General features: G+C 43.6%; 6 protein-coding genes across 14 annotated transcripts; all 6 read left to right on the top strand.

The window, feature by feature from the left end:
- Positions 1-12,248: 12,248 nt before the first annotated feature.
- LOC106565805 (RNA-binding protein 38) lies at positions 12,249-23,571 on the top strand. Its single transcript, XM_014133360.2, has 4 exons — positions 12,249-12,748; positions 15,434-15,572; positions 17,507-17,561; positions 21,909-23,571. The coding sequence occupies exons 1-4, from the start codon at positions 12,536-12,538 to the stop codon at positions 22,222-22,224; spliced, it is 723 nt and encodes a 240-aa protein (XP_013988835.1). The 5' UTR covers positions 12,249-12,535; the 3' UTR covers positions 22,225-23,571.
- A 30,676-nt stretch (positions 23,572-54,247) lies between these two features.
- On the top strand, positions 54,248-67,546 carry LOC106565803 (tubulin monoglycylase TTLL3). Of its 8 annotated transcripts, none has more exons than XM_014133354.2 (15): positions 54,248-56,069; positions 56,753-56,981; positions 57,965-58,078; positions 58,521-58,624; positions 58,722-58,881; positions 58,985-59,034; positions 59,111-59,239; positions 59,401-59,515; positions 59,740-59,859; positions 59,956-60,148; positions 60,255-60,403; positions 60,563-60,806; positions 60,931-61,190; positions 66,522-66,697; positions 66,807-67,546. In XM_014133354.2, the coding sequence occupies exons 2-15, from the start codon at positions 56,954-56,956 to the stop codon at positions 67,428-67,430; spliced, it is 2,466 nt and encodes an 821-aa protein (XP_013988829.2). In that variant the 5' UTR covers positions 54,248-56,069; positions 56,753-56,953; the 3' UTR covers positions 67,431-67,546. The 8 variants fall into 8 exon arrangements, with proteins under 8 accessions (XP_013988829.2, XP_045547745.1, XP_013988831.2 ...); XM_014133356.2 differs by having other exon boundaries at positions 54,249-56,069; positions 56,753-56,942; XM_014133355.2 differs by having other exon boundaries at positions 54,249-56,069; positions 56,753-56,959.
- Positions 67,547-69,920: 2,374 nt separating this feature from the next.
- LOC106565806 (cytochrome b-c1 complex subunit 1, mitochondrial) lies at positions 69,921-80,325 on the top strand. Its single transcript, XM_014133361.2, has 12 exons — positions 69,921-70,057; positions 76,346-76,486; positions 76,649-76,735; positions 76,874-77,003; positions 77,300-77,498; positions 77,657-77,736; positions 77,884-77,999; positions 78,128-78,432; positions 78,574-78,659; positions 78,761-78,849; positions 79,475-79,550; positions 79,727-80,325. The coding sequence occupies exons 1-12, from the start codon at positions 70,007-70,009 to the stop codon at positions 79,789-79,791; spliced, it is 1,425 nt and encodes a 474-aa protein (XP_013988836.2). The 5' UTR covers positions 69,921-70,006; the 3' UTR covers positions 79,792-80,325.
- Positions 80,326-94,210: 13,885 nt separating this feature from the next.
- Positions 94,211-95,429, top strand: LOC106565948 (urocortin-3-like). The gene has a single exon (XM_014133639.2). The coding sequence runs from the start codon at positions 94,222-94,224 to the stop codon at positions 94,597-94,599; it is 378 nt and encodes a 125-aa protein (XP_013989114.1). The 5' UTR covers positions 94,211-94,221; the 3' UTR covers positions 94,600-95,429.
- A 4,928-nt stretch (positions 95,430-100,357) lies between these two features.
- On the top strand, positions 100,358-118,193 carry LOC106565928 (cell death activator CIDE-3). 2 transcript variants are annotated; one of them, XM_045691787.1, is made up of 5 exons: positions 100,358-100,533; positions 103,911-104,061; positions 109,172-109,321; positions 115,572-115,760; positions 117,511-118,193. In XM_045691787.1, the coding sequence occupies exons 2-5, from the start codon at positions 103,945-103,947 to the stop codon at positions 117,604-117,606; spliced, it is 552 nt and encodes a 183-aa protein (XP_045547743.1). In that variant the 5' UTR covers positions 100,358-100,533; positions 103,911-103,944; the 3' UTR covers positions 117,607-118,193. The 2 variants fall into 2 exon arrangements, with proteins under 2 accessions (XP_045547743.1, XP_045547742.1); XM_045691786.1 differs by having other exon boundaries at positions 115,572-115,771.
- A 9,005-nt stretch (positions 118,194-127,198) lies between these two features.
- LOC106565949 (G-protein coupled receptor 22-like) lies at positions 127,199-144,109 on the top strand. The gene is made up of 2 exons (XM_014133640.2): positions 127,199-127,481; positions 141,525-144,109. Exon 2 carries the CDS (start codon positions 141,632-141,634, stop codon positions 143,147-143,149), a length of 1,518 nt encoding a protein of 505 aa, XP_013989115.1. The 5' UTR covers positions 127,199-127,481; positions 141,525-141,631; the 3' UTR covers positions 143,150-144,109.
- Positions 144,110-144,179: the final 70 nt, after the last annotated feature.

The raw sequence follows: 144,179 nt of genomic DNA, 5'->3' as shown, positions 1-144,179 counted from the left end.
TCCATATAGGCTGACTCATCGTTGTCGGTGATCAGGCCTACCACTGTTGTGTCATCAGCAAACTTAATGATGGTGTTGGAGTCGTGCCTGGCCGTGCCGTCATGAGTGAACAAGGAGTGCAGGAGGGGACTCTGTATGCACCCCTGAGGGTCCCCTGTGTTGAGGAGCAGCATGGCGGAGGTGTTGCAAATGGGGGCGGCCCGTCAGGACGTTCAGGATCCAGTTGCAGAGGGAGGTGTTTCGTCCCAGGGTCCTTAGCTTAGTGATGAGCTTTGAGGGTACTATGGTGTTGAACGCTGAGCTGTAGTCAATAAATAGCATTCTCACATAGGTGATCCTTTGGTCCAGGTGGGAAAGGGCAGTGTGGAGTGTGATTGAGATTGCATCATCTGTGGATCTGTTGGTGCGGTATGCAAATTGGAGTGGGTCTAGGGTTTCTGGGATGATGGTGTTGATCTGGGCCATGACCAGCCTTTCAAAGCACTTCATGGCTACAGACGTGAGTGCTACAGGTCGGTAGTCATTTTGTAAATTACTTTGTAAATTTGTAAACGTTGACCTGTTTAAAGGTCTTACTCACATCGGCTGTAGTAGGATCTTATTTGGTTCTATTGTTCTTATTTTACATGTGTGTAGTTCAGACCTTGAGCTGTCTATTGATGTTCTGTGTTATGTCATGTTCTATGTTTTGTGTGGACGGTTGAACACAGTGTCGTGTCTTTGACATCGTTAAAACTGAAGACATATTTATCAAATAACTCTCTGTAATTATTATTACGCGATTAACTTGATTAATCATGTAACTGTAATTAACAAGGAAGTTGGGGCACCAAGGAAAATATTCAGATTACAAAGTTATAATTTTCCTAATATAACTTAATTAGTCTTCGAATTAATGAATTATTATTTACCTCACGCCAGTCTCATTCCAAACGTCATAAATTGTTGGTTATTTGCACGAACCCAGTCTTCACTATGAGTCATCCATACATCAATTGGCTTTAAATCATTTATTTACTAACTAGGTAATTCACAGAAATGCATATGTTTACAAGGAAATGATAGGAGAATGTTCCCTAGTGGGCTAAACTGGCATGGTGGCTTGTTAGACAAAAGGGAAGTGGGGGTCAGCTGAGAAGGCACTACAGAGTTGAATATTATAACAATTGAAATGCTAATCCTTTGCACATGAACGCTCACTCATTCGGGAACAATTGCAATCAATATATATATTTACGCTCAGTGTGTCGTCGGGATCTCTGGTGAAAAGTTTGTTTCTGTTGGAGAGTCTGTCCGCCCTCTCTCTCTCTCTCTGTCGTGGTTAGAATGGGTAGTTCAGAGTGACATTCATTCATGTCGTTATAGAATAGCTGTTTTCGGCGGTTGTCGGTCTTCGTGCTCAATGATACCGAATTCCTAGCTGCAGACTAGTAGTTAATATCAAAGACTTGTTCTTATTCTGTCGGTATCGATAGTCTAAGAGTTTAACCACGTGATATGGTTAAAAGTTAATCAAGAGAAATGCATGGTCTCCAACCTTTAGCCATCTCGTAATTGAGGTAAGCTCGGTCTGGTGATAGAAAACCAAGGTGGGGGTTTTATTCGGAAGAGCAGAAAAAGGCTGTCTCATGACGCCAGGTCCTGTCTGTGTCCCTGGGGGCGTGCCAAGGACTTAGTGAAACTTTAAACAGAAATACAACTCTCTCACATTAACATCATCACATAGCATCCCATCATCTAACAAATAGCTTCATCCTTATTCATTCATTTTATACAACCATTTATATGTAAGTCTTATAGCTGAGGCTATTGTATAAACATGATTATGGTAATGTGGCCGTATTGTCTCTCATGAGTTTCACAAAATTTTACCAAACGGACCAGTTCATAGCTGGATTCTTCACCGATCTTTTATACCTTCTCAAGAACCTGAATATTGTTCGGTTGTCAAGTTCTGTGAGGTAGAAGAATTCCTTTGTGTGGTCTATGAAAACTCTCTCTCTCTCGATACTGTGGCCATGAGGAGAGGATCTCCTCATAGGAATTTATGACCTCTTCTGACCACAGCAGCCTGGGTGTAGGAGACAGAGGGAGATGGTGCAGAGGTAGGGGGATGGTGCTCACAGTGTCCAAAGAGGGCAACGTCATGACACCAGGAAGAGTAGCTGCTGTGTCAGCAACAGCTAATTGGGATCCTAATAAAACACAACAACAAAAATACTAGAACCCAACGTTTCATTACCCTCTCCACGCCATCTTTTCATAAATCCGTGTGGTTGTCATTGTGTCAATTATTCATAGGAGTCAATAGGCTGTACCATGCTCCTGTAGTAATTAGAGGTGCTATAAATATACTGGCAAAGTCATGTTTTATTCAGGTGTAAAGGTGGTGACCCACACTCAGTTCAATTGTACTTGCACTGGCATGTTCTCCGGACCCTAGTCAGCCCTAACTGATGTTTGTTCCTCTGTACAATCAATTATATCAATCAATTATATTATATTGGAGTCAGGATTCTCTAGATGATGCAGCTGTAGAACCTTTTGAGGATCTGAGGACCCATGACAAATCTTTTCAGTCTGCTGAGGGGGAATAGGTTTTGTCGTGCCCACTTCACAACTGTCTTGGTGTTGCTTGAACCATGTTAGTTTGTTGGACACCAAGGAACTTTAAGCTTTCAACCTTCTCCACTACAGTCCCGTCGATGAGAATGGGGGTGTGCTCAGTCCTCCTTTTCCTGTTGTCCAGAATCATCTCCTTTGTCTTGTTGTCCTGGCACCACATGGCCAGGTCTCTGACCTCCCTATAGGCTGTCTCGTCGTTGTCGTGATCAGGCCTACCACTGTTATGTCATTGGCAAACTTAATGATGGTGTTGGAGTGGTGCCTGGCTATGCAGTTATGAGTGAACAGGGAGTACAGGAGAGGACTCTGCACGCACCCCTGAGGGGCCCTCGTGTTGAGGATCAGCATGGCGGATGTGGTGTTACCTACCCTTACCACCTGGGGGCGGCCCATCAGGAAGTCCAGGATCCATTTGCAGAGGGAGGTGTTTAGTCCTAGGGTCCTTAGCTTAGTGATGAGCTTTGAGGGCACTATGGTGTTGAACACTGAGCTGTAGTCAGTGAATAGCATTCTCACATAGGTGTTCCTTTTGTCCAGGTGGGAAAGGGCAGTGTGGAGTGCTACGGTGAGTGCTACGAGTCGGTAGTCATTTAGTCAGATTACCTTAGTGTTCTTGAGCACAGGGACTATGGTGGTCTGCTTGAAACATGTTGGTATTACAGACTCAGACAGGGAGAGGTTGAAAATGTCACTGAAGACTCTTGCCAGTTGGTCAGCGCATGCTCAGAGTACACGTCCTGGTAATCTGTCTGGCCATCTGGCCCTGCGGCCTTGTGAATGTTGACCTGTTTAAAGGTCTTACTCAGCTACAGAGAGCGTGATCACACAGTCGTCACTGTGCGCTGGACCTGGATGGGATAAATTAAATTTGATGAATACAATTTGATTTGATTTGATAGCTCTACTCCCCCTCCCTATACCTGGTTATACAACCTTGTCTGACTCTGACACCATTTAGGATTCTGTGAACTCCCCCTGAAGCATAAAATGGCAATGTTTAAGTAAACAGAGTTATGAGGTATTGGCACGCTGTTTTCACGCTTGTACTCAAACGTGATCCAAGCATTTGTTTTGTGATGGGGCTGCTTTGGCAAAACCATATTGTTGATATAATAAAGGGCTCTTTGCAGTGGCGAGCCTATAACAATACTATACTAGTGAGCAAAATTACTTTGAAAAGATGTTCAAAAGACTTTTCCAGAAGTTGAAATCAGGTTCATTTTCGGGTCTGAATGAAAGTTGAAAAGCCATATTTTCCAGACAGTTGAAAAAAAGTATTTTCCAGATGTTGAAAATACGTATATTTTTGGTCATTGTTTCTATGGCCAAATTTCAACCGAACATACATTCACTAATGTCTACATGTCAATGAAGACAGCATTATATCACATGAAAAATATGCAATTAAATTAAAATGGGAAGATTAATCAAACTGAAGTTTGCAGTATGGAATAGTTATTATTGCCCCCATCTGTAATGGCCGTCGTCAGATTGAGACCAAGGTGCAGCGGAGGATGTGTTCATATTAAGGATTTGGGGGCTCCGGACTGGCGGGCGGCTCTGGCGGCTCTGGCGGCTCTGGCCCAGGATTCACCAGGCTGGGGAGACATGCAGGAGGCCTGGCTCTGGGCGCAGGCACAGGCACAGGACTCACCAGGCTGGGGAAACCCACAGGAGGCCTGGTCCGAGGAGGAGGCACAGGATGTACCAGGATGGGGAGACCCACTGGAGGCCTGGTCCTGGGAGGAGGCACAGGATAGACCAGGCTGGAGAGACCCCCTGGAGGCCTGGTCCTGGGAGGAGGCACAGGATAGACCAGGCTGGAGAGACCCACTGGAGGCCTGGTCTGAGGAGGAGGCACAGGATAAACCGGGCTGTGGGGGAGCACTGGAGTTCTGGTGCGTAGGCTTGCTACCCATACTCCAGGCTGAATGCCCACTTTTGCCCGGCACGGACGGAGCGCAGGCATAGGACGAACTGAACCCTCCCAGCGCCCCGGAGACACAGTGCGCAGCGCTGGCGCAGGATAGCCTGGACCGAATCAGCGCACTGGAGACCAGACGCGCTGAGCTGGCGCAATCCAACCTGGCTCGATGCCCACTCTCGCATGGCACTTGCGGGGGGCTGGTCTATAGCGCACCGGGCTCTGAGCGCACACTGGAGACACCGTGCGCTTCACAGCATAACACGGTGCCTGACCAGTACCACGCTGCTTCCGGTAAGCACGGGGAGTTGGCCCAGAATTCGATCCTGGCTCTGCCACACTCCCCGTGTGCCCCCCCCAAAAAAATGTTTTGGGGCTGCCTCTCGTGCCTGTTGCGCTCCCTTGCCTCATACCACCGCCTCTCAGCTTTCGCTGCCTCGATCTCCCACTGCGGGCGGCGATACTCCCCAGCTTGAGCCCATGGTCCCTTACCGTCCAGTAATTCCTCCCACTGCCAAGAATCCTGAACCTTCTGCTCCTTCCTCTCACGCTGCTTGGTCCGTTGTTGGTGGGTGAATCTGTAACGGCCGTCGTCAGATTGAGACCAAGGTGCAGCGGAGGATGTGTTCATATTAAGGATTTTAATAAACGAATGAACACTATACAAAAAGAAAACACGACAAGGAATGACAGACAAACAGTCCTGTCAGGATTAACAAACCTAGACAGAAAACATTCACCCACAAACCCCAAAGGAAAAAAAGGCTGCCTATGTATGACTCTCAATCAGCAACAACCAACTCCACCTGTTCCTGATTGAGAGCCATACACGGCCAAAATAAAGAAAACCACCAACATAGAAAAAGAAACCTAGAACGCCCACCCATGTCACACCCTGGCCTAACCAAAAATAGAGAACAAAAACCCTCTCTATGGCCAGGGCGTTACACCATCTGTCACTTGCACTTATGTTAGCTTTTTTAAAAGCTTTAGTACTGGCAGTGATCATGTTCAAAGTTTTTAGACAACAACAAAAAATAACAGAACAAAGTAAAGGTAACAGAAAAGTTGTTCTTCCTATGACTGTAATATGTGGTTGTTTATCTACCTTAGTTGAATGCACTAAGTAGCTATGGATCAGAGTGTCTGCTAAAAGCCCAAAATGTACATGTAAAAAATGAACACGAGCAAAGCATGTTGGGTATTATTCTAATAAACTCTGCCCCCAAACAAAACCACATTTGGACAGTTCAAACCAAATCTGAACCAATCACAGACGTCTATATTTCACAAGTTTGACAGTACAGTACAGTACAGTACAGCACAGTACAGTAGAGCACAGAGTAGAGTACAGTACAGTAAAGAACAGTACAGTGGGGTACGGTACAAAATAGTACATTATACTGTACTTTACTGTGCTCTACTGTCACAGATGGGCAGTATTTCTGTTACATGTATTTTAAATATGTCTTTCAATTACATTTGACTATTTTGTATTACACTGGGCTGAACTACACTCCAATGTATTTTGTAAGAAGATACGTTAAATACCTGTAATTTGTATTTTCATAATACAGAATATATTTTCTATACCATTTTTATTTACAGCGGTTCCCAACTTCGTGCCCCCCTTTCACCCAACATTGGTATCAGAAGTCTGATGGCACTATTGTTTAATAAGAGTGTCTGCTAAGTGAACTGATTGTATATTTAAAAATGAACAATTCCAAAGCATGCTGAGTATTATTCTAATTAGTTCAGTCCTGAAATAAGGACAATAATAATATCCAATGTGCTTTGCATTTCATTTTGGTGTGTTCATTTCCACATACAGTACCAGTCAAAATTTGGGACGCACCTACTCATTCAAAGGTTTTTCTTTATTTTTACAATTTTCTACATTTTAGAATAAAAGTGAAGACATCAAATCTATGAAATAACACATATGGAATCATGTAGTAACCAAAAAAGTGTTAAATAAATCAAAATATATTTTACATTTGAGATTCTTCAAAGTAGCCATCCTTTGCTTTGATGACAGCTTTGGTCACTATTTGCATTCTCTCAACCAGCTTCAAGAGGTAGTCACCTGGAATGCATTTCAATTAACAGGTGTGCCTTGTTAAAAGTTCATTTGTGGAATTTCTTTCCTTCTTAATGCGTTTGAGCCAATCAGTTGTGTTGTGACAATGTAGGGTTGGTATACAGAAGATAGCCCTATTTGGTAAAAGACCAAGTCCATATTATGGCAAGAACAGGTCAAATATGCAAAGAGAAACAACAGTCCACCATTACTTTAAGACATGAATGTCAGTCAATCCGGAAAACGTCTTCAAGTGCAGTCGCAAAAACCCATCAAGCGCTATGATGAAACTGGCTCTCATGAGGACCGCCACAGGAAAGGAAGATCCAGAGTTACCTCTGCTGTAGAGGATAAGTTCATTAGAGTTAGCAGCCTCAGAAATTGCACCCCAAATAAATGAGTTCAAGTAACAGACACATCTCAACATCAACTGTTTAGAGGAGACTGCGTGAATCAGGTCTTCATGGTCGAATTGCTACAAAGAAACCACTATTAAAGGATACCAATAATAAGAAGATAACAAGAAGAAACTTGCTTGAGCCAAGAAACACAAGCAATGGACATTAGACTGGTGGAAATCTGTCCTTTGTTCTGATTAGTCCAAATGTGAGATTTTTGGTTCCAACCGCTGTGTCTTTGTGAGATGCAGAGTAGGTGAACAGAGGATCTCCACATGTGTGGTTCCCACCATGAAGCATGGAGGAGGAGGTGTGATGGTGTGGGGGTGCTTTGCTGGTGAAACTGTTAGTGATTTCTTTAGAATTCAAGGCACCCTTAACCAGCATGGCTACCACAGCATTCTGCAGCGATATGCCATCCCATCTGGGACTATCATTTGTTTTTCAAAAGGACAATGACCCAACACACCTCCAGGCTGTGTAAGGGCTATTTGACCAAGAAGGAGAGTGATTGAGTGCTGCATCAAATGACCTGTCCTCCACAATCACCCAACCTCAACCCAATTGAGATTGTTTGGGATGAGTTGGACCGCAGAGTGAAGCAAAAGCACCTTCAAGACTAATGGAAAAGCATTCCAGGTGATCTGGTTGAGTGAATGCCAAGAGTGTGCAAAGTCATTATCCATGCAAAGGGTGGCTACTTTGAAGAATCTAAAATAGAAAAAATATTTGTTGAAAACTTTTTTGGTTACTACATCATTCCATATGTGTTATTTCATAGTTTAGATTTTTTCACTATTATTCTACAATGTAGAAAATAACAACAACATATAACATTCATAGCATGTAAAACGTTTAGGTAACCTTTACTGAGAATGTTGTTGCTGTCTGGGCCAGCTACTTGCAAATATATATTTGTATTTAATTGTTTTTATAAAAATATTTTAATTATATACATTACAAAATATAAGTATTTTGTAATTTATTCTGATACATTGATCTTTGTAGTATTTTGACATTTTTGCCCATCTCTATTTACTGTACTATACTGTATTGTACTATACACTACTGTACTGGTCTCTGCTGTGCTGTACGGTGCTGTCCAAACTTGTGAAACCGGGTTCTATGTTTGGGCCAAAGTTTAACCTATTGCTACTGAAGTGTAAAATGTGGCTTAAAGGCTTTCATTATTGTTGTATAGTAACCTTGAAATGCATGTAATTCGTAGCCTATAAACATAGGTGGAAATCCCAGGGGGGGCAGGAGACACATGACCCCCCCCCATCCTGGTAGAAATATGATTTGCCCCCCCCCCAATATATCACTGTAAACATAACTATGTAATTTCAATAATATTAACAATACGCAATGAAAGCACTTGTGCTGATTATAGACACTTAATAGTCCTGGGAAGGATTGCCGAGTTTCTGGTGTCGATGACCATGGAGTGCTGTGATTACAAAGGAGAGGAGACAGTCATGGTGTGGGGTGGCATTTCTTTGGGGGGCCGCACAGCCCTCCATGTGCTCGCCAGAGGTAGCCTGACTGCCATTAGGTACCGAGATGAGATCCTCAGACCCCTTGTGAGACCATATGCTGGTGCGGTTGGCCCTGGGTTCCTCCTAATGCAAGACAATGCTAGACCTCATGTGGCTGGAGTGTGTCAGCAGTTCCTGCAAGAGGAAGGCATTGATGCTATGGACTGGCCCTCCTGTTCCCCAGACCTGAATCCAATCGAGCACATCTGGGACATCATGTCTCGCTCCATCCACCAACGCCACGTTGCACCACAGACTGTCCAGGAGTTGGCGGATGCTTTAGTCCAGGTCTGGGAGGAGATCCCTCAGGAGACCACCCGCCACCTCATCAGGAGCATGCCCAGGCGTTGTAGGGAGGCCATACAGGCACGTGGAGGCCACACACACTACTGAGCCTCATTTTGACTTGTTTTAAGGACATTACATCAAAGTTGGGTCAGCCTGTAGTGTGGTTTTCCACTTTAATTTTGAGTGTGACTCCAAATCCAGACTTCCATGGGTTGATAAATTGGATTTCCATTGATTATTTTTGTGTGATTTTGTTGTCAGGACATTCAACTATGTAAAGAAAAAAATATTTAATAAGATTATTTCATTCATTCAGATCTAAGATGTGTTATTTTAGTGTTGCCTTTATTTTTTTGAGCAGTGTATATTAAAATTACAAAAGGTTGCAGCTTACTGTCAAGCCCTGGTAGATCGAAGCTCATTATAGAATGATAGAAGATAATAGATGATAGAAGCCCATCTCCTACTGTAAATGACCTGCACACAGTGTGTGTGTGTGTGTGTGTGTGTGTGTGTGTGTGTGTGTGTGTGTGTGTGTGTGTGTGTGTGTGTGTGTGTGTGTAGCCAGCCAGCCAGGTAGAAAAATGGCAGAAAAAATCAAAAAGACAGACATCAGAACATTTTTCAGTACACCAAAATGCAAAGTAAGAACCCTAGTAGCCTAATATCTCAAAGACTAGTTGATAAAAAATTTATAAGAAAGAAGTGGAAATGTTTCATAATAATGTCATTAGGCAGAGCAGGCAACAGATGGCACACAGACATCAGAGCTGGGGACAGATAGGCAGGGACAGACTGGCAGAGACAGGGAGTCTCAGGTAAATTTGTTGAGTCTTTGTTTGGCAACATGAAATGTTCTCTCTTTTTTAGACTTGTAAAATATGGACATAATTGGACAATGTCATGGATACCCCCAATCTCAACTTGACCTGGTGACTGAACCAAGATTTGTTTAAAGGCAATGGAATTGCTGTTGTGATTAATTGGGTAGTTTTGGGTACCGGTAGTTAGGAGTATGGCAAACACCTTATTTATTTTCTAGGAGACAGACTGTGAGTCAGTGAGGGTGGTGAAAGGAAAAGAGCCACAGCAGAAGAAAACTCAGACTGTCTCTGGTATGCAGGCTGCAGTCGAGTGTGTGCGGTCAACTCTTAGGGGCAAGAGAAATGACGAAAGCTACCTTGCACTGTATGAGAAAGCAACAACATTGATTGACTAGATTGAATCCATTGAATCCATTGAGACACACTCATGACGATTTGCTGGCAAAGCAGTGGATCACTATAGGGCAGAATTGTTTTAAGTGTTGGATGGTGTGGAGGTTCAGTTTGGCGACTGTTTTGACCAGGACAGTCTAAACGTCCTGCAAAAATTGGAAAGAGTGCTTCTCACGGGGGAGTTGGATGAGTATCTAGATCAGTACCCTGAGCTGAACATAGATTCTCTTTCAGTGCAGTTGCCTCTCTTTGGCAACAAATACCCCTGTAGCAGCAGTGGAGAGGCAGCAGAGGTCCTCAGGAGGCTTCCAGTGGAGGTGCGGGGGTTGTTTGACCAAGTTGAGGTGCTGATCAGAATTTTGTTTGTGGTGCCAGTGTCTTCATGTGAGGCTGAGAGGATTTTCAGTGCACTCTGCAGGTTGAAGACTTGGCTACGGGCTAGCATGGACCAAGAGAGACTGAACGGCGTAGTTGTTTGTAATGTACATAAAATCAGTCTGGACAGTCTAAAGAGGGAAAATATCTGCCAGCAATTTGTTGGAGCCATTGAAACCCGCAAACATATGTTTGTTTCTTTTGTTCATTTGTTCAGTAGTGTGTATAGCAGTGGTTCTCAACTTTTTGGGGGTACTGGAACCCCTACATATTTTGAGGCAAGGCAGGCAAGGTTTTGAGCGCTCCTCAGGGACCCCCACCCCCTCTATATTATATGTAAAGTTACTGGAAACCTTGTGGTACTGAATACGTTCATTACACATTTTTATTTCACGGACCCCTTGCAATTACACCAGGGACCACTAGGGGTCAACGGATCCCTGTTTGCGAACCCCTGCTGAAAAGTATGATATTTGTTATTTTGTTTAGTCGTTTTCCGTTTTTAGTACATGACAGTACACTTACTAATTATTTATTTTATGTTATTTTATTTAAAATTGCTTACTTTGTGTGACATACTTGTCCATAGCTGTTGTTTGGAGAGTTGAGACACTGACTGAACAATAAATAAGTATTTTAGAAGGATATTTTGGTTGATTTATTTCGGTTATTCAATGAAGTAGTTACTTCGCTTTTAGAACTGTACTTATTTTGAGCTTTTTGTTATTGTAAAGCTATTGTAACAGACTCAGGCCAGTGGTACATATTTAATGACTATATACATGTATCAGAAAAGTAAAATAATAAGGTCAATTCAATACTGAGAGCAACTTTGTGATGGTTCTCAATGGAGATTATTTTAGATGAGATCGCACCATGCTCATTGTATTTACGAAAACTGCACCCATACACAGTGTACAGTACCATCGCCACCTACTGGCTTTTCTTGATATTGCTGGTTATAAATAAAAATACCTGCATACATACTGGACTGATAAGGAACACTGCTATAACTATTATTATTAGTAGTAGTATAATGATTTAAACATTTGAACAAGTTGGGACAACCCTTCAGTTAACTACTATCAATTATCCAGTAGTAGTTATTATGATTCCTCAATATACATTTAACATATTACAACGTAGGCTATGTGTTACAGCACTAACTTTGGTGTCCCCCTCGGGAATTGCTCTTGAGAAAAGTTCAAAGTTGATATCAGATTTTCGGCCATGCCTATAATGGAATGACGTGTTTGCAAACCGTTATCTTGCGACCTTACTGGGGATTGCCCAAACAATGAATATGTGGTCGCTCTGGAAGTCGCTCTGGATAAGAGCGTCTGCTAAATGACTAAAATGTAAATGTAATGTGGCATTTATGACTATATGAAAAGTATCTAGATTCTAGAATGACACGAGTAACTGTTATACTGTGTGTACATAATACATGCGTTTCAGCAAGCCTATTGTTGAGCATTTAAAATCATTATCACATGCGCCACGTAATTATAGAAAATGTCACCATTGTTTCAAACTGAAGATATCTTACAGACGAGTTAAAGGCCTAGTTGTTTCTTTACTACTACAATGTAACATGTGCGCGAGGCGCGCTTTCTGACTGTACAGTAGTGACTTGTCTTTGTGTAGTAAAGGACAAAAGCAGGTGCAAGAAGAACGCGTGGGGTCGGGAGAATGGGAGGGCTTGACAAGATAAGAAGAAAAAATGTCATCCTGAATCATTGCCTATAGGCCAGAAATATAAATGGGCGTGATCAGGCTTGGCGAGTATAAAATCTCTCCCGGAAATTTTTCAGTAGCGGCAAGTGAAGCAAACAAGTTAACGGCGTAGAAGATCAGGGTGTATAATTGCAAGCAATGCACTGAAATACAGCTGTAACAAGAAGTTCAAAGACTGAATTACGGAAGGAGAAACAAGCGAGGACAGACCCCTGTTGCCTATTTGAAGACATCGCTTGAACCGATCAGCTGCGTAGTCATTTAATGCTGGACAAATATCAATAGTTGGTTAACCAACTATCTTCTAACTGTTCACTAGTCTTTAGCCAATTTTTCTTACCGGCTCGCCAATGCTTTTGCATCAGTTCATGAACGGAGGCCTGGAAGTGATGCATTCTACAGCAATTCAAAAAGACACTACTTTTACAAAAATTTTCGTTGGTGGTTTGCCCTACCACACTAACGATGCTTCCTTGAGAAAGTATTTTGAGGCCTTCGGCGATATCGACGAGGCGGTGGTGATAACGGACAGACAGACGGGGAAATCCCGAGGATATGGCTTTGTAAGTAACATTCTGACACTTGTCGGTAATGCAATTAGCCTACATCTTGCAGTGGCAGCACGTGTGTCTTACCAATGCATTCATTTGAGAATAATTCTCAATAGGCAGCGCTAGAAATTGAGTTGCCTATAAGATTAATGGTTGGTATAGCCTACTATTTGTTTTCTGTGCTGTTGTCTCTGGGCACATGCACGCCACGTTTCCTCCCACCACCAAGTTATTGTTACATGTAACTGACTTATTTGCCTAGAGGAAAACAAGAATACTTGATGCTGCGCCAAGTGTTTTTTTAATTAGAAATATTCCATCCAGAATAACATTCTGTCGCCAAAGTTTCACTTTGCGTATTGCGGTCATTGAAACCCATGTCAAAATTATTCCTTTCTTATAATGTGCTGCTTAAACACAAATTCAGTAAAAAAAATTAGCCTTGCTGACTGACTATCACAGCGTTAATCAGGATGAGGGATCACATTAGTTGACGGATAAGATGATATCTCCACATGTCTAATGTCCCTCTGCCTACCCCCGAACGAACACACCGTCTCCCCACCAACCCCTCAGCGCTGGCCCATGAACGACCTAGTCTTTATCGCTTATGAGCGCGGCAAGGGCACTCACGGAAGTGCGAACTGCTGTCCTCGCTGGCTTTATATGGTAATTTTGGCGCGATAGGGACGCTCCAAGACCCTCCTCCCATTGTAAAGAACCGAAGCACTCAGGCTTTACAAGTGGTGTTTATACAATCATAACTGCTGTGGGAGTCGTTCTTTTGTATCCCAAGATGGACTGCTGTTCACTGCCTAAGTACAGACCCCCCCCCCACACACACACACACACACACACACACACACCTCACATCCCCTTGTTGTGGTAGCAACTGTCAGAGATGGAAGTTTGGTGCACTTCCCCCTCCAGTGGGTCAACGTTCCCTATTTTATTTCACCTTTATTTAACCAGGCTAGTTGAAAACAAGTTTACAACTGCGACCTGGCCAAGATAAAGCAAAGCAGTTTGACACATACAACAACAGAGTTATAAACAAACATGGTCATTAATAGAGTAGAAAAAGTCTATATACAGTGTGTGCAAATGAGGTAGGATAAGGGAGGTAAGGCAATAAATAGGCCATGGTGGCGAAGTAATTACAATATACCAATTAAACACTGGAGTGATAGATGTGAAGATGAATGTGCAAGTAGAGATACTGGGGTGCAAAGGAGCAAGATAAATAACTATAGTATGGTGATGAGGTAGTTGGATGGGCTATTTACAGATGGGCTATGTACAGGTGATGCAGTGATCTGTGAGCTGCTCTGACAGCTGGTGCTTAAAGCTAGTGAGGGAGATATGAGTCTCCAGCTTCAATCACCACAGAGGGGTTTTATCGCCATAGATGGTTCAAGTAACTTTTTTAAAATAAATCTTCAGCTCATGAAATTCAGATTGTCTGCCAGGTTTCTTAACGACCCTCTGGTAATCAGCCATTGCAAGCAGGAAAGATTAACAAAGTATGTATGATGCAGGAAAAAAAAGAAACCCACCTTCTCATAGTTACAATGAACAGGAACAGCAGAAGAAATGCAAATATTTGCCACAAACTTGGAGAGGTGAATCAGCATTTAACAGGCCAAAGATGGAATGGAAAACTGGTGTCTCCAAAGAGGCTGTGTTTACTCCCCATCCAGTTTAAAACTGTAAGACAATGGTACTCTGTTTACACACCAGCGGTGACCAAAAAAACAGTGGGGCTCAGTCATAAACGGTTACTGCTGCTGAGCGTGTCTGGTGTTTCAGGTCTGACTGGCTCAGGCATATGAGGGTGTTCCAGGTTGGGAAAGAGGTGTTTGCCACCTTGCATGCAGCAGAGGGCAAAAAAACGCCCAGCCGCGTTTTCCCAACAGGGCTAACTCGATAATCCTGTTGCTCACTGCTTCAGTAGCAGGAGGAGAAAAATGGCTCCAAAGCCAGGCTTACCTTTAAACACACTCCAGAGGTGGATTAGTAGACCCCCTTCAATAGAGTTCCAGTGTCAACACAGCCTCAATGCTCATGTGTGTTCACAACGCATGGCCTGGAGTGGGCTTAGAACGTCTTCTCTAGTCTAGAGGTACACTTCCCTCAACAGGCTAGAATAGATCTATAACTCGGATAAAACCTCAATATGTACTCATCTGAGATCTTGAATTGGCAGAAGACCAAAACAATCAAAGCAGACTGATGCTGTCTAATGCCTTCAAAGGGGAGGGAGGGAGCGGTAGATTCTAACAATCTCCTTATTCTCTATTGCCTAATTGGATAAGCCCTTGTTATTCATTACTGTTTCATATTTCAGCAGACTTCTCTGACTGAGCTGCTGACCAAGTGTTCTGGGTCTTTTCTAAGTGATAATCACTGTGCTTTGTGTGCAGTTTCCCCCTCTGTTCAGAAAGGGGAATTTAAGTGGTGGAAGGTGGACAGGGAGATTTCTGTGATGGCAGACAAGTAGGGGTTGTTCTGCTTGTAGGGTTAGGGTGGCCCTAACCTTGAAATACTTTTTCATAGTGTGTGTGTGTGTGTGTGTGTGTGTGTGTGTGTGTGTGTGTGTGTGTGTGTGTGTGTGTTTTTTTTTTTTGTTTTTTTTTTTTTTTTTTTGTGTGTGTTTGTGTGTGGCTAATATTATCAACGTCTGTGATTTCGTGTCAGGTGACAATGCTAGATCAGGGAGCAGCAGAGAGGGCCTGTAAAGACCCCAACCCCATCATCGACGGGCGCAAGGCCAACGTAAACCTGGCTTACATAGGCGCCAAGCCCCGCGGTATGCAGATAGGTGAGCCGACCAGGGGTGAGTACAACCACCGGATGCACCAACACTACACTTGTCACACACCATATTGGCATGTTTTAGACAAATGTTTGCTGGTAAATGGTCATTCAGAAATCCCATATGTTACTCATGCCACATCGTACAGAAATGTACAAACATTTAAATTAATCTGGATTAACTTTCTTGCTCTATATACAGTTTAACTCTGAAGTTTACATACACCTTAGCCAAATACATATAAACTCAGTTTTTCACAATTCCTGACATTTAATCCTAGTAAAAATGGTGTCTTAGGTCAGTTAGGATCACCACTTTTTATTTTAAGAATGTGAAATGTCTGAATAATAGTAGAGAATTATTTATTTCAGCTTTTATATCTTTCATCGTATCCCCAGTGGGTCAAAAGTTTACATACACTCAATTAGTATTTGGTAGCATTGCCTTTAAATTGTTTAATCTGGGTCAAACGTTTCGGGTAGCCTTCCACAAGCTTCCCATGATAAGTTGGGTGAATTTCGGCTCATTCCTCCTGACAGAGCTGGTGTAACTGAGTCAGGTTTGTAGGCCTCCTTGCTTGCACACGCTCACAAATGTTAAATGGGATTGAGGTCAGGGCTTTGTAATGGCCACTCCAATACCTTGACTTTGTTGTCCTTAAGCCATTTTGCCACAACTTTGGAAGTTTTCCTGGGGTCATTGTCCATTTAGAAGACCCATTTGCGACCAAGCTTTAACTTCCTGACTGTCTTGAGATGTTGCTTCAATATATCCACATACTTTTCCATCCTCATGATGCCATCTATTTTGTGAAGTGCACCAGTCCCTCCTGCAGCAAGCACCCCCACAACATGATGCTGCCACCCCCGTGCTTCACGTTTGGGATGGTGTTCTTCGGCTTGCAATCATCCCCCTTTTTCCTCCAGACATAACGATGGTCATTATGGCCAAACAGTTCTATTTTTGTTTCATCAGACCAGAGGACATTTATCCAAAGTTCGATCTTTGTCCCCATGTGCAGTTGCAAACCGTAGTCTGGCTTTTTTTATGGTGGTTTTGGAGCAGTGGCTTCTTCCTTGCTGAACGGCCTTTCCGGTTATGTCGATATAGGACTTTTGTACCTGTTTCCCTGTTTCCTCCAGCATCTTCACAAGGTCCTTTGCTGTTGTTCTGGGATTGATTTGCACTTTTCGCACCAAAGTACGTTAATCTCTGAGACAGCGCGTCTCCTTCCTGAGCGGTATGACAGCTGCGTGGTCCCATGTTACTTGCTTACTATTGTTTGTACAGATGAAAGTGGTACCTTCAGGCGTTTGGAAATTGCTCCCAAGGATGAACCAGACTTGTGGAGGACTACAAATGTTTGTTTTTTTCTGAGGTTTTGGCTGATTTCTTTTGATTTTCCCATGATGTCAAGCAAAGAGGCACTGAGTTTGAAGCTAGGCCTTGAAATACATCCACAGGTACACCTCCAATTGACTCAAATTATGTCAATTAGCCTATCAGAAGCTTCTAAAGCCATGACATAATTTTCAGGAATTTTCCAAGCTGTTTAAAGGCACAGTCAACTTGGTGTATGTAAACTTCTGACCCGCTGGAATTGTGATACAGCGAATTATAAGTGCAATAATCTGTCTGTGAACAATTGTTAGAAAAATTACGTGTCATGCACAATGTAGATGTCCTAACTGAGTTGTCAAACTATAGTTTGTTAACAGGAAATTTGTTGAGTGGTTGAAAAACGAGTTTTAATGACTCCAACCTAAGTGTAAGTAAACTTCTGACTTCAACTGTATATATTAGGGGACTGGGTACTTGTGAAAGACACCTGTGTAATTTGCCATCTCTGCACGTGTTCTATATCATTAGTATGTTGCTTGAGTTACACACTACTCTAGTCTCGCTGCCTCTTATGCATTGCAAATGTCTGACGGGTCGTTTTCTCGGTCTTCCAGGCATATCCATTGGAGTGCAGCCTATTCACCCAGCGCTCATCCAGAGGCAGTATGGGTGAGTGAGTGGGCACTTTCTTTGTGCCCTCTATACCACAGTAATGCATCTTCTGAATTACACATACTTCTGCCAAATAATGGTCTCTTGTTTAACGTGCATGTCAGTTTTCTCTGACATGCACATCTATGTGAGCGTTCTACAGATGTTGGACAATTTCCCTTTTTTGTTCTCAAATGGTTGTATCATGGTACATTCCATGGACATATGTGACACTCGACCCCCTCTTTAGACCCTTCGGTTTCTACCTGGTTGAGTGGGCTCTCTCACTGAGCAAAGCACCAGGGCAGTGTCTGTCTGTTGTAGAAACAGCCTTGAGGGAGGCCAGCCTGTGACGGGTGTCCAGGACACTCACTCTGCTGGGCATTTAATGGCCATGTCACTGAAATGGGTTAGACACCACTGCCCCCACCCACCCCTCCCTCAAGTCCTAGGTTTGATTTAATTACTGTAAGCCAGAGGTCCAAGCCCTTACATGCATGTAATGATATAAGATCGTGTCCATGGACTTTGGGTCCATAGAATCCCCCCTCTGTTCATGTGCTTGTTGCTTAGTAACGGGCACGCCCCCCCCGGGGAGCGTGCTCTGTGGGCATGTCTAACAGGTGTTGGCTCTTATTACAGCCTTTTACACCCCCTAATCCCCTGTGATTGACTGCAGCCCCAGCGAGTAGGAGAGATCAGAGATCTATATGGGCTGGTGACAGACACAAGCTGCTCCAAGATGGAGAGCACACGCTTGTTCTTTCAGCCTTCCGCTCACACCCTTAAACCGCATGTGGTGGAATGGTTGGGAGTGGTTGAGCATTTGTGTAGGCCAGACTGGACTGTAGCATAGTGCTCCTCTTCCTCTGCTTGTCAGCAGATTGACTGGGGAGCTGTTAGGGTTGGGGCTTGCACACATCACACTGAATGTGAATGGTTGTCTGAGCGTTCAGCGCGCTGCGTTTTAGGGACCACCCGCTGTAGATGTCTGACTGTTACATGTAAAATTGGTGCACCCTCGGTTTGCAAATTACGTTCAGAGGTACTAAGTACAGCAAACGCTGTTGGTGTCTGAGCCCCTTACCGAGGCCAGGGACTACTTCTCTCCTTCACTTTCCCGTAGTCTACTTGTCTTCCCCTCTCACTCTTGCCTGTGGAGGAAAAGGAAACAGGGCTTTGTTTGAACACCGTTTCTGCTGGGTGTCTGAAGGACACTGAATTGACACCCCTGTGAGACTGGGGGAGGGAATAGGGTCTGTAGATTGGAGTGAGGGGTTTGGGGAAGGCAATGTTCCCTCAAACATATTTAACGGCACTGAGCAAATTTCAGGTCTGCTGAGCGCAAACTTCACGGTTGTAAAAATTCTGTGCAACTTCCAGCTCGCGTTTACTGTGAACACTGAGGCTGTACCTGCTTCAAGTTAGTTTCAGACAGTGGCCAAGTAGGCTACTGTGGCTAGTTGATCATAATGTAGGCCTATCAGAGTGGCCTACCATTATAAAACATTTTTAAACTATGGGGAAAATGCATCCCATTAAAATTGAACATGCCTACAACAAAATCTCTTGCATAGTTTGTTTTGTTTCAGTATGTTGCTAATATTGTGTTTATTCGATCACAATTCTCACCGTAAAAGGAAACGGTGATAGTGCTAACTAAGGGGGAAAACTCTGAACTTCATTCAACTTTCTAATCTCGTGATTCTCTGCGCACGCTGATATTTCTTCTGCTCAGCAGTCCGAGGGAACGGGGAGGGGGGCTTTCTCTGAAGAGGCATTGTGCTTTCACCAGGCGCCAAACCTCCTGCAGCATTCGCACGTTTTTTTTCCCTTAAAATATTCATGATCGCTTTTTATATTATATTGTACTTCCAGGTCAGAATTTGAGATGCCATAAGGACATTTTGTAGAATTTGTTTTACTGTAGCCTTTTGTTCTGGTATGTGGCGAGAATACAAGTAGAAAAATAGCCTCTGCATATGTAGGTAGGAACTACTTATTGGCAGTGGATTTATTTGCCATGAAGGGCAGCTTGACCTGTTTTATCCAGTCGTTTAACCACAAACGTATAGCTACATTTAGCTTGACTTGATGAAGACCTTCGATTTGTTCACCATGACTAAAATGTGAAGCTAGAGGAAGTCAGTCTGTCTGCTTGGGGCGTCAGTCCCTCTGCTCTACCAGCCCTACCAGCCGCCAGAGTGGTACGTGTCACACCCGCTGGCCGTCATCCAAAAAAACAGCTGACCTCTGTCCCCCAGACCCCCACAGGCCCTGTGACATCAGTTAGGTTAGAGCTCACTGCTCTGTTCTGCTTCCCTGTTTCTTCTCCTCTTCTCTCCCTTTTCTATCTGCTGCGCTTATCCTCTTTTAGTCATTTTTATTAACTTTTCTATCAAGATGATTGCAGCGTTGACCCATAATTTGTTTTACTTCCTACTAATGTGCCTGAAAGTTCAACCGGAGGTCAGAGCTAGAGTCCTGTGGCCACACTATTACAAGGCCACAGAAAGGCTCATCTATGTGAATGTGCGTATGCCTCAGTCTTGCATGGTCATCCGTCTGGGGTGGTTGTCTGAATGGTTCTTTGTGAGTAACTGACTGTTAAAGGGGTAGACAGTGCGTATCCGCCTGCTCTGCTCCCTCTGCCACGGGCTCCTGATTCCGATTACCTTCATCTATAGCAACCATGTACTTATTGTATACCACTCAGCAGGCTACAGTGTCCTAACTATTCAATGCCTACCTACACAAATAAATATGTGCTATGTGAGTGGACCCAGGCAACAGACTGCTGTATCCTATCAGCATAATGTCTTCAGACGGTGCGAAAAAGCTTAGCCACTAGCTTCACTCTCACCATATGATGGAGCCATCTCGTGCTGTGTCGCCAATATAGTATTAATGAGGAATCTGATAATAAATGCATGTTATTGTTAACCCCCACTATCCTCCCCAACCCCCTCATGGTTGCTCTGTACTCCCAGCTGAACAGTATGCCGGAGGGGGGAGTGAAGATACCCGAGGTGCAGGCTTCGTGCTGCCTTGTTTGGAGGCTCCCAGGAGGAGGGTAGCAGGCAGCTGTGACTGATCCCGCCCCTCTCTAAGGTGCCAGCAATGGCTTGGAGTGCCAGGTTATGCTGATTAGTGCCTCTCTTTCCTATTATGGCATGGTTTGGGGTTTGCAGTGGTGACTTCTGTTGCTGTTTAACGTTCCAGTGTGGGGCTGAAGGTTTTGGGGGTGTGGTGTGTGTTAGGCAGGTTGCAATTGGATTTTGTGCGTCGGTCCTGTCACCCCTTACCCCTGCACTCTCCCTTTTTGCTGTGTTTGAGTTGACACCGCTCAATAGTCTTCCATCGCTTCATTCCCTTGTCTTCTGTCATGGCCATTGATCTGAATGGAAACTGGTAAACACAACATGGTGGTAACCCATCTGGTCCTTTCACCCATCAGTGGCTGTGAAGTTGGAGACAAGGAAAGGAAGCCATCAGAGTATTGAAACCCAGCTGAGAAGTGTTGATTTGTCTGCTGTGACTTCACTGTCTTGATGTTCTTTCACCGAACATACTGCCTTTTCCTACCAGACACTCCGTATGAGACGGGTGACAAAGTTCCTCTCGCTCTCCTGAGCTCTGTTTTTGGTTAATGTGTGCTGTTTGCAGTGAGGAGTTTGTCTGTTCCCCTCCAGCTGCAGTATTAAGGGGGGGGGTCTCTAAACGGCACCAGTTTTGCAGGGGGGAGGGGTCCCTAGCTCTTCCTCTGCCATCAGACTGGGGGAGAATGAGCTGTCCCCATACTCCATAACACTAATCACTAGTACGAGAGGGTTTTGAGCACAGCACATCAGACCCAACTGGCTAGCAACCTGCCTTGATAAGCCCTCTACCACTGATATCCAATGTAACTTCCGCACAAAACAGGAACCACAACTCTGCTACTGTCATCACACTTTCTGTGTGTGTACTCAGCGAGTGAAGAGAGCAGCAGCTGTTAAAACACTCGGTGTCTGGGCTTGAAAACCTGCTAGTAACGGCTGTCTCTCACCCACCACCACACACACACCCCCCCTTTCTCTCTGGGGGCCCTACCTAACAGGTTCTGTAGGTTTTCAACTGATGAGAGATGTTGATCTCTTCTCCCTACCTCGCGCTTTGTCACGTTTAGTGGGTGGTGTGACATCTGGCAGTTTCTTGCCCACCACCACTACTGTGGATACACGACACATACACAGCACAACTCTAATGTATATTCCAGACCTGCTAACCCTACTGGAGAATGTAAATGACAGAACCCAGTCCTTGGCTCTCTTTGCTCCTGTTCATTGTATCCAGTATGTAACTTGTGTCCTGTTTGTTCTCTAGGTTGACCCAGCAGTATGTGTACCCCCAGGCCTACCTTCAGCCCAGCCTGGTGCTCCCTTCTCAGGTGTCCTCCGTCAGCTCCCCCTACCTGGACTACAGTGCTGCTTACACCCAGTACGCCCAGGCCGCCTTCGAGCATTACCCCTACGCCGCTTCCCCAGGGTTCCTGGGCTACGGCTACGCCCCCAGCCCTGCCACCGCCCAGGCCTCCGCCCCAGCCACTGTTCACCAGACCCTCCCCACAGGGGCCGGCCCAGCACCCGCCTTCCTGCAGTACGCCCCCCAGCAGCATGTTCAGCCAGACCGCATGCAGTGAGGAGAGGCAGGATGCAAGGAGTCCTATAGGCCTGGGGTGTCACCCTGGACTGCCCATGCCACAGCCAGGGCTTTCAGGGAATGGGCTGAGGGACTATTGCACGGTACCATCAGGATGAGCCCCCTCATGGGTCTTGGAGGGTTTTGATGACCGGGTGGAAGGCTAGAATTAAGCGTGTGGTCACTGAGGGCTTCCAGATGCAGACACTTGATTTTTTTTTAAATTATTATTATTACGGTCTATCTTTATTGTATCAGTGTTGTTAGTATCCTCTTATCAATGTAATTATATTTTGTTTCAATCAACAACAAAAACCACGCTACATACTTGTATTTGAAGAGAGCGAGGGGGGGGCTTACCTGGACATTGACCCCTCACCCCCCTCGTCTTTGCCAGGGCATGGGTTAAGTGAAGGCACTGCTGCTTGGATACATAGTGGTTGGGCATTGGGTGAGAGGCACAGTGCCAACTGTTTCCATCCACACCAGAGGTGAGGACTCAGCCGTCTGATACTGGTCCTACACCATGGGTGGTCATGGTTCTCTCTGGGCCTTTCAGAGTTCATCAAGGACTAAATGGAGAGCAGAGATTCTGGGATCCCCCCCCCCCCCCCCTCCGAGACTGTGAAATCGTTAGAGGTACATTTGTTTTTTATTAAAGAGGCCTTAACCCCTGTTTTTACAAACACTTCCTTTTAACCCCTTAACTCAGATCTAACTGGGAGAGTCCTCACTAATTTTCACATGGCCCGGGCTCTTCATATTTATACCAGACACTCTTGTAGTCTATTGACTCACTTTATCTTGATTATTGGAGACAGAATTAGATAATCATATGCAGTAAGTGGGAGGGGTCAAAGAGCATTGGGCGTTGACGGGCCAGTTAGCTGACACCGATAACCACTACCTGTTTATTTTGTCCAACTGTTAACCTAAGATTGTCAAATGTTGATCTCTCAAAGGACATTCATGTACAGTATTTTTAAATGTTTCCATTATCAAGTACATTTATTATACTATTTATGTTTAGGTATTTATAGGAAATTCTAAGTTAATTGTTTTTTGTAACTTGGTCTAAATAGTTGCAGCACTGAAGTCCTATAACTTGGTAAGTGTATGTGCAAATCCACAAATGTGTCTTTATTCATTTGATGGACATTTTTGTTTTCCATTTTTCCTGGGAACCCATCGGGTTTTCCTGTATGCACAACTCTAGATGCTTTAGTTTCTCCGGCTGCTGGCTGGGATCAGACTCTGTTACTTTCAGAAAAATGTCATTTCCAGGCCCTTCAAAGAAGCCATACCAAAAAAATCTTGAAAAATAAAGAATTTGTATTTATAAAAAAAAGTCTTGACTCATTTCCTGATCTATTGAGATTTACTTGCAACATTTTCAAACTTGATACCTTCATGAAGAGCAGAACATTTACAAATACTTATTTGTAAATGCCATATTCCATAGATGTATAAAGGAATGGGGTTCTTAATCTCTAGGGTCGACTCCTTTAGTCACTTCTAATGTGAACTAAGAGCTTCAAACTAGCTCCTGTTGGGGTGAGTGGGTTCAGTATCTGTGTGTGATGTTGTTATCCCAGTTCTGTGCTGTCTGCTTTGGTGGGGGTCAGGAGCAGGAGGCACATGCTTTATCAGCCCACAACACTACAACCTGCCAGGGGCACGGGGTGTTCCAGACCCAACACAAGCACTGTTGCTGGGGAGATGAGAAACTTGGAACTGTAGAACCAGAACGGGAGGAGTTTGGTATGTGGTTAAAAGCACTTTGTTAGTTGTCAAATATAAAAGGTTTGGTTTCTGCATATTGTGAGGCCTTAACACAGTGTTTTATTGTACCTGCAGACCATGTAAAGTACAAGGTTGTGAAGCAGCACCGGCATGGCTTATGAAGGTATATCTGAGGGAGGACCATGTGTATATTTAAAGCGCGCAGAGGGATACCAGATGGCTTTCTTGCAGTATGCTGGACATTTTAACAGTACTGGTTCATACATATTTAAATAAGCAATGTGCTGTAATGGAATAGATGTCTCAGGGGTTACAGTTACATTGTTGAATCATTTCCTAGGTGTTTATGGCCAGTGTGTGTGGTCTGAGGTGACACTACTGTGTTGGAGAGCACTGAGTTAGTGCTGTGAATGTATGGATGTCTCATTGTTTTCCCTGCTCTCCCTATCTCTCCTCCCAATTGTCTGGCTCCCTCACTCTCCTCAGTTTCTTATTGTCACTCTCCATTTTCATTCTCAGCCTTCGAACTCTCCCTCATCTCGCTCCCTCCCTCCTATTGCCTCTGTTTTTCCTCATCACACTGTGGTTATTATCTTACACTCTCCCTCTCATTCTTACCCTTTCTCTTTCACCTTACTGTCTCTCACTGGGAGAACAGAGCCGAGTGTCAGGTTGATGAACGAGGTCATACAGGCCCAGAGGAGCATGTTTTGCTGAGTCACCATCAGGCCTCACATACACACATTCTACAGTGCAGGCTGCTCTGCACTCTCAAATCTAACTCCACACGCTCTACTCTGAGTCGTGTGCCCCTCTGACGTCAAGGGATTCCTCAGAACTGTCATAACTCAGTCCTGTCTTATCAGCCCCCAGCTACACTTTCATCAAACCTCCCAATTAAAGGACTTTTCCCACTTGGCTCAGTTGCCCCCTCACTTCACCCCTCTTGGTTTCACTATGTGTTGATCTTTCATGTTGAGGTGAATTTCCACAACATCCCTCAAGACACCTTTTACAACTCTGTGATGTCTCTTGCAATTTTTTTTTTAGGGTAGAGGGGAAAACTGAAAACTAGCTGCTATTGCCAGAGGTTTGGTCTATTAACTAATTCACGGCGAAAACTTCATCCCACCAAAACAGGCTGTATTTTCAGGCGGCCTTTTCAAACAGTTCTTATACTCGAAGAGCATTATAATGTTCACAATTTCACAGTATTATTCCAACCTCATAGTGTGAAAATATATATAAAACACAGGAAAATCACGTTTTTGACTGGGCTTTTAAGAGTAAGAGATGTACACTGAGTGTACAAAACATTAAGAACACCTTCCTAATATTGAGTTGCACACCACCACCCCTTGCTTTTGCCCTCAGAACAGTCCTCATTAGTCTGGGAATTAACTCTACAAGATGTCGAAAGCGTTCCACCGGGTTGCTGGCTCTTGTTGACTCCAGTGCTTCCCACAGTTGTGTCAAGTTGGCTGGATGTTCTTTGGGTGGTGGACCATTTTTGATACACAAAATAAACTTGTCTCCTCCTCTTCATCTACACTGGTTGAAGTGGATTTAACAAGTGACATCTATAAGGGATCATAGCTTTCACCAGGATTCACCTGGTCAGTCTATGTCATGGAAAGAGCAGGTGTTCATAATGTTTTATACACTCAGGGAACAGTATTCTGTTAAATACATTTTTTACTAACTGTCTTCATGATGGAACAGTATGGGTTGAAGGAAACTCCTTTGCAAAACACCAACAGGAAAATGTGGACATTCTGTTATATCCTATTGCGTACCATTACTGGAATGTTGTGCAATGTTGCAATATTAAAATGACCCATCTACTCCAACTCTGTATTCTGTTTCTTCTGTAAACACACACCTCCCCCAAACAAAAATTCAGCTTCTCTGTCCATCTCTCCACCCAGCTGTATCTGTGGTCCTGTGTAACAGTCTGAAGAGGTCCTGCTGGGGCCTGGGTAATATCAGCAGCCATTTCAGATAGGGTCAGCTCTATATTTACCCACCCTCTCAGAGGGAGCTGAGTATCCAGCTCTGACCTGTGTCATTTTCCCGTTCCAGCCCAGAGAGATTACATGGACATGTCTGGAGTGGGGTAGAGTGTTGGGGATAGGTATGTGGAACATATACGGATGGGGCAGAGGGCTGATATGTGGTACGGTATTGGGAACAGGGGATAGGGATGGGGGCATAGAGGGAGAGGGTAGCCAGGCAGGGGGGTTGTTGGGAAGGCAGAGAGGTTTGATGTCCCTGTGAGCAGCCTGCTTTCATGGACATAATCTAGAAAGGAGAGGATAGGTTGCGATGGAGAGGGGGCTGCAGAGCGTTAAGTGGGAAGGTGGCGGGTTATTGTGTGTTCCCAAAAAACAGGCTTGCTCCCTATCAGTTGGTCTAATGGACCTCTGTGTGATTCTCACACTCATAGCCATTAAAAGGCATGGGTGGGTGGTGATAATGAAGACAGCTACTATTCAGAGTATCTATAGCAGGCTGATACTGTCAGTCATGTGCATTAAAGGCTGATAAACTAAATGGTGGTGGAGGTTGGTTAATTGGTATGTGTGTGTTTGTGTGTTTGCAGGGTGTTTGCTAGGTCATGCGTGTTTTATTCTAGATCCATGATGCACTGGGACATATTCATTATCTTGGTGCTAATTACAGACTGTTGCTTGCACAGATTGTGCCCTGGGAGTGTCAATATGAACGAATTTACAGGAAGTGTGAGCGAGAGCAATGAAATATATTTCTGTGTGTGTGTGACAGAGAGCGAGAGAGAGAGAGAGGTAGTGTGTGTGTGTGCTCTCCATCACCCTTGTGGTGGAGTCTGTGTTTTACTCTCTCTCTCCCTTCAGGTCCTCCATGTCTTCAGGCCTGTAATTTGATCTGAGTTTGTCTCACTCAGTTAGAGCTTGGGGATGGCAGACAGGATCAGTGTGTAATCATTGTCTCACTCTCCAGAAGACAGACAGACAGGCCAGGCCTGGCGAAGAATGCAAAACCCTCTTATCTCCATATCTTTCCCCTGTCCACTACTCTGTTTACACCACGCCAGTCTATATGCGCTGTTCACCTGCCCTAAATGGTTCACACTCACTCACTTCTCAGCTATACATGCTCTCACTCTTCAGCAATGCACACAAACACTCTCTCAGTAGAATGGACTGAGCACACATACTTTCCTCTTGGTGAGATCACATAGCGACAAGGTGAGGGGAGATGAGAGGTGAAAGGTTAGCGTGAGGAGGGATGAGAAGAGAAGGGTGAGGTGAGGTGGGGTGTGTAGTTGTGTGAACGTTTATGATAGGTTTGAGTTGGGGGGAGGGAGGAAGGGTTAGGGTGAGTATGGGGGAGTGAGGAAGGGTTAGGGTGAGTAGGGGTGAGAGTAAAGAGTGAGGGGGAGGCTTGAAGGTTAGGGTGAGTAGGGGTGAGAGTAGAGAGTGAGGGGGAGGCTTGAAGGTTAGGGTGAGTAGGGGTGAGAGTAGAGAGTGAGGGGGAGGCTTGAAGGTTAGGGTGAGTAGGGGTGAGAGTAGAGAGTGAGGGGGAGGCTTGAAGGTTAGGGTGAGTAGGGGTGAGAGTAGAGAGTGAGGGGGGAGGGAAGAAGGATTAGAGTGAGGGGGATGCACTGATACTGTTAGTTTCGCTTTTAACAAACTGGAAAAGGGGATACCTAGTCAGTTATACAACAAAATGCATTCAACTGAAATGTGTCTTCCGCATTTAACACAACCCCTCTGAATCAGAGAACATGTGTCTCTCTGCTTCTTCCTAACCCCCGTTCCCCACCCCAAACATGACACTCTACTGCTAAAGATCAAACCATACCGTGCCACACACTCACAATGTGAGAGGGCGCTCGCGTGTTCTCTCCACAAGGGGGTTTCCTTGATTTTAAGCTAGATTTCCTTATCTCTAGTCAGCATGCATACACCCAGGGCTGGGCCCCTGCCCTAACCCGCAGCAGCGCCCCAGAGAGAGCTACTGTTTGGGGGGAGAGGAGAAGCGAGAAGAGAGGAGAGGCTCTGTGGCTGGACTTACAGAGACAGAGAGGCCTGAAAGCCTGATGCCTTCTGACAGCTGAGCTTCCTCATTCAGTGTGTCATTCACAGCCGCAAACAGGGATGTGTGCCCACACGCACACACACTCGACACACAAACTCACAAGCATAAATGTACTCATACAGGCAGACACCCCAACACATCCACAAACACACATAAAAAGAAAATGCACATACACTCAGACATATACACACTTGCTCTTACACACACTTTGACATTGACTCTGACTGGCTGTGCTGTGGAGTTGTTAGTGTGGAAGGGAATGGCTGTTTATGTAACGGTGAGTCTCTGTTATCTGTTCTGCTCTGCATGGATGTTATTCAGCCTCCCAGGGCCGGCCTTTGAAGCATTCTAACTGATCTTGTTTCAGACGGCCAGTACAATATCAGCATGAGGTGTGTGTGTGTGTGTGTGTGTGTGTGTGTGTGTGTGTGTGTGTGGGTGTGGGTGTGTGTGCATATGTGTGCATGTGAATGCGTGCATGTTCGTGTATGCGGACGTGTTCCACTGGGCACAGACATCAGTTCAACGTCTAGTTTTGATTTACATTTGTTTGAGTTGTCAACTAACACAAATTCAACTTGAAATCGACAAAAATTGTCACAATATCATTGGATTTAGGTTAAAAGTTGGGTAATAAAAAAGATGAAATTCCTTTACGTTGATGACTTTTTTCAAATCCAATCAGTTTTCCAAGTTGATTCACATTGAGTTTTTTTGTTAAAATGACTTGGAAACAGAGATGATTCAACCCGTTTTTTTGCCCAGTGGGGCGTCAGGGAGGCTCCACAATCAGTTCCCACCCATGTTTGAAGGCTCTACAGTATTTGTGTTCTCATAAGGGCTATTGTGTGTGGCCACTCCACAGGAGAGAGCAGGCAACAGGTGTAAGGGGGATGTTAAACACACAATGACGCATTTTCTCTCCCTCTGTCCATCCGTGACTTCTGAATCTTGGCCCTCTGCTGTCATTGTTGTCATATGGAGACAGCTGTAGAGATGGCCTGTTGTTAACTAACACCCTTGGAAACAGCATGAAGAGTTGTATTTTGTGAGTTAGGTAAGGTTGGTACCTATCAGCCATATTGCATCTGTGTTAGTATGTAAAGGCATGTATATGAATATCTGTTTCACTATGTAAGTGTCAATATGTCTCTGTGTGTGTGTGTGTGTGTGTGTGTGTGTGTGTGTGTGTGTGTGTGTGTGTGTGTGTGTGTGTGTGTGTGTGTGTGTGTGTGTGTGTGTGTGTGTGTGTGTGTGTGTGTGTGTGTGTGTGTGTGTGGTGTCTTTGGGTGTGTGTGGCTGGGTGTTTATTTCATCCTGCTGATAAGCGAGCAGGCACTTGTGTTATTAATGATGATTGAGATAACACTGTCTGGTGTGACAGAGCAGCTGCATGCTGACAGTGGCACCATGCTACAGCTGGCTGAGGAAAACGGGGCAGTCAATTACTGATCAAAGTTATTGAGAGACAGGAACAGTGTGAAGATGCGAGGGGGGTTATAGAATAAATCTAGTCTCTCTCACCTGTTTTGTGCAACTATCTCAAGAACTCTGTGTTATAAGTGAGATTTGTCCATTTCGATTCAATCTCAAGAGATTCTACTAGGGGAAAGTCAAAGTGACCTCAACTGAGGGAGGCAGGGAGAAATAAACCAATAAGGAGAAAGGGGAAAGGTGTTTTGGTGATAAAAATGAGATAAGAAAGGATCAAACATGACTATAGAATCAAAGATACGTGGTCAGTATTCGTGGACAGAAGTTCATTTGAAGGCCACCTCCTAATCTGTCACAGTATCATCCTCTGTGAGGCATAACTCCTTACACCCCCCCCTCCTTTATTTTTCTTAATTGTTTTTCAGTCTCCCTTGAACCTCTCCTATTTTAGTGCAGTATGTTCCGCCTAATATTATTTGCCCTCTCTCAGGTAAAGATAAAAACTGTGTTAAGATATTTTACAGAAAACATGAAAAAATCATGTGCATCGGCAGTGTGGCAGTGTTCCCAGTCCGAGGTGGAGCACTCTGCTCTGCTCTCTCAGGAGTGAGTAGTATACTCCACACAGATTCACCACAGCTCATTATAAGAAGAGAGAGAAAAAAAGGCCTTAAGCCTCTATATTTAGACAGACGTTATTGAGCCTCTTGTCTCTTTTTTCCCCTCTGCTGCTGTCAGGAATCCCACCAAAGCCATGTGGGCGGGCAGGCAGGCCTTTCCCTCCCGGAAAACAGAGGGGAGAGGGAGAATAATAATGTTGTTGATAATAACAGAGCAGGCAGACAGTGTGAGAGAGAAAGAGGAGGAGAGAGATAGTCACAGTGGGTGTCACTGTGCCTCACATCCCAGCCTATAATCCTAGGAAGAGAGAACGTTTTTGTAATGTTACCCGTAATGTGTCCAGTTTTCCGTCAGTTAGGGGAACATTCTATCCATGTTAGCAAACACCTTCTGAGAACTGTTTTAGCATGTTGACGTTAGAGTTAGGAGAACATTCCTTTAATGTCAAACAGAACATACACTGAACGTGGTTACCATGTTCTCAGAAAATACAATATTCATGTTCTATTCATGTTTCATGAACATTCAAGTGTCCAGTTTTCTGAGGGTTAGGAGAATATTCCATCAACGTCCCACCGAAGATACACAGAACATAGTTGCCATGTTGTCAGAATATAAGATACTAATGTTCTAGACATGTTTCATGAGAACGTTGCAAGAACATTTCTGTGTATCAGTTGTCAGGACGTCGCCTGATGGAATCAAAGAAATGTTATCCCCCCCCCAAAATGTTTTCATTACATATTATTACTGTTGCCAAAGCAAGCAAGGCCCTGATTGGTGAACCATTTGTCCATTCATAGCTCTTTTTCTGCAAGGTTAAGGATATTCACACACAGCACTTTTAACATACAGTGTTTTCAACTTACATATTTCACACTTGTGCTCATTGTGCATGTTCATTTATACACTAATTATTAGTCAACAGTTCTCACCTAGGTTTTGAACTAACAACCTCTTGGTCCAAGGTATGCCAATCTTCCTGCTACACCACTATGTCCAAGACGTGTTGGTTATTCTGACAATTCTCGTCAATGATTTCATTTATTTATTTGAGCAATTTAAGGGCTTTCAGAATAGTTATCTAATGTTGGTGGGGCTTGTTAACCTGTTTTAATAATACTCCTGAATCACTATGATCAATAAAGTGTTTTTTGAGTGTACAGTACTTTTAACAGAGATGAGATTTACTTCAAAGTGCATATCAAGTTGTTTCAGAATTACACAAGTGTGTATGGAAGAAGGGGTAGTGTTTCTGCTGGACAGCATATTATTAACAATACTGGCCCAATAAGTACATGTCCTAGAGACATCCCTTATTGAGACAGTGTTTAGGGTGTTCGACATTGGTATGGATGGCCTGGATTTGAGTCCCGTTTGGGGAATCACCCTACTTTCACATTCTTAGCAGAACATCATGTCAATATCTGGCAACAGTGACAACACACCCATCTGATCTAATTAGTTGTAACTGTTGCCAATACTGACATTGACATATATTGCTAAGAACGTTGGAGTAGGGTGATTCCCCTAGCGGGTCTCAAACCCAAGCCGCCAGCACCAATGTCTAACGACCAACCACTGTCCCAATAACAGATATTTCTAGGGCTGCACTTATTGGGCCAGGATAGTTTGGCCCTGTATAGTGTTGAGTGTGAAAAACCCAGCAGTGTTGCAGTTCTTTACACTAACCGATGCACCTGGTACCTACTACCATACCCTGTACAAATGCACTTAATTATTTTTTCTTACCCATTCATCCTCTGAATGGCACACACACAATCCAGGTCTCAATTGTCTCAAAGCTTAAAACTCCTTCTTTAACCTGTCTCCTCCACTTTTTATTTTTATTTTTTACATTTAACAAGTGACATCAATAAGGGATCATAGCTTTAACCTGGATTTACCTGGTCAGTCTATGTCATGGAAAGAGCAGGTGTTCTTATTGTTTTGTACACTCAGTGTATGTAGATTAAACAAATTGATAGGTGTAAGCAATAGGGTGAATGCAAATCAAATTGTATTTGTCATATGCTTCGTAAACAACAGGTATAGACTAACAGTGAAATGCTTACTTACGAGCCCTTCCCAAAGATGCAGATAGAAAAATAAAAAACAAATAATTACACAATAAATAAATACACAATGAGTAACAACAACTGCAAGTCGATGTGCAGGGGTACGAGGTAATTGAGGTAAATATGTACAGTGCCTTCAGAAAGTATTTATACCCCTTGACTTATTCATGTTCTGTGTATGTTTGGTGGAAGGTTGATGGAATATTCTCCTAACAGAAAACTGAACACATGAATGTTCTTGCAATGTTCCCATGAAACGTGTCTAGAACATTAATATCTGATGTTCTGAGAACATGGTAACCATGTTCTCAGTAAGTTATATTTGCCATTAAGGGAATGGTCTCTTGGAAACTTTCCTTGTACATCACAAGAACATTCCTATGAAAATGTTAGTTAATGACCTAATGAGACTCTTAAGGGAACGTTCACTAATGTTTTGGGAATATTTCTTGTTAGCTGGGATATTGGGAGCTCTTCAATGGCTGTCATCAAAATCTCCATCAGTGTGCTGTGCCTCCCAGAGGCCTGGTGGGATGGAGAAAGTCAGTACAGGGCACGTATTATCAACCTCTCATGGGTCCTTCTACTGCCCCCTTGACAGGCATCTCCACTCTGTTCCACCTCCTGGATCGTTTAGGCACCCTATGGTGACTATAATTGTTTCAGTTATATGCAAAAATTAGCTTGTGTGTGTGTATGTATGTGTGTGTGCACATCTGTGTGTGTGTGTGTGCGTGTGGGAATTTTATAGCCTGCTTATCTGAATTCATTAACCTTAAAGTTGCTCTCCATGTACGTCTCGTATCAGGCCTTATCTCCATCGTCACTCAAGACTTCTGTCAAGAGCTTTGACCTCTGCTGTCCAAATACAGTGAAAGACAACAGCACTCTAATGTGGCACCCTCAGGATATCTATCGCTCTTACCTCCCATAGTGATTCTAACAAACAGCTACTCTTGTGTAGTGACCAACGAGGGACACCCTGTCAGCTCAAGGGGCTCTCTCATAGGTCCAGAGCAGAAGGGGGAAGGGATTTAATGATTATCATGTGCTGATAAGGAAACATAGTGGACTAGGAGAATTTTAACAGTGGGTGAGACTTAGGAAGAACAACAATGAAAAGATACAGACAGTAAATATGAACTGATAATTCAGCGTTTGGTCGTTATCTCTGGATCATCTAAACTAGATGCCCTCAATCTCACACAAATGATCAAGGAATTTACCGGGTACAACCATAAATCCGTAAACACGGGCACCCTCACAGATATCATCCTGACCAACCTGCCCTCTAAATACACCTCTGCTGTCTTCAACCAGGATCTCAGCGATCACTGCCTCATTGCCTGCGTCCGTAATGGGTCTGAGGTCAAACGACCACCCCTCATCACTGTCAAACGCTCCCTAAAACACTTCAGCAAGCAGGCCTTTCTAATCGACCTGGCCCGGGTATCCTGGAAAGATATTGACCTCATTCCGTCAGTAGAGGATGCCTGGTGATTCTTTAAAAGTGCTTTCCTCACCATCTTAAATAAGCCTGCCCTATTTAAAAAAAATTGAACGAAGAACAGATATAGCCCTTGGTTCACTACAGACTTGACTGCCCTTGACCAGCACAAAAACATCCTGTGGCATACTGCATTAGCATCGAATAGCCCCCGTGATTTGCAACTTTAAAGGGAAGTTAGGAACCAATATACACAGGCAGTTAGGAAAGCAAAGGCTAACTTTTTCAAACAGAAATTTGCATCCTGTAGCACAAACTCCAAAAAGTTCTGGGACAATGTAAAGTCCATGGAGAATAAGATCACCTCCTCCCAGCTGCCCACTGCACTGAGGCTAGGTAACACTGTCACCACCGATAAATCTATGATAACTGAGAATTTGCTTTCTAACTGGCAACCCCTACCCCGGTCAGCAGCTCTGCACCCCCCACAGCAACTTGCCCAAGCCTCCCCCATTTCTCCTTCACCCAAATCCAGATAGATGATTTTCTGTAAGAGCTGCAAAATCTGGACCCCTACAAATCAGCTGGGCTAGACAATCTGGACCCTCTCTTTCTAAAATTATCCGCCGCAGTTGTTGCAACACCTACTACTAGCCTGTTCAACCTCTCCTTCGTATCGTCTGAGATCCCTAAAGATTGGAAAGCTGCCGTGGTCATCACCCTCTTCAAAGGGGGAGACACTCTAGACCCAAACTGTTACAGACCTATATCTATCCTACCCTGCCTTTCTAAAGTCTTCGAAAGCCAAGTTAACAAACAGATCACCGACCATTTCGAATCCCACCGTACCTTCTCAGCTATGCAATCTGGTTTCCGAGCTGGTCATGGGTGCACCTCAGCCACGCTCAAGGTCCTAAACGATATCATAACCGCCATCGATAAAAGACAATACTGTGCAGCCGTCTTCAATCAATCAATCAATCAATCAATCAATCAATCAATCAATTGAATTTCATAAAGTCCTTCTTACATCAGCTGATGTCACAAAGTGCTGTACAGAAACCCAGCCTAAAACCCCAAACAGCAAGCAATGCAGGTGTAGAAGCACGGTGGCTAGGAAAAACTCCCTAGAAAGGCCAGAACCTAGGAAGTATCTCTACCGTTCCTGCTGTCTCTAGAGAGTTGAAAACAGCAAGTCTGTGACAGGTAGCACATCCGGTGAACAGGTCAGGGTTCCATAGCTGCAGGCAGAGTAGTTGAAACTGGAGCAGCAGCACGACCAGGTGGACTGGGGATAGCAAGGAGTAGTCAGGCCAGGCAGTCCTGAGGCATGGTCCTGATAGAGAATATCATGATAGGCTTCGTGCCATGGATTATCACTGGAGGCTCCGGGCCATGGATTATCACTGGAGGCTTTGTGCCATGGATCATCACTACAGGCTCCGGGCCATGGATCATCATTGGAGGCTTCGTGCCATGGATCATCACTGGAGGCTTCGGACCATGAATCATCACTGGAGGCTTCGTACGTAGAGCCGGAACAGGTCTCACCAGACTGGGGAGATGCACTGGAGACCGGGTGCGTGGGGCTGGCACAGGATATACTGGGCCGTGGAGGCGCACTGGAGGTCTGGAGCGTAGGCTGGCACAACCCGTCCTGGCTGGATGCTCACTTTAGCCCGACAAGTGCGGGGCGCTGGCACAGGACGAACTGGGCTGTGCAGGCGCACTGGCAACACAGTGCGTAGAGCTGGCGCAGGATATCCTGGACCGAGGAGGCATACTGGAGACCAGGAGCGCTGAGCTGTGCATCACCGCATAACACGGTGCCTGACTGGCTCTCGGGCTTCCGTCATTGCCATGACTCCCGATCTCGTCGCTGCTCCTCCCTTGCTGCTTCCACTTGTTCCCATGGGAGGCCTTCCAGCCTGGACCTCCTCCCACGTCCAGGATCCTTTGCTGTCCAGGATGTCCTCCCATGTCCAACTCGTCTTCCCCATAGGCGCACGCTGCTTGGTCTTTTTGTGGTGGGATCTTCTGTCACGTTCACTATCTTCAAACTCCTGATCATAAATAAACCAAGGTGCAGCGTGCATGGAATTCCACATCTTTTAATGAAAATGAAACTCACCAAAACAACAAAACAGGAGAAAAACGAAACGTGACGTTCTGGGCTGCTCACAGGCAGCTACACAAAAACAAGGTCCCACAATCACAGGTGAAAAAAGGGCTACCTAAGTATGATTCCCAATCAGAGACAACGATAGACAGCTGCCTCTGATTAGGAACCATACTCGGCCAAAAACAAAGAAATTAACAACATTGAATGCCCACCCCACATCACACCCTGACCTAACCACATAGAGAAATAAAACGGCTCTCTAAGGTCAGGGCGTGACAGCACCTGTACACAGCCCATCTGTAAATAGCCCACCCAACTACCTCATCCCCATATTGTTATTTATTTTTTGCTCCTTTGCACCCCAGTATCTCTACTTGCACATTCATCTTCTGCACATCTATCACTCCAGTGTTAATGCTAAATTGTAATTATTTCACCTCTATGGCCTATTTATTGGCCTTCCTCCCTAATCTTACTACATTTGCACACACTGTATATAGACTTTTCTATTGTGTTATTTACTGTATGTTTGTTTATTCCATGTGTAACTCTGTGTTGTTTGTGTCGCACTGCTTTGCTTTATCTTGGCCAGGTCGCAGTTGTAAACGAGAACTTGTTCTCAACTGGCCTACCTGGTTAAATAAAGGTGAAATAATTTTAAAAATAAATAATGATTCTATCTCTTGTATCCGTTGCCAGAGCAACCTCCATGTATTCTCAAGGTGTGTCCAACATCAAATGTGTCACCATGAATTGTGGAATGATGTAACGCATAGTGCAGCAAAAGTTCCAGACACTGTTTATTCTATACATATCTACAGCAGACAGTTCAATAAACAGTCTTAGTTGCTGTTGATAAAAGCACCAACAACAGCCTACAAAGTAAACAGGAGTGTTTTGTCTTGTTCGCATGTCAACTCTTGTTTCCTCTCCTGATACTGTAAGAGTGAATAGCCTCTGGTGTTACCTGGTCCTGAGGGGAAATGAGGAGGATGTCATGTTGTCATTAGGCCGGGGTGTTTTTGATCCAGCCCGAACCTATTAATGGTCAGTCTGATATGGGTTTCAATAACCACACATCACTTGCACTATGCAGTATTTAAAAAAAATACGTTTACTGACACATTTTATGACAAAAAAATGTAAAAGACAATATACTGTGCTAGGCAGTAGCAGGCACTGCAAAAAGCCCCTGGAGTAAAGTGGTGCCTGCTGTGATTGGTCGAGATTTCACAACCCAGTGAACCGCTCATGTCCCTTGATACCACCCCAACAGCACCAGTTAGATGTCAGTGTAATCATACAGCAAAATCCCTGTCACTCAGTCAGAGTCTGCAGCATAGCACAGCGCAAATATGAATGTTTGGAACTTCTTCTGAAAGAGTATTAAAAAAAAGCGAGAATGTTGAGCAGTTTGAGGCATCAGTGAATGAGGTGGAGAGGGCAGAACAGCCAGAAAGCCAAAGTGCAACAGCATCAGAGTTGACCGGAGGACAACTAGACCAGTTCTGTAAAGACCTGGTCAGATCCAGAACCGGTCCGATCCAAGTGAGGGAACTAGCAATTTCTTTTATAGTTATCTCATTAACCGGAGCTGATAAAGTGTGAGAGAAGAGAGACAGAGGTGTCACCCTAGCAGGCTGGGGGAAGGGCCGTATTGTGAGCGAGTGACACGAAAGCAAGGAGGAGGGAGGGAGAGACGAGAGACAGCAACCAACCAAGCTGACTCACGCTATAGTAGACTAGTAGCTGCCATACCTACACTATATTTACAAATGTTTGTGGACACCCCTTCAAATGAGTGAATTTGGTTATTTCAGCCACACCCGTTGCTGACAGGTGTATAAAATCAAGCACACACAGCCATGCAATCGCCATAGACAAACATTGTCTGTAGAATGGCCTTACTGAAGAGCTCAGTGACTTTCAATGTGGTACCATCATAGGATGCCACCTTTCCAACAAGTCAGTTTGTCAAGCTTCTGCACTGCTAGAGCTGCCCCAGTCAACTGTAAGTGCTGTTATTGTGAAGTGGAAACGTCTAGGAGAAACAACGGCTCAGCCGCGAAGTGGTAGGCCACACAAGCTCACAGAACGGGACTGCCGTGTGCTGAAGTGCGTAATGCGTAAAAATCATCTGCAACACTCACTATCGAGTTCCAAACTGCCTCTGGAAGTAACGTCAGCACAAGAACTGTTCGTCTGAAGCTTCATGAAATGGGTTTCCATGGTCAAGCAGCTGCACACAAGCCTAAGATCCCCATGTGCAGTGTCGGCTGGTGTAAAGTTTGCCGTCATTGGACTATGAAGCAGTGTAAACACGTTCTCTGGAGTGATGAATCACGCTTTACCATCTGGCGGTCCGACCGACTAATCTGGATTGGCGGATACCAGGAGAACGCTACCTGACCCAATGCATAGTGCCAACTGTAAAGTTTGATGGAGGAGGAATAATGGTCTGGGGCTATTTTTCATGGTTTCGGCTAGGCCCCTTAGTTCCAGTGAAAGGAAATCTTAATGCTACAGCATACAATGACATTCTAGTTGATTCTGTGCTTCCAACTTTGTGGCAACAGTTTCGGGAAGGCCCTTTCCTGTTTCAGCATGACGATGCACAAAGCGAGGTCCATACAGAAATGGTTTGTCGAGATCGGTGTGGAAGAACTTGACTGGCCTGCGCAGAACCCTGACCCCAACCCCATCGAACACCTTTCGGGTGAATTGGAACACAGACTGTGAGCCAGGCCTAATCGCCCAACATTAGTGCCTGACCTCACTAATGCTCTTGTGGCTGAATGGAAGCAAGTCCCCGCAGCAATGTTCCAACATCTAGTGGAAAGCCTTCCCAGAAGAGTGGAGGCTGTTATAGCAGCAAAGGGAGGACCAACTCCATATTAATGCCCATGATTTTGGAATGAGATGTTCAATGAGCAAGTGTCCACATACTTTTGGACTTGTAGTGTAGGTTATTTATCATCAAATATGATTATGTAGTACCTGGGGCGGCAGGTAGCCTGGCGGGTAGGAGCGTTGGGCCTGTAACCAAAAGGTTTCTGGATCGAATCCCTGAGCTAACAAGGTAAAAATCTGTTGTTCTGCCACTGAGCAAGACATTTAACCCCCTGTTCTCCGGGCGCCAATGACGCACCTCTCTGATTCAGAGTGGTTGTGTTAAATACGGAAGACACATTTCAACTGAATGCATTCAGTTGTACAACTGACTAGGTATCCCCCTTTCCCCTGGCTTGACTGCCTCATACCGGGAGAAGATAGTTAAGCTAGCTAACGTTAGCTAGCTAGGCTTAATTGATGCTGCCGTGCATGCACATTCTCATCTTACAGTCATCCAAAAAGTTATACTTTTGACTAATCTGTCCATAGAACATTTTTCCAGGAGTCTTGATCATCCAGGTGCTTCCAGGTGCTTTTTAGCAAACTTGAGTCAAAGTTTTGGGCGAGATGGGTCCCATTATGTCTGGCAAAAACCAACTACTGCATTCCACAGTAAGATCCTCATGCCAACGGTCAAACATGGTGGTGGTAGTGTAATGATTTTGGGATGCTTTGCTGCCTCAGGACCTGGAAGACTTCCCACGGCCTGCTCACCCCTCTATCATCCAGAAGGCGAGGTCAGTACAGATGCATCAAAGCTGGGACCAAGCGACTGAAAAACAGCTTCTATCTCAAGGCCATCAGACTGTTAAATAGCCATCACTAGCCGGCTACCACCCGGTTACTCAACCCTGCACCTTAGAGGCTACTGCCCTATATAAATAGATATGGAATCACTGGCCACTTTAATAAAGGAACACTAGTCACTTTAATCATGTTTACATACTGCTTTACTCATCTCATATGTATATACTGTATTCTATTCTACTGTACTTTAGTCAATGCCACTCCGACATTGCCTGTCCTAATATTTATATATTTCTTAATTCCATTCTTTTACTTTTTTTTTTTAAATATAATTATTTATTACAAAAAACACAAGGAAGGGGTAACATTATGTAACGGTTGTCGTCGGGAATAGAGGACCAAAACGCAGCAGGAATGTGGATGCTCATCTTGTATTTATTTTTTTAATAAAAAGAACACCAAAATAACAAAACGAAGAACTCACGAACAACAAAACAGTCTTGTCATGCTCACACAGGCAAAACAAGAAACAATCTCCCATAAACACTTAACCAAACACATACCCATATATAGGACTCTCAATCAGAGGCAATTAGAAAACACCTGCCTCCAATTGAGAGTCCAACCCCAATAAACTAGACAAAGAAATACAAAAGACTAGAGACCACATAGAAATACAAACCTAGAACATAACCCCAAAAACCCGGAAATAATAAATCAAACACCCTACTACATAAAACACCACCCCGAACCACATAAACAAAATACCCTCTGCCACGTCCTGACCAAACTACAATAACAAATAACCCTTATACTGGTCAGGACGTGACACATTAAAGTATTAGAACATGAAGGACAAACAATACAGCATCAAGACACTATCAAACATGTATCAGTCTTTCCACAACAGAGCCATCCTTATGTGTGAGGGTGCGTGTGCATGATAGTGATATAAAATATATGTCATAGTTTCCTTTTTCATGATCACAATCTTGTGAAACCCGAACCCTCCAAGATCCCCCCACAGTTCCCCAATAGCTGTCCCTTAACCATTCGAGACCCCTCCCACAGTTTTTTTTCCTTTATCTTTTGACCATCATTCTCTCTTCTTGTGAATTGTTAGATACTACTGCACTGTGAGAGCTAGGAACACAAGCATTTCACTACACCCACAATAACATCTACTAAATATGTGTATGTGACCAATACAATTTGATTTGATTTGATTTTAATAGAAGGAACCATGAATTCTGCTCTGTATCAGAGAATTCTACAGGAGAATGTCAAGCCATCTGTCTGAGCTGAAGCTGAAGCTCACCTGGGTCATACAGCAAGACAATGATCCAAAACACTCAATCAAGTCTACATGAAAATGGTTAAAAAGCAACAAATTTAAAGTTTTGGAATGGCCTAGTCAAAGTCCAAACCTAATCCCAATTGAGATGCTGTGGCAGGACTTGAAATGAGTAGTTCATGCTTGAAAACCCACAAATGTTGCTGAGTTAAAGCATTTCTGCATGCAAGAGTGGGCCAAACTTCCTCCACAGCGATGTGAGGGACTGATTAACAACTACAGGAATCATTTGGTTGCAGTCATTGCCGCTAAAGGTGGCACCATAAGTTATTGAGTGTAAGAGGGCAATTACTTTTTCACACAGGGGAATGGTGTGTTGCATAACTTTGTTAATTAAATAAAATAAATGTCCATATTGTTTTTGCTATTATTTAATATTCTGTTTTGGTTGAAGATCTGATAACATTGAGTATCAAAAATATTTAAAAATAGAGAAAGTCAGAAAGGGGCAAATACCTTTTCACGGCACTGTATATCATGTGCATATCACAAATAAACAAACTTGAACTTAGAAGGGAAGGGGGAGGGCAGCCAGAACGAGAGGGGAAAATATGGCCAGCTTTGTGGTTAGATTGTAGGTGAACAAAACATAGAAAATACATATGCTCTTAAATGATGTGTCCTCAAATGTTATGTAATCTAAAAATCTCACATTAGCTGGTAGAACTGATGTAATCAAATGAATCATAAAGGTCTTATAACTTATTCCATTATACATGTACATTTTCTGGGCTCATGTCTCTTTGTATTCATATAGCCTAGGGGCTATGTAGCTTCTTACCTGTCATGTCTGGAGTTGTGTTGCGATGTTAAGCGGACACTTGAATTTTTCTTTGTTGTCTTGTTCGTGTCAGTATACAGTAACTTTAAAAAGCAACTGCCCCTATAAAACCAACTTCTCAAGCCACGTGGCATCCATATGATACAAAATTCACTACAAAGTGTAAATAGAATAATTTTGGTCAAGTCAGTTTCGTCCAAAACAGAGTTTTGTGAGACTTGTGGTCATGACTGCATTACAATGTAAATGAAGGTTGGGTTTGTTTCAATCCTGCCCACATGCCTATAGTTGGTAGCACACAAGTAATCATCAATTCAGAGCGCAGCTGCATGCAACTCGATCGTAATGCCTGTGGTAAATTTGGGTCAACATTGGATATCCCTATGGGGCCAGTTAGTGACCATCGGAAATTACACAATGTACAAAACCAATAGCTCCAAATTTCAATGACTTAAAAACATCAAACCAACTGTAAATTGTAGAAATTAATGTACAAACATTGAAAGCAATTAATGAGAAAACTAAAAGGTGTGCAACATGAAAATATTGTCTCATTTATATTGTGTAATTTATTGATGGTCCTTAACTAGCTCAAGAAATAGGCGATCCAAAGTCTAAGTCAGATCGCCCACCAGTCGTCTGAAGCTAATTTATGTTATTTTTCCCCCAGTCTGATTTAGTGCCTGGTCTTGTCCACTCTGTTTTATTTTGTATGTACTTTTTTGTATTTGACCCCCTTTTCTCGATCTTGTCTCATTGCTACAACTCCCTAATGGGCTCGGAAGAGGCGAAGGTGGAATTATGCATCCTCTGAAACATGACCCGCCTAACCGCGCCAGCTTAACCCGGAAGCCAGCCGCACCAATGTGTCGGAGGTAACACCATTCAAATTGTAACCGGGTTCAGCCTGCAGGCACCCAGCCCACCACAAGGTGTCGCTAGAGCACAATGAACCAAGTAAAGCCCCACGTAAAGTAAAGTAAAGCCCCACCATCTGTAGTAACGCCTCTAGCGTACGTGTTCCTGAGAGTCTTATCTTTCAGTGATGGTGTCATAATAGTTTTTAGCTTAAATGGTTCGAAAGAAAGAGACACATTTGTAGGAAGAAAAGAGAAACGCCTCTAGCGTTTATTACAACTGACGTAACCCCGGTTCTATGAACCAAGCGCGATTATTATTACACTTTTTTTTTGTTTCTCTCACGACCCCATTTTCAATTCAAGAGACCCTACATGTGGTCACGACCCTTAGTTTGGGAAACGTTGAACTAATAACATTTTGCACCTCTACCTTGCTACCTTTCAGATGAGCCAAGGAGGAGGACAGATGAGAACAGCAGGCCAGTGGAGAACTTAGAACCGCAGCAGCCAGGGGCAAATGGTAGGGAAGAGGATGATTTAGATGATCCAGACATGCTAGTTATACAAGTGGATTTTGCTCTTCACTCGCGTAGTAGCCTGGCCTACTCCTGACCAAAAGCCTGTGATTTGTCTGATCATTAATCAATTTGATTTTGTTTCACTGAATCTCTGTCTGTATATTTGGTTAATTGATCTCTGGCTGGACAAGTGGAAGTGCTAGCTCATTTATTCGTTCACTAATCAGAAACATTTAGCATGCAATAATGTAGCCTAAATCAGGTGTAACCTATTATTTAGGATATGATGGAGAGAGAGAGACACCAGACAAGACATAGGCAGCAACAGAAGAATAGGATATGATGGAGAGAGACACACAGAGACAGCAACAGAAGAATAGGATATGATGGAGAGAGACACACCAGACACAACACAGAGACAGCAACAGAAGAATAGGATATGATGGAGAGAGACACTGGAAGAACAGGACAGGCCATAACAAAAGAGGATAGACAAAGGAGACAGTAACAAACAAGAACCTGAGACAGTAACAGACAAGACACAGACAGCAACAGACAAGACACAGAGAAAGTAATATAGAAGAGGGCAGATGGAAAGAGAACAGAGGTGGGTTGAACACACAGTAGACTGTATCACTTCAAGCTGCTCTATAGATTCTAATTTGTTTAATTTATTTGCACAAATTATAAGAGGTGAAATACAGACAGTGAAAAAGTAAAACATGTTTTACAAAGAATATGCAGGTGAGGTGAAAAATCCTGTAAAATTACTATTAAAACAATTGACAGCAACATAGAATACTAAGAGTCAGCAACAGATGACACAGAGAAAGCGATGGAGAGAGGCAGAGGATGGGTGAGCAATGTTCCCTCTAAGCTGCAGGCATGCGGGTACTCAGCCCCCCTTGGACAGCCGCACAGAAGAAAAATGATCAATCAACTTTCTAGAGTTTTCCCGTTTAGTTAACACTATCAACGTTTTGCTCTGTGGGAATTGTGATCGAATCAACGTAATATTAGTCACTTTCAATGTAAAATACCAAAACAAAACTAACTGTGCAAGAGATTTTCTTGTAGGCAGAGCACATTATAGTTGGATTCTATTGCACTGACAGGCACAACTCAGGCCCATACTCTACACTAGTGGTTCAAAAACCTTTTATAGTCCTGTACCCCTTCAAACATTCAACCTCCAGCTGCATACCTCCTCTAGCACCAGGGTCAGCGTACTCTCAAATGTTGTTTTTCGCCATTATTGTAAGCATGCCACACACACTATACGATACATTTATAAACATAAGAATGAGTGTGAGTTTTTGTCACAACCCGGCTCATGGGAAGTGACAAAGAGCTCTTATAGGACAAGGGCACAAATAATAATATAATAATAATAAATAATTTTGCTCTTTATTTAACCATCTTACATATAAAACCTTTTTTGTTCATACAAAATTGTGAATAACTCACCACAGGTTAATGAGAAGGGTGTGCCTGAAAGGATGCTCATAACTCTGCAATATTGTATTGTATTGGAGAGAGTCTCAGTCTTAAATAATTTTCCACACACAGTCTGTGCCTGTATTTAATTTTCATGCTAGAAAGGACCGAGAATCCACTCTCACATAGGTGCATGGTTGCAAAGGGTATCAGTGTCTTAACAGCGCGATTCAAATTACATTTTCACAGAAATGCTTGTTGCAATTTCGATGAGGCTCTCTTGTTCAGATATCGGTAAGTGGACTGGAGGCAGGGCATGAAAGGGATAACGAATCCAGTTGTTTATGTCATACATTTCGGGAAAGTACCTGTGTAATTGCGCACCCAACTCACTCAGGCGCTTCGCTATATCACATTTGACATTGTCCGTAAGATTGAGTTCAAATCATGCTATGATGATGGAAAGACCTGTGTGTTGTCCTTGTTAATGCAGGCAGAGAAGAGCTCCAACTTCTTAATCATAGCCTCAATTTTGTCCCACACATTGAATATAGTTGTGGAGAGTCCCTGTAATCCTAGATTAAGATGAGAAAAAACATCACCCAGATGGGCCAGTCTTGTGAGAAACTTGTCATCATGCAAGCCGTCAGACAAGTGAAAATGATGGTCAGTAAAGAAAACTTGAAGCTCGTCTCTCAATTTAAAAAAAACGTGTCAATACTTTGCCCCTTGATAACCAGCGCACTTCTGTATGTTGTAAAAGCATTACATGGTCGCTTCCCATATCATTGCATAGTGCACAAAATACACAAGATTTCAGGGGCCTTACTTTAACAAAGTTAACCATTTTCACTGTAGTGTCCAAAACATCTTTCAAGCTGTCAGGCATTCCCTTGGCAGCAAGAGCCTCTTGGTGGATGCTGCAGTGTACCCAAGTGGCGTCGGGAGCAACTGCTTGCACGCGCGTTACCACTCCACTATGTCTCCCTGTCATGTCTTTTGCGCTATCAGTACAGATACCAACACATCTTGACCACCAAAGTCCATTTGATGTCACAAAGCTGTCCAGTACTTTAAAAATATCCTCTCCTGTTGTCCTGGTTTCCAGTGGTTTGCAGAAGAGGATGTCTTCCTTAATTGACCCCCCATAAAAGAAACGGACATATACCAGGAGCTGTGCCAGGCCATCCACGTCTGTTAACTCATCCAGCTGTAACGCATAGAATTCACTGGCTTGTATGCGAAACAGTAATTGTTTCAAAATATCTCCTGCCTTGTCACCGATGCATCGTGAAACAGTGTTGTTTGATGAAGGCATTGTCTGTATAGTTTTTTTGGCCTTTTCCCCCAGCATTGTCCCAGCCATATCCGCAGCAGCAGGAAGAATTAAGTCATCCACAATAGTATGGGGCTTGCCTGTCCTAGCCACTCGGTAGCTCACCATATAAGATGCTTCTAGCCCCTCTTATTAATGGTATCTGTTGCTTTTATACATGTCTTACTCCTGGAAAGTCATCTTAATTCTCGCTCAAAAAACTCATGTGGCTTATTTTTCAAATTGGAATGTTTTGTTTCTAAATGACTGTGCAAGATTGAAGGTTTCATCGAGTTGTGAGATAGCACTGTGGCTGAGGAAAGGCACTACTCCCAATATACGTGAACCCCAAATCAATGTAGTTCTCATCATATTTGCGCCTCTTAGATGGTCCAACGTCCCTGTCTGTTGTTCGGTGCTTTCCCGGGTAAGGGGGCAGTAGCTCTTTGGCTGCATCAGATTCACAACTGTCAGTCTCCATGCTAGCTGGGCTAACAACGAATGTAGAATTACTGATTCTAGCATTGGATGTGCTCGTGGAAGCAGAACAACTTGTGTCGTCGACAGGTGCAGGTGTAGTACTGCTGGAAGTAGCAGTATTACCAGTAGAGCTGGTATGTGTCTCTATGGACGCGGGCCTTACTTTTTTTTAACCATTTATCAATTTTCGAGCAAACGGAATGAGCAGCAGCTACGTTTAGCTACATATGGTCCGTTAGTGGAATTCCCGCAAGAGAGTAACAGTTAATGTGATTGGATGTTAATTATTTGACTAGGCTACCTGTATTTGTCATTGTGTTGTTATTTTGCTGAACACTAGATGGTTTATTTTTATTTTTGGCAGTGAAAAGAGGCTACTCAGGCAAGAAAAAAACCTCACCCAAATGTATAGCCCCGTTGGAAAATATAAATTGACTGTTTGAAAATGTGACGATTATTATAATTGTTTTTTATATATATATTTTTTTTACATATATTTTTTTAATGTGAATCACATTTTTATTTATCGACGGCATTGCGCGTACCCCAGTTTGGGAATACCTGCTCTACACAGACCGGTGCACTATAACCAATCAGAGCTGCAGTAGACATATATGCAAATAGCCATTGCCAAATTTGGATCTGTGACATTCACTTTGAACTGGACTTTGTTTACAGGATGAGGAGTTGTTGGCTTGTTTTGAGATCAGAGCGAGAGCTGCATGAAGCCACCTGTGCACATTTGTTCATATTCTTTGGTAGTTTGTGAGTTATTAGCCCAGTTATAACTAATTTCTAGTCAACAATGAAGGAGTGATTGCTTCCTACAAGAGCAAAAAATGTGTGCATTTCTAGCCATCTTTGAAAAGCGAGTCAGGTAAATAGCTTTTTTTATTTCTTGAAGTGGCAGTGTTGTATTTTGAGACGGTTGTGAATAGCTAAGTAGTCAATAGACAGATGTTAGCATAATTTTTTGTAAAGTGGTTTCTTGCATCAAACAACAATATTTTCAGTCACCTCCTTGTCTGAAGGACAAGTGTATAGACAGGTTAATGTCATATCCTGCATATTTTTTTCAAAAGACTCATGGAATATAGGCCTACATTGAACACCACACATTGGCTGCTACTGTAGGCTGCTACTACGGTCAACAGCTCTGCACCCCCCACAGCAAATTGCCCAAGCCTCCCCCATTTCTCCTTCACCCAAATCCAAATAGCTGATGTTCTGAAAGAGCTGCAAAATCTGGACCCCTACAAATCAGCTGGGCTAGACAATCTGGACCATCTCTTTCTAAAATTATTCGCTGCAATTGTTGCAACCCCTATTACTAGCCTGTTCAACCTCTCCTTCGTATCGTCTGAGATCCCTAAAGATCGCAAAGCTTTCGCAGTCATCACCCTCTTCAAAGGGGGAGACACTCTAGACCCAAACTGTTACAGACCTATATCTATCCTACCCTGCCTTTCTAAAGTCTTCGAAAGCCAAGTTAACAAACAGATCACCGACCATTTCGAATCCCATCGCACCTTCTGAGCTATGCAATCTGGTTTCAGAGCTGGTCATGGGTGCACCTCAGCCACGCTCAAGATCCTAAACGATATCATAACCGCCATCTATAAAAGACAATACTGTGCAGTCGTCTTCATCGACCTGGCCAAGGCTTTCGACTCTGTCAATCACCGCATTCTTATCGGCAGACTCAACAGCCTTGGTTTCTCAAATGACTGCCTCGCCTGGTTCACCAACTACTTCTCAGATAGAGTTCAGTGTGTCAAATTGGAGGGCCTGTTGTCCGGACCTTTGGCTGGGGCGTGCCACAAGGTTTAATTCTCGGGCTGACTCTTTTCTCTATATACATCAATGATGTCGCTCTTGCTGCTGGTGATTCTCTGATCCACCTCTACGCAGACAACACCATTCTGTATACTTCTGGCCCTTCTTTGGACACTGTGTTAACAAACCTCCAGACGAGCTTCAATGCCATACAACACTCCTTCCGTGGCCTCCAACTGCTCTTAAATGCAAGTAAAGCTAAATGCATGCTCTTCAACCGATCGCTGCCCACACCCGCCCGCCCGTCTAGCATCACTACTCTGGACGGTTCTGACTTAGAATATGTGGACAACTAAAAATACCTAGGTGTCTGGTTAGACTGTAAACTCTCCTACAAGACTCACATTAAGTATCTCCAATCCAAAATTACATCTAGAATCTGCTTCCTATATTGCAACAAAGCATCCTTTGCTCATGCTGCCAAACAGACCCTCGTAATACTGACTATCCTATCGATCTTTGACTTCGATGTCATTTACAAAATAGCCTCCAATACTCTACTCAGCAAATTGGATGTAGTCTATCACAGTGCCATGCATTTGTCACCAAAGCCCCATATACTACCCACCACTGTGACCTGTATGCTCTCGTTGGCTGGCCCTCGCTTCATATTCGTCGCCAAACCCACTGGCTCCAGGTCATCCATAAGTCTTTGCTAGGTAAAACCCTGCCATAGTAGCACCCACCCGCAGCACGTGCTCCAGCAGGTATATTTCACTGGTCATCCCCAAAGCCAACTCCTCCTTTGGCCACCTTTCCTTACAGTTCTCTGCTGCCAATGACTGGAACGAATTGCAAAAATCACTGAAGCTGGAGTCTTATATCTCCCTCACTAACTTTAAGCATCAGCTGTCAGAGCAGCTTACCAATCATTGCACCTGTACACAGCCCATCTGTAAATAGCCCACCCAACTACCTTATTTACTTTTTTGCTCCTTTGCACCCCAGTATCTCTACTTGCACATTCATCTTCTGCACATCTATCGCTCCAGTGTTTAATTGCTAAATTGTAATTATTTCGCCACTATGGCCTATTTATTGCCTTACATCCCTAATCTTACTACATTTGCACACACTGTATATAGATTTTTTCTATTGTGTTATTGACTGTACGTTTGTTTATCCCATGTGTAACTGTGTGTTGTTTGTATCGCACTGCTTTGCTTTATCTTGGGCAGGTCGCAGTTGTAAATGAGAACTTGTTCTCAACTGGCCTACCTGGTTAAATAAAGGTGAAATAAAAAATATATTTTTTTAAAGAAGTTATGGAACCGTTTTGATGGTAGGCCAATCTGGTAGGCCTACATTATGATCAATTAGCCACAGTAGCCTACTTGGCCACTGTTAAAAGTGTAACTTAAAGTGAGTACAGACCCAGTGTTCACGGTAAACGCACGCCAGAAGTTGCACAGAATTTGTGTGTGTATGTGAGAGAGAGAGACAGACAGACAGAGACAGAGAGAGAGCAAGAGAGAGAGAGAGAGAGAGAGAGAGAGAGAGAGAGAGAGAGAGAGAGAGAGAGAGAGAGGGTGTTTGGGTACTGTGGCATTCTTTAATCAGTTTGGCTCATTGGACAGGTCAGAGTCTATGTTTGAAGTTGTTGAGTGTTTTTTTTGGCAATGCTTTGTAGATGTGTTCCAGAGTAGAGAGTGTTCCGGAGTAGAGAGACCCACAGTGGCAACTGTAATTGAGTACTGGCAGCGTCTGCTGTGGCAGGTGGGAAGTTACCTGAAAAAATATCTCTGAATGTTCTAATCTCTCAATGTTCATCTCAAAGTGTACCAAATTCATGCATTTAGCTGTTGAAATTCCTTCTTTTTTTGCAGGGGAGAATGCCCCCCGGACCACCTTAATGGCTTTAGGCCCCCAATGAGGGGAAGTGGGGGAGACCCCCACCCTAATGCCCCACATATTTTTTTAACACCCCCGGTTTAAAATGAGCCAGAGTCACCTGGGCTGGATGAGAAAGAAAAAGTTTGATTTGCATGTCAAACTCAGCAGGGGTACATAGGGAGCTCCAACTGCCATGCAAATGGATTCAAATGAGGGATGATAAAGTGTGGGTCAAAGGGTGAGGTTACAGAAGGTATGTTTATGTCTGCCATGACATATGAGTCACAGATTCATCCACAGGAGAAGATTCTGAACCAGAGAGTACTAGTTGATATGAGAACCTGGATCTCCTCCTCTTGGTTAAAAAGAAAGAGAAGAAAACAAGTGTGTGTGTGTGTGTGTGTGTGTGTGTGTGTGTGTGTGTGTGTGTGTGTGTGTGTGTGTGTGTGTGTGTGTGTGTGTGTGTGTGTGTGTGTGTGTGTGTGTGTGTGTGTGTGTGTGTGTGTGTGTGTGTGTGTGTGTGTGTGTGTGTGTGTGTGTGTGTGTCTCGTGTCAACATGTGTAATAGTGATTATTCTCTCCCGAATAAAATGTGAATTGCAGTTTACCCTAGCAGCAACCGCACAGCTATGGGAATGATAAACTATGACATCACAATAGTAGAGGCAGTCATGGTGGGGACAATGGAGCTCTGTGAGGCAGAGAAGCGGGGGCGTGGCCTAGCTGGACAGAGGCTCCTCACACTGGAAGGACCACAGCAGCTGTCTGAACCGCTGTGTGTCTCCCTGCCTTCACCCCACTCCCTCTCTCTGTTTGCCACAAACTCTGGAACGCAGGGATGGAGGTGGAGTAGGAGGAGAGACCGAGAGAAAGAGATGGCTTGCACAGACTGAAAGACAATGGCCCAATGGACAGAGAGCCCCTCTCTCTATAGAGACACATGCAGGCACGCACACACATGCATGCATACACATGTTGACACACACACAACCACACACACCCACACACTGTACCAGGGGCGGAAATCCCGGGGGGGACGGGGGGGACGCGACCCCCCCATCCTGGGAAAAATATGATTTGTCCCCCCCAATATATCACTGAAACATAACTATATAATTTAAATAATATTAATAATTCGCAATGAAAGCAATTGTGCTGATTATAGACACTTAATAGCTCGTGTTTAAGTTTCAAAAGATTGCGACCCCCCCACCCTTTGCCTCACAATGGTTTGATCCACTGCCAGTTCCTTAGCTTGCTCCGTAACAGAGAGGTCGTATCTACTGTCTGAAAGGCACGCAATGCACGTAACTGACGTGAGGTTAATCCAATATTAACTATTAAACTAGCTAGTACCTATTCCATTTATGTGGCGTCGTCAAAGATGGAATCTTTGCTATCGTCAATTTATTCCAAGATCAGCATGCATGTAAGTTAGTGCTTCAAAGTCCCTGTGATAAGGTTAGCGATAAACTGAACAGAACTACACTCTCTTCTACCACTGTTTTAAATATATTTAATGGTCTCGTTGCAAAATCTAAATTGTCGCAAGGGAACTTTTATTTATATATTTTATTTCACCTTTATTTAACCCGGGTAGCAAAGATTATAGCAAACACCACTGACTTGGTGCTCGCTAGCTTTGCAAATTCAGCTATTGTTAGAAGCCAGCCAATATGAAACAAACGATTAAAATGACAAAAGGTTGCAGCATATGTTGTGTAAATGGTGAACTCATACAGCTGTCAACTCTTGTCACTGCAATCCGTTTCACATTTGCTAGCTACCTTTTAGATCGAAGCCCATATAGAATGATAAAAGATAAGATGATAGAAGCCCATCTCCTACTGTAAATAACCTACATACTGTGTGTGTGTAGCCAACCAGGTAGAAAAATGGCAGGAAAATGGCAGAAAAAAGATGGACATCAGAGTATTTTCCAGTACACCAAAACGCAAAGTAAGAACCCTAGTAGCCTAATATCTCAAAGACTAGTTGATAAAATGTTCATAAGAAAGAAATGAAATTCTAATGGAAATGTTTCACAATGATGTCATTAGGCAGAGCAGGCAACAGATGGCACACAGACAGAGTTGGGGACAGATATGCAGCGACAGACTGGCAGAGACAGGGAGTCTCAGGTAAGTTTGTTGAGTCTTTGTTTGGCAACATTTACATTTAAGTAATTTAGCAGACGCTCTTATCCAGAGCGACTTCCAAATGGCTGCATTCACCTTATGATATCCAGTGGAACAACCACTTTACAATAGTGCATCTAAATCTTTTAGGGGGGGGGTTAGAAGGATTACTTTATCCTATCCTAGGTATTCCTTAAAGAGGTGGGGTTTCAGGTGTCTCCGGAAGGTGGTGACTGACTCCGCTGTCCTGGCGTCGTGAGGGGAGCTTGTTCCACCATTGGGGTGCCAGAGCAGCGAACAGTTTTGACTGGGCTGAGCGGGAACTGTGCTTCCTCAGAGGTAGGGGGGCCAGCAGGCCAGAGGTGGATGAACGCAGTGCCCTTGTTTGGGTGTAGGGCCTGATCAGAGCCTGAAGGTATGGAGGTGCCGTTCCCTTCACAGCTCCGTAGGCAATCACCATGGTCTTGTAGCGGATGCGAGCTTCAACTGGAAGCCAGTGGAGAAAGCGGAGGAGCGGGGTGGCGTGAGAGAACTTGGGAAGGTTGAACACCAGATTTAGTATTTTGATCGTCGACAAGGTTTATTTGAGCTATGGTCAGCAGCATTTTAAATTGCCATAGTAATGACTGATGCCAGTGCGTCACTGGCAAGAATCAGCTAATTGTCTGTGGTATTGAGTTTTCGCGCAGAGAGTGAATCGAAGAGAGTGAGGTTAGGTGCGGACAACGAAGGTGGCAACAACAAGATGAAAGGTTCTCAATTTTTTTTACTTGTAAAATAGGAACATAATTGGAAAATGCCATGGATACCTCCACTCTCAACTTAAACTGGTGACTGAACTAAGATTTGTTAAAGGCAATGGTATTGCTGTTGTGATTAGTTGTGTAGTTTTGGGTACCGGTAGTTAGGAGTACGGCAAACACCTTATTTCTTTGGTTCCCCAATATACATTCACCATATTAAACGTAGGCTATGTGTTACAGCACTACTTTTGGTGTCCCCCTCAGGAATTGCTCTTGAGAAAATGTAATGTAATTGTCCCCTCCAAAGTTGATATCAGATTTTCACCCCTGCACTGTACATAATATATTCATCCTCTCTTCAACACCCCCACTACCCTCACACACTGTACCCACTGTTTGCTTCCTTCCCTTCCTTGCCATATAAACCTCCTTTCCTTTCTTACCATATAAACCTCTGGAGCTGATCTGTGTTTACTCTACCCTCCAAATGGAGTGGCATCCTCTTCAAACACCCATAAAGGTTTACTGGCCATAACAGAGAGGAGGGGATACACTCACTACTAATCTGAATTTCACAAACACATTGAGAAGAAGAAGGGATATCTGTTCTGGTGTGAGGGACGGTGAACTTATGGCCATGAAGATTCATGACATGGTACAACCACCTGTGTAGTAAAATGAGTTTGACCGGCATTTAAAGCAACTCAATAAGTGATTGTGCAAACAGTGGATGTGCATCATTAAATGTGTATGAGTTGAGATCTGAATCAGCACAAAGCCCACCTGCCCTTCAGTTCATGTTAAATGAGAAAAAACGGGACAAAAGCACACAGTACAATCCATAGAAATAGAATGAATAGAACGGGCTTGGAAGCTCTAACCCTGACTAATAAACTCATGGGTACACTCGCAATGGCTGCCTGGTATTGTGGTGCAATAATTTCCATGGTACACACAAAGGTGCTAACTAGAACCTAAACGGGTTCTTCGGCTTTCCCATAGGAGAACCCTTTGAAGAACCCTTTTTGGTTACATGTAAAACCCTTTCCACAGAAGGTTCTACATGGAACCCAAAAGAGTTTGACTTGGAAGCAAAAAGGGTTCTACATGGAACGAAAAAGGGTTATCCTATGGGGACAGCCGAAGAACCCTTTTTGGTTACATGTAAAACCCTTTCCACAGAAGGTTCTACATGGAACCCAAAAGAGTTTGACTTGGAACCAAAAAGGGTTCTACATGGAACGAAAAAGGGTTATCCTATGGGGACAGCCGAAGAACCCTTTTGGAACCCTTTTTTCTAAGTGTGTATTTTTGTTGACTCAACAAATCACAGCACAGATTGAAACCCACTGGGCACAGATATCAGTACAACGTCTAGTTTTGATTTACATTTGGTTGAGTTGTCAACTAACGGTGAAATCAACAAAAAATGTCACCACATCATTGGATTTAGGTTAAAAGTTGGGTGAAAAAAAGACAAAATTCCCTTACGTTGATACATTTTTTCAAATCCAATCAGTTTTCCACATTGATTCAACATCATCACATTGATTTTTTTGTTGTTGAAATGACGTGGAAACAATTCAACCAGTTTTTACACTCAAATGGCTGCCAGTCTATCCATTATGCCATCATTGAATTGAATGGAGATCCCCTTCCTATTCATTCTATTTCTATTGTACAATCCACCCAGGCTTAGGGTAAAGACTCCAGTATGAACATCTCCAATAGAAATCTCCAATAGAAATCCCCGTAGGTGATGTCATGCGTAGAAACACATTATCGGGTCTAACGGTCGTCTCTCGTGCTGAACTGCGCATGTGCAGGCCGTCAAATCAAAGACACTCCTTTGATATAAAGTTGTTTTTGAGGAAAATCAAACATGTCAGTTTGGCACTTTCACGAGGTTGAAGTAATAACAGGTTCAACTACTTCAGGAAAATGCTTGAATCTAGGTTGTGTCTTTAGATTTAGAGAACTAATAGATCATTTTTTACTTCTCTCATTGACTTCTCAAACCCCAAACCCAGGCCTGGTCTGTTTGGTCTGTTTCGCAAGCATTCCCGGAAGTGTCGTGCCTCTGGGTTTGCGCTTCTAGGTTTAGAAACTCTGTGCTTAGGGCCTCCAATATCTATTCAGCCTCTCATTCACCTACAATATCAAATGGTTTTGTGATGAAAAAACCATCTGATTCGATGAATAGGATTCAATGACTCCATCTGTTTTAAAGCTTACATGATGGTCGTTAGAATTTTGCATTTTCTTACAGGACACAGGACTACCCAGATAGCAGCTTTACATGATGGTGGTTAGGTAATAGAGGCCATAAGGCTAGATTTGAGTTTCTCTACCCTCCTGGTCTCCAGGTAGGCGACCATGAGAGTTGCCTCATATACCAGTAGATACAGTAGGTCTACTGCCAATGCTGTATTTTAAATAGCTTGTATTATGCAGTAGCTCATGTTATGGTAAAAATCTAAATAAAAAAGTAAGAGATTTTCACTACTTCACCAGCTGCATTATGAGAGTTAGGCCCTGACATGTCCCTGGATCCATAGGATGAGAACCAGGACCTTGCACAGTCATATGACATATCCCACAGGGAGCAATTGGCCGTGGGAGTGGGATTCTCCTGATTTTCTATTTAAATATCCGTTAAACATGGTTGCGATATGGATAGATATCAATGCATGCGCTTTTTTTCATATGCGGGCATTGACCGCCACCTAGTGGTCATAAGCATACATCAAAATCTGACACGTTTTTCTACAGCTTAAAATATTGCAACAATGTAATAAAACTGCGATTTTTTTTGTTCACTGTAGACAATCCAACAACCTTTCAAGAGCAGAATGCTACCCATCACAAATATCAGTTCTTACTTTCTAGATTTCCATAGATGAATTAACCACTCATGATGAGACAAGCAGGGTCGTGCAGTAAATTAAATTGAATGATGTATTGAGGTAATTTCATCTGAATGAATGAAATATCCAAAATACATTGCATGTATTTTGCTTTGAGCAAAACGTTTGCCTATGTAACCTAGCCCTCTCACTGCCTTCGCGTGGGCCATGGCTAGAAGGGATACAGTTTATGTCAAATTGACGTCTACAGTTGCATTTTTGTTCATTTTAGCCATCCTAATCATTTTCCTAAACTTAATTCTCCTAGCCTGCTGCGTAAATTCTCCTAACCTGCAACTAAAAGTCAATTCTGGTCAATTCTGACATAAGATGTATCCCTTCTAGTCAAAACTCTTCACATGTCTTGGTCCTGTTCACCGTGTTGGTATGGAGACAATAAACAGGCAGCAGAGAGAAATGGCAATGTGAAGATTGCGCAGGTGCGACCCTGCAAACTGGAGAACGCACCACATCCGATGAGGTGAGTGAAGTAGACCTATACCCTAAAAATCGCTGTATGACAAATAGTCCCCCCACCCCCATAAGCAGAGAACGTGCGAGGAATTGCGAAATGTATTCCTGGGAAAATGTTACGCGCAGTCGTGCAATCACTTTGATCATTGTGGCGTCACAGTCAGTGCAGTCGATGCAGGTGTCTTTAGAAGTGTGGGTGTCTTGTAAACCAACAGCAAAATCACGAATACGGAAGTGTTGGTATGAGAAAGAGGTACTCTATTTTTGTGTTTGCCTGGTCAATGACAAGGTTAATTTTTGTCATTGAGGATTTTTGGTTAGTCCCTTAGCTAAAGTATCCTCCTGTGTTGTTCTGTGAATGTCACAGATATCCTATAGCTAAGCTATTTAGAACGGGGCCAGTGCTGCTCCACTGTCTGAAGAAGGTAGCAGGTTAGGTGTAACACTGCCCTGTCCAGGGTGTAAGAAACGTGACAGGTGTAGCCAAGCTATCTCTGCTCAGCAATTTGATCCACATTATAGGTCACTGCATCTAATAACAACCCACAGCACTAACAGGACACACACAGTGCATTAGATAAACAGCAAATGCAAACATTTGCACAGATATGATGTGCTTGTAATCATGCATTGGATATTATAGTTATCCTTAATTGAAACCTCACAATAACTTGTGACTTATTTTTACAGTTACTATGGCAAACTGATCAAGCCAAACAACAACAACTTAAAAGAAGAGGCCCCCAAGCCCCCAAAGTGTGTCCAGCCAGGGCAGAGGGAGGAGGGAGACTGGGGAGCTGATGGAAGCCCAACAACATGCATTGACAGTGGTGAGGGAAGCCAGCTGTAATCATCTGTCTGCCAAAGACAAGGAACAAATGTATATACAGTATGTATGTACGTACACTACCGTTCAAAGGTTTGTGGTCACTTAGAAATGTCCTTGTTTTTTCAAGAAAAGCACATTTGTCCATTAATATAACATTGATCAGAAATAGTGTAGACATTGTAATGTTGTAAATGACCATTGTAGCTGGAAATGGCAGATAAAAAAAAAAAAAAAAAGGAATATCTACGTAGTCGTACAGAGGCCCAGTATCAGCAACCATCACTCCTGTTTTCCAATGCTGATGCTCCAGATACTCAACTAGTCTAAAGAAGGCCAGTTTTATTGCAAAAGTGTTTTCTAATGATCAATTAGCCTTTTAAAATGATAAACTTGGATTAGCTAACACAACATGCCATTGAAACACAGGAGTGATGGTTGCTGATAATGGGCCTCTGTACGCCTATGTAGATATTCCATAAAAAATCTGCCGTTTACAGCTACAATAGTCATTTACAACATTAGTAATGTCTACACTGTATTTCTGATCAATTTGAAGTTATTTTAATGGACAAAAAAAATGATTTTCTTTCAAAAACAAGGACATTTTTATGTGACCCCAAACTTTTGAATGGTAGTGTATGTATGAAGAGTGTTGAATAAATCATGAGGTCCCACTCTAGAATGTCAGATTGTCAAATGTTTGAATACAGAGGCCAGGTATTAAAATGCAGTGTGTTTGCTCTTTCAATGCTGGCCTGAAGAGGTCAAGGTATAGGCTTCAATTACACTCCCAAGGGTTTGTGAACTTCATGGCATATCTATCTGCTGTGCACATTAGGCCTACATGGGGATGTAATGATGTTGTTATGTTTTCCCTTAAAGAGCGTCTAGCATGTCATGTTATTTACTTGTTAGTAGATTCTGCTAACTGTTCAACGTCATTGCCACAGCAACGTGTTTTGATGTGACTAAATACAGAACAGTGCTCACCTTTGCTAGAACACTGTATTACTATATGTACCCCAAACCCCATGTTAGATGAATGGAGTTGTGTTTTCGCTCCTCATATTCAGAACCTCTAGGAGAGAGAGACCCCAGTAAAGACCAGCAGAGCAAAGCCCTGTGCCAGCAACACACTCAAATGTTCCTGAACCTCACCACAGAGAAGGGCCTACAGCAAATCCCATGTAAGCCTATGTAACAGTGTAGGTTCCATCCCTCTCTTCGCCCCAACCTGGGCTCGAACCAGGGACCCTTGCACACATCAACAACTGACACCCACGTAGCATCGTTACCCATCGCGCCACAAAAGCTGCGGCCCTTGCAACGCAAGGGGAAACCCTACTTCAAGTCTCAGAGCGAGTGACGTCACTGATTGAAACGCTATTAGCGCGCACCACCGCTAACTAACTAGCCATTTCACATCGGTTACACCTACACCCAGAACCTTCAGACACTTAACACTGACTAACCAGTCATACTAAACATGGACTTGGCTTAGGTACACTTATAACAGTACCATCAACTAACAGTAGATGAGAATACAGTTTGACTTGAATGTGTAGCTTATAAAGTGGTTATTACCGCCGCTGTATCTGAGTTGTGTGTTTATGTATGTGTGTATATCAGCGCCACCAGGTGAGGGAAGAGTGAGGCGCAGCTTGCTCAACCTGCCCATCATCAACCCAGAGAGACTGCGGACAGCAAAAGTACTGGTCGACAAAGCTGTAAAGGTAAGAATCTAAAATAGGACAACCCTCTATATATGTGATACTTAAGGTCATGTAGATACTTTTTATATCTCTCTCTCTGTGTGTCTTTTTCCCTCAGATGCGTATGGTGTTCTCCATACAGGGTCCATACCCTGTGGTTCGGGCTGCCCTGAAGGCGAGGGGTTGGGTAGAGCGCCGCCTGCCGCGCCCAAACCAGCACTGGAGCCGGTGCCGTGGAGATGATGGGAATGATGCTGATGACAGTGATGATGAAGATGGTGAGACAGGAAGGCCACTGCAAATCTTGTAGTATTTGATTCTAACTATCATTGACCATTAGCCTAAATCCTAGATTGTAATCTCCCTCTATGCTCTGCTTAGACAGCCCAGACGACAGAGAGGAAGACCCAGATGACATGTATGACCTCATGGTAATAGAACGGAAGTGTGGGGGGGGGGGGGTGTAGCACACAGTTTTTATGTCTTTCCCCTGCCCATCTATCTTAGTCTCGCATGGTGAGGAACGAAACGTCATATTTCTATTGGACGACGCGTAGAGAGACAGTGGACAACCGCTCATTGCGAAAGGAACAGATGACCAATCACTATGCCAAAGCAGGCACCTTCACCACCAAGGTTTGATGGCTTTCACATGGGAGACCCTGAAAAGAACAAACTCTTTACCTTTTCACAGTCTTTGATCATTTTTATACTCACCACACCTATGTAGGCTATGCCTGTCTCCTCCATCTCTCTCTCTCTCTCTCTGTCTCTCTCTCTGTCTCTCTCTGTCTCAGGTTGGGTTGTGTGTGAACCTGAGGAACCTGCGTTGGTTTGATGCTGCAGACCTTGACTCCTTCTTCCCACGCTGCTACAGGCTGGGGGCAGAGGATGAGAAACATGCCTTTATTGGTCAGAATCCTCACCGGTCTCTTTTCGCACCCCGCGTTCTGATCTGCCTATTCCCCCCCCCTCTCTATCGGAATGCCTCACTTCTATAGTCTTAGGGGGATTTACAGTACTGCCTCTCCTTCCCTTTCATTTTCCATACTTTTAGGCGTGGGGGGGCAACCTTCCTGTGGCAACCTCTATCTGACTTGCTCTATTTCTCCCTCTCTGTCTCTCTCTCTCTATAGAGGACTACAGGAGGACAGCATGCACCAGCCTTATACAGTGTGTTGTGGAGAGGATTCGGGGTGAGCGAGGAGAGGGAGAGGGAGGTGGCACAGCTGGATCAACTGACCAATCATGTCAAAGTAAGGTATTCCTCACAAAAAGAGGCATACCCCCTCAATCCCCCCAATTTAGGTCAAACGGAGCTACAGGCTTCATTGTCTTGTCCAATCCCTTAGGTCAGAAAAAAGCATGCAAGCGTCGAGCCATGTCATTGGTGGCCTCCAAAATGATTGACAGTGCACTAAAAGTTTGCCAGGACTTCCTGGACAGCTTGGAACACAATGACATAGACATTGCCTTGGAAACACCACCATCCCTAACAGAACAAGAGTGGCTGGAGTTCATCCACAATTACTACCTGGTTGTCCAGTGAGTACTCCATATAGTATGATCATTATGTGTCTCTGTCATGTCAGTACATGCATCTCTTTGTCAGTGTATCTCAGTGGCACTTCTCACTCTCTCCCTCTCTCAGTGATGGTGTAGAGATAGAGGAGAGTTTTCACTATGTGAACAGCTGTCAGGCTATGTTGCGCAAGCTTCGTGATGTCAATCCACAGCTAGACACAGATGGCATCCACAACATCTGGATAGTCAAACCCGGGGCCAAGTCCCGGGGCAGAGGTGAGTTCCAAGAGGGGAAGAAGAGACAAGTGTAGTAGTACTTTATTTAACTGTATCCTCATGCTGTATTTACCTTTAATATTTATTTAATGCTGCTTATAGTGTAGGCCTACAGTAACTTTGTTTTTGTGTCCCTTCCATGTCCCTCCACCTGTGCAGGCATCATGTGTGCCAAGCGGCTGGATGACATCCTGAGGCTGGTGGACAGTGACCCAGCCCTGATCAAGGATAGTAAGTGGGTGGTGCAGAAGTACCTGGAGCGCCCTCTGCTGGTCCACGGCACCAAGTTTGACCTCCGCCAGTGGTTCCTGGTGACTGACTGGAACCCTCTCACTGTCTGGTTTTATAAGAAGTGCTACCTACGCTTCTCCACCCAGCCCTACTCAGTTGAGACACTGGACAGGTAAGGGGGACATTTTTACCCTGTTGTTATTGCCATTTTTCCATGTTGATTCAACATTTCACCTTGTTGCTAATTTCCTATGCTCTCATCTCTTCTGTTCCCCTCTATATCCCCCTTCTTCCAGTTCTGTCCACCTGTGTAACAACTCCATACAGAAGCACTTTCAGCCCTCCCAACAGCGTCACCCAGAGGTGCCTGAGGACAACATGTGGTCATGTGACCAGTTCCGGGCCTTCCTGTCTGGGCAGGGCCGAGCAGCACAGTGGGGGTCTGTGGTGGTCCCAGGGATGAAGAAGGCTGTGGTCCACGCCTTGCAGACTGCCCAAGACCTGGTGGAGTCACGCCGAGGGAGCTTTGAACTCTACGGAGCCGACTTCATGCTAGGTGTGAATGATGTCAGTGGCATCAGTATTTGTTGTTATTGGCAGTGAAGTTCATGTTTTATTGTCACATGCACAAGTACAGTGAAATGCTTAACTTGCAAGCTCTACCCAACAGTGCAGTAATCAATCAATATCAAAATAGTATAACTAATTAAAAAAATACAAAATAAAAAAAAATATATATATATATATATATATGGTGCCTTCAGAAAGTATTCATACCCATTGACTTATTCCACATTTTGTTGTGTTACAGCCTGAATTCAAAATGGATTAAATAAAAAAATAAAAATCTCACCCATCTACTCATAATACCCCATAATGGCAGTGAAAACATGTTTTTCAAAATGTTAGCAAATTTTTTGAAAATTAAATACAAAAAATATGTAATTTACATAAGTATTCACACCCCTGAGTCAATACTTTATAGAAGCACCTTTGGTTGTGATTACAGCTGTGAGTCTCTCTGGATAAGTCTCTAAGAGCATTCCACACATTGTGCAACATTTCCCCATTATTCTTTTAAGAATTCTTCAAGCTCTGGCAAATTGGTTGTTGATCATTATTTAAAAAAACATTTTCAGGTCTTGCCGTAGATTTAAGTCAAAACTGTAACTTGGCCAATCAGGAACATTCACTGTCTTCTAGGTAAGCAACTTCAGTGTAGATTTGGCCTTGTGTTTTAGATTATTGTCCTGCTGAAAGGTGAATTAATCTCCCAGTGTCTGGTGGAAAGCAGACTGAACCTGGTTTTCCACTAGGATTTTTGCCTGTGCTTTATCTCCTTTCCGTTTCTTTTTTTATCATGAAAAATACCCCAGTCCTTAACGATTACAAGCATACCCATAACATGATGCAGCCAACACTATGCTTGAAAATATGGAAAGTGGTACTCAGTAATGTATTGTATTGTATGCCTCAAACATACAGTGCGTTCGGAAAGTATTTAGACCTCTTTACTTTTTCCACATTTTGTTGCGTTACAGCCTCTAAAATGGATTAAAGTTTCACATTTACATAAGAGTTGAAGTCGGAAGTTTACATACACCTGAACCAAATAAATTTAAACTCAGTTTTTCACAATTCCTGACATTTAATCCTATTCAAAATTCCGTTTTAGGTCAGATAGGATCACCACTTTATTTTAAGAATGTGAAATGTCAGAATAATAGTAGAGAGAATGATTTATTTCAGCTTTTATTTCTTTCATCACATTCCCAGTGGATTAGAAGTTTACATACACTCAATTAGTATTTGGTAGCATCACCTTTAAATTGTTTAACTTGGGTCAAACGTTTCTGGTAGCCTTCCACAAGCTTCCCACAATAACTTGGGTGAATTTTGTCCCATTCCTTCTGACAGAGCTGGTGTAACTGAGTCAGGTTTGTAGGCCTCCTTGCTCGCACACACTTTTTCAATTCTGCCCACAAATATTCTATAGGATTGAGGTCAGGGCTTTGTGTTGGCCACTCCAATACCTTGACTTTGTTGTCCTTGAGCCATTTTTCCACAACTTTGGAAGTATGCTTGCGGTCATTGTCCATTTGGAAGACCCATTTGCGACCAAGCTTTAACTTCCTGACTGATATCTCATCAGACCAGAGGACATTTCTCCAAAAACTTCGATCTTTGTCCCCATGTGCAGTTTCAAACCGTAGTCTGGCTTTTTTATGGCGGTTTTGGAGCAGTGGCTTCTTCCTTGCTGAGCGGCCTTTCAGGTTATGTCGATATAGGACTCGTTTTACTGTGGATATAGATACTTTTGTACCGGTTTCCTCCAGCATCTTCACAGGGTCCTTTGCTGTTGTTCTGGGGTTGATTTGCAATTTTCGCACCAAAGTACGTTCATCTCTAGGAGACAGAACTCGTCTCCTTCCTGAGCGGTATGACAGCTGCGTGGTCCCATGGTGTTTATACTTGCGTACTATTGTTTGTAAAGATGAACGTGGTACCTTCAAGCAAAGAGGCACTGGGTTTGAAGGTAGGCCTTGAAATACATCCACAGGTACACCTCTAAAACGACTCAAATAATGTCAGTTAGTCAATCAGAAGCTTTTAAAGTCATGACAGCATTTTCTGGAATTTTCCAAGCTGTTTAAAGTCACAGTCACCGAAGTGTATGTACATTTCTGACCCACTGGAATTGTGATACAGTGAATTATAAGTGAAATAATCGTTAACAATTTTTTTTTAAATTACTTAGTTACTTAGTTTGTTAACAAGACATTTGTGGAGTGGTTAAAAAACTAGTTGTAATGACTCCAACCTAAGTGTTTGTAAACTTCCGACTTCAACTGTAAGTATTCAGACATTTTACTCAGTACTTAGTTGAAGCACCTTTGTCAGCAATTACAGGCTCAAATGTTCTTGGGTATGACACTACAAGCTTGACAAACCTGTATTTGGGGAGTTTCTCCCATTCTTCTCGGCAGATCCTCTCAAGCTCTGTCAGGTTGGATGGGGAGCGTTGCTGCACAGCTATTTTCAGATCTCTTCAGAGATTTTCGATTGGGTTCAAGTCTGGGCTCTGGCTGTGCCACTCAAGGACATTCTGAGACTTTTCCCGAAGCCACTCCTGCGTTGTCTTGGCTGTGTGCTTAGGGTCGTTGTCCTGTTGGAGGGTGAACCTAGAGTGAACCCAGTCTGAGGTCCTGAGCGCTCTGGAGCAGGTTTTCATCAAGGATCTCTCTGTACTTTGCTCCGTTCATCTTTCTCTCAATCCTGACTTGTCTCCCAGTCCCTGCCACTGAAAACCATCCCCACAGCATGATGCTGCCACCACCATGCTTCACCGATGGAATGGTGCCAGGTTTCCTCCAGATGTGACGCTTGGCATTCATGCCAAAGAGTTCAATCTTGGTTTCATCAGACCAGAGGATCTTGTTTCTCATGGTCAGAGTCCTCTAGGTGCCTTCTGGCCAACTCCGAGCAGGCTGTCATGTGCTTTTTACTGAGGAGTGGCTTCCGTCTGGCAACTCCACAGTAAAGGCCTTACTGGTGGAGTGCTTCCCCAGATATGTGCCTCGACACAATCCTGTCTCAAAGCTCTGCGGACAATTCCTTCAACCTCATGGCTTGATTTTGCTCTGACATGCACTGTCACTGTGGGACCTTATGTAGACAGGTGTGTGCCTTTCCAAATATGTCCATTCAATTGAATTTACCACAGATGGACTCCAAACAAGTTGTAGAAACATCTCAAGGATGATCAATGGAAACAGCAAAAATGTTTTAAAAAAAACTGTTCCCTTTGTCATTATGGGGTATTGTGTGTAGATTGATGAGTAAAAAAAAATATTCTAACAATTTTAGAATAATGCTGTGACGTAACAAAATGTGGAAAAAGTCAAGGAGTCTTAATACCTTCCGAATGCACTGTAACACTTTGAATTCAGGACAAAAAGTGAATTGCTTTGCCAATTGTTTTTGCAGTATTACTTTAGTGCCTTGTTGCAAACAGGATGCATGTTTCTCTTCACTCTGTAGTTACTCCACAATAGCAACCTAATTGACAATGTTGTTGATCCATTCTCAGTTTTCTCCCACCACAGCCATTAAACTCTGTAACTGTTTTAAAGTCACCATTGGCCTCATGGTGAAATCCCTGAGCGGTTTCCTTCCTCTCCGGCAACTGAGTTAGGAAGAACGCCTGTATCTTTGTAGTGACTGGGTGTGTTGATACACCATCCAAAGTGTGTAATTAATAACTTCACCATGCTCAAAGGGATATTCAATGTGTGGTTGTTGTTTTTTTTTTTTTACCCATCTAACAATAGGTGCCCTTCTTTGCGAGGCATTGGAAAAACAAACTAAAACACAAACAAAGGGGTTGAATACTTATTGGCTGAAGTCATTTCAGCTTTTCAATTTTAATGAATTTGTAAAAAAATTGAAGAACAATCATTCCAATTTGACATTATGGGGTATTGTGTAGGCCAGTGACAAAACAAAACACTATTTAATCCATTTGAAATTCAGGCTGTAACACAATAAAATTTTGAAAATGTCAAGGGGTGCGAATACTTTCTAAAGGTAAAGAAAACATAAGAGAGGAAGCTATATACAGGGTCAGTTCCAATACCACATTTACAATGTACAGGGATACTGGAGTATTTGAGGTAGATAGGTATGTATTAATTAAAAATGAAAAGCTGAAATGTCTTGAGTCATAAATATTCAGCCTCTTTGTTATGGCAAGCCTAAATAAGTTCAGTACAAATTTGCTTAACATGTCACATAAGTTGCATGTACTCACTCTGTGTACAATAATGGTGTTTAACATTGATTTTTGAATGACTCATCTCTGTACCCCACACATACAATTATCTGTAAGGTCCCTCAGTCAAGCAGCGAATTTCAAACACAGATTCAACCACAAAGACCAGAGAGGTTTTCCAATGCCTCGCAAAGAAGAACACCTATTGGTAGATGGGTAAAAAAAATGTATCCCTTTTTGAGCATAGAGAAGTTTTTAATTCCACATTGGATGGTATACACCCAGTCACTACAAAGATACAAGCGTCCTTCCTAACTCAGTTGTCGGAGAGGAAGGACACCGCTCAGGGATTTCACCATGAGGCCAATGGTGACTTTAAAACAGTTACAGAGTTGGATCAACAACATTGTAGTTACTCCACATTACTAAAATAATTGACAGAGTGAAAAGAAGGAAGCCTGTACAGAATAACAAATATTCTAAAACATGCATCCTGTTTGCAACAAGGGACTAAAGTAATACTGCAACAAATGTGGCAATGCAAAGTGTTATCTTTGGGGCAAGTCCAATACAACACATTACTGAGTACCACTCTCCATATTTTCAAGCATGGTGGTGGCTGCATCATGTTATGGTTATGCTTGTAATCGTTAAGGATTGGGGAATTTTTCTAAATAAAAAATTAATGTGATGAGCACTGGCAAAATCCTAGAGGAAAACCTGGTTCAGTCTGCTTTCCACCAGACACTGGGAGATTAATTCATCTTTCAGCAGGACAATAACTTGAAGCACAAATCTACACAGAAGTTGCTTACCTAGAAGACAGTGAATGTTCCTGAGTGGCTGAGTTAATCTGCTTGAAAATCTTCAGTTATTCATTAAAAATATATATTTTTACAAAAACTGATTTTTCTTCCACTTTGACAGAGTATTTTGTTGTTGACAAAAAAAAATGACAAATCAATTTTAATCCCGCTTTGTAACAATAAAATGTAAAGAAATCCAAGGGGTCTGAATACTTTTGCAAGGCACTGTACATGTAAACAGGAGTCATAGTGACCAGTAGCAGGATAAATAGGTTGATACTAATATGGTGGAACATCTTCTGTTCCAAAGGTCGTGACCTGAGGCCATGGCTGATAGAGATCAATGCCAGCCCCACCATGGCCCCCTCTACAGCAGTGACAACACGCCTGTGTGCAGCCGTGCAGGAGGACACTCTACGGGTGGTCCTGGACCGTCGGTTGGACCGAGGGGCATACACTGGGGGCTTTCAGCTTATATACAAACAGGTGAGGTGTGTTTATGTATGCCTTTTAGTTAGGAAAGGGAAGTTTAATGTACCCCTGAATAAGAGGTTGTACAGATGTCATCTCTCTTTCTCTCTGTCTCTGTCTATAGGCAGCAGTGGAGGTGCCTCAGTATGTAGGGGTCAACCTGCTTGTTGAGGGCTCCCAGATCAGACGGCCCCGCCCTCCTCATCAAAAAGCCTCCAAACCCTCTAAGTGTCGTACCAATCAACCAGCGCCCAGACGCCCTCCTCAAAGCAAGGAGTACGAGACTGTGGCAGAGAAACCCAAGCCGGCCCCCTCTAAGAAGGGTCTGAAGTCTGAGGTACGACACCTTACCTTCTCTGGCTTCAGAGTCCAGACCCCACTTTCTACTGAGAGGCCCCTGGCCGGGGAGTCCTGGAGGCTGCAGCGTCTGGGCCTGGTTGACTCCCTCCAGCTGCCCCCCAGGGCCCAGTCCCGCTCCATGAACTGCTGGCGGAGACCCCAGGTTATTGTGCCCTGGTCAGGGCGAGCACGCCCCTTTGCTACCCCTGATATCTACAAAGGCCCTGTCCTTCCCCTGGAGGTCATCAGCCTTCAAGACCCAGACAGGGAGCCCAGTGCCCTGCTTGTGCCCGCTCCTGTGGTCCTCCATGCTGAGTTCAGGTTCCAGAAGTTTCTCAGGCAACAGAACCTCCACCGTAGGGTGATCAAGACCACATGTGTAGGGAGAGGAATTCACAAGAGCTCGTGACATGGATCGGTTTTTGAACCATTCACTGACTGCTGCCTGATTTTGAAAGCTGTCTTTTTGCACTCAGCCATTATAGGCCTACCTCATCATAATAAAGTCAGTATTGTATCCACTTAGATTTTCAGTCTTGGTATGTTTTTCCCTTTATACTGCTGTCATTTACTTAGATAACTGTGTACTGTAGTCTTTTTGTCCAACTTGGCAACCTGGTCTCAGAGCATTTTGTATTATTCTGTACGGAAATCTGAGATGGTTATCATATTGTATGCATAATATTTATCATATTATTACCAATCCCACAAGGTATGACTCCAAACACCTAGAAAAGGCTACTCTCCTCGATGTTATCCTCACAAATAATCCTGATAGGTATCAGTCTGGTGTTTTCTGTAAGGACCTTAGTGATCACTGTTTTACAGCCTGTGTTCGTAATGGCTGCTCATTTAAACGACTTGTCCTGATTTGTCATAGACGCTTTTAAAAAAACTTTCATGAGCAAGCCTTCCTTCATGAACTGGTCTCTGTAAAATGGAATAGAATCAGCTTGATCACCTCTGTCGAAGACGCTTGGACCGTCTATTTTTTTAATAATTTCAGTGGTATTGTTAACCTGTTATGGATAGGGGGCAGTATTTTCACGGCCGGATAAAAAACGTACCCGATTTAATCTGATTATTACTCCTGCCCAGAAACTAGAATATGCATGTAATTATTAGCTTTGGATAGAAAACACTCCAAAGTTTCTAAAACTGTTTGAATGGTGTCTGTGAGTATAACAGAACTCATTTGGCAGGCCAAAACCTGAGAAGATTCCTTACAGGAAGTGCCCTCTCTGACCATTTCTTGGCCTTCTACACTCTCTTTATTGAAAACTGAGGATCTCTGCTGTAACATGACACTTCCTACGGCTCCCATAGGCTCTCAGAAGGCGGCAAAACGGTGAATGATGCCTTTGGAGCCCCTGGCTGAAAAACAGTAGCGCATTTGGATAGTGGTCGATCAGAGAACAATGAGACTGGAGGCGCGTGCACGAGGCGACACCATGTTTTTATTCTTTCGTCTTTGAACGAAAACAACGACTCCCGGTCGGAATATTATCGCTTTTTTTACGAGAAAAATCGCATAAAAATTTATTTTAAACAGCGTTTGACATGCTTCGAAGTACGGTAATGGAATATTTTGCATTTTTTTTGTCACGAAACGCGTCGAGCGCGTAACCCTTCATCACCCTTCGGATAGTGTCTTGAACGCACAACAAAACGCCGCTATTTGGATATAACTATGGATTATTTGGAACCAAACCAACATTTGTTATTGAAGTCCCGGGAGTGCATTCTGACGAAGAACAGCAAAGGTAATCCAATTTTTATTATAGTAAATCGGAGTTTGGTGAGGGCTAAACTTGGTGGGTGTCAAAATAGCTAGCCATGATGGCCAGGCTATCTACTCAGAATATTGCAAAATGTGCTTTCACCGAAAAGCTATTTTAAAATCGGACACCGCGATTGCATAAAGGAGTTCTGTATCTATAATTCTTAAAATAATTTATGTTTTTTGTGAACGTTTATCGTGAGTAATTTAGTAAATTCACCGGAAGTGTTCGGTGGGAATGCTAGTTCTGAACGTCACATGCTAATGTAAAAAGCTGTTTTTTGATATAAATATGAACTTGATTGAACAAAACATGCATGTATTGTATAACATAATGTCCTAGGAGTGTCATCTGATGAAGATCATCAAAGGTTAGTGCTGCATTTAGCTGTGGTTTTGTTTTTTTGTGACATTATATGCAAGCTTGAAAAATGGGTGTCTGATTATTTCTGGCTGGGTACTCTGCTGACATAATCTAAGGTTTTGCTTTCGCTGTAAAGCCTTTTTTAAATCGGACAGTGTGGTTAGATAAAGGAGAGTCTTGTCTTTAAAATGGTGTAAAATAGTCATATGTTTGAAAAATCCAAAAACTTCAATTTTTGAGGAATTTGTAATTCGCGCCACGCCTATCATTGGATATTGGAGCAGGTGTTCCGCTAGCGGAATGTCTAGATGTAAGAGGTTAACAAACACGCCCCCATAAAGAAAATTAGAATTAAAAACAGGGTCAGCCCCTGGTTCGACCGTGATCTTGCAAAGTTACTCCACCTCAAGAATTGCATTTGACGAAAGGCTCGGCACACGCATACTCAGGCTGACTGGCTCTCGTTCGGCACACGCATACTCAGGCTGACTGGCTCTCGTAAGTTGTTGCAAAGTAGTTAAAATGCTAAAGTTGTCCATGATGACTAGCAACCTTTGGCTTGCTAGACGTTCGTTTTGTACCCCGACCAAACACCCTACTTTCATACTTGCCTTACGTAACCATCTGTCTTATGTAACATACCAAACATAACACACCATATTCATTTGAGTATCCTGGTTTTTACTATGTTACGTCTAGTCTATGAGACCAGGCTGAACCTGTTGGTACTGCTGCATGAGTGAAGGGTGGCATGCGCTGACGTCACATTTTTACGCACGTCTTGGGCGTCCACGTTGGGGAACGTGCGCGCAGCTGAGTTTTCTGTATTCGACAGGAAAAGATGGCAGCGTGCGTGTGCCGAGTCGGTCGAGCCCTCGCCAAATCCCGTAGCGTAAGTATTCAGGAACATATTGGTATTTGAGGGGTCTGTAAGGATGTAAGAATAACTGAGTTGTTGGTTGGGATCTGCATTTCCTTCACGTCGGCAACTTCTACCGAAAATTAGGCCTCTGTAGCTATCTTGTTGGTATGTAGCTAACGTTATGTAACCAGAGCACCGTGATGGCTAGGCGGTTAGCATTAGCTTGGAGTTAGCGCAAGGTCAACTCACTGTCAGCAAAGGCGCAATGTCTCACTGTAAAAACCGTGACACGAGTGGGAATTTTGACATCCGTGTTTAACACTTTAGTCAACCTATATCTGCGTTGCCTTATTCCCTTTTAAAATCGAACAAGGTAATTTTGTCCGTACTTCCGCGTTGTCCTATTTGCCCTAACGTTAACCAGATACCTAGCTAGCTAAGGTTAGCTACCTACCTCTGTCTTGTCCAACTGGATGCGTAGCTACGTCAAATTGAACTCGCTACATAGTTAGTCATTAATTGTGTGACCTCTTAACTTGAAAGTGTGTTTGAGTCGTTTGACTTCAAACTGTGGTGTTGGGCTGCTAGGCTAGCTGGTGAAGTGTTGTTGATGGACCCTCAGTAAAGATAAAAATAGCCCCTCCTTACCTCCAACTTATTAGCTAGCTAAGGTCGACTGGTGGTATGTGTGAATTGGTGGCTGTCACTGTTATTGTGTGGGATCAGCAATCACCCCACTACCACTTTCTCTCCTTTTCAAGGCAATGATGACATCAAATCAAAGTTTATATTTTGCAAAGGACACCAGCAGTATGGTCTCTATTATTGAATCTCTTGATCCTCTCCCAGTGCAGGGTTGCAAACTAGTCACCATTCGGCGAAATTCGCCGTTTTTGAATCCTACGTGATTCGTGTAGATCCGATGAGAAAAGTTTGGGAGAGAGGCGGGGGGTTTGGATCACTACTGGCTGTAAGCAAACGAGTGATAAGCGTTTGGAGCAATGCTGGCTGCTGTATCCAAGGCTCAGCCAATCGTTTACAAAACAGAATGCAGTGCAGCACGCGACTGAAGAGACAACCAATTTACTAGTTAGAGCCTCAGTGGGCGCTCTGGAAAGGCAGCTTGCCAGTTACAGCAGCGCGTCCCCTGAACGATAACGAAGAGGTACCGTTAGGTGAGAAGCCTGACCACAGATACGGGGGTGAGAAGGTGATGAAGCGTACTTCATGAGCTGTAACCGAAAAACTACTGGCATTCTGAAAGGGTGAGGTGAGGGAGACAGTGTGGTGGAACAAGTGTTAGCATTGTTAACCTCTATGGGCTAGGTGGGACGCTAGCGTGCCACCCGTGGTGCACTCCATCAACAGCAGGTGCATTTCAAGAGCGGCAAATTTGAATCCAAATAAATGTCAAAATTCAAATTTTTCAAACATACAACTATTTTACACCCTTTGAAAGATAAACATCTCCTTAATCTAACCACGTTTTACGATTTCAAAAAGGTTTTACGGCGAAAGCATAAATTTGGAGTATGTTAGGACAGTACATTTACAAGAGTTGTGTGTAATGTTTTGTCAAGTCAAAGACAGGGTCACCAAAACCATAAAACCAGCTAAAATGATGCACTAACCTTTTACAATCTCCATCAGATGACACTCCTAGGACATTATGTTAGACAATGCATGCATTTTTAGTTCTATCAAGTTCATATTTATATCCAAAAACAGTGTTTTACTATGGCATTGATGTTGAGGAAATCGTTTCCCTCCAATAACCGGCAGTCAAGTCAGCGTCACAAATTAAATAATTAAAATTAGAAAACATTGGTAAAGTATTATATTGTCATTTAAAGAATTATAGATTTACATCTCTTGAACGCAATCAACTTGCCAGATTTAAAAATAACCTTACTGGGAAATCACACTTTGCAATAATCTGAGCACTGCGCCCAGAAAAATACGCGTTGCGATACAGACTAGACGTCATGTTGGGGAGATCTAAAATCGAAAATACTATGTAAATAATCCATTACCTTTGATTCTCTTCATCAGATGTCACTTCCAGGTATCACAGGTCCATAACGAATGTAGTTTTGTTCAAAAAAGCTCATCATTTATGTCCAAAAATCTCCGTCTTGTTAGCACATGATCTAAGCCAGCCGGACTTCTCGTCATGAACGAGGGGGAAAAATATATTTACGTTCGTTCAAACATGTCAAACGTTGTATAGCATAAATCATTAGGGCCTTTTTTAACCAGAACATGAATAATATTCAAGGTGGACGAATGCATACTCTTTTATAACGTATTGGAACGAGGGTACCCAACATGAACTCGCGCGCCAGGTGTCTAATGGGGACATCATCGTTCCATGGCTCTTGTTCGGTCAGATCTCCCTCCAGAAGACTCAAAACACTTTGTAAAGGCTGGTGACATCTAGTGGAAGCAATAGGAAGTGCCAAAATATTCCTCAGCCCCTGTGTTTTTCAATGGGATAGGTTTAAAGGTAATACAACACATCAGGTATCCACTTCCTGTCAGAAAATGTCTCAGGGTTTTGCCTGCCAAATGAGTTCTGTTATACTCACAGACACCATTCAAACAGTTTTAGAAACTTTAGAGTGTTTTCTATCCATATATAATAAGTATATGCATATTCTAGTTACTGGGTAGGACTAGTAACCAGATTAAATCGGGTACATTTTTTTTATCCAGACGTGCAAATGCTGCCCCCTAGCCACAATCTCGCTAGCTGGATCGAATTCTCCGTAGCTAGCCAGAGAAATGCTGAGCAACATTATCCAACTTATCTGATCAAATAATTTAGTTTATGGTGTGAAAATTAGCTAGCTAACGTTACATCACCAGATGAGCTAACATTAGTAACCTAACCAACTCGCTAGTATATACTCCAAATCTCCCCCCTGTCAGAATTCTCCCCCCATTCGCGTTCTTCATTGCTGCGACTTTCTTGAAGGTTGACATTTCTGCTCTTCACTCCGTTGTCAGTTTAGCCTACATTTCACTGATCTTAGTAGCAGAAAGCATTTTTGTCTGCAGTTTTCGTTTTGGCTATTTATTACAATATGGCGCCCTCTGCGAACCCCCCCGGAAAGATGCTGCCCATGTCTCCCGTACCTAAACCTGCTACTGATTTGTATTAGTCTATAAATAAATCTACACACATACATTACTTATTCATTTCGGTTGCCAATCCTGACGTGAAGTTAGTTCTATAGAAAGTATTTGACTCTGATGTGTGCCACAGAAAGTATTTGACTCTAGCCACACAATTAAGGAAATTAGAAGGGAGGGAGAATTCTGTCAGAGGGGAGATTTTCAGGACGGCACCGTTCCGCAAATTATAACGCGTTATTTCCTTACTGGACCCTGGCAATCTGTGTGAAATGTTAACTAGCTAACGAACTAACAATATCTGTTAACTCATGTTTTTCCTCTACAGTATGTGGTTCGTTTTCAGAATGAGAGAATTAGACTAAAATGAGGTGCTGCTTGTTAAACAAGTGGATTCAGGGATCAAGTGTAGCTGGAGATGGCCCTGGTTTAAGCTGGATGCCTATAGAGGTGAAAGGAACACCACACACTTTCCCTCTTTCTCACTTTTGCTGGCACATGTCCACAGGCAGAAAGTGTACAATGTAATAATGTCTAGCCCAAAGATATTGTTTTTGTTGTGTTGAATTTGACACTAATGTGTGTGTGAGGGGGGATTATACATTTGTTTACTCAGTGAATGTTATTTTTGCACACATGTAGCCTTGTGCACTTGATCGACATCTATAGTGCCCACTATAATAGAGCAAAAAATAGAATGCCTGTTTATTTCATTCTATTTCTACTCTAAGATATTTTTTTCCCAAGTGCAATATTTGTGTGTGGTCACAATCGTTATATTATAAAGGCTGTCATGGCTAACTGCAATATTAGTGTTTTTTTCTCAAGACTTGAGAAAAGTCTAGGCAACAAATACATTGGATTGCTTTCTCTACGTTTTTTTTAACTGTGAGTTAGGTTCACGTTAACCACTTTTTATTTTACACACAGAGACTGTGTGTGTGTGGGTGGGGCGGCAGGGTAGCCTAGTGGTTAGAGCGTTGGACTAGTAACCGATCATGGCCGGTTGTGATACAGCCCGGGTTCGAACCCGGGTCTGTAGTGACACCTCTAGCTCTGCGACACAGTGCCTTGGACGGCTGCACCACTCGGATTTTGTAGACCTATGTAGCCAAATTGTATCTATGATGATATGCTATCCATTCATGTTTTTTGTGTGTTCTGTTTATATCTGAGAATTAACCAATGATATCAGGCCACACCTGGCCATGATTACAGACACCTGTGTGTGTGTCCTTTGACAGTATATAAACTAGTGACCCGCAGTGTTTGTCATTATACCCTGATGAAGACAACCAACGTTTCGACAGACAGGCTATGAGGTTATTAAATTATTGTATCTGAGCTCCTAGTGTGTGGCTCTCCTTCTTTTTTTTTTCAAGTATTTTACTCTGCTAGCCAGCACCTCGCCTAAATGGGTGTGCTTTTCTTTCGCTTCCACGTACACCGTTTAACAGATGATATAGTGGGTGCAGTGAAATGCTTATGTTACTAGCTCCTAACAATGACATTGAGGCGATCATAAATTGCTAAAATGCATAATATTTTGCTAAATGTCTCTTCATTCCATTACTATAGCTTATTTTAGCAATTTCATACATAACCTTACACCAGTACTATCAACACGACAAAATCAACTAAACTCAGAAAAAAAGAAACGTCCGCTCGCTGTCAACTACGTTTATTTTCAGCAAACTTAACATGTGTAAATATTTTTATGAACATAAGATTCAACAACAGACATAAACTAAACAAGTTCCACAGACATGTGACTAACAGAAATGGAATAATGTGTCCCTGAACAAAGGGGGGGTCAAAATCAAAAGTAACACTCAGTATCTGGTGTGGCCACCAGCTGCATTAAGTACTGCAGTGCATCTCCTCCTCATGGACTGCACCAGATTTGCCAGTTCTTGCTCTGAGATGTTACCCCACTCTTCCACCAAGGCACCTGCAAGTTCCCAGACATTTCTGGGGGGAATGGCCCTAGCCCTCACCCTCCGATCCAACAGGTCCCAGACGTGCTCAATGAGATTGAGATCCGGGCTCTTCGCTGGCCATGGCAGAACACTGACATTCCTGTCTTGCAGGAACTCGCGCACAGAACGAGCAGTATGGCTGGAGGCATTGTCATACTGGAGGGTGATGTCAGGATGAGGCTGCAGGAAGGGTACCACATGAGGGAGGAGAATGTCTTCCCTGTAACGCATAGCGTTGAGATTGCAGGCAATGACAACAAGCTCAGTCCGATGATGCTGTGACACACCGCCCCAGACCATGACGGACCCTCCACCTCCAAATCGATCCTGCTCCGGAGTACAGGCCTCGGTGTAACGCTCATTCCTTCGACGATAAACCCGAATCCGACCATCACCCCTGGTGAGACAAAGCCGTGACTCGTCAGTGAAGAGCACTTTTTGCCAGTCCTGTCTTGTCCAGCGACAGTGGGTTTGTGCCCGTAGGTGAAGTTGTTGCGGGTGATGTCTGGTGAGGAACTGCCTTACAACAGGCTTACAAGCACTCAGTCCAGCCTCTCTCAGCATATTGCGGACAGTCTGGGCACTGATGGAGGGATTGTGCGTTCCTGGTGTAACTCGTGCAGTTGTAGTTGCCATCCTGTATCTGTCCCGCAGGTGGGATGTTCGGATGTACCGATCCTGTGCAGGTGTTGTTGCCACTGCGAGGTCTGCCACTGCGAGGACGATCAGCTGTCCGTCCTGTCTCCCTGTAGCGCTGTCTCACAGTGCGGACATTGCAATTTATTGCCCTGGCCACATCTGCAGTCCTCATGCCTCCTTGCAGCATGCCTAAGGCACGTTCACGCAGATGAGCAGGGACCCTGGGCATCTTTCTTTTGGTGTTTTTCAGAGTCAGTAGAAAGGTCTCTTTTAGTGTCCTAAGTTTTAATAACTGTGACCTTAATTGCCTACCGTCTGTAAGCTGTTAGTCTCTTAACGACCGTTCCACAGGTGCATGTTCATTCATTGTTTATGGTTCATTGAACAAGCATGGGGAACAGTGTTTAAACCCTTTACAATGAAGATCTGTGAAGTTATTTGGATTTTTACAAATTATCTTTGAAAGACAGGCTCCTGAAAAAGGGATGTTTCTTTTTTTGCTGAAGAATCTCTTGTCACAGTCACACAGTGTTGTAGGCTAACTATCCTCTCCCTCATTCTCCAGCCCATCCTGCTGTCTCTGCGGCGTGGTCAGGCTACAGTGACCTACGCCCAGAGCCTTCTGGGAGCTCCAGAGACCCGCCTTACTGCCCTGGACAATGGCCTGAGGATCGCATCAGAGGAGACCGGACACAGCACATGCACTGTAAGGACCTGCTGTGTCATTGATCATACAATCCAAGCACTCATCTTGATGGATTTGGGAAACATTGCCTAGTGCAGACATTCACTTAGTCACATTTCAGATGAACCTGACTATTTGTTGGCGCGTCATGATATCTAGCTAAGTTCCACCTCTGTCTCTCAGGTTGGGCTGTGGATCGGCTGTGGAAGTCGCTATGAGACTGAGAAGAACAATGGAGCTGGGTTCTTCCTGGAGCACATGGCTTTCAAGGTACACAACAGCCCCGGCATCTATGCAACCAACCTTCAGTCCCCTATAGGACTTCACACTTACTTTACTACTGCACCAGGCTGGCCCAACATGGTTTCTCTTTCTCCACCCCTTTTTTCCCTTGTTTCTTTTCCCCAGGGGACAAAGACGCACACCCAGATGGCCCTGGAGCAGCAGGTGGAGTCCATGGGGGCTCACCTGAGTGCATACACTTCCCGGGAGCACACTGCCTACTACATGAAGACCCTGGCCAAAGACCTGCCCAAAGGTGAGCCAACCAGACCACCTACCCAGCATAGCAGACACTTCAATGAGGCAGGAATAAGGCATGGAGACTGTTTATAAGGTGATATGACAATTCAATAGTGTGTACAATGGGTTGGGTTCTTATAAGCCCTTCTAGTTCCACAGAGGTTGAGTGAGTGTTATGTATCTAGTTGTAAAGCTCCTGTTACCTTTTGGTGAATTAGTTTCTCATGCCTGTGTTGAACTTCCATTCCCATGGTCTCCAGTAGTCCTTGTCAATTGCTATGTATACTGAAGTGCCCCTCTCACGCTCTCCAGCGGTGGAGCTGTTGTCAGAGGTAGTGCAGAGCAATGCCCTGAGCGAGGCTGACATTGAGCAGCAGAGGAGTGTGGTGCTGAGAGAGCTGGAGGAGGTGGAGGGCAGTCTGCAGGACGTCTGTTTGGACCTGCTGCACGCCACAGCTTTTCAGGGTACCCCCCTGGGACACAGTGTGCTGGGACCGTCCCAAAACGCCAGGTACACACACACACAGAGCCTACCAGGGAATCCTATTGGGTCAGAGCATGCTAGGCCAAACCAAAATACCAGGGAAACTCGCACATGTTATAGAATCCTGTTACATTTCACAGCAATCCCAGTTAGTTGAGCTGTAAAGGTCTGTCTCTTCCCTTCAGGACTATGAGTCGACAGGATCTGGTAGATTTCATCAGGAGCCACTACAAGGCCCCCCGCATGGTGCTGGCAGCTGCTGGAGGTATGTCTCCCATACATTAACACTGGCATGTTAAGGCTGTATATAGAGGTATTACATGCCAATACCAACCGGCCCTGATTGTTTTTTATTTTATTTGAGTGTAATGGTTGTTTGTTTGTAATGGCTCACTGCCTGTCTCCTGTGTAGGTGTGACTCATGAGGAACTGGTTGGGTTGGCCAAACAGCACTTTAGCGGAGTTTCCTTTGAGTACGAGGATGATGCCGTGCCTGTTCTGTCCCCCTGCCGCTTCTCTGGCAGCGAGGTGAGTGTGTGTCCGAATTGTCAGATGTTTGAACAAGGGCACAGGTATTCCATCAGTGCTTTTCTTATTTTTATTTGGAATGTTAATATGGTTAACCCTGTGTTGTCGTCTCCTCTCTCCCTCTGTAGATCCGAATGCGTGATGATGATATGCCCCTTGCACATATTGCTATCGCAGTGGAGGGTGCCAGTGCCGCCAGCCCAGACATTGTGCCTCTCATGGTGGCCAACTCCATCATTGGCAGCTATGACATCACTTTTGGTGGTGGAAAGCACCTGAGCAGCCGCCTTGCTCGTCTGGCCTCAGAGGAGAGTCTGTGCCACAGCTTTCAGGCCTTCCACTCCTCTTACAGCGACACTGGACTGCTGGGCATCTACTTTGTCACCGACAAACACCACATTGATGACATGATGCACTGGTCACAGAACGCATGGTTAGTTGTGATTTCCAATACATACACTCACAAACACAAACATGGATACACTCCTGGTCCAACACTTATCCTCAGCCTGTGTAATTTTACATATTTCATTTGATAGTATTGACCTCCCTCGTTTTCTTTTTCTCCCTGAAGGATGAACTTGTGCACCACAGTGACAGAGAGTGATGTTGCCAGAGCCAAGAACGCCCTCAAGGCCAGCCTGGTGGGACAGCTTGACGGTAAGAGCTCTATCTCCTCATGTAGCCTGTCAGACACTGAAACACACACACAAATATCTCTCCTTGTTCAACACTAACACTGCCGTACTGCTCTTGTGTAGGAACGACACCGATATGTGATGACATCGGCAGGCACGTCCTGAACTACGGCCGCCGTATCCCTCTGGCTGAGTGGGATGCCCGCATCGACGTGAGTACAACCGCCTTCCATGCACCACACATACAGCTGTTACACCCTCTACCACCTAGAGCAGAGGTATTCAACCCCCCAATTAACAACAATTAATAAATTACATTTTCATCTCTTCATTTTTTATTTTTTTACCAATAAATACTTATATTCAGTAAAATGGCATTTTTCTAATCATCTTTCTCAACGTTTGTATATTGTCCCATACAATAATCTGTACTGTTAATTTTTATATTAAAACATGTATATACTGAACAAAAATATAAACGCAACATGCAACAATTTCAAAGATTTTACTGAGTTACAGTTCATAGAAGGAAATCAATCGAAGAAACAAACAAAATAGGCCCTAATCTATGGATTTCACATGACTGGACAGGGGCGCAGCCATGGGTGGGCCTGGGAGGGCATAGGCCCACCCACTGGGTAACCAGGCACAGCCAATAAGAATACGTTTTCCCCCAAAAAAGGGCTTTATTACAGACAGCTCCCCCAGACCCTGACTTTGAATACCACTGATCTATAGGGTGCTCTTTCTGTGCCTCTCTCTCTGATCTCACTCGGAGTTCTCCCCCCCACCCCTTACTGCATTCACCCCACATTTCTCACCACCTCTCCCCCTCAGGCTGTGACGCCCAAGATGGTGCGTGACGTCTGCTCCAAATATATCTATGACAAGTGTCCCGCTGTGTCTGCTGTTGGTAAGTTACCACACATCAGTATTCCTTCCAAGCAGCCTTTGCACCTTAATCCTCTTGTGCAGGATAAAGATAGCGCATAGTCTAAAAGTCCAGCTAGCTGCTACCTAGCTTGGTAACGTTCTGATTCCTCAATCCTTCTCTCATCTCGTCTTACTGTCTTTCTCTCTGTTCCACAGGCCCCGTTGAGCAGCTGCCTGACTACAACAGAATGCGCAGTGCCATGTACTGGCTCCGCTTCTAAGAACCCAATAGTGTTGCTCTCTGCGTGTCCAATGTCTGCTCTTCCTTTCACTCTCCTCCACTCCCTTACTCCTCCCATCACTGCAAGAGTGAGGAACTGAGGACTGCCTTAGCTCATCAGCACAGATCTGTATCGGCTCCATCAAAGTTCCCTCTCCTCCATCTCTCGCTGTCACCGCTCTATTCCTGCTATGTTAGTTTTAGTTGGTTATGAGGGAGAGAACCACTGTTGGGGGGGGGTGAATAAGTTCTGAGTGTTCTGTTTCCCTGTAATTATCAATAATTACCTCGAGAAAGATTGTAATACGGAAGATTTTTGTTAATATCACTGAGCCTTTTCATGCACCTGGTACAGTTCCCGGGAAGAGAGGGGAACACCTGAAGACATTCAGTGATATATACAGTAAAATCAGGGCACTGTACAACCAGTTAATGTAGAGCAGAAGTATTTATGAATTGATGTATTTTGTTTCTGTCCTATTGTACATAACAGAATCTCTCATTCCGGCAAATTGAAATAAAACATTGTAAAACACTTTGTTTTTGTGTCGTTGTCCCACACGCAGAATTAGATTAGTAAGACTTAATATGTTATCTATCCTTGTTTTGTAATTGACAAACATGTTTAGCATCTCCAGGCCTACAAGCCACCAATGCGCCACTTTGGAACATAACATTTAAACATTAAAAAGGGGGGGGAAGGGGTTATACGCTGACAGAATTGCTTTCAGATTGTCTAACCATGCATCGTTTAGCTATTTGATTTTCAATTTTAGGACCCCTTTTGGTGTAAAAAAATATATAAAACATTTGATACAATATTGAAATTGGCTTTTTGTACCAGATCCCACAGAAATGCATTGAATAACAATGAATTGCAAAGAAAATACTATTTTTTTGACTAAGGTTTAAGTGACTGATATAAGGTCAGGAAATATAAACAAAGCAAAAAAAGAAATGTCCTCTCAACTGCGTTTATTTTCAGCAAACTAAACATGTTCATACAAATATTTACATAAGATTCAACAACAGACATAAACTGAACAAGTTCCTCAGACATGTGACTAACAGAAATGGAATAATGTGTACCTGAACAAAAGGGGGGGTCAAAATCAAAAGTAACAGTATCTGGTGTGGCCACAAGCTGCATTAAGTACTGCAATGCATCTCCTCATGGACTGCACCAGATTTGCCGGTTCTTGCTGCAAGATGTTACCCCACTCTTCCACCAAGGCACCTGCAAGTTCCCAGACATTTCTGGGGGGAATGGCCCTAGCCCTCACCCTCCGATCCAACAGGTCCCAGACGTGCTCCATGGGATTGAGATCCGGGCTCTTCCCTGGCCATGGCAGAACACTGACATTCCTGTCTTGCAGGAAATCACACACAGAACGAGCAGTATGGCTGGTGGCATTGTCATGCTGGAGGGTCATGTCAGGATGAGCCTGCAGGAAAGGTACCACATGAGGGAGGAGGATGTCTTCCCTGTAACGCACAGTATTGAGATTGCCTGCAATGACAATAAGCTCAGTCCGATGATGCTGTGACACCGCCCCAGACCATGACGGACCCTCCACCTCCAAATCGATCCCGCTCCAGAGTACAGACCTCGGCGTAACGCTCATTCCTTCGGCGATAAACGCAAATCCGACCATCACCCCTGGTGAGACAAAACCGCGACTCGTCAGTGAAGAGCACTTTTTGCCAGTCCTGTCTTGTCCAGCGACAGTGGGTTTGTGCCCGTAGGCGAAGTTGTTGCGGGTGATGTCTGGTGAGGAACTGCCTTACAACAGGCTTACAAGCCCTCAGTCCAGCCTCTCTCAGCCTATTACGGGCAGTCTGAGCACTGATGGTGGGATTGTGCGTTCCTGGTGTAACTCGGGCAGTTGTAGTTGCCATCCTGTACCTGTGCCGCAGGTGTGATGTTTGGCTGTACTGATCCTGTGCAGGTGTTACAGGTGATCTGCCATGGCGAGGACGATCAGCTGTCCGTCCTGCCTCCCTGTAGCGCTGTCATAGGAGTCTCACAGTACGGACATTGCAATTTATTGCTCTGGCCACATCTGCAGTCCTCATGCCTCCTTGCAGCATGCCTAAGGCACGTTCACGCAGATGAGCAGGGACCCTGGGCATCTTTCTTTTGGTGTTTTTCAGAGTCAGTAGAAAGGCCTCTTTACTGTCCTAAGTTTTCTTAACTGTGACCTTAATTGCCTACCGTCTGTAAGCTGTTAGTTTGTTAACGACCGTTCCACAGGTGCATGTTCATTAATTGTTTATGGTTCATTGAACAAGCATGGGGAACAGTGTTTAAACCCTTTACAATGAAGATCTGTGAAGTTATTTGGATTTTTACAAATTATCTTTGAAAGACCGGGTCCTGAAAAAGGGACGTTTTTTGTTGTTGCTGAGTTTATATATTTACACACATTTAACCTCTTTTTTTGTGGTAGGTACAAAACTACCTCCATACAGTGCCTTTGGAAAGTATTCAGACCCTTTGCCTTTTTCACATTTTGTTACGTTACAGCCTTATTCTAAAATGTATTAAATTGACCAAGAACCTGATGGTCACTCTGACAGAGCTCCAGAGTTCCTCTGCACAGATGGGAGAATCTACCACAAAGACAACCACCTCTGCAGCGCTCCACCAATCAGGCCTTTATGGTAGAGTGGCCAGACGGAAGCCACTCCTCAGTAAAAGGCACAAGACAGTCCGTTTGGAGATTGCCAAAAGGCACCCAAAGGGCTCTCAGACCATGAGAAACAAGCTCCTCTGGTCTGATGAAACCAAGATTGAACTCTTTGGCCTGAATGCCAAGCGTCACATCTGGAGGACACCTGGCACCGCAGGAGTGGCTTTGGGACGAGTCTCTGAATATCCGAGTGCCCCAGTCAGAGCCTGGACTGGAACCCGATCTAACATCTCTGGAGAGACCTGAAAATAGCTGTGCAGCGACGCTCCCCATCCAAACTGCCAGAGCTTGAGAGGATCTGCAGAAAAGAATGGGAGAAACTCCCCAAATACAGGTGTGCCAAGCTTGTAGTGTAATACCCAAGAAGACTCGAGGCTGTAATCGCTGCCAAAGGTGCTTCAACAAAGTACTGAGGAAAGGGTCTGAATACTTATGTAAATGTGATTTCAGTTTTTATTATATTATGCATTTTGTACAATTTTGTATGTGGGCACCTGCTCGTTGAACATCTCATTCCAAAATCATAGGCATATGGAGTTGGTCCCTCTCTGCTGCTATAACAGCCTCCACTCTTCTGGGAAGGCTTTCCACTAGATGTTGGAACATTGCTGCAGGGACTTGCTTCCATTCAGCCACAAGAACATTAGTGAGATCGTGCACTGATGTTGGGTGATTAGGCCTGGCTCGCAGTTGACGTTCCCATTCATCCCAAAGGTGTTAGCACAGAATCGTCTACAATGTCATTGTATGCTGTAGCATTAAGGTTTCCCTTCACTGGAACTAAGGAGCCTAGCCCGAACCATGAAAAACAGCCCCAGACCATTACTCCTCCTCCACCAAACTTTACAGTTAGCACTATGAATTAGGACAAGTAGCATTCTCCTGGCATCCGCTAAGCCCAGATTCGTCCGTCAGACTGCAAGATGGTGAAGCATGATTCATCACTCCAGAGAACATGTTTTTACTGCTCCAGAGTCCAATGGAGGTGAGCTTTACACCACTCAGCCAACGCCTGGCATTGTGCATGGTGATCTTAGGCTTCTGTACGGCTGCTCGGCCATGAAAACCTATTTCATGAAGCTCCCGACAAAGAGTTCTTGTGCTGATGTTGCTTCCAGAGGCAGTTTGGAACTCGGTAGTGAGTGTTGCAACCAGGGACAGACGTTTTTACGTGGTATGCGCTTCAGCACTCGGTGGTCCCGTTCATTGAACTTGTGTGGCCTACAACTTCGCTACTGAGCAGTTGTTGCACCTAGACGTTTCCACTTCACAATAACAGCACTCACAGTTGGTCTAGAGGCAAAAAAATTGAGAAGTGAGAGATAGATAATAAAAATGATACATATATAGACAGTGCCAGTTAAAAGTTTGGACACACCTACTCATTCAAGGGTTTTTCTATATTTTTACTATTTTCTACATTGTAGAATAATAGTGAAGATATCTTGATCAGTTGCTCCCCATAATAAGCACGGGGAGTTGGCTCAGGTCTATTGCCTGACTTAGCCAATCTCCCCGTGTGCCCCCACCCCAAAAAATTATTTGGGGATGCCTCTCAGGCTTCCTTGCCAGCCGTGTTCCGGCATAACGTTCCCGGTCCTCTCCAGCCTTCCTCCATGGTCCTTCTCCAGCTAGTATCTTCTCCCATGTCCAGGACTCGAGATAGCTCTCCTGTTGCTCCTTGCTCAGCTGCTTGGTCCTTTTTTGGTGGGTAGTTCTGTCATAAGCGTTGTTGAAGGTGGACCAAAACGCAGCAGGAATATGTATGCTCGTCTTCTTTTATTGAAAAAACCCAAAACAAAAACACTTATACTAAACAAAGGACGAAAAACAGTCCTGTAAGGTTCACTGACAATACATGGAGACAACTACCCACAAAACCCATGGAAAAATACCCCTACTAAATAGGACCTTCAATTAGAGGCAACGAGGAACAGCTGCCTCCAATTGAAGGTCAACCCAAGAAACTAAACATAGAACTAGAAGAACTAGAAAGGAAAACATAGAAATAGATAACCCAAAATCCCGAAACACATAAAACAAACACCCCCTGCCACGCCCTGACCAAACTACAATAACAAATAACCCCCTTACTGGTCAGGACATGACCATTAGTACAAATAAAGAAAAACCCTTGAATGAGTAGGTGTGTCCAAACTTGTCGGAAGTTTACAAATACTTAGGTTGGAGTCATTAAAACTCGTTTTTCAACCTCTCCACAAATGTCTTGTTAACAAACTATAGTTTTGGCAACTCGGTTAGCACTTCTACTTTGTGCATGACACAAGTATTCTTTCCAACAATTGTTTACAGACATATTATGTCACTTATAATTCACTGTATCACTATTCCAGTGGGTCAGAAGATTACATACACTAAGTTCACTGTGCCTTTAAACAGCTTGGAAAATGTCATGGCTTTAGAAGCTTCTGATTGACTAATTGACATCATTTGAGTCAATTGGAGGTGTGCCTGTGGATGTATTTCAAGGCCTACCTTCAAACTCAATGCCTCTTAGCTTGACATCATGGGAAAATCAAAAGAAATCAGCCAAGACCTCAGACATTTTTTGTAGACCTCCACAAGTCTGGTTCATCCTTGGGAGCAATTTCCAAACGCCTGAAGGTACCACGTTCATCTGTACAAACAATAGTACTCAAGTATAAACACCATGGGACCACGCAGCCGTCATACCGCTCAGGAAGGAGACAGGTTATGTCTCTTAGAGATTATCGTACTTTGGTGCGAAAAGTGCAAATCAATCCCAGAACAGGGGGGTGGCAGCGTCATGTTGTTTGGGTGCTTTGCTGCAGGAGGATATGGTGCACTTCACAAAATAGATGGCATCATGAGGGAGGAAAATTATGTGGATATATTGAAGCAACATCTCAAGACATCAGTCAGGAAGTTAAAGCTTGCCAATAGATTGTCTACTTGATTTATGATGATGACTGCTAGCTAAGATTTTGAAAGTAAGATCTGACATGATCAGTCCAATCAAAGCTACTGTAGATATAACGTGTTTTGACGTCCTTTTATCTGCGGGTGACGTAGTGTCCCCATGAGTGACAGAGCACTGAGCCAATCATGGTGCAATGTTGAGCCAATCACTGTGAAATGCTGAGCCAATCACGGTGCAATGCTCCTATTTTCTGCCGGCCTGCCACACCACCACAGAAAGCACTGAGCTCGGCTGAAACACCTGCATTTTGGAGCTGCCTGTTTGTATGCAGCATTATTAATAATATAGATTTTTTTTTTACATTGTTTGCAAACTGATATGTGACACATATTAATTACAAAATTAACAAGCCAATTGGCAAGCCCCCCCCCAAAAAAAATCTCTCTCTCTATATATATATTATTATTATTATTTTTGATTTTTTTTGTGGGGCTCAAAACAGGTGCCCTGAATGACGGGTCGCCATTGATGTGGCTGCTATGAAAGTGAACTGTGTTTGCGGTAATTAGGGGTCTATTAATTTTGCCGATTCTGTTGAAAAACTTTTTTAAAACAGAAGCAAACGGAACAAAACCTGGGTAAACATATCTGAATTTGTCCAATAGAAACTCTTGTTTCCAACTGTTGGACGAATGATTACACCCTAAATCAGCAACATGCAGGCAAGAGTGTTCAAGGCGGTATTGAATGTGTCACTGTCTGTCACCTTGATTACTCACATTTCTCTCAACCTGTGCACCTACATTGTAAACTTTAATTTGTAGGCTAGGTTGTACTGTAGCAACCTCATGATGGGTATAGAAACATTTTTAATGTCATGTAATGGCCTAAGTCTATTGATGTTAAATTGAGCTGGGTGAATGGAATATGAATGACAGTCATCCAGTATACTATATTAAAGTTAAATAATAGAAATAAGGCCATGTTCATAAACAAAAAATATCCTCCTCTCTCATCTTAAACAGCACTGACCTCCACTGATATACAGTGCATTTGGAAATGATTCAGAAATTATCCCTTCACTTTTTCAACATTTTGTTACGTTACAGGCTTATTCTAAAATGGATTCAATAAAATTATTTCTATAAATGTCATTATGGGGTATTGTGTGTAGATTGATGAGGAAAAATACTATTTAATCAATTTTAGAATAAGTCTGTAACGTAACAACATGTGGAAAAAGCTAAGGGGTCTGAATATTTTCCAAATGCACTGTATAGATAACACCCAAATACCATCAGATTGGGCAGGATCAGATGGATGGAGACATGTCAGGACCGGAGATGTTTCTGTTGTACAACACTTCTTTACAGAGGACCAGAGTTGACTATGCCGACATCCCTTGATATGTCTCCCCTGATGCAGTATAAATTCTTTTTTTACCCAATTGCTACTGGCAAAACAAGAAGAGGAAACTGAAATACAGATGCACAAACACGCTTTCTTAACCTCATCTCCTCTCCCTATATGTGTGCTTCAACTCCCCCCTCTCTAACTGTATCTCCCTTATCCCCTTTTTCCTTTTACTGTACATACCACTAGGTAAGGTCAACAAATCTCCTGTTCTCACTGTCCAGACATGACTGGCTGTACGGTTGAACCAAACCTGAACCCTTTGTATTTTAATTTCATTTAATTTAACTTTTATTTAACTAGTCAAGTCAGTTAAGAACAAATTCTTATTTACAATGACGGCCTACCAAAAGGCAAAAGGCCTCCTGCGGGGACAGGGACCTGGGATTAAAAATGAAAAATAGGGGGCCTCCTGAGTGGCGCAGTGGTCTGTGCCACTAGAGATTCTGGGTTCGAGTCCAGGCTCTGTCGCAGCCGGCCGCGACCGGGAGGCCCATGGGGCGGCGCACAATTGGCCCAGCGTCGTCCGGGTTAGGGAGGGTTTGGCCGGCAGGGATATCCTTGTCTCATCGCACACTAGCGACTCCTGTGGCGGGCCGGGCGCATTGCACGTTGACACCATCGCCAGGTGTACGGTGTTTCCTCCGACACATTGGTGCGGCTGGCTTCCGGGTTGGATGGGCATTGCGTCAAGAAGCAGTGCGGCTTGGTTGGGTTGTGTTTTGGAGGACACATGGCTCTCGACTTTCGCTTCTCCCGAGTCCGTACAGGAGTTGCAGCGATGAGACAAGACTGTAACTACTACCAATTGGATACCACAAAATTGGAGAGAAAAAAGGGGTGAAAAAAAGGAAAAATAAATACAATATAAATATAGAACAAAACACACATCACAACAAGAGAGACAACACAACACAACATAAAGAGAGACCTAAGATGACAACAAAGCAAGGCAGCAACACATAACAACAACATGGTAGCAGCACAAAACATGGTACAAACATTATTGGGCACAGACAACAGCACAAAGAGCAAGAAGGTAGAGACAACAATACATCACACAAAGCAGCCACAACTGTTAGTAACAGTGTCCATGATTGAGTCTCATTCCAGTCGCTAGCTGCAGCAAACTGAAAAGGGGAGCGACCCAGGGATGTGTGTGCTTTAGGGACCTTTAACAGACTGTGACTTAATTACATTTACATTTACATTTAAGTCATTTAGCAGACGCTCTTATCCAGAGCGACTTACAAAATGGTGCATTCACCTTATGATATCCAGTGGAACAACCACTTTACAATAGTGCATCTAAATCTTTTAAGGGGGGGGGGGTTAGAAGGATTACTTTATCCTATCCTAGGTATTCCTTAAAGAGGTGGGGTTTCAGGTGTCTCCGGAAGGTGGTGATTGACTCCGCTGTCCTGGCGTCGTGAGGGAGCTTGGTCCACCATTGGGGTGCCAGAGCAGCGAACAGTTTTGACTGGGCTGAGCGGGAACTGTGCTTCCTCAGAGGTAGGGGGGGCCAGCAGGCCAGTGGTGGATGAACGCAGTGCCCTTGTTTGGGTGTAGGGCCTGATCAGAGCCTGAAGGTATGGAGGTGCCGTTCCCTTCACAGCTCCGTAGGCAATCACCATGGTCTTGTAGCGGATGCGAGCTTCAACTGGAAGCCAGTGGAGAGAGCGGAGGAGCGGGGTGACGTGAGAGAACTTGGGAAGGTTGAACACCAGACGGGCTGCGGCGTTCTGGATGAGTTGTAGGGGTTTAATGGCACAGGCAGGGAGCCCAGCCAACAGCGAGTTGCAGTAATCCAGACGGGAGATGACAAGTGCCTGGATTAGGACCTGCGCCGCTTCCTGTGTGAGGCAGGGTCGTACTCTGCGAATGTTGTAGAGCAGCAGATAGGTCTAGAAGGATGAGAGCAGAGGAGAGAGAGTTAGCTTTAGCAGTGCGGAGAGCCTCCGTGACACAGAGAAGAGCAGTCTCAGTTGAATGCCCAGTCTTGAAACCTGACTGATTAGGATCAAGAAGGTCATTCTGAGAGAGATAGCAGGAGAGCTGGCCAAGGACGGCACGTTCAAGAGTTTTGGAGAGAAAAGAAAGAAGGGATACTGGTCTGTAGTTGTTGACATCGGAGGGATCGAGTGTAGGTTTTTTCAGAAGGGGTGCAACACTCGCTCTCTTGAAGACGGAAGGGACGTAGCCAGCGGTCAAGGATGAGTTGATGAGCGAGGTGAGGAAGGGGAGAAGGTCTCCGGAAATGGTCTGGAGAAGAGAGGAGGGGATAGGGTCAAGTGGGCAGGTTGTTGGGCGGCCGGCCGTCACAAGACGCGAGATTTCATCTGGAGAGAGAGGAACCCTTAATGAACCCTTAACGCAACCTAACCATTCCTTGCACAAAATAAAAAAATATCAACATGTAATCTGTGAGCATGTTCTTCAAATCAGTCATCTCCAGGAACAGTACACAGTTTAGCTCATGTCTGGATGGTTAGTCAGAGAAATTAATTCATTACTGATGAATTGTGGACAAAATGCAGGCAAACAGCTCATTGGGGTTATCTTGTTTGGCATATCCATGAATAAAGCCCATTTAAAGAATCATTGTCAAACCCCGAGCTGTGTAAGGACACACAAATCTGCTCCTGAATGATATGGACATTGTGACATCATCTCACATCCTTATGAGGGCGACATAATGTATGCTCTTATCTACGACCGTGGTTTTCAACCTGTGGTCAACCGGAGTTCTACAGACGCTCCATCATTTATTTTAGAAATGTTTTATTTCGTAGAATTGTTTTCTTCAAACAATAACAGTTGGGAGTATTAGTATTAATGGTGTAAGCAATTTTACCTTACTTTTCACATTTCAAATAAATACTATAGTTTATAATAATAATATTAATAAAACACCTTTAATCTGTTGTAGTCACTGATAAAATTGACTACATTTAGGTTGGGAACCGCTGATCTATGACTAGGTCTGCTGGTGGAACTCAAGATATTCTTTCTGGGTGTTGGAATTAGGTTCCAGTCGTCTCTATTTCAGGCTGTCCCTTTCTGTAGGTACAGAGACTAGGGGCTAGCTTATGTATCGCCTCCACTTATCTGACTACGGTGTATGATGCGTACATGACCCCCATACAGGGGTCACTGACTGAGGCGGGGCCTTGTCTCTGTGGCCCTCAGGGTCCAGTCCCTTGGCTCAGGCTGTGTAAGTAAGACCATGGTTATCATTAGTCAGATGAGGATAATGTCTTGATGGGCTAGAGGTCACAAAGGAAACGAGAGAGGCTTGTCTTCCTCTCTTCCTTCCGAGGTGGACAGCTAATTTCCCTTTTCCCTCTTCCTGAGGACTTTCTCTCCAGCGGCTCTTCTCTCTATCCCTATTTTTTTGTTTGGAGTGGCTGCGGTTCCGGACTTTCTGGAAACTGACTTGCCGTGGCTAAAGATAGATTTCTGCTCATGTGCGCATGCAGGTGCTTCTGCTGCTTCGGCGATGAATGTCTTTGTCTGGTGTAGCCTACAAACTTCATGTTGTGCACAAAGGACATGGACGATAGGTTCGAACTATTGCATTCTATGCCTCAGTAGGCTATTAAGCATAAGCGCAATTTCATGTTCTTTTTTCAGGAGAAAGGCTACATGCAGTTACAGGTAACTGCCAAAATAAAGGAAACACCAACATAAAGTGTCTTAATAGGGCGAATAGCTTCAATGCAGTCCGAATAGCTTCAATGCACCTTGGCAAAGATTCTACACATCTGGAACTCTGTTGAAGGGATGTGACACCATTCTTCCACGAGAAATTCCATAATTTAGTGTTTTGTCGATGGTGGTGCCGTCGTGGAAGATACTGTCTCAGGCGCCACTCCAGAATCTCCCATAAGTCTTCAATTGGGTTGAGATCTGGTGACTGAGATGGCCATAGTATATGTTTTACATCGTTTTAATGCTCATCAAACCATTCAGTGACCACTTGTGCCCTGTGGATGGGGGCATTGTCATCCTATGGAGGCTTAGCTGTGGAGCCAAAATAATGGCCTGCCCAGCATTTTTATACATGACCCTAAGCATGAGGAGATGCTAATTGCTTCATTAACTCAGGAACCACACCAGTGTGGAAGCACCTGCTTTCTATAAACTTTTTATCTCTCATTTACTCAAGCGTTTCCATTATTTTGGCAGGTACCTTAATTTTATATGTTGTGCACATGATCAACATGTTCGTACCCCAATACAAACCTCAAGTGGGGAGTTACATGCAGCTATCTAGGCAGCATATCACACACAAACATTAGCCATTTAATGTTATTTTCATTGTTTTTAATGTTAATGTAATTTTCTAGTCGTCACAATGGCTAAGCAGGAGGCAGACAGGCAGTCAAAGTAATAATGTTCATTTTCAGCAACTCTGGCTAATGGCTATGCTATGGTAGCAACTACAAAGATTAGACTAACTCATCACATAAAACAAATTATTCTTGCTCCAATACAATGTGAAAACTTTGTATTCGCAGCCACTGCCTTTTTGTTTCTTCTCTTTCTTCTTCACGTGTTATCGGTACTGGTGCAGTTCAAGAGAAGGATGATAAATGGGTCAACACGACCTGAACACACACCCAAGACATTGGTAATTGATCAGTTGATCTCATTGATAAATTGATTAACTCAACTACAGGGAAACCCTAGTTGCATACACCCTCCAGTTTACTGTTGGCAGGACTGACAGACGGAATCTGTCAGTAGAATGGCTTTGCGGTCACAGCACTCAACAACACTATGATCATGAGTGGCAGGCAAAGTGCTGTGACAGGTGAATGGCCCTTCATGTGAAGTCAATCTGATCTAAGTAAAATAAATTACATTACATTTTCACTTCTTCCACTCTGAAAATGAGATAATCACATAGGCAAAAAGTTAATCATGATAACTTCAAAATCAGATATAGGGATCTGCACACCAATTTGAACCAGATGTTACAACCACAACCATAGTGTTGTCACTTGATACAGGTGGACCTAATGTTTTTTGCATTATGTTTTTCTCATACTGATCAAGAAAACTCAAAATACATGTGAATAGTCTAGCATGTCTAAAGCATGGGAAAATGTGTGTTTATTATCTCTTTGTGAGTGAAGATGGGGGTAATATCCAATCTAGACAGAGACAAAATTGCACTTACCATCATGTTATTTTTAGACAAAGAGGGTGATAGCAAACAATGACAGAAAGGGAAATGAGACACGATGAGAGGGGAGGGCAAGGGATGGAGAGATGTACAAGATAAACAGAGAGTAGGGGAGAGGTGTATGTGACGGTGCAGTAACACTCGAACGATAGAGAGGGAGGACGATAAGAGTCTTGGGTAACGAGAGAGAAGTCCAGTTGAACATCTGTGCGTGCATTACAGTGGTCACTTCTCTACTTGCTGGGCAAAGACTGACTGAGAGATACAGAGAGAACCAGAAGAAAAATACTTTGCCACCACCCTGCATCTAAGAGGAACAGGACAAGTGCCTTTTGGGGACCTTACCACTCCTAAGTTGTGACATTGGGTAAGAAGTTATTACTGATGATTACATGTTTTATACTTTCCAAGGATGATCCACAACTTTCATAGTAAATGTGATTGTAAAAGGAACTTTAAGGAACCATAATGTCTTTCATTCTCAATTGGACAAGTGTTGAATGGTCAGATGTACGGCAGAAATAGAGTTTGAAGACCAAAGCAACATTTATACACTACTGGTCCAAAGTTTTATAACACCTTATAACATCATTCAAGGGTTTTCTTTGTTTTTACTATTTTCTATATTGCAGAATAATAGTGAAGACATCAAAACTATGAAATAACACAATGGAATCATGTAGTAACCAAAAAAGTGTTAAACAAATCAAAATATATTTTATATTTGAGATTCTTCAAATACCCATCCTTTGCCTTGACGCCAGCTTTGCACACGCTTGGCATTCTCTCAACCAGCTTCACCTGGAATACTTTTCCAACAGTCTTGAAGGAGTTCCCACATATGCTGAGCACTTGTTGGCTGCTTTTCCTTCACTCTGCGGTCTGACTCATCCAAAACCATCTCAATTTGGTTGAGGTCGGAGATTGTGGAGGCCAGGTCATCTGACGCAGCACTCCATCACTCTCCTTCTTGGTAAAATAGCCCTTACACCGCCTGGAGGTGTGTTGGGTCATTGTCCTGTTGGAAAAATAAATTATAGTGGGACTAAGGTCAAACCAGATGGGATGGCGTATCGCTGCAGAATGCTGTGGTAGCCATGCTGGTTAAGTGTGCCTTAAATTCTAAATAAATCACAGACAGTGTCACCAGCAAAGCACCTCCATACCCTAACACCCCCTCCTCCATGCTTTACGGTGGGAAATACACATGCGGAGATCATCCATTCACCCACACCGCGTCTCACAAAGACACCGTGGTTGGAACCAAAAATCTCAAATTTGGACTCCAGACCAAAGGACAAATTTCCACCGGTCTAATGTCCATTGCTCATGTTTCTTGGCCCTCTTCTTCTTATTGATGTCCTTTAGTAGTGGTTTCTTTGCAATAATTCGACCATGAAGGCCTGATTCATGCAGTCTCCTCTGAACGGTTGATGTTGAGATGTGTCTGTTACGTGAACTCTGTGAAGCTTTTATTTGGGCTGCAATTTCTGAGTCTGGTAACTCTAATGAACTGCTCCTAACTCTGGGTCTTCCATTCCTGCGGTGGTCTTCATGAGAGCCATTTTCATCATAGCGCTTGATGGTTTTTGCAACTGCACTTGAAGAAACTTTAAAAAGTTCTTGACATTTTCCGTATTGACTGACCTTCATGTCTTAAAGTAACGATGGACTGTCGTTTCCCTTTCCTTATTTGAGCTATTCTTGCCATAATATGGACTTGGTATTTTACCAAATTTGTTCTTAACTGACTTGCTTCTACACCTGCATTGCTTGCTGTTTGGGGTTTTAGGCTGGGTTTCTGTACAGCACTTTGATATATCAGCTGATGTAAGAAGGGCTACATAAATACATTTGATTAGTTAAATAAAGGTAAAATAAAAACATTTAAATGTAGAAAATAGTAAAAATCAAGAAACACCCTTGAATGAGTAAGTGTTCTAAGACTTTGGACCAGTAGTGTACACTGACGTACTAACTCAAGAATGTTCGGGAGTTAAATGATCTGTTAGAACCACTGATATGTAAATATATCACAGTGGGTAACCATTAGTCATGGCAATTACATACCGTTGAGGAAACATTAATGGTGTGCCATGCCATCATTACAAGGACCATGAGGGAACCATGCTATATTTAGAGCAAATGAACAAATCTGCTTCAAAATTGTATGATTTTCACTATAAAAAGTTTCCTCTCCGCCTTTCCTCCCTCAGATCAACTGTGCTTACCATGCGAGGCATGCATCTAAGTCTGTGTCTGGCTCTGCTGCTGCCATGGTGCAACCAGTGCCAGATAACGGGCTCTGCCAGTGCCAAGCTGGGAAAAGAAGACACAGGAGACCTGTTGGCTGTCAAACTCGTAAACCGCAGTGGCATCCTGGGCCCTCTGCTCCCCCCAGAATTCCATCCAACACCCCGGCAGACCAGAGCCCCACGTCCGGCCTCCCAGGTCTCCAAGAGAGCCCAGCAAGGGTCTCGCTTCACCCTGTCCCTGGATGTTCCCACCAGCATCCTCAGTGTCCTCATAGATCTTGCCAAGAACCACGACATGAGAGCCAAGGCTGCTGCCAATGCAGAGCTGATGGCACGCATTGGGAAAAGGAAATAAAGGCTGGGGTCGTATGGGCAAAGGCTAAGGGGGGCAATTCTCAACTCACCAGGGTGGGTTTTCAAAATCAGGTTAAGGGATGGATAGGTTATGGGAAGGAATGGTTGTTATTAGAGGAAAAGACATCTTGAAGTCTTTAATTAGTTTAGCCCTTTATCTGTTTTATATTTCTATTGCATAATTCTTACCTCATTTTATGCCAAAAAGATCTACTGTCTGCCTGTACAGAACCATTATATAAAAAGAATGATAGAACAAATTGTGCTAATTAAATGTCACTTATCAAATATAAGATGAAGCTGGTCTTTTGTCTCCGCTACAGTGGGCAAAATGTACAATTTGTGGGCAGATAATCTTCTGAAATAGTAATAGGCAGGGAACTATTTGGCGTCTGTTTATTGTTTTTATTTGTATGTGTAACAAACTAAGGAAAGGTTGGAAAATAAAATCAGATAATGTAACCTAATTTCTGTGTGTACAGCTTGCTTCTTCTGCATTGACGTCAGAGGCGTTTATTAATTACAAGCATCAGTAACCAATAAAGCACTAACGAATAAGTAATATCACCCTGCGTCATTCCCAACAAGAAGACTGATAACAGGACTATGGCATAGGGAGGAAACTGACCTCAGAGACAGAGGTCCCTGTTAGAGATCATCCATCTAGTTGATTAATGCTTGATGCCAAGTCAATTGGATAATTAAAGCAGCAATGCTGAGAGTAATTTTTAGTCACAGCACAGACCATTACTTAACTCAGATAGATACATAAGCAAATTACAAATAAACATTCGTCTGGACTCCTGGAAGTACTGGATGGTGTGCAGGTGGTACAGTTTGTGAGGTAATATGGCCTACAAAACGACTAAAATCATGGTACAAAAACAACACAATCATGTTCATCAAAGAATATGTTTATAGCCTGTCTCAATTGTTCAATATATATATATATATATATATATATATGAGTAAATAACTCACGGACACTAGAGAAGCTAAACCAAGATAAATTCTAGGCAGAGTTGCAAAGAAAAAGCAATATCTCAGACTGGCCAATAAAAAGAAAAGATTAAGATGGGCAAAAGAACACAGACACTAGAAGGCCAGCATCCCGGAGTCACCTGTTCACTATTTAATGAAGCTGCCAGTTGAGGACTTGTGAGGTGTCTGTTTCTCAAACTAGACACTCTAATGTACTTGTCCTCTTGCTCAGTTGTGCACCAGGGCCTCCCACTCCTCTTTCTATTCTGGTTAGAGCCAGTTTGTGCTGTTCTGTGAAGGGGTAGTGCACAACGGTGTACAAGATCTTCAGTTTCTTGGCAATTTCTTGCATGCAATAGCCTTCATTTCTCAGAACAAGAATAGACTGATGAGTTTCAGAAGAAAGCCATTTTGAGCCTGTTATCGAACCCACAAATACTGATGCTCCAGATACTGAACTAGTCTAAAGAAGGCCAGTTTTATTGCTTCTTTAAACAGAACAACAGTTTTCAGCTGTGCTAACATAATTTCAAAAGGGTTTTCTAATGATCAATTAGCCTTTTAAAATTATAAACTTGGATTAGCTAACACAACGTGCCATTGGAACACAGGAGTGATGGTTGCTGATAATGGGCCTCTGTACGCCTCTGTAGATATTCCATTAAAATCAGCCATTTCCAGCTACAATAGTCATTTACAATATTAACCATGTCTACACTGTATTTCTGATCAATTTGATGTTATTTTAATGGACCAAAAAATTATAATTCTATCAAAAACAACGACATTTCTAAGTGACCCCAAACTTTTGAACAGTAGTATATATATATATATATATATATATATATATATATATATGTATTTATATAATAGCCTACCATAGGCTATACAGAAATAGTGTCAGCACAATCTGTATGATTACTATAGGCCAGGCCCATATCATACATTTCTGAAGAATAAAATAAATGCCTTTAATGAGCCAACTGTTTAAAAAGGTCTCACTCCCCCTTTTGGCTACTGTTGTCATGTGTAGTCTACTACTACTACACTACCAACATAGACAACATAAGTTAGTTAACAGCTATTTTAAGAAATAGAAATGGATATTTGAAAAGAAAATACAGATGAGTCACTGAACCCTGGGGCCAAATTTTTTGGCACTTTCCTGCATAACCGAAGCCGCAGTTGACAGCTTATCATGTGGTCTACCATTTGTATACTACCCCAAAGCGGTCTGAGGTGCATCAGAGCAGTAGTGAATTGAGCAATTTCTGTGCTTTGACAGGTCATACTTGAGATCACATCTGATAGCTTCGAACGCCGCGGGATTCATTCGTTGCCCAGATGCAGTGCCCGACCGACAGCAGCCTCACAGGTGTTGCAAGGTCATTCATCATTTTTCCACCCGATGTCGTTATTCACACAAAGTTGGACGAAGCATTGAAGCAATTTATAAACCATGCAAAAATACCATGATTATTTTCATTTTTATGGTTACTCAGGAGTTCAGCACAATAGGCCTAATTATGTTTTATTACGTGATTTAAAAAGGTGCTGCCAATGATGGCTAGGTGGATGACACTCAGCAGACAGCCATAAGGAGAGGCTTTTTGACTCAAAGGTATACCAACAAGTAAGTTTGTTTCATTGTATATTGGTAGATTTACATTTGCCCCTGACATTCATTGAAGATTTCTAGGTAGTAGACCTAATGGAGCTGGGACATGGTTTGCCCAGTAAATCACTACGGTAAAGTTACCTTTATATTAAAGATTCAGACTTTGCTCATCAATACCTCTTCAACAGAACATGCCAGGATGGTATAAATTACATTTTTAATCGGTTGACGATAGCGAAGAAGCTACACCGGTTGTCCAGTTCCGTTTACAAAAAGTGACCTTCACAGTAATTTCAATGCCAGATTTTCCTTGTACTGCAGTTTAGGGACCATCTTAAAGGTGCAATTTGAACCCACTGTTAACTGAAATTTCAAGTTTTGAAATCACATGACAGAACTCTCAAACCAACTTTAGTAAGTTCAAGGACCTGTCCTCTTCAATCAACGGGCAATCATTTTAATTGACTTTAAATAGGAAAAATACTTACTTAACTTCAATAGCTTAAACCCCATAATACTTTCATGGATACAACCAACTTTTATTGGTTCAGGGACTATATCGCTAATCAACGGCAATTACTTGAGTGTTTTTTTACTTTGTCAATTTTTTTAATGAATTTTAATTTAATTTACATGAAAAAAAAGGATGCCAGGGTCACTATTCCAGCCAGCTCCCTGCCCCAGGGAAAGGGCCAGGGAGCAGTGGGGGACCACCCAAGGAACCCTGCTCTGCACCCGAGAAGGACGGTGTCCGTCACCTACCGTAGGCCTCAGCCAGCCCTTTCACACTTGCCTGGCTACCCAGACTCCTTGCTCCGGCCAAACGCTATGCCATGCCTACGGACGTAATTTTTTTTCTCCGCAATGAGTCTGGATCGGAGTATTTCCCTGACCCTTCACTGAATGCAAACACATTCAGGGCCGTCTGATTGGTCCAGGAACTGATGGGTTGGACCAGAGCCAGAACACACATGGGTAAATCGGTACTCTGAAAATGTAATTGGCTTTGATACTCTAATTGTTTAGAGATTATCCAATTGCTGATGACTTTGTTTTGTACAACATCCCTCATGCCCCACGTCACCACAACTGACCTCAGTGATGGCAGTCTCAGACTAAAGTATGTAGCAAATGACCAAGCAGCAGAAGAATTTAATGAGTCGCCAGGCACACACCAGAGGCCCAGTAGACCAAAAAAAAGGGGCACAGAGCCACCAACCTCAGAGGCTGCCCGGAAGGACAGTGTCACTCATAACACCTTCTCAAATGAGCCTTCTCCTTGGGGCCTACCTGACCTCCAGTCAGGCCCCCACTGACCTGGTGACCTCTCTGTGACTCGGGGCACCACTGTCTGGGCCTCACTCCTGCCTCACCCTCCTTGGACCTCTCTGGAGGACCAGACAGTCCCCCACTGACCAGGTGACCTATTCCCCCAGTCAAGCCACCCCTGTCTGGCCCTCACTGCTGCCTCACCTTTTCTGGAGCTCCACTCCTTACACTGGAGTTCCACAAACTAAGTCCAGACCTCCAGGCCCTACACTCCTTGCCCTGTCTGCCTGCCCTCTTCCTGGGGCTGAGAGTCTAGCTTACTCCCTGGACCTCCAGGCCTACACATTTACTCTCCCTACACAGGCAACAACCCTCTCCCTGGACATCACCCATAACTGCATTCCGGTCAGTCTCATTCACCTCCAGATCCTCACGAACCGGGGCACCCGCACTTAAGCCCCCACCACTAAGACCTCTATAGACCCACTGCCAGGAACCACAGGCATCTGGTGTCCCAAACACGCTCTCTGAACGTGGTAACCTCCAACAGGTTACAAGGTTCAGTCCCCACTATACACTCCTAACAATGTGTATATATGAATGGACAAAGCTATTGATCACATGACACCATTTCTTCCTATGTAAAGACTCGATAGTGCATTGTAGCCAAATTAAGTCGGTTAATATGGTGTCTCATGGAGACATAACATGCGCAGTTTGAGCTATTCCAGGAAGTGACATTGCAGGCTAGCTTCGTGCTGCACCCTCTCTTTGAGTAACTCAAGTTTAAGGCCGACGCAGTACTGTAGGCTGCCATTAGCAGCTAAATTGTTCTTAAACTTCTTCTGTAAGCAATTTTAAAATAATCAGTTCAAGGACATCTGGTGTATTAGAAGCAATTATTGGTACATTGACTGTCTTAAAAAAATGTGGATACTGTTTTCTGCTAACAATGCCTGTAGTACTGCAGTCGGTCTTGAACTTCCGTGGCTTCAATAGAAGGGGCAGTCGTTCACCCAGCTGTGGACCTGTTGACAGCGCTCCATCTCCAGACTCTGAGTGCCCGTTTATTTTACTTTCAAAGTAAACTCAATTCAAATATATATTTTTTTTAAGAGTAAAAAATACAAAGTTATTGCTTTCGATTGGAATGATAAGGTCCCTGAAGCAATAACAGTTGGTTGTAATCATGAAAGTGAAATGAGGTTGAAGCTATTGATGTTTTTTGGCAGTATTTTTATGTAAAGTGAATACATGGAAAATATAAAGTAAATAAAAATACTAATTGCCGATTATTTTTGAGAAGAAGTCTCTGAACAATGTCAATTGATTTGAGAAGGTACTGACGTTTTTAATTAACATGCAATAGTAGGCGTTGCAGTTTTAAGATGGTCCCTTAACACTAGGAGCGCAACGGTTTAGCTACATTTCCCCTCCAAAAAGTAAATATAGCACGGAATTGGAAAAACACGGGGTGTAACTTGTTCGTTATCGTCAGCTGATTTAGAATATGACATTTCCATCATCCTGTCATGTTCCGTTGAGGTATTGACGAGCAAAATCCGAATCTTTAATATAAAGCTAACTTCACAATGAATAAATCAGACTTTGATCCCCCAAAAATGGTATACAGTCTGAAACAAACCACTGCAAAACCGTGCAATTGTACCTTTTTTATAAGCCAAAATGTTGAATAAAATTACTCTACCGATTGTCTGTTTGGTTGGTCCCTCAGCTGCTCAAAATTTAAGACAAAATATACACAGAAAAGTATTGTTTACCCGACTATTTAGAACGCTGCTACTGAAGTTGACCTGGCACATGATCAAAACCATGAAAACATTTGTTAGTATGCTTGCATGTACTCCGCGTCTTGTCCAAGTGCCTTCCGCCATGAGCAAACATTTTGATTGCCACACACATAGACCCGCGTTTTGAAGTCGGTTTAATAATACATTTCTGCGCATAGTTTGTCAATGTTCAACCAGCTGATTGACCAACACCACAGACAATCAATCGGCAGAGTAATGTCCAATATAATTGTATTCAACATTTATGACAGACAAGGTATGTTTAGTTTTTTCTGTGTAAATAAATGTTCGTGGCTTTGCATACTCGATTGAAGGCATTGCCACGTAATGTGACTAGGAATTGAAACATGAATGTACTGGACATTGTCCTGAGTTTGACCTTGTGTGTGTATATAATTAAATGTGTCTTATTGTGCAGATTACATCTGCACACAACCATAATGCAAATTGCACACATTCTAATGTACTGTAGCTTACATTGTCGAGCTCTGACTTGTCCTGACCCTGGCACTTGACCTATTTTTGACCCTCTGTAAGAAGGCAAGTGGTAACTTGGTACTGTGATGTTGATCCCATTTACCCTAGCTGTATTACTGAGTCAGGGTTCATGTGAAGATGATCCTGTAATGCCACTGTGTTTAATAATGCGCCTCAATCTTGCCTGATGAGGTGTGAGTTGTGACTGCATAAGCAGCAGTGCACTTAAGCATTTTATCACTCTGTCCTTAATCTGTTTATGCACTTTCCTTATTTGGCTGGCTCCCAGAGGGGGTGTGGGTGGGTGTGTGGTTTGCTTGTCTTGTAGATTTGAGATGCAGTTGAATTGTGTTTTTCATTTGAGTGTGTATGTTAATGTTCCTGTGGTCAAGAGAGCTTGTCAATGCTCTGTATTGCTGTGGGGCATTTATGTGTGTAAAAGCTAGGTGGTCACAGACAGCATGTGAAATAACTGGCAACAGAGAATAAATTGTGAAAGAGTAATTTCTCACCAAACTAAAGGACTGCAGGAGGTTTTGACACTGTGCTCTGTGAAATGTATTTTTTTCAATTCCTTAACACGTGAAAGCCAAGGTGGGCCCTCCATCCCCAGTGAGCCTGAGGTTTCATTGGAACACACCATACATGAGGTCAAAAGACAAGCGTGTCCATCAGTGGTTATGCTGCCCCCAAAATGCCACTTCTAGTGTGGTGCTATTCTCAGTTGAAGATGATACATTTTTTGCTCAGGCCTGGTCAGATCAAAGATCAGGGGTGTGAATATAATCAGTGATTGAATTGGTTTTGTTTTGTGTCACACCTCGGCTACTAGTCAGATGAATCCTGCCTACACAAACACTTTTGGATTTTGATAGTCTGATACTATGTGTCTCGTTTGATTTACTACTGTTACATTATGACCCACATTATGTAAGCCATAGAATCTAAACACATTCATCTAATTGTTACATCGAACCTGGTTGTGCAACATGGATGGTCTGATAGAAGTTAAAAGGCAGGGCACTCCCACTCTATGATGTGTTATTAAAGTGATGTGTATGAGACATCGGTCAGATAACAACACCACGGTTTGACAGACATCAGTAGGCCCACTACTATTGCCATCTATTGATTTACAGCACTGGGATTTGATTTATTTTTGGTAGCTTGAGAGAGTTGCTGAATATAACTGACTGCATACAGTCAACAGATTAGAACGAAAGTAAAAGAACCAGTGATGTAGGAGAGGGAGCAAAAAAAGAGACAGTGAAATCAAGGATCCGTCGATTTATAAATTATCAGAAATTGGACCTGTGTTTCACAGAGACGGAGAAGCGTGGCAAAAAAGGTAACCAAAACTCAATTTACTGTAGACAGGAGACTTAGTGTCAGAACTGTCATCTGTTTTCTGTCAATTATAGCTGTGAATGTATGAATGTAAAGTGGAGTTCATTAGCACAATTTTTTTTTTTGTGTGTATATAGTGAATAATTACCATACATTATTTTTGTAAAAATGTATTCCTTTTGGACAGATAGTCACGAGACTATTATAATGAAGTGTTTAGACCCTGCCCCATACGTCTCGTGTCTGAGCCGTTGAATTGCGACTCCACCTTGTCCCTGTACCGGCATTTCGCTTGTTTGATTGCCTTGCGGAGGGAATAAGTACACTGTTTATATTCAGCCATATCGCCAGACCTCTTTCCATGTTTAAATGCGGTGGATCCCGCTTTCAGTTTTTTGCGAATGCCAACATCCATCCACGGTTTCTGGTTAGGGTAGGTTTTAATAGTCACAGTGGGTACAACATCTCCAATGCACTTATTTATAAACGCACTCACCGAGTCAGCGTATAGATCAATATCATTCTCTGAAGCTGACCGGAACATATTCCAGTCCGCGTGATCAAAACAATCTTGGAGCGTGGCTTCCAATTGGTCAGTCCAGCGTTGAATGGTTCTCGTCACTGGTACATCCTGTTTGAGTTTCTGCCTATAAGCCGGCATGAGCGTTGTGGTCGGATTTGCTGAAGGGAGGGCGGGGGAGGGCTTTGTATGCATCACGGAAGTTAGTAGCAGTGGTCGAGAGTATTAGCCCTACATGTCGCACAATCAATATGCTGATAAAATTGAGGTAACATTGATCTCAAATTTGCTTTGTTAAAATCCCCAGCTACAATAAATGCAGCCTCGGTGTATATAGTTTCCAGTTTACATAAAGTCGAGTGAAGTTCTTGGTGTTTGCTTGAGGGGGGGATGTACAGAGCTGACGAGAATGGCTGGCATTTGATTGTAAGGAATTCTAGGTCGGGTGAGCAGAAGGACTTGAGTTCCTGTGTGTTGTTATGATCGCACCATGAGTTGTTAATCATGAAGCATACACACCCGCCCTTCCTCTTCCCAGAGAGGTGTTTATCTCGGTCATCACGATGCATGGAGAAGCCCGGTGGCTGGACCGATTCCGACAACATATCCCGAGAGAGCCATGTTTCTGTGAAACAGAGAGAGAGAGAGAGAGAGAGAGAGAGAGCCATGTTACAGCCTCTGATGTCTCTCTGGAAGGCAACCCTTGCTCGAATTCCGTCTACCTTGTTGTCAAGAGACTGGACATTGGCGAGTAGTATACTCAGGAGCGGTGAGCGATGTGCCCGTCTACGGAGCCTGACCAGAAGACCGCTCCGTCTGCCCCTTCTGCGGTGCCGTTGTTTTGGGTCGCCTACTGGGATCCGATCCATTGTCCTGGGTGGTGGTCCAAACAGAGGATCCGCTTCGGGAAAGTCGTATTCCTGGTCGTAATGTTGGTAAGTTGACGCTACTCTTATATCCAATTGTTCTTCCCGGCTGTATGTAATAAGACTTAAGATTTCCTGGGGTAACAATGTAAGAAATAATACATAAAAAAACTAAATACTGCGCGATGCGAGGCGACCATCTCTGTCAGCGCCATCTGGAACCAAAAAGGGTTCTCCTTCTCCTAAGGAGACAGTAGAAGAACCCTTTTGGAACTGTTTTTTCTAAGAGTGCACTATCCTGGCGTAGCAAGCGCCATGCTTTACCAACTGAGCTACGGAGGACCACATTTAGAGTCAACATCAGCATAATTTTCCAATACATTTGACAGTTTTTGACTGTGTGCTTGTATGTGTCTCCACCAGTTGTGTGACAGCCAGTGTGTCAGCCAGTGCCTCCATGACCCAGCAGCTCCTTGTCAGGTCTCGTCGGCCTAAGCCCTTCCGGGTCACCAGCGCTGACCGCAACGTTAAAAAGGGAATCATGGCTAATGGGCTGCGAGACCTTCTCAACAAGGTAAGGAGAACAAAGAGGAAATGTGGAAGGGATGAAAGAGAAGGAAGAGGGTGCTTGAGAACGAGTACACGTTTAATAAGAGAGAAGAGTGGTTTATGAGTGATGGACAGTAAGGGAGGAGAAGGAAAGAGTCAGGTTACTACCTCTTCATCATAAATTTAAGCCACGGGAACAATGTGACCCAGATGGTTAAAAGAATGGAGGACTGAAAGGATGGGTGAGTCAGAGACTTTCAAAGGGAAGCAGAGAACTGGCAGTTTCCGTCATAGGCTTGTATGCTGCAGTACGTGCCGGTGGTGTTGGCAGAAATCCGCTGATGGCAGGGCCAGCAAAAATGTAGGTGTGGCAAAAATTTGGGCACTCAAATCATCATTCAATTATCATAAAAGCCTACCCTATACACTAATGTAATCGATCGCACACAACAAACCATCTAACGTGATTTCACATTACAGACCAAATAGTCTTGTTAATCAGTTAACATGCGACTCACATAGACCTACACATAATAAACCATAGGCCTATAGTTAATAGACTATGAGACTAGAACATAATGCCCTGCTATAACAGTAATAATCACAATAGGCAGCCATAGCCTATATAGACTAGAACAGTGGTCACCAACCTTTACTTGGTCGAGATCACTTTGAGTCAAAATGCAAGCGGGGTGCAATTCCCAGTCGGTCGCGGGAGATCAAGTGTGATAGGCAATTTACATTGACTGGAAATATTGTTTCATACAGAGAGGTCTGATTTTCTCCACCTCTTATTATAAATAACATGGAATCAAATCTTGAGTCTGAAGCTAGGCTATATGATCACACTGGTAATAGGTCAGTTGCTATATGATGACACTGGTAATAGGTCAGTTGTTGTAATTTCACTGGACTGATGGTTATGTCTCAGCGAAGTGAGGAAGAGAGTGCGACTTAAAGTGGAGAAGCATGTTTCATGATTTCTAAAAGTGTTGAAATAATGATCAGCACTACAATGCTGTATTTGTCTCTGCATGTAGTGAAACTGTCTTTAAGGCCCTCCATTAGATCAATGCAATCAGTGAAAATCACTGATATTATTTAACTTGGCAAATACGCTAACATCCTCTTTTATGCAGTCTCTTGAAAATGGCAATTGTACCTATTTTTGGCTAATGAGTCTTGGCTAGCTAACGGTGAGTAGCCCACACAGTGTAGCCTAGCCCACACAGTGTAGCCTAGCCCACACAGTGTAGCCTAGCCCACACAGTGTAGCCTAGCCCACACAGTGTAGCCTAGCCTACACAGCGATAGCTACTGTTTACTGCATATGGTATCTGTGGGAAGTGACACATGCCAGAACCCGCCCATAAGTTCAATGTTTTGATTTTTTAACACTTTTTTGGGAGGTGGGGGGGGTAAATAATAGGCCTAAATGAAATAGTTTTTATGTACAGTATTAGATTTGATGTAATATGGCCTTGAATGTCCTGAGGCATCTGACAAATAGCTTATTTTGTTACGTTACAGCCTTATTCTAAAATGAAGTAATTTTTTTACTCAATCTACACATAAGTTTGTAGAAATGTTTGCAAATCTAAAAAATTTATAAAAAATAAATATCACATTTACATAAATATTCAGACCCTTTACTCAGTACTTTGTTGAAGCACATTTAGCAGCGATTACAGCCTTGATTCCTCTTGGGTATGACGCTACAAGCTTGGCACACCTGAATTTGGGGAATTTCTCCCATTCTCTGCAGATCCTCAAGCTCTGTCAGATTGGATGGGGAGCATCGCTGCACAGCTTTTCAGATCTCTCCAGAGATGTTCAAGTCTGGGCTCTGGCTGGGACACTCAAGGACATTCAGAGACTTGTCCTGAAGCCACTCCTGCATTGTCTTGGGTGTGTGCTTAGGGTTGTTGTCCTGTTGGAAGGTGAACCTTCGCCCCAGTCTAAGGTCCTGAGCGCTCTGGAGCAGGTTTTCATCAAGGATCTCTCTGTACATTGCTCCGTTCATCTTTCCTTCGAGCCTAACTTGTCTCCCAGTCCCTGCCGCTGAAAACATCCCCACAGCATGATGCTGCCACCACCATGCTTCACCCTAGGGATGGTGCCAGGTTTCCTCCAGATGTGACGCTTGGCATTCAGGCCAAAGAGTTCAATCTTGGTTTCATCAGACCAGATAATCTTGTTTCCCATGGTCTGAGTCTTTAGGTGCCTTTTGGCAAACTCCAAGCGGGCTGTCATGTGTCTTTCACTGAGGAGTGGCTTCTGTCTGGCCACTCTACCATAAAGGCCTAATTGGTGGAGTATTGCAGAGATGGTTGTTCTTCTGGAAGGTTCTCCCATCTCCACAGATGGACTCTAGAGCTCTGTCAGAGTGACCATCGGGTTCTTGGTCACCTCCCTGACCAAGGCCCTTCTCCACCGATTGCTCAGTTTGGCCAGGCAGCCAGCTCTAATAACAGTTTTGGTGGTTCCAAACTTCTTCCATTTAAGAACGATGGAGTCCACTGTGTTCTTGGGGACCTTCAATGCTGAAGACATTTTTTGGTACCCTTCCCAAGGTCTGTGCCTCGACATAATCCTGTGTCGAAGCTTTACAGACAATTCCTTCAACCTCATGGCTTGGTTTTTGCTCTGACATGCACTGTCAACTGTGGGATCTTATATAGACTGGTGTGTGCCTTTCCAAATCATGTCCAATCAATTGAATTTATCACAGGTGGACTCCAATCAAGTTGTAGAAACATCTCAAGGATGATCAATGGAAACAGGATGCACCTGAGCTCAATTTCGAGTCTAACAGCAAAGGGTCTGAATACTTACGTAAATAAGGTATTTCTGGTGTTTATTTTTAATACATTTGCTAACATTTCTAAAAAACAGTTTTCACTTTGTGATTATGGGGTATTGTGGGTAGATTGCTGAGGATTTTTTTATTTATTTAATCAATTTTAGAAGAAGGCTGTAACGTAACAAAATGTGGAAAAAGTCGAGGGGTCTGAATACTTTCCAAAGGCACTGTATCCCTTTCCCCACCCCCTCCCTACTGCTTGCTATGAATTCCATCTGATGGTGTATGCAAGTTTTAGGCCACTGCTTGACATGGACTGAAGTAGGTGCCGGTACTCATTTTGGGTGACTGTACCGTTTTATATTTACAGTTGAAGTTGGAAGTTTACATACACTTTAGCCAAATACATTTAAACTCAGTTTTTCACAATTCCTGACATTTAATCCTAGTAAATATTCCCTGTCTTAGGTCAATTAGGATCACCACTATTTTTAGAATGTGAAATGTCAGAATAATAGTAGAGTGATTTATTTCAGCTTTTATTTCTTTCATCACATTCCCAGTGGGTCAGAAGTTTACATGCACTCAATTAGTATTTGGTAGCATTGCCTTTAAATTGTTTAACTTGGGTCAAACGTTTCAGGTAGCCTTCCACAAGCTTCCCACAATAAGTTGGGTGAATTTTGGCCCATTCCTCCTGACAGAGCTGGTGTAACTGAGTCAGGTTTGTAGGCCTCCTTGCTCGCATGCACTTTTTCAGTTCTGCCCACAAATGTTCTATAGGATTGAAGTCAGAGCTTTGTGATGGCCACTCCAATACCTTGACTTTGTTGTCCTTAAGCCATTTTGGCACAACTTTGGAAGTATGCTTGGGGTCATTGTCCATTTGGAAGACCCATTTGCGACCAAGCTTTGACTTCATGACTGATATCTCGAGATGTTGCTTCAATATATCCACATAATTTTCCTACCTCATGATGGCATCTATTTTGTGAAGTGCACCAGTCCCTCCTGCAGCAAAGCACCCCCACAACATGATGCTGCCACCCCCATGCTTCACGGTTGGGATGGTGTTCTTTGGCTTACAAGCCTCCCCCTTTTTCCACCAAACATAACGATGGTCATTATGGCCAAGCAGTTCTATTTTTGTTTCATCAGACCAGAGGACATTTCTCCAAAAAGTACCATCTTTGTCCCCATGTGTAGTTGCAAACCGCAGTCTGGCTTTTTTTATGGTGGATTTGGAGCAGTGGCTCTTCCTTGCTGAGTGGCCTTTTAGGTTATGTCGATATAGGACTCGTTTTACTGTGGATATAGATACCTTTGTACCCGTTTCCTCCATCATCTTAACAAGGTCTTTTGCTGTTGTTCTGGGATTGATTTGCACTTTTCGCACCAAAGTACGTTCATCTCTAGGAGACAGAACGCATCTCCTTCCTGAGCGGTATGACGGCTGCGTGGTCCCATGGTGTTTATACTTGCGTACTATTGTTTGTACAGATGAACGTGGTACCTTCAGGCATTTGGAAATTGCTCTCAAGGATGAACCAGACTTGTGAAGGTCTACAATTTTTTTCTGAGATTTTGGCTGATTTTCTTTAGATTTTCCCATGATGTCAAGCAAAGAGGCACTGAGTTTGAAGGTAAGCCTTGAAATACATCCACAGGTACACCTCCAATTGACTCAAATGATGTCAATTATCAGAAGCTTCTAAAGCCATGACATCAGTTTCTGGAATTTTCCAAGCTGTTTAAAGGCACATTCAACTTAGTGTCTGTAAACTTCTGACCCACTGGAATTGTGATACAGTGAAATAATCTGTCTGTAAACAATTGTTGGAAAAATGACAAAGTAGATATCCTAACTGACTTGCCAAAATTATAGTTTGTTAACAAGAAATTTGTGGTGTGGTTGAAAAATGAGTTTCAATGACTCCAACCTAAGTGTTTGTAAACTTCCAACTTCAACTATAGGTGCAGGAACTCCAGAATTCTTTTAAGATAATATTCTAAAAGAGGTGTAGGAACTCAAGCGGAAGAAAATTTGAGGTGACAGAATGCTGACATTGTCTCTCTTGTTTTAGTTCTCCAATTGTGACGCTTCTGCTGTTTTACGCATGTCTTTGAAAACTTTCCAGAAACTACCTACTCAGCAGAGACTTGCAAATGTATTCACACACTCGGTACTTGCATTACTCACTATAGAAATCTTTGACGCTCGAAAGAATGGAGTGGCTAAGTAACTAACTCTGAAGGGTGTATGATTCAGTCCCTAATGACTGGACTGGCTCCATATCTCTTCCAGGCTAATGGGTAGTTTGTTCCCTCTCAGGCAATGGACTCTCTGCACGTGTCCTGTGTCAGTGCCCTGGTGCTGGATGAAGGCGGGACGGGGGTGTACACTGAGGAGTTCTTCCTGACCCTTCAAGACAACGCTGTCCTCATGGTCCTGGAGAAGGGGCAGAAGTGGGCGCCTGCACAGGTTGGTAGGGCCACATAGAGTGCCTTCGGAAAGTATTCAGACCCCTTGACTTTTTCCACATATTGTTAGGTTACAGCCTTGCTGTTTTTTTCCCTCATCAATCTACACACAATAACCCATAATGACAAAGCAAAACTGTTTTCTATATATTTTTGCTAATTTATGAAAAAATAAAAATGGAAATATCACATTTACATAAGTATTCAGACCATTTACTCAGTACTTTGTTGAAGCACCATTGATAGCATTTACAGCCTCGAGTCTTCTTGGGTATGATGCTACAAGCTTGGCACACCTGTATTTGGGGAGTTTCTCCCATTCTACTCTGCAGATTCTCTCAAGCTCTGTCAGGTTGTATGGGGAGTGTTGCGACACAGCTATTTTCAGGTCTCACCAGAAAATAGTCTGGGCTCTGGCTGGGCCACTCAAGGACATTCAGAGACTTGTCCCGAAGCCACTCCTGTGTTGTCTTGGCTGTCTGCTTAGGGTCGTTGTCCTGTTGGAAGGTGAACCTTCGCCCCAGTCTGAGGTCCTGAGTGCTCTGGAGCAGGTTTTCATCAAGGATCACTGTGTGCTCTGTTAAACTTTTCCTCGATCCTGACTAGTTTCCCACAATCCTGTCTCGGTAGTCTACGGACAATTCCTTTGACCTCATGGCTTGGTTTTTGCTCTGACATGCACTGTCAACTGTGGGACCTTATATAGACATGTGTTCCTTTCCAAATCATGTCCAATCAATTGAATTTACCACAGAGGGACTCCAATCAAGTTGTAGAAACATCAGTGTGATCAATGGAAAGAGGATGCACCTGAGCTCAATTTCGATTCTCATAGCAAAGGGTCTGAATACTTATGTAAATAAGGTATTTCTGTTATGTTTAATACATTTGCTAAAATGTCTAAAAACCTGTTTTAGCTTTGTCATTATGGGGTATTGCGTGTAGATTGCTAAGGAATTATTATTATTATTTTTTTAATTACATAAGGCTGTAACGTAACAATGTGGAAAAGTCAAGGGGTCTGAATACTTTCCGAAGGCACTGTGTGTGTATACAGTACCAGTCAAAAGTTTGGACACACCTACTCATTCCAGGGTTTTTCTTTATTTTTACTATTTTCTACATTGTGTGTAGATTATTGAGGGAAGATAACAATTTAATCAATTATTAGAATAAGGCTGTAACCTAAGAACATTTGAAAAAAGTGAAGGTCTGAATACTTTCCACAGACACTGTACAGTATATGTAACCTCTGATCCTTCTTCTCACAGAGTCCACTAGGTGGTGCCATTACACCGGGTTACCCAGGTAGAATGATGAAGAGGCCTCACTTCTGTGTATTATCATCACATTTTATTTGTCACATTCACCGAATACAACTGGTGTAGACATTACCGCGAAATGCTTACTTACGAGCCCTTCCCAACGATGCAAAGTTTAAAAATAAAGTGACACAAGGAATAAAATAAAATACCCAAGAATGGAGATCTATACAGGGAGTTCTAATACCAGGTCAATGTGTAGAGGTACAAGGTATCTGAGGTAGATGTGTATATGAAGGCAGGGTAAAGTGACTAGGCAGAAAATAAAAGTATGTGTGTGTGTAATGTTTTGTCAGTATGCTCGTGCATCTGTTGTGAATGTGTGTGGGTGGGAGTGTCAATGTTTTATTTATTTTATTTAGCCTTTTATTTAACCAGGTAGGCCAGTTGAGAACAAGTTCTCATTTACAACTGCGACCTGGCCAAGATAAAGCAAAGTAGTGCGACACAAACAACACAGAGTTACACATGGAATAAACAAATGTACAGTCAATAACACAATAGAAAAATCTATATACAGTGTGTGCAAATGTACTAAGATAAGGGAGGTAAGGCAATAAATAGGCCATATTGGCGAAATAATTACAATTTAGCATTAACACTGGAGTGATAGATGTGCAGATGATGATGTGCAAGTAGAGATACTGGGGTGCAAAAGAGCAAAAATAAATAACAATATGGGGATGAGGTAGTTGGGTGGGCTATTTACAGATGGGCTATGTACAGGTGCAATGATCAGTAAGCTGCTCTGACAGCTGATGCTTAAAGTTAGTGAGGGAGATATAAGACTCAAGCTTCAGTGATTTTTTTTTTTTTTGTTGCAATTTGTTCCAGTCATTGGCAGACGAGAAAAAAACCTTTCCAAGCCAAACCTTCATACCATAACCACTAACAACTACACACAGCCTGCATCGTTGTCAATGTCACCATATGGGCTAACATCATAGTCAACATTGCTACTAGAACTAAGAAGTTAGTAAACCGCTACAATTACGCAGTGCAGTTTAGTTGTTACACCGGCAGGCCCCGGTGGCAATAAATTCATAAAACCAAAAGCTTACCTTGACTTAGAAGAGTTCCTGTGATAGCCTTAGCCAGCTAGCTAACATAAATGGCATTCCTCTCTGTTTGAGCTGGGTGTTTTGAGTAGGCTAAATTAGCAAGCTGGATTAGCTAGTTAGCTGTGAACGTGACAAAAATATAACTAGCTCACTCTCTCTCTGCTGCTTCTCCTTAATTTTTTTATTAATTTGTTCAAAACTGTCCCAACTGTTTTTCACTCTCTTTGACTCAACTACTCACCACATGTTATGACTGCAGTGCCAACTACCTGTAGCTTATGCTTTCAGCACTAGATTCATTCTCTGATCCTTTGATTGAGTGGACAACATGTCAGTTCATGCTGCAAGAGCTCTGATAGGATGGAGGATGTCCTCCGGAAGTCATCATAATTACTGTGCAAGTCTATGGAAGAGGGTGAGAACCATGATTCTCTGAGGTTTTGTATTGAAGTCAATGTACCCAGAGGAGGACGGAAAATAGCTGTCCTCCGGCTACACCAGAGAATGCTGTTAAAGCTACTGTATATATATATATTGGTCTAGTGTGTGTGTGTGTGTGTGTGTGTGTGTGTGTGTAGGGTACCATTAATTGACTATTTAGCTGTCTGGAAATGTACCATTCATATGACTTGAGGGTAGAAGCTGTCTCTGAGCCTGTTGGTCCAAGAGGTCTGAATACTTATGTAAATAAGGTATTTCTGTTTATTTTTCACCTGTTTTTGCATTGGCATTATGGGGTATTATATGTAGATTGCTGAGGATATATAAAAAAATGTATCTCAGAATAAGGCTGTAACGTAACAAAATGTGGAAAAAGTAAATGGGTCTGAATACTTTCCGAATGCACTGTAGGACCGTTTTAAGTCTCCCCGCGTTAGTCTCCACCCACCAGAAATGCTGCATCTGGGTGAGCAGTTTGTTGTTTGTTTATGGCCCCATACAGTTTGTTGAGCTACAGAGTGGTCTTGGCTCGTGGAGGGATGTAGGCAGGCATGATGATAATGGATGAGAACGGTCTTGGTTGATAAAACGGTCTGCAGCTTACCATGAGGTATTCTAGATCAGATGAGAAAAAGCTCAACATTTCCTTCACACTTGAAGCAGCACACCAGTTGTTATTTATGAAAAAACACAATCCACCTTTCGAATTCCCCGATGCCGCCGTCTGATCCTGCCACGGCATGGAAAATCTGCCAGTACTATGTGCATAGCAGCAGTACGGCAGCATCATCATCATCCAGACACATTTCAGTAAGACCTAGTAGTTACAATGCTGATGTGTTCTCAGATGAAGATGCAGTTGTATAACAAGCCGTTTAGATAAAATGGAACAAAAGAGAGAATCTACTCCCATATTGCATATCAGAAATGATTCAGTTCAGATAAATGCAAAACCATACTTATTCTGGGCGAAGAGTTGAGGGAAATTGTCTGACATACTCACCTCAGTTTATTTGGTACACCACCCCGTTCACGAAAATGGATCGCTCCTGCAGACAGTGAGTCTCGTGGCCGTGACTTGCTATACAAAGCATGCAGACGGGCACCAAGGCATTGTTACTGTTAGATTGAACGTTAGAATGCGCAAAACTAGTGACCTATGCGACTTGAGCTTGGTATGTTTGTCGGTGCCAGGCGCGCCGGATCCAGTGTCTCAGAAACTGTCGCCCTCCTGCGATTTTCACACACGACATTGTCTAGGGTTTACCAAGAATTGCGAGACAAACTAAAAACATCCAGTCAGCGCAGTCCTGTGGGCAAAACCGCTCTTTGATGAGGTCGAAGGAAAATGTCACGAATTGTGCAAGCCAACAGGCGGGCCACAAACAGACAAATAACGGCGAAGATCCTTGTCATGGATGGGCTATTGCAGAAGATAGACACAGGGTTCCATTCCCATCAGCTAAAAACAATAAGAAGTGGCTCAAGTAGGCATGCAATCATCAACACTGGACAATTGAGAAGTGGAAAAACATCGCCTGGTCTGACGAATCCCGGGGTAAAGTAAAGTAACAGTCAGCAAAGTAACAGTCAGTATCTGGTGTGGCCACCAGCTGCATTAAGTACTGCAGTGCATCTCCTCCTCATGGACTGCACCAGATTTGCCAGTTCCTGCTGTGAGATGTTACCCCACTCTTCCACCAAGGCACCTGCAAGTTCCCGGACATTTCTGGGGGGAATGGCCCTAGCCCTCACCCTCCAATCCAACAGGTCCCACACGTGCTCAATGGGATTGAGATCCGAGCTCTTCGCTGGCCATGGCAGAACACTGACATTCTGGTCTTGCAGGAAATCACGCACAGAACGAGCAGTATGGCTGGTGGCATTGTCATGCTGGAGGGTAATGTCAGGATGAGGCTGCAGGAAGGGTACCACATGAGGGAGGAGGATGTCTTCCCTGTAACGCACAGCGTTGAGATTGCCTGCAATGACAACAAGCTCAGTCCGATGATGCTGAGACACACCGCCCCAGACCATGACAGACCCTCCACCTCCAAATTGATCCCACTCCAGAGTACAGGCCTTGGTGTAATGCTCATTCCTTCGATGATAAACGCAAATCCGACCATCACCCCTGGTGAGACAAAACCGTGACTCGTCAGTGAAGAGCACTTTTTGCCAGTCCTGTCTGGTCCAGCGACGGTGGGTTTGTGCCCATAGGCGACGTTGTTGCCAGTGATGTCTGGTGAGGGCCTGGCTTACAACAGGCCTACAAGCCCTCAGTCCAGCCTCTCTCAGCCTATTGCGGACAGTCTGAGCATTGATGGAGGGATTGTGCGTTCCTGGTGTAACTCGGGCAGTTGTTGTTGCCATCCTGTACCTGTCCCGCAGGTGTGATGTTCGGATGTACCGATTCTGTGCAGGTGTTGTTACACGTGGTCTGCCACTGCGAGGACGATCAGCTGTCCATCCTGTCTCCCTGTAGCGCTGTCTTAGGCGTCTTACAGTACGGACATTGCAATTTATTGCCCTGGCCACATCTGCAGTCCTCATGCCTCCGTGCAGCATGCCTAAGGTATGTTCACGCAGATGAGCAGGGACCCTGGGCATCTTTCTTTTGGTGTTTTTCAGAGTCAGTAGAAAGGTCTCTTTAGTGTCCTAAGTTTTCATAACTGTGACCTTAATTGCCTACCGTCTGTAAGCTGTTAGTGTCTTAACGACCGTTCCACAGGTGCATGTTCATGAATTGTTTATGGCATGGGAAACCGTGTTTAAACCCTTTACAATGAAGATCTGTGAAGTTATTTGGATTTTTACGAATTAACTTTGAAACACAGGGTCCTGAAAAAGTGACGTTTCTTTTTTTGCTGAGTTTAGATGGGTGTAACTAATAAACTGGCTGGTCAGTGTATATGATAAATCATAAACCCCTCATTTAGTTACCTCTTTACAATTTTGGGCATAATAAAAGCACCATTTGAGCAAGAGTTGAGTGGTGTTTGTTTGTCCAAAGCAGGTCATTTTCATATTCATTAAATGATGAGCTGCCACCTGAACGGCATCACCCTGTGTGTTTCCTTGGCTCCTGTCATGCTGAGCGTCTCTCATTAACATAATGCCATTTAATCTCCTGTTGTCCATCCACCGTTCAGAATGAATTAATCTGTATTCTAATGCTTGTTATGTTCTTTTGCAGATGACTGAAGCCCTTGGGGGGAGGGGTGTGTGCATGGGGGATCTAACTAGTCTTGCATTCATTTATCTTCGTTTGACAGCCCGTGTAAGAGGTTATCTATGCAGTTTTCCTTCACACTCAATTTGAGTTTCCCATCGAAAATAAGCTGTTGGAGACCAGACTTAATTCCTGGGGGAAATTGATTTGCTTTTGTTTCTCTTTCTCTCCCCCTCTCAATATTTCTGCTCCCAGAACACTCCTCGCAGAATGCGAAATGAGCTCAAACCCCAGCCAAGGAAAGATGTGGCTAAAATAACATTTGACCTGTACAAGAACAACCCTCAGGATTTCTTTGGCTGTCTGAATGTGAAGGCCACCCTTTATGCCATCTATTCTGTCTCCTACGACATGCGCTGCTACGATGCCAAGAAGATGCTGAAAGTGAGTGACCTGTGAGTATGTGTCACTGTCTGTTTATGTGGGTACACAAAGGTGTGGCGGTTAGACCTAGGAGGAGGTTATTGATATGTTCAGATTCATTTTGGAAGGTTATGTCATCCATACTGAGCGCTGCCGATTTTCGGCTTTAGCTGAGCAGTTGTGACAGTGAGGATTTAAATTGTGCAAGATCGACAAATAATGTTTTCTAGGCTCCTTTATTTTCTGCTTGTATTGTTCTCTATAAAAAGTCAGTGGAAAGAGAATGGAAGTTGTATCTAAACTAGGAGAGATCAAGGAGATGCAGGTTCCATCCCTGCACTGTCAATCACACTGTGATTACATTTACATTTACATTTAAGTCATTTAGCAGACGCTCTTATCCAGAGCGACTTACAAAATGGTGCATTCACCTTATGATATCCAGTGGAACAACCACTTTACAATAGTGCATCTAAATATTTTAAGGGGGGGGGGTTAGAAGGATTACTTTATCCTATCCTAGGTATTCCTTAAAGAGGTGGGGTTTCAGGTGTCTCCGGAAGGTGGTGATTGACTCCGCTGTCCTGGCGTCGTGAGGGAGCTTGTTCCACCATTGGGGTGCCAGAGCAGCGAACAGTTTTGACTGGGCTGAGCGGGAACTGTGCTTCCTCAGAGGTAGGGGGCCAGCAGGCCAGTGGTGGATGAACGCAGTGCCCTTGTTTGGGTGTAGGGCCTGATCAGAGCCTGAAGGTATGGAGGTGCCGTTCCCTTCACAGCTCCGTAGGCAATCACCATGGTCTTGTAGCGGATGCGAGCTTCAACTGGAAGCCAGTGGAGAGAGCGGAGGAGCGGGGTGACGTGAGAGAACTTGGGAAGGTTGAACACCAGACGGGCTGCGGCGTTCTGGATGAGTTGTAGGGGTTTAATGGCACAGGCAGGGAGCCCAGCCAACAGCGAGTTGCAGTAATCCAGACGGGAGATGACAAGTGCCTGGATTAGGACCTGCGCCACTTCCTGTGTGAGGCAGGGTCGTACTCTGCGAATGTTGTAGAGCATGAACCTACAGGATCGGGTCACCGCCTTGATGTTAGTGGAGAACGACAGGGTGTTGTCCAGGATCACGCCAAGGTTCTTAGCACTCTGGGAGGAGGACACAAGGGAGTTGTCAACCGTGATGGCGAGATCATGGAACGGGCAGTCCTTCCCCGGGAGGAAGAGCAGCTCCGTCTTGCCGAGGTTCAGCTTGAGCTGGTGATCCGTCATCCACACTGATATGTCTGACAGACATGCAGAGATGCGATTCGCCGCCTGGTTATCAGAAGGGGGAAAGGAGAAGATTAATTGTGTGTCGTCTGCATAGCAATGATAGGAGAGACCATGTGAGGATATGACAGAGCCAAGTGACTTGGTGTATAGCGAGAATAGGAGAGGGCCTAGAACAGAGCCCTGGGGGACACCAGTGGTGAGAGCGCATGGTGCGGAGACAGATTCTCGCCACGCCACCTGGTAGGAGCGACCTGTCAGGTAGGACGCAATCCAAGCGTGGGCCGCGCCGGAGATGCCCAACTCGGAGAGGGTGGAGAGGAGGATCTGATGGTTCACAGTATCAAAGGCAGCAGATGATTCCCATCTGTCTAACACTGTTGGTGTTTCTCCATTTGCCTTACTATATGCTTATGTCTATCGGTTTGCCACTCACCTGTCTGATCACTGATCTACAGTCCAGGTATTAGTGTCTTTCTGTCTTGCATCTGTTTCCCTGTTCCTGTAGGGAGGCTCTGAGATGGACCCTGTTCTCCATGCAGGCCACAGGCCACGTCCTCCTGGGGTGCTCCTGCTACATCGAGCAGCTCCTGGACGAGGATGACCGGGCAGACAGGGGCCTGCCACCACTGCCACAGGAAGGCAAGATCAAACAACTACAGAGCATCCTGATGGGCACGACTGCTGTGATGGGCAAGACTGTTGTTTGACCTATTCCAATACTATTAACATGCATCCTTCCCTTCTGCCTAATAATCACCCATCTAAGTTGATTGTGCAGGTGAAAGAGAAAGTTCCACCACATAGCTTGCATCTGTCCAGTAATGGCAGATTAGTGGTCATTTCATGGAATGGAGAAAAGAAGAATAGATGGATTTTCAGGATATTCAAACAGGGAATTGACTGTGCTAAAAAAAAAAATGGGTACATAGTGTTGCATCACTCTGATGATGTCATGGTTACTGCGGCAGGTACACGCCTTTTGGTTAGGTCACTCCTCTAGATTGACTTTTGTGACAGGAAATGCTATGTTGTCCCACACTATGTAAATACCTGGCTGCAGTCACTTGTGCTTTGTTACATATGTTTGTGTATATGGCTTGCAACACCCCACAAGCAAATGCCTACTTTTCTATTGCAGTGACTGCTTCTGGACTGTACTTTAAACTGATATTCATATTAATAAGCAAAAATAAATCATATGATTATTAACCTTTCTGAGTGACTTTATTCCCCTTCAACATAGACATGTGTGCATGTACACACACTCCCACCTGGCTCCACAGTGTTGGAGGTCATTATGGATGACATGTCTGACTGGCTCAAGGCACACTAATTGGCATAAGGTATGGTTGTCTCGCCCACACTCCTCTAATTGTCCCCCAGCCTGCTCTGTCCTGCCAGCTGGAGCCCATCTTTCTTTGGCCTGCCAGGGGGTGGGAGAGGGCCAGGGAATGGCACCCAGCTGTAGGGGGCTGAAGTGCAGAGCCAAGGAAATGAGCCATTACATAGACAGACAGAGAAGATGATGCTTTTGGCAGCAGCAGCACCAAAAATAGGCCCACTCTCCCTCTACCATCTCAAGGAAAATTGTGTAATTTACTTCAAACAAATTTTGGAACATTCTAGCCAACCTGCCCGACTTCATGCATCTCATTATTTCTCTCCATTGACTTCAGACACTCCGATACTAGTGGCTACTGCTCTGCTCATCGTAGCACTTGATGTTACTAAAAAAAAAGTCGAATAAAAAAAAAAGACTTCCAATATTGAAGTGGTCAATAATTGTTTCCTTTCAGGGTTATTTGATGCGAGTCATGAACGCAATAGAAAGGAACGGGTGTAACTACAAACCCAGACACTTCAGACTCTCTTCGTCATGTTTTCATAATCCTTTTGCTATTTGTTCAATTGATGAAGCCTCCTTTCTCCCCTATAGACACACACATACACACGATCAATTGGTACAGTAAGTGGCCACTTCACAAGCATTTACCTAATGCTCCATGAGGCTGGTTTGTTTGCATTGTTCTGTGGAGTGAGAGAGATGGCCACAGTAAAATGTAGAGGGCCTCTCTAACCCAATTCCATCCAGCTGACATATCTTAATGCGATTTTGGCTAATGGAAACAAATATTTTGAATATAAACCATGCAATAATGTGTTCACATGGATGGTTTCTGTTTACTGTTGCAGCCAAATGTACAGTCGTGGCCAAAAGTTTTGAGAATGACACAAATATAAATTTTCACATCATACAAACTGCTGCCTCAGTTTGTATGATGGCAATTTGCATATACTCCAGAATGTTATGAGGAGTGATCAGATGAATTGCAGTTAATTGCAAAGTCCCTCTTTGCCATGTAAATGAACTGAACCCCACAAAAAAACATTTCCACTGCATTTCAGCCCTGCCACAAAAGGACCAGCTGACATTACATCAGTGATTCTCTCGTTAACACAGGTGTGAGTGTTGACGTGGACAAGGGTGGAGACCACTCTGTCATGCTGATTGAGTTCGAATAACAGACTGGAAGCTTCAAAAGGAGGGTGGTGCTTGGAATCATTGTTCTTCCTCTGTCAGCCATGGTTACCTGCAAGGAAACACGTGCCGTCATCATTGCTTTGCACAAAAAGGGCTTCACAGGCAAGAATATTGCTGCCAGTAAGATTGCACCTAAATAAACCATTTATCGGATCGTCAAGAACTTCAAGGAGAGCGGTTCAATTGGTGTGAAGAAGGCTTCAGGGTGCCCAAGAAAGTCCAGCAAGTGCCAGGACCATCTCCTAAAGTTGATTCAGCTGCGGGATCGGGGCACCACCAGTACAGAGCTTGCTCAGGAATGGCAGCGGGCAGGTGTGAGTGCATCTGTACGCACAGTGAGGCGAAGACTTTTGGAGGATGGCCTGGTGTCAAGAAGGGTAGAAAAGAAGCCACTTCTCTCCTGGAAAAACATCAGGGACGGACTGATATTCTGCAAAAGGTACAGGGATTGGACTGCTGAGGACTGGGGTAAAGTCATTTTCTCTGATGAATCCCCTTTCCGATTGTTTGGGGCGTCCGGAAAAAAGCTTGTCCGGAGAAGACAAGGTGAGCGCTACCATCAGTCCTGTGTCATGGCAACAGTAAAGCGTCCTGAGACCATTCATGTGTGGGGGTTGCTTCTCAGCCAAGGGAGTGGGCTCACTCACCATTTTGCCTAAGAACACAGCCATGAATAAAGAATGGTACCAACACATCCTCCAAGGGCAACTTCTCCCAACCATCCAGGAACAGTTTGGTGACAAACAATGCCTTTTCCAGCATGATGGAGCACCTTGCCATAAGGCAAAAGTGATAACTAAGTGGCTCGGGGAACAAAACATCAATATTTTGGGTCCATGGCCAGGAAACTCCCCAGACCTTAATCCCATTGAGAACTTGTGGTCAATCCCCAAGAGGCAGGTGGACAAACAAAAACCCACAAATTCTTACAAACTCCAAGCATTGATTATGCAAGAATGGGCTGCCATCAGTCAGGATGTGGCCCAGAAGTTAATTGACAGCATGCCAGGGCGGATTGCAGAGGTCTTGAAAAAGAAGGGTCAACACTGCAAATATTGACTCTTTGCATCAACTTCATGTAATTGTCAATAAAAGCCTTTGACACTTATGAAATGCTTGTAATTATACTTCAGTATTCCATACTAACATCTGACAAAAATATCTAAAGACACTGAAGCAGCAAACTTTGTGGAAATTAATATTTGTGTCATTCTCAACTTTTTGCACTTAAATAATTCTCTATTTCTTCTAAAATAAGTTGAAATAGAAAAAAAATGTTTGTTCTCCTCCACACCTTGTTATTGGACTTTAAACATTGCAGATGCAATTTTATTTCTGTCAACTTAAGTTTACAATTTTAATTTAGGGAAAAGGAAGATGTACTAAATTATTGGCATCCCAGAGCTAGTATTTGGTTGCACAGCCTTTGGCCAAGAACTGCAGACCCACGGTTCTTGTAGCCAACAGTAAGCTTGCTGCACCTTTCTACTGTCAATTTGGTTCACTCTTGAGCAGCCAACTGCTCTAATTCGTAAATGTTTGGGGTTGTTGTCCTGTTGGAAGACCCACAACATTCAATAGAGACTGAGTTTTTGGACACTGGGTTGAACATTGGACTCCAAAGCACCTGATAATCTGCTGATTTCATGATGCCTTTCAGTTCAAGGCCCTCAGTACCACCACACAGCACATTTCAGATCAGAATTTTAACATAAATTGTGACCCACTGAAATCGTGTTAAATGGAGAAGGAAACTGAGATTTTGCGGGAAAAGATCAGGGTGCCTTGTGAGGATCAGGCGACGAGTGGCTAATCTGCCTTTGCCTTCCGTCCTGCTAGCATATGTTCAATCGCTTGAAAATAAATGGGACGAATTGAAAGCACGTATATCTACCAATGGGACATTAAAAACTCTTATAATTAACCAAATTGTGGCTGAACGACGACAATAAGAACATACAGCTGGCGGGTTATACACTCTATCGGCAGGCTAGAACAGCAGCCTCTGGTAAGACAGGGCGGGTGCTTATGCATATATGTAAACAGCTAGTGCAAGATGTCTCAGGAATTCTCAAGGTTTTGCTCGCCTGAGGTAGTGTGGTCTACAGCTTATCATGAGATACACTATCTACCTAGAGAGTATTCATCTGTATTTTTGTAGCTGTCTACATACCACCACAGACCAGTGCTGGCACTAAAACCACACTCAATGAGCTGTATACCGCCATAAGCAAAAAATAAACCGCTCATCCAGAGGCAGCGCTCCTTTTACCCCTTTTTCTCCCCAATTTCGTGGTATCCAATTGATAGTTACAGTCTTGTCTCATCGCTGCAACTCCTGTACGGTCTCGGGAGAGATGAAGGTCGAGAGCCATGCGTCCTCTTAAACACAACCCAACCAAGCCGCACTGCTTCTTGACACAATGCCCACTTAACCCGGAAGCCAGCCGCACCAATGTGTCGGAGGAACTGGCGACCGTCAGCTTGCACTGCGTGATGGGACAAGGACATCCCTGCCGGCCAAACCCTACCCTAACCCGGACGACGCTGGGCCAATTGTGCGCCACCCCATGGGTCTCGCGGTCGCGCCCGGCTGCGACAGAGCCTGGACTCCAACCCAGAATCTCTAGTGGCACAGCTAACACTGCGATGCAGTGCCTAGATCACTGCGCCACTCAGAAGGCCCCTGGGGACTTTAATGCAGGGAAACTTAAATCAGTTTTACCTCATTTCTATCAGCATGTTAAATGTGCAACCAAAGGGAAAACAATTCTAGACCACCTTTACTCCACACACAGGGACATGTACTAAGTTCTCCCTCGCCCTTCCTCCATTTGGCAAATCTGACCATAATTCTATCCTCCTGATTCCTGCTTACAATCTCAAATTAAAGCAGGAAGCACCAGTGACTTGGTCTATGAAAAAGTGGTCAGATGAAGCAGATGCTAAACTACTGGACTGTTTTGCTAACACAGACTGGAATATGTTCTGGGATTCTTCCGATGGCATTGGGGAATACACCACATCAGTCACTGGCTTTATCAATAAGTACATCAAGGACGTCATCCCCACAGTGATTGTATGTACATACCCCAACCAGAAGCCATGGATTACAGGCAACATTCGCACTGAGCTAAAGGGTAGAGCTGCCGCTTTCAAGGAGCGGGACACTAACCTGGAAGCTTATAAGAAATCCCGCTATGCCCTCTGACGAACCATCAAATAGGCAAAGCGTCAATACATGGCTAAGATCGAATCATACTACACCGGCTCAGACACTCGTCAGATGTGGCAGGGCTTGCAAATTATTACAAACTACAAAGGGAAGCACAGCCGAGAGCTGCCCAGTGACACGAGCCTACCGGACGAGCTAAATAATTTCTATGCTCGCTTCGAGGAAAGTAACACTGAAACATGCATGAGAGCATCAGCTGTTCCGGACGATTGTGTGATCACGCTCTCCGCAGCCGATGTGAGTAAGACCTTTAAACAGGTCAACATTCACAAGGCCGCAGGGCAGATTACCAAGAAGTGTACTCTGAGCATGCGCTGACCAACTGGCAAGTGTCTTCACTGACATTTTCAACCTCTCCCTGTCTGAGTCTGTAATACCAACATGTTTCAAGCAGACCACCATAGTCCCTGTGCCCAAGAATGCTAAGGTAAACTGCCTAAATGACTACCGACCTGTAGCACTCACGTTTGTAGCCATGAAATGCGTTGAAAGGCTGGTCATGGCTCACATCAACACCATCATCCCAGAAACCCTAGACCCACTCCAATTTGCATACCGCACCAACAGATCCACAGATGATGCAATCTCTATTGCACTCCACACTGCCCTTTCACACCTGGACAAAAGGAACACCTATGTCAGAATGCTGTTAATTGACTACAGCTCAGCGTTCAACACCATAGTGACGTCAAAGCTCATCACTAAGCTAAGGACCCTGGGACAAAACACCTCCCTCTGCAACTGAATCCTGGACTTCTTGACAGGCCGCCCCCAGATGGTAAGGGTAGGTAGCAACACATCCACCACTCTGATCCTCAACACGGGGGCCCCTCAGGGGTGCGTGCTCAGTCCCCTCCTGTACTCCCTGTTCACTCATGACTGCACGGCCAGGCACGACACCAACGCCATCATTAAGTTTGCTGATGACACAACAGTGGTAGGCCTGATCACCGACAACGATGAGACAGCCTATAGGGAGGAGGTCAGAGACCTGACCGTGTGGTGCAAGGACCGCAACCTCTTCCTCAACGTGATCAAGACAAAGGAGATTATTGTGGACTACACAAAAAGGTGGACCGAGCATGCCCCCATTCTCAACAATGGGGCTGTAGTGGAGCAGATTTCACTAGATTCAACATTGGCACAGAAAGAAAGTCCCTGTCTTCCTAACATTGAGGTGACCGCAACAATTCTCCTCAGATACTCCCTTCTTTCTGCAGTATCACTAGCATGGGCAGATGTTAAAATCTGAGCAATGTTCGCATGATTGCTAGTTGCCTGGTAGCTTTGCCATGCCACAACACTGTCTCTGTGTGTTTGTGCCATCTCATGTTTTCTGAAGATAAACAAAGCTTTTTTCCAATTTTTACAGCCATTAATGACAAAATAATGAAATGTAATGTTTTTGCCAAAAACTCTACATGGAAAGCAAAAAGCTGCATTTTTTGTGGACAGAGTACACTACTCAATTGTATTTCACAAACCAGCAGTGCTGAAATGGCCTTTTCTGTGTCCCAAAACTTTTGTGTGGGTAGCTATTCAGCTTCACTTGTCTGGGCCCAGTGTCTTTGTCACCAAAATCGCTCTCATTTCTGGAAGGAGTTGCTGCAGCAGCTTGATTACTTTCTTTCTCTGGATCTGTTTGTTGTCCCTCCCTCTCTAGATCTGTTCGCTGTTCCTCTCTCTCTGGCTCTTTTTCTTGACTCTCTTTCTCTGGGCATGCTTGCTCTCTCTCACTTATATAGCTCACATGCTGATCTCTGCCTTGCACAGAAGCCACTCTTTCTGCATGACCCTTGAACATCATTTATTTATGCCTAGCAAAGTAAGACATATGCATCTACTCGCTTTTTTATCACTAAACACCTGTCTCAACGTCAACAGTGAAGAGGTGACTCCGGGATACTGGCCTTCTAGGCAGAGTTCCAAAGAAAAAGCCATATCTCAGACTGACCAATAAAAAGATTAAGATGGGCAAAAGAACACAGACACTGGACAGAGGAACTCTGCCTAGAAGGCCAGCATCCCGGAGTCGCCTCTTCACTGTTGATGTTGAGACTGGTGTTTTGCGGGTACTATTTAATGAAGCTGCCAGTTGAGGACTTTTGAGGCATCTGTTTCTCAAACTAGACACACTAATGTACTTGTCCTCTTGCTCAGTTGTACACCAGGGCCTCCCACTCCTCTTTCTATTCTGGTTATAGCCAGTTTGCGCTGTTCTGTGAAGGGAGTAGTACATTTTACATTTTAGTCATTTAGCAGACGCTCTTATCCAGAGTGACTTACAGTAGTGAATGCATACATTTCAATTCATTTCATACATTTTTTTTCCCCATACTGGCCCCCCATGGGAATCAAACCCACAACCCTGGCGTTGCAAACATCATTGCAAACACCATGCTCTACCAAGTGAGCCACAATTAGTACACAGCGTTGTACGAGATCTTCAGTTTCTTGGCAATTTCTCGTATGGAAAGCCTTCATTTCTTAGAACAAGAATAGACTGACGAGTTTCAGAAGGAAGCTATTTGTTTCTGGCCATTTTGAGCCTGTAATTGAACCCACAAATGCTGATTCTCCAGATACTCAACTAGTCTAAACAAGGCCAGTTTTATTGCTTCTTTAATCAGGACAACAGTTTTCAGCTGTGCTAACATAATTGCAAAAGGGTTTTCTAATGATCAATTAGCCTTTTAAAATGATAAACTTGGATTAGCTAACACAACGTGCCATTGGAACACAAGAATGATGGTTGCTGATAATGAGCCTCTGTACACCTATGTAGATATTACATTTAAAAAATCTGCCGTTTCCAGCTACAATAGTCATTTACAACATGAACAATGTCTACACTGTATTTCTGATCAATTTGATGTTAATGGTAAAAAAAATATATATATATTTCAAAAACAAGGACATTTCTAAGTGACCCCAAACTTTTCAACGGTAGTGTAAGTATTCACACCCCTGAGTCAATACTTTGTAGAAGCACCTTTGGTGGCGATTAAAGCTTTGAGTCATCTTGGGTATGTCTATCAGCTTTGCACATCTGTATTTTAGGATTTTCTCCCATTCTTCCTTGCAGATTCTCAAGCTCTGTTAAGTTAGATGGGGAGCAGCTGTGAACAGCAATCTTCAGGTCTTTCCACAGATTTTAATGGGATTCAAGTCTGGGCTTTGGCTGGGCTACTCAAGGACTTTCATATTCTTGTTCCCATAGAATGATGTTGCCAACACCATGCTTCCCAGTAGGGATGGTGTTAGACGGGTTATGAGCTGTGCCTGGTTTCTCCAGACATAGCGCTTTGCATTCAGGCCAAAGAGTTCAATTTTTGTCTCATCAGACCACATAATATTTTGCTTAATGCTCTGCATCTTTCACGTGCCTTTTTGCAAACTCCAGGCGTGCTGTCATGTGCCTCTTTCTCAGGAATGGCTTCCGTCCGGCCACTCTCCAATAAAGCCCAGATTAGTGAAGTGCTATAGAGAATGTTCTCCCATCTCAGCCAAGGGAACTCTGTAGTTCTGTCAGTGGTGATTGGGTTCTTGGTCACCTCTCTGACCAAGGACACTCTTGCCCGGTTGCTCAGTTTGGTTGAATGGCCAGCTCTAGGCAGAGTCTGGGTAGTTCCATATTTAAAACATTTCTGAATGATGGAAACCACTGTAAACTTTCAACACTCTAGAAATTGTTTTATATCCCTCCCCGGATATATGCCTCATTACAATTATATCTCGGAGATCTACGGACAGACAGTTCCTTGGACTGCATGGTATAGTTTCTGCTCTGACGTGCACTGTCAACTGTGGGACCTTATATAGACAGTTTTTTCCCCCTAAATCATGTCCAAACAATTGAATTGACCACACGTGGACTCCAATAAAGTTGTAGTGACGTCTCAAGGATGATCAAAGGAAATTGGATGCACCTGAGCTCAATTTGGAGTGTCATAGTAAAGGGGTGTGAATACTTATGTAAATTACATTTCTGTATTTCATTTTCAATAAATGTGCAACAATTTCTAAAAATATGTTTTCGCTTTGTCATTATGGGGTATGGGTGGGTGGGGACTATTTCATCAATTTTGAATTCAGGCTGTAACACAACAAAATGTGGAAGAAGTGAAGGGGTATGACTTTTTTTTTAAGGCACTGTCCTTTTAGTTTAATCTAAAATAAACCAGACACTGTAGCCTTCTTTTATTTCAACTTGACTGCATTCGTTACAGGGTGTGTATTTTTTGTTCCTCTTGGCTACTCAATGAAATCCTGCCTTTACAGGATTTACCATATGCTTTTCCACACGCTACAGTTGACCTTCGTTGTAAAATGAAGGACCTCCCTCCTGTCACTCAGGGCGCGAAATAAAGTAATTACTCAATCCTACACTGCACTGTGCAGTATGTGCAAGCCCGTTATCGGATGGAGGGAAAGCAGCTCTACGTCTGATGTGACTAGTGGTACCGTACTCTCTGCTGAGCAGCATGTGGTCTCCGAAGACACTCACAACATGTTGACGGGATTCTTCACGGTACATAATACTGTTGCAGGACAATCATCTCCAACACAGAGGCAACAACGCAGATTTTACATGAGAGTGACAGGGATGTAGACTACAACAGCATTAATATAATCACATTACATAGCCATTAAACATGATATGAAATACAACAAATAGAAGACCAAGAGCTACAAACAGGTAAGTCCTGTTCCACTATTTTACCTGAGCAACTTCAAATAACATCTTAAATGTAAACCCACTGCATGAATTAATACATGTTAAAATTAATGTGGCCCACTATAGTATATGTCTACATTATTTGGCTACTTTCTTGTAGTCCAATAACACCTTCTACCTTATCTTCCATATAATATTGTAATAACATCAATAGTAATAGATTGTTGAACATGTAATCAAAAAAGCCTACATCTTTGTGTTTATTATTATGTCATAGCTCTATTTTCCTTGTGGTAGAGTCCTAGTGTGTTATTTTATCTACCAAATAGGTCAATGTTTCTTTTGCATCAAATTACTTTTGAATATTGATTCGTTATTTGTAGATAATAATGTAAACTGTAGTAAGAGAAATGGGACTCATTTTGCTTTCTTGGGTTTTTGGTGGTAAGTCTGTAAGTAGGCTAAATAGTATTGATTGACTTTATGAGTATGAGCTATTTTCAACCAGGCTTTATTGTGGGAACATATACCGGCACAGAGGCTGTGTGTTTCTCCCACACTCCTCTGGGAATACCTCACTGCAGTCTTCAGAGGTCTGACTAGGAAACCATCACTCTCTCTGCATTCAATAGGTCTATATCCAGGAGTGAATGTGTGATGTGCAGATACATCAATGATACTGGGAGAGAAGAAAGAAAGAGAGGTGGAAGTGAACCTATTGACAGGGAATGGAAAGTGCAGCCAGGCCATTCAAGATTGACTTTGAAATTGGACGTCTAGCCATGTCCTGAGGACGTTGGGAAATGCCTTCAAAACCGGTACTCATTGGAGTTAAGGTTTGGGATAGGGTTAAACATTAAGTTTAGACATTCATTCCAAATGGTTAAGATAAGGGTTAAGGTCTGGGATAGGGTTAAAAACAAAAATAAGAAACCAATGTCCACAACTGGGATTGATCCAGAGACAGAAGGTTGCGTGGTCGATCCCAGTTGTGGACACTGGATTTTTATTTTTCAGAATGAGAGCCTAAACTTAACATCAGACCAAGGCTCTGCATCTGTCCTCGTGCACCTAAATCTTAGTGCTGCTTTTGATACCATCGATCACCACATTCTTTTGGAGAGATTGGAAAACCAAATTGGTCTACACGAACAATTTCTGGCCTGGTTTAGATCTTATCTGTCAGAAAGATATCAGTTTGTCTCTGTGGATGGTTGTCTTCTGACAAATCAACTGTAAATTTCAGCATTCCTCATGGTTCCGTTTTAGGACCACTATTGTTTTCACTATATATTTTACCTCTTGGTGATGTCATCCAGAAACATAATGTTAACTTTCACTGCTATGCGGACGATACATAGCTGTACATTTCGATGAAACATGGTGAAGCCCAAAAATTACCCACCCTGAAAGCCTGTGTTTCAGACATAAGGCATCATTTTTTTACTTTTAAGCTCAGACAAACAGAGATGCTTGTTCTAGGTCCCAAGAAACAAAGAGATCTTCTGTTGGATCTGACCATTAATCTTGATGGTTGTGCAGTCATCTCAAATAAAACTGTGAAGGACCTCAACGTTACTCTGGACCCTGATCTCTCTTTTGAAGAACATATCAAGAATATTTCAAGGACAGCTTTTTTCCATCTTCATAACATTGCAAACATCAGAAACTTTCTGTCCAAAAATGATGCAGAAAAATTAATCCATGCTTTTGTCACTTCTAGATTAGGCTACTGCAATGCTCTACTTTCCGGCTACCCAGATACAAGCACTAAAAACACTTCAGTTAGTGCTAAACACGGCTGCTAGAATCTTGACTAGAACCAAAAAATGTGATCATATTATTCCAGTGCTAGCCTCTCTACACTGGCTTCCTGTTAAGGCTAGGGCAGATTTCAAGGTTTTACTGCTAACCTACAAAGCATTACATGGGCTTGCTCCTACCCATCTTTCCGATTTGGTCCTGCCATACATACCTACACGTATGCTACGGTCACAAGACGCAGGCCTCCTTACTGTCCCATAGAATTTCTAAGCAAACAGCTGGAGGCAGGTACTTTCTCCTATAGAGCTCCATTTTCATGGAATGGTCTGCCTATCCATGTGAGAGATGCACGCTTGGTCTCGACCTTTAAGTCTTTATTGAAGACTCATCTCTTCAGTAGGTCCTATGTTTGAGTGTAGTCTGGCCCAGGGGTGCAAAGGTGAACGGAAATGCACTGGAGTGATGAACCGCCCTTGCTGTCTTTGCCTGGCCGGTTCCCCTCTCTCCACTGGGATTCTCTGCCTCTAACTCTATTACAGGGGCTGAGTCACTGGCTTACTGGTGCTCTTCCATGCCGTCCCTAGGAGGGTTGAGTCACTTGAGTGGGTTGAGTCACTGACATGATCTTCCTGTCGGGGTTGGCTCCACCCTCGGGTTCGTGCAGTGGGGGAGATCTTCGTGGGCTACACTCGGCCTTGTCTCAGGGTAATAGATTGGTGGTTGAAGATATCCCTCTCGTGGTGTGAGGGCTGTGCTTTGGCAAAGTGGGTGGGGTTATATCCTGCCTGTTTGGCCCTGTCCGGGAGTATCGTCAGACAGGGCAACATTGTCTCCCGACCCCTCCTGTCTCAGCCTTCAGTATTTATGCTGCAATAGTTTGTGTCGGGGGGCTAGGGCCAGTTATATCTGGAGTATTTCTCCTGTCTTATCCGGTGTCCTGTGTGAATTTAAGTTCTCTCTCTAATTCTCTCTCTTGGCCTGATGACTCCTTGCTGTCCCCAGTCCACCAGGTCATGCTGCTGCTCCAGTTTCAACTGTTCTGCATGTGGCTATGGAATCCTGACCTGTTCACTGGACGTGCTACCTTGTTCTGGACCTACTGTTTTGGACTCTCTCTCTCTACCGCACCTGCTGTCTCTAACTCTGAATGATCGGCACGTCCTTTTGCAATATTACAACAACAAAGAAGTTACTGTTTTTTTCCCTCTGACATCATTACACGCACAATAGAAGAGCACAATATGTACTGATATTTTCTGTTACCATGCTGTGCAACGTCTCCTCAGCTCAGCAACAAAAACCATAACAATGGAGGTGGGGCGGCCGTGGCGCTATTTCCGCCTACTGAGGATTCCAACACACACACACATTTGTTTCCTAAATGAATACATGGACAATTAATTTATACAGTGTGTTATATAAAGTGGCATACACTGAGTGTACAACACATTAGGAACACCTTCCTAATATTGAGCTTCACCCCCCCAGCCTCAATTCGTTGCAGCATGGACTCTACAAGGTGTCAGAAGCGTTCCACAGGGATGCTGGCCCATATTGACTCCAATGTTTCCCACAGTTGTTTCAAGTTGACTTGATGTCCTTTGGGTGGTGGACCATTCTTGATACACAGGGTAAACTGTTGAGCGTGAAAACCCAGCAGCGTTGCAGTTCTTGACATACTGAAACCGGTGCGCCTGGCACCTACTACCATACCCCGTTCAAAGGCACTTAAATCTTTTGTCTTGCCCATTTACACTCTGAATGGCACACATACACAATCCATGTCTAAATTGCCTCAAGGCTTGAAAAGCCTTCTTTAATCTGTCTCCTCCCCTTCATCTACACTGACTGAAGTGGATTTAACAAGTGACATCAGTTAGGGATCATAGCTTTCACCTGAATTCACCTGGTCAGTCTATGTCATGGGAAAGAGCAGGTGTTTCTAATGTTTTGTACACATACATGTATAGTCCCTTGCACTTGTTTCAGCTTTCTTGGTCACTACCAGTGCTTCCTTTTGGTATAAAATATTTCCTTCCTGCAAACAGAAGGAAATGGATGAATATGGAATATCGTGAGGTACTGGCAACGGTCCCCTAATTAGTCATGTGACCAACTCCGTAACACACTTAGAGAGCCATATTTTCAACTCATTAACTCCAAGACTTAAAATGTGAATTATCTGTCTATTCCAGTGCTCTGACCTTCACCAATAGCATAACAAAACAGAGCCAATCGAGGGCTACGGGCCTGTTCAACTGTGATTGGCTTATTGACCAGCTGTCTGGAATTTTAACAGCCACTCATTCTGTGTTACAGACCGATCCTTTCTTTTTATGCAGAAATTCAATTACCATTTCTTTCCAGGTCATAAATATTTTTGCTAGTTTCAAAATGGCGCTAAGGAGCAGTTAGAGACACAACTATTCTGGTTGAAAGTGTGGTTGTATAAAATAGGAAAAAAATACAAGGAGTACAAGGAGAGGCAAGCGGATGAAAGCAGGAAAAGATGAAGATGGTGTACTGGTGGTGTGACAGAGATGTAGAAGATAAGGCCTTCTGTAAAAGTAACATTTAATATAGCTAGGTCCAAACAATCTATTAAAAGTCGTTGTATTTAGAGGCCTTATGCGGACCTTATGTAAGGGCTATTCAGGGAGTAAAATTTAATTTACATAATATATTTTTTAAATGTGCTTTATCTTTATAAGATTCCTCTAGTTTAGGTAAACATTGTGAAGCTTTTTTATTTTGCGGGAAAACTGGCCAAACAGCATGTTGGTCAGATGGAAGGTTGGACCTTGAGAGGCAGAGACAGGTGTTCACTGTGTTGCCCTATCACCTGAATGATTCATGGTTGGGTTTTACAGAAATATGGACCTGAAATAGAACGATTGTGAAAACTTGAGCAGGTTAGACATAGACATAGACAGAGAGACAGAGCGAGAGAGAGAGAGAGAGAGAGAGAGAGCAAGAGCGAGAGAGAGAGGAGATGCAGAGGAAGAAGAGCCTTTTGATAGTGTGTGTGTTTGTATGTGTGCGTGGGTGTGTGTACACGCACGTGTGCACTAGTGCATGTACAGTTGAAGTCGGAAGTTTACATACACCTTAGCCAAATACATTTAAACTCAGTTTTTCACAATTCCTACATTTAATCCTAGTAAACATTCCCTGTCTTAGGTCAGTTCGGATCACCACTTTATTTTAAGAATGTGAAATGTCAGAATAATAGTAGAGAGAATGATTTATTTCAGCTTTTATCTCTTTCATCACATTCCCAGAGGGTCTGAAGTTTACATACAGTCAATTAGTATTTGGTAGCATTGCCTTTAAATTGTTTAACTTGGGTAAAACGTTTCTAGTAGCCTTCCACAAGCTTCCCACAATAAGTTGGGTGAATTTTGGCCCATTCCTCCTGACAGAGCTGGTGTAACTGAGTCAGGTTTGTAGGCCTCCTTGCTCGCACATGCTTTTTCAGTTCTGCCCACACATTTTCAATGGGATTGAGGTCAAGGCTTTGTGATGGCCACTCCAATAGCTTGACTTTGTTGTCCTTAAGCCATTTGGCACAACTTTGGAAGTATACTTGGGGTCATTGTCCATTTGGAAGACCCATTTGCGACCAAGCTTTAACTTCCTGACTGATGTCTTGAGATGTTGCTTCAATATATCTACATAATTTTCCTACCTCATGATGCCATCTATTTTGTGAAGTGCACCAGTCCCTCCTGCAGCAAAGCACCCCCACAACATGATGCTGCCACCCCCGTGCTTCACGGTTGGGATGGTGTTCTTTGGCTTGCAAGCCTCCCCCTTTTTCCTCCAAACATAACGATGGTCATTATGGGCAAACATTTCTATTTTTGTTTCATCAGACCAGAGGACATTTCTCGAAAAAGTACTATCTTTGTCCCCATGTGCAGTTGCAAACTGTAGTCTGGCTTTTTTATGGCAGTTTTGGAGCAGTGGCTTCTTCCTTGCTGAGTGGCCTTTCAGGTTATGTCGATATAGGACTCATTTTACTGTGGATATAGATAATTTTGTACCCGTCTTCTCCAGCATCTTCACAAGGTCCTTTGTTTTTGTTCTGGGATTGATTTGCACTTTTCGCACCAAAGTACGTTCATCTCTAGGAGACAGAATGCGTCTCCTTCCTGAGCGGTATGACGGCTGCGTGGTCCCATGGTGTTTATACTTGCGTACTATTGTTTGTAAAGATGAACGTGGTACCTTCAGGCATTTTTCTGAGGTCTTGACTGATTTCCTTTGATTTTCCCATGATGTCAAGCAAAGAGGCACTAAGTTTGAAGGTAGTCCTTGAAATACATCCACAGGTACACCTCCAATTGACTCAAATGAGGTCAATTAGCCTATCAGAAGCTTCTAATGCCATGACATCATTTTCTGGAATTTTCCAAGTTGTTTAAAGGCACAGTCTACTTAGTGTATGTAAACTTCTGACCCACTGGAATTGTGATACAGTGAGTTATAAGTGAAATAATCTGTCTGTTAACAATTGTTGGAAAAATTACTTGTGTCATGCACAAAGTAGATGTCCTAACTGACTTGCCAAAACTATAGTTTGTTAACAAGAAATTTGTGGAGTGGTTGAAAAATGTTTTAATGACTCCAACCTAAGTGTATGTACACTTCTGACTTCAACTGTACATGTATGCATGTGACTTTGTGTGTGTGTGGATGTGTTTACTATTCTTGTGGGGACCAGAAATCCCCACAAGAATAGTAAACAAACAAACATTTGACCAACTTGGGACATTTTGTTAGACCCCACTAGGTCAAATGCTATTAGTGTTAGGTTTAGAATTACATTAAGGGTTTGGGTTAGGAAATGGGTTAGTTTTAGGGTTAGGAGCTAGGGTTAGGTTTAGGGTTAGTGTTAAAGTTAGGTTGAGGGTTAAGGTAAGAGTACGGGTTAGGGTAAATAGGATTTTGAATTGGACTGAATTGTGTGTCCCCACAAGGTTAGCTGTACAATACCGTGTGTGTGTGTGTGTGTGTGTGTGTGTGTGTGTGTGTGTGTGTGTGTGTGTGTGTGTGTGTGTGTGTGTGTGTGTGTGTGTGTGTGTGTAGGGGAGGGCCAGAGGATGAGGAATGCTGGACATAAACAACAAGGTATTAGAGACTCAGGATTCCACTCTACATCGATCCACTATCATCATCACAGAGACTGCAGTTCCCTACACTTTAGGTATGAATGAAGTTGTCTCCCCCTATCAAGAGAGACAATAAGTGTCCTACCTGTTATCACGCAGCTCTCAACACAGGGTGGATGACCTGTGTGTGTAAGGTGAATGATGTCCGTGTAAGGTAGAGGATGTGTGGAAAGGAAAGGAAAAGGGGGATACCTAGTCAGTTGTACAACTGAACGCCTTCAACTGAAATGTGTCTTCCGCATTTAACCCAACCCCTCTGAATCAGAGAGGCGTTCACGTCTTCAGTGCCCTGGGAACAGTGGGTTTACTGCCTTGCTCAGGGGGAGAATGACAGATCTTTACCTTGTCAGCTCGGGGATTTGGTTATTGGCCCAACGCTCTAACCACTAGACTACCTGCGTGTAAGGTAGATGATGTGTGTGTAAGATGGATGATGTGCGTGTGTAAAGTGGATGATGTGTGTGTGTGTAAGGTGGATAAGGTGTGTGTAAGGTAGATGATGTGTGTGTGTAAGGTGGATGATGTGCGTGAGTAAAGTGGATGTAAGGTGGATGATATGTGTGTAAGGCCTTTGAGGAAAACACAGAGTAGAGGGAGCATTAGAGCAGGCAGGAACAGGGTTAGGCTGATGGGAGAGATTGGAGTGGAAAAAACACAACTCCATCTTCTCTCCCTGGGGCATCTTGTTTACCTGCGCAGCATGATTGCTATTCTTGCCTCCCTTCATCCCTCAATCCTTCTCTTAAAGCATCCAAGTGAGCGAAACAGCACCCCTCTGTCTCAGAATGTGTAGAGCATGTATCTGATGCTGTCTGGAAATAAATAGTATGGCATGTCATACTATTTTTGGACAGACAGGATCATATACATGGGCTACATATATTAAGACAGAGGGGTGCTGTTTGGCTCGCTCAGATGATTTCTCCAGCAGAGAGGAAGAGGCAAAGCGAGAGGGCTCACTCTTACCAAACTCTGTCCAGAATAAGCCCAATGCGTTTTTATGGGCATATCATCCAGACCTAAGCTTGTAGCCTGCTTTCCCACCTTTGGGACAACGACTCCCATTGTTAGGCCAGAGACATGAGCATTTCGTTATTATATAGAGATCTCTAGTTTCAGCCGCTTGCGAACTGGAAAGAAAATGTGGTGAGTGCATAGTGCACTGTTCGGATGCTGTCTTCCCCTAAAGTAAATTGATGTTTTGCCCAAATTCTATATTAACTCCTGTCTAAATAAAATCATTAAAAATACTTCAACAGAGAGCTTGACTTAGCCATAGAGGATCATTAGCTTATTTTTTTTTAAATAGCTGTGGATTGTTTCAACTCACAAGTGTGTAGGCCTACAGTATGCCTATTTGGGAAGCCCTCGATTTGGGCAGCGCGTGTGGCAATAGGCCGATCTGATTGAGTTGAGGCTGTCAGTGAAAAGCATCTACAGTGAGGGAAAAAAGTATTTGATCCCCTGCTGATTTTGTACGTTTGCCCACTGACAAAGAAATGATCAGTCTATCATTTTAATGGTAGGTTTATTTGAACAGTGAGAGACAGAATAACAACAAAAAAATCCAGAAAAACGCATGAGAAAATGTTTTTGAATGATTTGCAGTTTAATGAGGGAAATAAGTATTTGATCCCTCTGCAAAACATGACTTAGTACTTGGTGGCAAAACCCTTGTTGGCAATCACAGAGGTCAGACGTTTCTTGTAGTTGGCCACCAGGTTTGCACACATCTCAGGAGGGATTTTGTCCCACTCCTCTTTGCAGATCTTCTCCAAGTCATTAAGGTTGAGGCTGACGTTTGGCAACTCGAACCTTCAGCTCCCTCCACAGATTTTCTATGGGATTAAGATCTGGAGACTGGCATGGCCACTCCAGGACCTTAATGTGCTTCTTCTTGAGCCACTCCTTTGTTGCCTTGGCCGTGTGTTTTGGGTCATTGTCATGCTGGATCCATCCACAACCCATTTTCAATGCCCTGGCTGAGGGAAGGAGGTTCTCACCCAAGATTTGACGGTACATGGCCCCGTCCATCGTCCCTTTGATGCGGTGAAGTTGTCCTGTCCCCTTAGCAGAAAAACAACCCCAAAGCATAATGTTTCCACCTCCATGTTTGACGGTGGGGATGGTGTTCTTGGGGTCATAGGCAGCATTCCTCCTCCAAACACGGCGAGTTGAGTTGATGCCAAAGAGCTCCATTTTGGTCTCATCTGACCACAACACTTTCACCCAGTTGTCCTCTGAATCATTCAGATGTTCATTGGCAAACTTCAGACGGGCATGTATATGTGCTTTCTTGAGCAGGGGGACCTTGCTGGCGCTGCAGGATTTCAGTCCTTCACGGCATAGTGTGTTACCAATTGTTTTCTTGGTGACTATGGTCCCAGCTGCCTTGAGATCATTGACAAGATCCTCCCGTGTAGGTCTGGGCTGATTCCTCACCGTTCTCATGATCATTGCAACTCCACGAGGTGAGATCTTGCATGGAGCCCCAGGCCGAGGGAGATTGACTGTTCTTTTGTGTTTCTTCCATTTGCGACTAATTGCACCAGCTGTTGTCACCTTCTCACCAAGCTGCTTGGCGATGGTCTTGTAGCCCATTCCAGCCTTGTGTAGGTCTACAATCTTGTCCCTGACATCCTTGGACAGCTCTTTGGTCTTGGCCATGGTGGAGAGTTTGGAATCTGATTGATTGATTGCTTCTGTGGACAGGTGTCTTTTATACAGGTAACAAACTGAGATTAGGAGCACCCCCTTTAAGAGTGTGCTCCTAATCTCAGCTCGTTACCTGTATAAAAGACACCTGGGAGCCAGAAATCTTTCTGATTGAGACGGGGTCAAATACTTATTTCCCTCATTAAAATGCAAATCAATTTATAACATTTTTGACATGCGTTTTTCTGGATTTTTTTGTTGTTATTCTGTCTCTCACTGTTCAAATAAACCTACCATTAAAATTATAGACTGGTCATTTATTTTTCAGTGGGCAAACGTACAAAATCAGCAGGGGAACAAATACTTTTTTCCCTCACTGTAAAATATGTGTGAAGATAATGTGTCTTGAGTATAATTTCAAATGTTGCAACAAGAAGAAGGGGAGGGGTGTGTGGAGAAGATATGGCCTGTCTCTCTCCAGAATACATGCACTCAGCTCTCCAGAATGCACTCAGCTGTCTCCCGTCAATTCTTGCACATTCATTGTGTGAATTGTTTGCCCATTGATTGTATTTATTTTTCATAAATTCCCCATTACGTATGTCACCAGTAGGTCTAGTAAATGTAAAAACGTTGTTTGCAGAGTTCAGAACCTGCTACACTTGTGAGAAGCAAGTTTTGGTTTATTTCATAACCATAATTGACGAGTTTTGTAAATGTTTTCATTGTCTTTTGTTTGGAGTGCTCCATGTGAGTAATGAGTGTCTGGTTTTTCTCTAGGAGGCATAGAAGTAGGCATACCTGGCCTGCTGCATGCATATATAGGAAAGTGCCCATTTGGGATGTCTGATTTTTGATTGTCTTAACTCACCACGTCCACCGCTAATAAGCTGAGCTTCTCATTCATTTTTTCTTCACCTCACACTGTAAGTCAACAAAGTATTTTTTTTATTTACATCCTTTGCAAATAATAATAGTTCTTCACAGTATTTGAAAAAAAAATCCAACACTCTCCCAGCCTCGATATTTACCAAGCCTCGGTGTGAAAGAGAAACATATCATGATCTGATGATCCCATATATCCAGTGAAAATGCCATGAAAGAAATCTGTCTGTCCCAAGCTCACTGGTGCCGGAAACTCAAGCGGAGTTTTCATCAGGATATTTTCTTCTGTTTTTATTTGTCGGCTTTAGGCCTATGTATTTTACTTAGTTGAAGATGGAAGTTATAGATTACTGCTGAATTTGGCCTATAGGCTATCTCTGAATTCCATACGGTAATTTCTTTAGCCACTAATGGTGTCACGACTTCCGCCGAAGTCGGTCCCTCTCCTTGTTTGGGCGGCGTTCGGCGGTCGACGTCACCGGTCTTCTAGCCATCGCCGATCCACCTTTCATTTTCCATTTGTTTTGTCTTTGTTTTCTACACACCTGGTTTCGTTCCCCAATTACATGTTCATGCATTTAACCCTCTGTTTCCCCCATGTTTTTGTGCGTGATTGTTTCTATGTTCATTTGGTACGTTATGGCTGGTTTTTGACGGGTGCTGTTTTCACCTGTGCATAATTGATTACCGTTTATTGTCGGTCAAGTGTATTGTTACCTTGTGCCTTTATTTTGAGTAAAGTATGTTGCTCACTCATTCTGCTCTCCTGCGCCTGACTTCATGCACCAGCTACACCCACCTTCTGACAAATAGATCACAGTGTAGGCTATCAATGTGTCCATATGGCAGAGGCTGGTGCTCTCATCTTAGTTGAATTTTGTTTTTTAGATTTATATATATTTTTTATAATTAACCACGTTACACTGATTATGAGAAATGAAAACTTTATTATAGAAATGAAACTGTACCACAAAAATGTGCATATAAAAGTAATCATAACTCATGCAGATCGGTAGAAATGGTAGGATAAATAGTAAGCTCCCCCCGCCCCCCCACAAAAAAAGGTGCCCGCCTATGGAAATCAAAGGCCCGTCCAACTGATTCGTTCAGCCTCAGTCCCTGTCTTACTGTATGTTTGTTTAGAGACTCTGTCCCTCTCCTATCTCTCTATCATCTCATAGCCTAGTGGTGGTTAGCCAGTCTGCCCACAAACCCAGCCAGCTGGAAATCTCTATAATAAGTGAGCGTAGGACTGCAGTGCTCCATACACATCCCTCCCTCCCTAGTCCTACCCCTCTAATTCTCACCTCATTTTCCCCTCTTTCCCCTCATCCCTTTCTACCTGACCTCTCCTTATCTCTTTTTACTATAGGTTCATTGTTTTCTCTTTTAGAGTATACTGGCAAATGTATCTGCCTTGGCATTTATCTCATCATGTCTTACTTGATGTTCTCACGCGCCTTCCAGTGCTGGAAAAACTCTACAAGTATTGCCTTTTTCTAGAACACCAACAATTAGGCTGTAACTGGCCTATCGTCACCAACATGGTGTCACACAGTAGCTCCGTAGTACTACAGCATCTGTGTTCCCTAATTAATTTAGACCCTCGCAGCTCAGTTGCTATGGCAACGACAACATGAGAGATTGGGTCCATCGTTCAACCAAATGTGTTATTTCTAGAGTAGTGCAGAGGGGGTTGGGCTCTGGCGCAATTTCCTGATTGGTCTGATTTCCTGATTTAGAGCAAAGATTGGGATTTCGATTGATCAATTGATTGCCTTCAGCAGCTGGCCCCTAATCAATGTTTGGGAATTGTGTCATGGACATCACCACTGGTATGCTGTCAATACAGCATGGGGTTATAGTCTGGCATGTAGACACTAATCTGATTACCCACAAGCACCTCAGTATAGAAAACAAATTATACATTTTATCTCTGAACGCTTCATTCCACTGACACACATGGCTTAGCACAGTACTTTGTTTGGCTGATTGTGTTTCTGCGGGTGCATTGTACACAGCGTATGTGAGAGACTGTGCAGTGGATTTGTGCATTGGTTACATCTTTATTGTACAGCGATGTAAAAAGAGCTTGCAATTACTTACTGCAGTTGCATTAGTATATTTAATACTTCCTCCCATCTCTTACACACAAACATGCATTCATCAGTTTCAAGTGGGAGTGTCAGGAAATTATTGTACACCATAAATACCAAATGATATCTTATTATAAAATATGTGTAGTTCATGCATGTTTGTCTGTTTTGCTGCGTGTCCTGATGTAACACAGTAAATACTCTCTTACAGTAGCTCTGTGAATTGTATACCAAAGCCACCTTGACTAATGCTGACATTTAGTCAATCTCTTTGAGGAGATGAAAGAGGCCGTATCTGTCAGAGAGCCCTGATGTAGATTTAACCTCCAGGGGATTATACAGACGCTTCTAGATGACCTACTGCCGTTTCTCTGAATGTATTATGATGCCCTAAAATGGATTTAAAGAGCAGTCAATTCTGACAAACTGCTCAATAAAGTCTAAGCACTTTACGCAGAAAATATATGCAAAAACTATCATGTTAAAAGCCTCTTATATTCAATGAAGGGCCATTTAATATAGACCACATGGCAAATTCAATCAATCAGATTTTTTTATATAAATAAAGACTGACATGTCCCTCTGTGCGCCCTCTGTGACTTCTAGGGAAGATTTTAACCCACGTAACCCCAACATTTCTCCAAGTTTTCACCATCATTGTAAAGCCCTAGTTATTTTGTTGCTTTGACAAAGTAATTTCTGAGTATGATTATTTAGTTCATGTGATTAGTGATTCATTTACGTCTGTCCCTCATTTTAAGGTCAACCCTGTTATGTGAACTGAACTCGTTTTAATATGGTGAAACTATTCCTTAATAAATATTTTTTCAAAATAAACATTGAAGATCTAATAGTCAAATCATAATGTTAAAGCAGGTGAGCTGGTTCTACTATTTTTGGCCCTTTTCTGTTGTTTTGTGGTGGAAAACTGAGCAGGTCGAGCATAACTTGTCAAACCTGTTACCCATACACAAGAGGCTAGAATGTGAAGGAAATAAATGGTGGAGCTTGCATTCAATTGCCAATCCCTGTAGCACACAACAAGTTTCCATTACCCCTGTCACAATGGGATTCAAGGCTGATTTAAGATGAAATCATCAACCCTGTTACGGAAACCCTGTTACTTTATTTGGCACTTAACAGGCACTTACCAGTATATATATTTTTTATATTTAACCTCTTGAGATGGGAAAACATGTTTTTTATGAAGTTGAACATGTGCTCTTTATGACAAAATGTTAAAATTAGGTTAAATTACATACCTCAAAAGTCACCGAATTGGCAGAACGATCCAGCAGGTGATCCGAGTCATAGCTTACTGGCCAAAGATCAGAACCCATTTCTAAGTTGTTGAATGTGTTATTTCTGAGAATCCATTAAGAGCAATTGATTGCCTGTGTGTTTGATTACTTATCTTTGCCTTATAGCTTTAACCATTTCAAAACCCCCGTCAGACACACAATTCATCCCCCGTCTCCCTTTCTCTACAGGATTGTTACTGCTCTGTTCTCCATCATCATGGAGCCAGTTTGCACAATGGGAACACATCACGGCTGTGACGGTTACTACTACCCCTGACGCTTGAGAAGTCCCCACCATGGAGACGGACAGCTACACCCCGACCCCAGCCCCGAGCGACTGGGCTGGGACGGTGGTAGGTGTGGGGGCCCTGGAGGAGGTCTCGGGGGGAAGTGTCTCCTCCAGCACAGCCTGGTACATGCCCTACCCCCTGGGCTTCCAGGTGTCACTGACCGCCTTCCTCATGCTAGAGCTGGTCCTAGGCTTCAGCAGCAACTTGATCGTGCTGGTGCTCTACTGCTCTCAGTCCAACCTGGTCGACTCGGTCAGCAACATGGTCACGGTCAACCTGCATGTGCTGGACGTGATGTTGTGTGTGCTTTGTCTGCCTCTGACCCTGGTGGTGGTGCTTCTGCCCCCAGGGCCCAACCTGGCCCTGCTCTGCTGCTTCCACGAGGCCTGTGTCACCTTCGCCTCCTTCGCCACCGCCATCAACGTGCTGGTCATCAGCGTGGACCGCTACGACATCTCTGTCCGACCCGCCAACCGGTTGCTCACCCCGCAGAGGGCGGGGCTGCTGCTGGCTGCCGTCTGGGCCACGTCTCTGGCCGTCTTCTTCATCCCCTTTCTGGAGGTGGAGTTTCTCACCGGAGGGGCGGAGAGTGGACAGCACAGCTCCACCTCCTCCCCCGACACCACCCTGGCACTAGTGTGGCGTAACCGGACGATGCTTTGTGTGGGTGGACAGGGCTACCACACAGGCCTGGCCATGTACTACCACCTGCTGCTGCAGGTGCCCATCTTCTTTATCACAGTGGCAGTCATGCTGTTCACATACTCACGGATCCTGCGGGCCTTGAACATTCGCATCGGCTCCCATATTAAAAAGAGCCAGCGCTTCAGGGCACCTTCCTGCAGGGGGCACCGTAAGAGACAGAAGCAGAAGGCAGGGCGGGGAGTGATAGAGGGAGGAGAGCAGTGTACAGACACAGCCAAGCACCTCTCTCACCCTCCACTCATCCCATCCCCCACAGCCACCTCCCCCCCAGCCCTGTCCTCAGCCCCTCTGGTTAGCTCAGAAGGCACTGTTGCTGCTGCTGCTGCCCCTGCACCTGCTGCCCCTGTCACCGGTCCCACTGTTCAGGCATCTGTGTCGGCCATCATTGCCTTGCGGCGGGCCGTGAGGCGTCACCGGGACCGGCGGGAGCGCCAGCGGCGCGTCTTCAGGATGTCCCTCCTCATCGTCTCCACTTTCCTAGGTTGCTGGGCTCCACTGTCCGTGGCCAATGTGCTGATCCTGGGCCTGGGCCCCAGTGACACCCTGGTCAGCCTGCGCCTCTGGTTTCTGGCCCTGGCCTATGGCACCACCATCTCCCACCCACTGCTCTATGCCTTCACCAGGCAGAAGGTGCGGCTTGCCCTCAGAGCCAAGGTGAAGAAGAGGGTGGTGTCACTACTGCAGGTGGACCCCTCGCCAGGAGAGACCGTCACACACAACTCCTGGGTGGAGCCAAGGAAGGGACGCCAGTTACAGCTGGAGGGCAGCGAAACCATTGACCATTGCCTGGTAGAGCCCTTGAAGAATAGCACACACTAGCTGCACCAGGTGCAGGTGCACCAGGTGCAGGACCGAGTTTAGGAAACCCTGCTGTATATCACTGAGTGTAAACACTAAGATGCTTATGTACGTAACTTCTTTACAGTAGCCTATATGAGTGTCTGTTTGGCCAGCACAGGATCAGAATTCCACCCACTCAAGCATTGGAAGGCAGCTTCTAAAAAAACAGAAAAACATTGGCACCCATATAGATACACAAATACATATCCTGCTAAATACAGATGTAGGACCTTAATTGAAGCCAGTTTGCTACAACATGAAAATAATCCTGCATCAACAGGAAATGTGAATTATTATGTGGATTATAATTAATGGACATTTTTTGTAGGGTTTGATAAAATAATTTGGGGGTAAATCAAGTCTGACATTTTAAAGTGGAAATTATAAAATTTAGAAGCCTTTTTAAAACTTGAATGCACAGCAAGGTTGCATTTCTTGCTGAGCAGGAAAATTCTCAGCAACAAAAGAGTGATCAAATGAAGATCTTACATCTGTATTACCCATGCCTTAACTATTTTAAGAATGGGTTTAAAGGTATCATTGATTCTGAACAAGAATATGTATATATCCTACTGATATAATATAAGATGGAACTTTGTACATAGTGTACACTATCATCTATTCATATATACAGTAACTTCAGAAAGTATTCAGACCCCTTGACTTATTCAATATTTTGTTGTGTTACAGACGGAATTCAAAATGGGTTGAATAGATTTTTTGGCTCACCCATCTACACACAATACCCCATAATGACAAAGAGAAAACATGTTTTTAGAAATGTTAGCAAATGTATTAAAAAATAAGTATTCACACCCCTGAGTCAATACATGCTAGAATCCCCTTTAGGCACGATTACAGCTGTCATTCTTTCTGGGTAAGTCTCTAATAGCTTCGCATACCTGGATTGTACAATATTTGCACATTATTATTTAAAAAATGCTTCAAGTTCTGTCAAGTTAGTTGTTGATCACTGCTAGACAGCCATTTTCAAGTCTTGCCATAGATT

The sequence above is a fragment of the Salmo salar genome, chromosome ssa12 (assembly GCF_905237065.1).
Source record: "Salmo salar chromosome ssa12, Ssal_v3.1, whole genome shotgun sequence".
NCBI lineage: Eukaryota > Metazoa > Chordata > Actinopteri > Salmoniformes > Salmonidae > Salmo > Salmo salar.
Note: the sequence above shows the minus strand (reverse complement) of the source record. Positions and strands in the feature narration are given on the sequence as shown.

Bases quoted from the DNA above. Each gene is read 5' to 3' on its own strand.
- LOC106565928 (XM_045691786.1), top strand. From the start codon at position 103,945: ATGACCCAGCAGCTCCTTGTCAGGTCTCGTCGGCCTAAGCCCTTCCGG. The intron at 109,322-115,571 runs GTTGGTAGGGCC...TTCTGCTCCCAG, and splicing joins AGAAGTGGGCGCCTGCACAG to AACACTCCTCGCAGAATGCG. The intron at 115,772-117,510 runs GTGAGTATGTGT...CTGTTCCTGTAG, and splicing joins ATGCTGAAAGTGAGTGACCT to GGAGGCTCTGAGATGGACCC.
- LOC106565803 (XM_014133352.2), top strand. From the start codon at position 55,948: ATGTCTTGGTCCTGTTCACCGTGTTGGTATGGAGACAATAAACAGGCA. The intron at 59,516-59,739 runs GTCAGAATCCTC...CTCTCTCTATAG, and splicing joins TGAGAAACATGCCTTTATTG to AGGACTACAGGAGGACAGCA. The intron at 66,698-66,806 runs GTGAGGTGTGTT...CTCTGTCTATAG, and splicing joins TTCAGCTTATATACAAACAG to GCAGCAGTGGAGGTGCCTCA.
- LOC106565948 (XM_014133639.2), top strand. From the start codon at position 94,222: ATGCGAGGCATGCATCTAAGTCTGTGTCTGGCTCTGCTGCTGCCATGG.
- LOC106565805 (XM_014133360.2), top strand. From the start codon at position 12,536: ATGCTTTTGCATCAGTTCATGAACGGAGGCCTGGAAGTGATGCATTCT. The intron at 12,749-15,433 runs GTAAGTAACATT...ATTTCGTGTCAG, and splicing joins AATCCCGAGGATATGGCTTT to GTGACAATGCTAGATCAGGG. The intron at 15,573-17,506 runs GTGAGTACAACC...TCGGTCTTCCAG, and splicing joins GATAGGTGAGCCGACCAGGG to GCATATCCATTGGAGTGCAG.
- LOC106565949 (XM_014133640.2), top strand. From the start codon at position 141,632: ATGGAGACGGACAGCTACACCCCGACCCCAGCCCCGAGCGACTGGGCT.
- LOC106565806 (XM_014133361.2), top strand. From the start codon at position 70,007: ATGGCAGCGTGCGTGTGCCGAGTCGGTCGAGCCCTCGCCAAATCCCGT. The intron at 78,000-78,127 runs GTGAGTGTGTGT...CTCCCTCTGTAG, and splicing joins GCCGCTTCTCTGGCAGCGAG to ATCCGAATGCGTGATGATGA. The intron at 78,433-78,573 runs GTTAGTTGTGAT...TTCTCCCTGAAG, and splicing joins CACTGGTCACAGAACGCATG to GATGAACTTGTGCACCACAG.